Here is a 144179-nt window from a genome sequence, read left to right on the forward strand (position 1 = left end):
TAGAACCAAATTTCCAAATGTAACTACTAGGATATGATACAATACACTATTGGGTGAAGTTTGGTTGACTTCTGCGCAGCGGTTTGGGAGTTAACATCAAAATTACATTTCTCGGCCATATCGCCTAGATCTCACTGAGAAAAGGCTTAAATGACTTTTTTTAACTAAGTTTGAGGATTGCGCTCAAACCAAATGTCCTAGAACAAATTTCCAAATGTAACTACTAGATTGTGATACAATACACTATTGGGTGAAGTTTGGGTGACTTCTGCGCAGCGGTTTTGGAGTTAACATCAAAATTACATTTCTCGGCCATATCGCGTAGATCTCACTGAGAAAAGGCTTAAATGACTTTTTTTAACTAAGTTTGAGGATTGCGCTCAAACCAAATGTCCTAGAACCAAATTTCCAAATGTAACTACTAGATTGTGATACAATACACTATTGGGTGAAGTTTGGGTGACTTCTGCGCAGCGGTTTTGGAGTTAACATCAAAATTACATTTCTCGGCCATATCGCGTAGATCTCACTGAGAAAAGGCTTAAATGACTTTTTTGACCTAAGTTTGAGGATTGCGCTCAAACCAAATGTCCTAGAACCAAATTTCCAAATGTAACTACTAGATTGTGATACAATACACTATTGGGTGAAGTTTGGTTGACTTCTGCGCAGCGGTTTGGGAGTTAACATCAAAGTTACATTTCTCGGCCATATCGCCTAGATCTCACTGCGGAAAGGCTTAAATGACTTTTTTAATTAAGTTTGATGATTGCGCTCAAACCAAATGTCCTAGAACCAAATTTCCAAATGTAACTACTAGATTGTGATACAATACACTATTGGGTGAAGTTTGGTTGACTTCTGCGCAGCGGTTTGGGAGTTAACATCAAAATTATATTTCTCGGCCATATCGCATAGATCTCACTGAGAAAAGGCTTAAATGACTTTTTTAATTAAGTTTGATGATTGCGCTCAAACCAAATGTCCTAGAACCAAATTTCCAAATGTAACTACTAGATTGTGATACAATACACTATTGGGTGAAGTTTGGTTGACTTCTGCGCAGCGGTTTGGGAGTTAACATCAAAATTACATTTCTCGGCCATATCGCCTAGATCTCACTGAGAAAAGGCTTAAATGACTATTTTTTAACTAAGTTTGAGGATTGCGCTCAAACCAAATGTCCTAGAACCAAATTTCCAAATGTAACTACTAGATTATGATACAATACACTATTGGGTGAAGTTTGAGTGACTTCTACGCAGCGGTTTTGGAGTTAACATCAAAATTACATTTCTCGGCCATATCGCGTAGATCTCACTACGAAAAGGCTTAAATGACTTTTTTTAACTAAGTTTGAGGATTGCGCTCAAACCAAATGTCCTAGAACCAAATTTCCAAATGTAACTACTAGATTGTGATAAAATACACTATTGGGTGAAGTTTGGTTGACTTCTGCGCAGCGGTTTGGGAGTTAACATCAAAATTACATTTCTCGGCCATATCGCATAGATCTCACTGAGAAAAGGCTTAAATGACTTTTTTAATTAAGTTTGATGATTGCGCTCAAACCAAATGTCCTAGAACCAAATTTCCAAATGTAACTACTAGATTGTGATACAATACACTATTGGGTGAAGTTTGGTTGACTTCTGCGCAGCGGTTTGGGAGTTAACATCAAAATTACATTTCTCGGCCATATCGCGTAGATCTCACTGAGAAAAGGCTTAAATGACTTTTTTAAACTAAGTTTGAGTATTGCGCTCAAACCAAATATCCTAGAACCAAATTTCCAAATGTAACTACTAGATTGTGATAAAATACACTATTGGGGGAAGTTTGGTTGACTTCTGCGCAGCGGTTTGGGAGTTCACATCAAAATTATATTTCTCGGCCATATCGCATAGATCTCACTGAGAAAAGGCTTAAATGACTTTTTTAATTAAGTTTGATGATTGCGCTCAAACCAAATGTCCTAGAACCAAATTTCCAAATGTAACTACTAGATTGTGATACAATACACTATTGGGTGAAGTTTGGTTGACTTCTGCGCAGCGGTTTGGGAGTTAACATCAAAATTACATTTCTCGGCCATATCGCCTAGATCTCACTGAGAAAATGCTTAAATGACTATTTTTTAACTAAGTTTGAGTTTTGCGCTCAAACCAAATGTCCTAGAACCAAATTTCCAAATGTAACTACTAGATTATGATACAATACACTATTGGGTGAAGTTTGAGTGACTTCTACGCAGCGGTTTTGGAGTTAACATCAAAATTACATTTCTCGGCCATATCGCGTAGATCTCACTGCGAAAAGGCTTAAATGACTTTTTTTAACTAAGTTTGAGGATTGCGCTCAAACCAAATGTCCTAGAACCAAATTTCCAAATGTAACTACTAGATTATGATACAATACACTATTGGGTGAAGTTTGGGTGACTTCTGCGCAGCAGTTTTGGAGTTAACATCAAAATTACATTTCTCGGCCATATCGCGTAGATCTCACTGCGAAAAGGCTTAAATGACTTTTTTTTAACTAAGTTTGAGGATTGCGCTCAAACCAAATGTCCTAGAACCAAATTTCCAAATGTAACTACTAGATTGTGATACAATACACTATTGGGTGAAGTTTGGTTGACTTCTGCGCAGCGGTTTGGGATTTAACATCAAAATTACATTTCTCGGCCATATCGCGTAGATCTCACTGAGAAAAGGCTTAAATGACTTTTTTTTAACTAAGTTTGAGTATTGCGCTCAAACCAAATGTCCTAGAACCAAATTTCCAAATGTAACTACTAGATTGTGATACAATACACTATTGGGTGAAGTTTGGTTGACTTCTGCGCAGCGGTTTGGGAGTTAACATCAAAATTACATTTCTCGGCCATATCGTGTAGATCTCACTGAGAAAAGGCTTAAATGACTTTTTTTAACTAAGTTTGAGGATTGCGCTCAAACCAAATGTCCTAGAACAAAATTTCCAAATGTAACTACTAGGATATGATACAATACACTATTGGGTGAAGTTTGGTTGACTTCTGCGCAGCGGTTTGGGAGTTAACATCAAAATTACATTTCTCGGCCATATCGCCTAGATCTCACTGAGAAAAGGCTTAAATAACTTTTTTTAAGTAAGTTTGAGGATTGCGCTCAAACCAAATGTCCTAGAACCAAATTTCCAAATGTAACTACTAGATTGTGATACAATACACTATTGGGTGAAGTTTGGGTGACTTCTGCGCAGCGGTTTTGGAGTTAACATCAAAATTACATTTCTCGGCCATATCGCGTAGATCTCACTGAGAAAAGGCTTAAATGACTTTTTTTAACTAAGTTTGAGGATTGCGCTCAAACCAAATGTCCTAGAATCAAATTTCCAAATGTAACTACTAGATTGTGATACAATACACTATTGGGTGAAGTTTGGTTGACTTCTGCGCAGCGGTTTGGGAGTTAACATCAAAATTACATTTCTCGGCCATATCGCCTAGATCTCACTGCGAAAAGGCTTAAATGACTTTTTTTAAACTAAGTTTTAGTATTGCGCTCAAACCAAATGTCCTAGAACCAAATTTCCAAATGTCATTACTAGATTGTGATACAATACACTATTGGGTGAAGTTTGGTTGACTTCTGCGCAGCGGTTTGGGAGTTAACATCAAAATTACATTTCTCGGCCATATCGCGTAGATCTCACTGAGAAAAGGCTTAAATGACTTTTTTTAACTAGGTTTGAGGATTGCGCTCAAACCAAATGTCCTAGAACCAAATTTCCAAATGTAACTACTAGGTTATGATACAATACACTATTGGGTGAAGTTTGGTTGACTTCTGCGCAGCGGTTTGGGAGTTAACATCAAAATTACATTTCTCGGCCATATCGCGTAGATCTCACTGAGAAAAGGCTTAAATGACTTATTTTAACTAAGTTTGAGTATTGCGCTCAAACCAAATGTCCTAGAACCAAATTTCCAAATGTAACTACTAGATTGTGATAAAATACACTATTGGGTGAAGTTTGGTTGACTTCTGCGCAGCGGTTTGGGAGTTAACATCAAAATTACATTTCTCGGCCATATCGCGTAGATCTCACTGAGAAAAGGCTTAAATGACTTATTTTAACTAATTTTGAGTATTGCGCTCAAACCAAATGTCCTAGAACCAAATTTCCAAATGTAACTACTAGATTGTGATAAAATACACTATTGGGTGAAGTTTGGTTGACTTCTGTGCAGCGGTTTGGGAGTTAACATCAAAATTACATTTCTCGGCCATATCGCATAGATCTCACTGAGAAAAGGCTTAAATGACTTTTTTAATTAAGTTTGATGATTGCGCTCAAACCAAATGTCCTAGAACCAAATTTCCAAATGTAACTACTAGATTGTGATACAATACACTATTGGGTGAAGTTTGGTTGACTTCTGCGCAGCGGTTTGGGAGTTAACATCAAAATTACATTTCTCGGCCATATCGCGTAGATCTCACTGAGAAAAGGCTTAAATGACTTTTTTTTAACTAAGTTTGAGGATTGCGCTCAAACCAAATGTCCTAGAACCAAATTTCCAAATGTAACTACTAGGATATGATACAATACACTATTAGGTGAAGTTTGGTTGACTTCTGCGCAGCGGTTTGGGAGTTAACTTCAAAATTACATTTCTCGGCCATATCGCCTAGATCTCACTGAGAAAAGGCTTAAATGACTTTTTTTAACTAAGTTTGAGGATTGCGCTCAAACCAAATGTCCTAGAACAAATTTCCAAATGTAACTACTAGATTGTGATACAATACACTATTGGGTGAAGTTTGGGTGACTTCTGCGCAGCGGTTTTGGAGTTAACATCAAAATTACATTTCTCGGCCATATCGCGTAGATCTCACTGAGAAAAGGCTTAAATGACTTTTTTTAACTAAGTTTGAGGATTGCGCTCAAACCAAATGTCCTAGAACCAAATTTCCAAATGTAACTACTAGATTGTGATACAATACACTATTGGGTGAAGTTTGGGTGACTTCTGCGCAGCGGTTTTGGAGTTAACATCAAAATTACATTTCTCGGCCATATCGCGTAGATCTCACTGAGAAAAGGCTTAAATGACTTTTTTGAACTAAGTTTGAGGATTGCGCTCAAACCAAATGTCCTAGAACCAAATTTCCAAATGTAACTACTAGATTGTGATACAATACACTATTGGGTGAAGTTTGAGTGACTTCTACGCAGCGGTTTTGGAGTTAACATCAAAAATACATTTCTCGGCCATATCGCGTAGATCTCACTGCGAAAAGGCTTAAATGACTTTTTTTAACTAAGTTTGAGGATTGCGCTCAAACCAAATGTCCTAGAACCAAATTTCCAAATGTAACTACTAGATTATGATACAATACACTATTGGGTGAAGTTTGGGTGACCTCTGCGCAGCAGTTTTGGAGTTAACATCAAAATTACATTTCTCGGCCATATCGCGTAGATCTCACTGCGAAAAGGCTTAAATGACTTTTTTTTAACTAAGTTTGAGGATTGCGCTCAAACCAAATGTCCTAGAACCAAATTTCCAAATGTAACTACTAGATTGTGATACAATACACTATTGGGTGAAGTTTGGTTGACTTCTGCGCAGCGGTCTCGGAGTTAACATCAAAATTACATTTCTCGGCCATATCGTGTAGATCTCACTGAGAAAAGGCTTAAATGACTTTTTTTAACTAAGTTTGAGGATTGCGCTCAAACCAAATGTCCTAGAACCAAATTTCCAAATGTAACTACTAGGATATGATACAATACACTATTGGGTGAAGTTTGGTTGACTTCTGCGCAGCGGTTTGGGAGTTAACATCAAAATTACATTTCTCGGCCATATCGCCTAGATCTCACTGAGAAAAGGCTTAAATGACTTTTTTTAACTAAGTTTGAGGATTGCGCTCAAACCAAATGTCCTAGAACCAAATTTCCAAATGTAACTACTAGATTGTGATACAATACACTATTGGGTGAAGTTTGGTTGACTTCTGCGCAGCGGTTTGGGAGTTAACATCAAAATTACATTTCTCGGCCATATCGCCTAGATCTCACTGCGAAAAGGCTTAAATGACTTTTTTTAAACTAAGTTTTAGTATTGCGCTCAAACCAAATGTCCTAGAACCAAATTTCCAAATGTCATTACTAGATTGTGATACAATACACTATTGGGTGAAGTTTGGTTGACTTCTGCGCAGCGGTTTGGGAGTTAACATCAAAATTACATTTCTCGGCCATATCGCGTAGATCTCACTGAGAAAAGGCTTAAATGACTTTTTTTAACTAGGTTTGAGGATTGCGCTCAAACCAAATGTTCTAGAACCAAATTTCCAAATGTAACTACTAGGTTATGATACAATACACTATTGGGTGAAGTTTGGTTGACTTCTGCGCAGCGGTTTGGGAGTTAACATCAAAATTACATTTCTCGGCCATATCGCGTAGATCTCACTGAGAAAAGGCTTAAATGACTTATTTTAACTAAGTTTGAGTATTGCGCTCAAACCAAATGTCCTAGAACCAAATTTCCAAATGTAACTACTAGATTGTGATAAAATACAATATTGGGTGAAGTTTGGTTGACTTCTGCGCAGCGGTTTGGGAGTTAACATCAAAATTACATTTCTCGGCCATATCGCGTAGATCTCACTGAGAAAAGGCTTAAATGACTTATTTTAACTAATTTTGAGTATTGCGCTCAAACCAAATGTCCTAGAACCAAATTTCCAAATGTAACTACTAGATTGTGATAAAATACACTATTGGGTGAAGTTTGGTTGACTTCTGTGCAGCGGTTTGGGAGTTAACATCAAAATTACATTTCTCGGCCATATCGCATAGATCTCACTGAGAAAAGGCTTAAATGACTTTTTTAATTAAGTTTTAGTATTGCGCTCAAACCAAATGTCCTAGAACCAAATTTCCAAATGTCATTACTAGATTGTGATACAATACACTATTGGGTGAAGTTTGGTTGACTTCTGCGCAGCGGTTTGGGAGTTAACATCAAAATTACATTTCTCGGCCATATCGCGTAGATCTCACTGAGAAAAGGCTTAAATGTTTTATTTTAACTAATTTTGAGTATTGCGCTCAAACCAAATGTCCTAGAACCAAATTTCCAAATGTAACTACTAGATTGTGATAAAATACACTATTGGGTGAAGTTTGGTTGACTTCTGTGCAGCGGTTTGGGAGTTAACATCAAAATTACATTTCTCGGCCATATCGCATAGATCTCACTGAGAAAAGGCTTAAATGACTTTTTTAATTAAGTTTGATGATTGCGCTCAAACCAAATGTCCTAGAACCAAATTTCCAAATGTAACTAATAGATTGTGATACAATACACTATTGGGTGAAGTTTGGTTGACTTCTGCGCAGCGGTTTGGGAGTTAACATCAAAATTACATTTCTCGGCCATATCGCGTAGATCTCACTGAGAAAAGGCTTAAATGACTTTTTTTAACTAAGTTTGAGGATTGCGCTCAAACCAAATGTCCTAGAACCAAATTTCCAAATGTAACTACTAGGATATGATACAATACACTATTGGGTGAAGTTTGGTTGACTTCTGCGCAGCGGTTTGGGAGTTAACTTCAAAATTACATTTCTCGGCCATATCGCCTAGATCTCACTGAGAAAAGGCTTAAATGACTTTTTTTAACTAAGTTTGAGGATTGCGCTCAAACCAAATGTCCTAGAACAAATTTCCAAATGTAACTACTAGATTGTGATACAATACACTATTGGGTGAAGTTTGGGTGACTTCTGCGCAGCGGTTTTGGAGTTAACATCAAAATTACATTTCTCGGCCATATTGCGTAGATCTCACTGAGAAAAGGCTTAAATGACTTTTTTTAACTAAGTTTGAGGATTGCGCTCAAACCAAATGTCCTAGAACCAAATTTCCAAATGTAACTACTAGATTGTGATATAATACACTATTGGGTGAAGTTTGGGTGACTTCTGCGCAGCGGTTTTGGAGTTAACATCAAAATTACATTTCTCGGCCTTATCGCGTAGATCTCACTGTGAAAAGGCTTAAATGGCTTTTTTGACCTAAGTTTGAGGATTGCGCTCAAATCAAATGTCCTAGAACCAAATTTCTACATGTAACTACTAGATTGTGATACAATACACTATTGGGTGAAGTTTGGTTGACTTCTGCACAGCGGTTTGGGAGTTAACATCAAAATTACATTTCTCAGCCATATCGCGTAGATCTCCCTGTGAAAAGGCTTAAATGACTTTTTTTTAACTAAGTTTGAGGATTGCGCTCAAACCAAATGTCCTAGAACCAAATTTCCAAATGTAACTACTAGATTGTGATACAATACACTATTGGGTGAAGTTTGGTTGACTTCTGCGCAGCGGTTTGGGAGTGAACATCAAAATTACATTTCTCGGCCATATCGCATAGATCTCACTGTGAAAAGGCTTAAATGACTTTTTTTTAATTGAGTTTGAAGATTGCGCTCAAACCAAATGTCCTAGAACTAAATTTCCAAATGTAACTACTAGATTGTGATAAAATACACTATTGGGTGAAGTTTGGTTGACTTCTGCGCAGCGGTTTGGGAGTTAACATCAAAATTACATTTCTCGGCCATATCGCATAGATCTCACTGTGAAAAGGCTTAAATGACTTTTTTAATTAAGTTTGATGATTGCGCTCAAACCAAATGTCCTAGAACAAAATTTTCAAATGTAACTACTAGATTGTGATACAATACACTATTGGGTGAAGTTTGGTTGACTTCTGCGCAGCGGTTTGGGAGTTAACATCAAAATTACATTTCTCGGCCATATCGCGTAGATCTCACTGTGAAAAGGCTTAAATGGCTTTTTTGACCTAAGTTTGAGGATTGCGCTCAAATCAAATGTCCTAGAACCAAATTTCCACATGTAACTACTAGATTGTGATACAATACACTATTGGGTGAAGTTTGGTTTACTTCTGCGCAGCGGTTTTGGAGTTAACATCAAAATTACATTTCTCGGCCATATCGCGTAGATCTCACTGAGAAAAGGCTTAAATGACTTTTTTTAACTAAGTTTGAGGATTGCGCTCAAACCAAATGTCCTAGAACCAAATTTCCAAATGTAACTACTAAATTGTGATAAAATACACTATTGGGTGAAGTTTGGTTTACTTCTGCGCAGCGGTTTGGGAGTTAACATCAAAATTACATTTCTCGGCCATATCGCGTAGATCTCACTGAGAAAAGGCTTAAATGACTTTTTTAATTAAGTTTGATGATTGCGCTCAAACCAAATGTCCTAGAACCAAATTTCCAAATGTAACTACTAGATTGTGATACAATACACTATTGGGTGAAGTTTGGTTGACTTCTGTGCAGCGGTTTGGGAGTTAACATCAAAATTACATTTCTCGGCCATATCGCGTAGATCTCACTGAGAAAAGGCTTAAATGACTTATTTTAACTAATTTTGAGTATTGCGCTCAAACCAAATGTCCTAGAACCAAATTTCCAAATGTAACTCCTAGATTGTGATAAAATACACTATTGGGTGAAGTTTGGTTGACTTCTGTGCAGCGGTTTGGGAGTTAACATCAAAATTACATTTCTCGGCCATATCGCATAGATCTCACTGAGAAAAGGCTTAAATGACTTTTTTAATTAAGTTTGATTATTGCGCTCAAACCAAATGTCCTAGAACCAAATTTCCAAATGTAACTACTAGATTGTGATACAATACACTATTGGGTGAAGTTTGGTTGACTTCTGCGCAGCGGTTTGGGAGTTAACATCAAAATTACATTTCTCGGCCATATCGCGTAGATCTCACTGAGAAAAGGCTTAAATGACTTTTTTTAACTAAGTTTGAGTATTGCGCTCAAACCAAATGTCCTAGAACCAAATTTCCAAATGTAACTACTAGATTGTGATACAATACACTATTGGGTGAAGTTTGGTTGACTTCTGCGCAGCGGTTTGGGAGTTAACATCAAAATTACATTTCTCGGCCATATCGCGTAGATCTCACTGAGAAAAGGCTTAAATGACTTTTTTTAACTAAGTTTGAGGTTTGCGCTCAAACCAAATGTCCTAGAACCAAATTTCCAAATATAACTACTAGGATATGATACATTACACTATTGGGTGAAGTTTGGTTGACTTCTGCGCAGCGGTTTGGGAGTTAACATCAAAATTACATTTCTCGGCCATATCGCCTAGATCTCACTGAGAAAAAGCTTAAATGACTTTTTTTTAACTAAGTTTGAGGATTGCGCTCAAACCAAATGTCCTAGAACCAAATTTCCAAATGTAACTACTAGATTGTGATACAATACACTATTGGGTGAAGTTTGGGTGACTTCTGCGCAGCGGTTTTGGAGTTAACATCAAAATTACATTTCTCGGCCATATCGCGTAGATCTCACTGAGAAAAGGCTTAAATGACTTTTTTTAACTAAGTTTGAGGATTGCGCTCAAACCAAATGTCCTAGAACCAAATTTCCAAATGTAACTACTAGATTGTGATACAATACACTATTGGGTGAAGTTTGGTTGACTTCTGCGCAGCGGTTTTGGAGTTAACATCAAAATTACATTTCTCGGCCATATCGCGTAGATCTCACTGAGAAAAGGCTTAAATGACTTTTTTTAACTAAGTTTGAGGATTGCGCTCAAACCAAATGTCCTAGAACCAAATTTCCAAATGTAACTACTAGATTGTGATACAATACACTATTGGGTGAAGTTTGGTTGACTTCTGCGCAGCGGTTTGGGAGTTAACGTCAAAATTACATTTCTCGGCCATATCGCCTAGATCTCACTGCGAAAAGGCTTAAATGACTTTTTTAATTAAGTTTGATGATTGCGCTCAAACCAAATGTCCTAGAACCAAATTTCCAAATGTAACTACTAGATTGTGATACAATACACTATTGGGTGAAGTTTGGTTGACTTCTGCGCAGTGGTTTGGGAGTTAACATCAAAATTACATTTCTCGGCCATATCGCGTAGATCTCACTGAGAAAAGGCTTAAATGACTTTTTTAAACTAAGTTTGAGTATTGCGCTCAAACCAAATGTCCTAGAACCAAATTTCCAAATGTAACTACTAGATTGTGATAAAATACACTATTGGGTGAAGTTTGGTTGACTTCTGCGCAGCGGTTTGGGAGTTAACATCAAAATTACATTTCTCGGCCATATCGCGTAGATCTCACTGAGTAAAGGCTTAAATGACTTTTTTAATTAAGTTTGATGATTGCGCTCAAACCAAATGTCCTAGAACCAAATTTCCAAATGTAACTACTAGATTGTGATACAATACACTACTGGGTGAAGTTTGGTTGACTTCTGCGTGTTAAAGCCCCACAGCAGGCCTGTATGCCTTTTCCTTTTTTTTTTCCTACTCTCCCAGTAATCAGCACTCATTCCACACACCTGTCCTGCACACCTGGTCATTACCACAGCCTCCCTACATAAGCACACACAGCCCTCTGCTCCATTGCGAGTTTGTTAGCCTTCACTGCAACTTACGAGCGTTTCTAGTGACCTTGTCTTGCTGGATTTTTGATACACCTTTTTGACCTTGTGGATTTTTGCCTCTAGCCTGCTCCTCGTCTGTGCCTCTGCCTTTGATACACCTTTTTGACCTTGTGGATTTTTGCCTCTAGCCTGCTCCTCGTCTGTGCCTCTGCCTTTTCTCTGTGACCTGAACCCTGCTACAGGACCGGATCTAGACGCATCCTGCCTGGGCCTTCGCCTTGCTCGTCCCCCTCCTGCTCGAACAGCCTTCCGTGCTTCTCCAAGGGCCAAGACTTCTTCCTCTCAGAACCATTGTTAATAAATCTGCTCTGAGCACTGCATTATTGGGTCCGTTTGTTCTCTGAGCCCTGTCAGAACAAACTCGCCATAACATGGCATCCAGCAGACTCTTCCCGGTATGAGCAGGCCATCAAGTACCAAGGCCAACGATTAGGTGAGCATGAGCAGCTCCTGTCTTTTCTGACCCAAAGTGTGTCTCAGCTTTCCCACATGGCTGCCTCATACCACAATCAACCCGCTGCTGAAAGGGAATCACAAATGTGGTCAGAGCCCAACATCCCACCACCCTCAAGATACTCAGGTGACCCAACAACGTGTAGAAGCTTTTTTAACCAGTTGAAACTAATTTTTGCTTCTCAGCCCTGTCGTTTTTCCCAGGAGACAGCCAAGATCGCCTTTCTAGCAAATCTCCTGGAGGGTGCGCCGTTGGGCTACTTCAATGCCCTAATGGAGCAGAATTCTCCATTTCTGGCCACATATGAACTCGTTGCAGCGGAGCTGAAGAAAATTTATGACCACCCACTACGCGAACAGGAAGCCGGCACACTCCTCCTTCAGATGAGGCAAGACCGAAAACCCATCAGGGAGTATGTCAGTCAGTTTCATTCTCTGGCGGTCGAATCCTGCTGGGGTAGCAAGGCCCTGTTATCGTCGTTCAAGGCTGGACTTGACCCAGAAATTGGAATGGAGATAGCACTCAGGTGCCGTTTTTCAACACTAGATGAGGTCATCAATACCGCCATAGAGGTGTCTGATCAAATCGCCCAGTGGAGGCCTCGTTCCGCCAGCTCCCCTGTTGTGACCCCAGTTATCCGTGGGGGCGCTGAGGCCACATCCCCCACCCAGAGAGAACCGACGCAGATTGGCAGAACTAGGTTGTCCGTAGAGGAGCGCAATCACCGATTATCGACAAGGCTCTGTCTGTACTGTGGGAGACCCGGGCATTTCGCTCATAATTGCCCCAACAAGAGGCATAGTCCCATACACAAACACAAAGTGTCCATCAGTCGCGCCATCTCCTTGGGGATAACTTCACGGGTTCAACCCACAGTGGTTTTAAGTTCACATGCCTTCTCTCTCCAACAGGAAGCCCTGATTGACTCGGGATCAGACACCAACCTGATAAACATGGATCTGGCTAAACGACTTCGATTGCAGCTCATCGAAATACCTTCTCCTCTGGAAGCCGTGGCCCTGGACGGAAGCCCTCTATGGCGGGTAACGCACCGCACACCCGTTATCCAAATGGAATTTCCGGGTCGTCATACCGAAAATATCAGTTTTCATGTGTACCATTCCCCTAACGAACCACTCGTCCTCGGATTGCCTTGGCTGAAAAGACACAACCCCCACATTGACTGGGACACCGGGGGGGTGGTCTCCTGGAGCCTGTCGTGTGACGGAACGTGCATCACAGACGGTACGGCGAAGACGGACAAGACTCACTCAGCCCAGATAGCCTCCACCACATTTATCACGAAGAAAGAAAAACAAGCTGAGTTCCCTGACCTCGATAAGGTCCCGGCCTGTTACCATGACCTCAAGCAGGTGTTTAATAAGCTCAAGGCCTCTAGCCTCCCCCCACACCGTCCTCACGACTGCGCCATAAACCTACAACCGGGCTCAATCCCCCCCAGGGGTCGCTTGTACTCGTTGTCCGGCCCAGAAACCCAGGCCATGACAAAGTATATAAATGAGTCGTTAGCATCAGGGCTCATCAGGAGATCCTCCTCTCCTGCCGGTGCTGGGTTTTTCTTCGTCGAAAAGAAGGACAAGTCACTCCGTCCCTGCATTGATTATAGGGGGCTCAATGAAATAACTGTCCGTGATCGGTACCCACTACCGTTAATGTCATCTGCTTTTGAGATGCTCCAAGATGCCCAAATCTTCACAAAGCTTGACTTGCGCAATGTCCGCATAAAGGAGGGGGATGAGTGGAAGACCGCTTTTAACACACCCATTGGCCACTTCGAATATTTGATCATGCCGTTCGGCCTGACAAATGCCCCGGCTGTCTTCCAAGCCTTGGTCAATGATGTTCTGAGGGAATTTTTGAATGTCTTTGTTTTCGTCTATTTGGATGACATTTTGATTTATTCCCCCAACCTGGAGACCCACATCAAACATGTTAGCTCAGTTCTTGAAAAATTATTACAAAACGGCCTTTTTGTCAAGGCAGAGAAATGTGTATTTCACAAACCATCTGTTCAGTTCCTAGGTTTTGTCATTGCAGAAGGGGAAATACGCATGGACCCAGAAAAGGTTCGAGCTGTCCAGGATTGGCCGAGGCCCAGTTCACGTAAGGAGGTACAACGCTTTTTGGGATTTGCAAATTTCTACAGAAAATTCATAAGGGGATTCAGCTCGGTGGCTTCACCGCTACACTGTTTGACGTCTCTCAAGTGTCGTTTTCAGTGGGACCCCAAGGCCGAGGCGGCCTTCTGTAGACTGAAACGGCTTTTTACCTCCGCGCCGATCCTCAGATTTCCTGATCCAGCTCTCCAATTTATAGTCGAGGTCGACGCCTCAGACACCGGAGTTGGTGCTGTGCTATCCCAGCTATCTCCCCTTACAGGAAAAATCCACCCATGTGCGTTCCTATCCAAGAAACTAACCAATGCAGAAAGAAATTATGACGTGGGAAACCGGGAGTTATTGGCCATCAAAGTGGCCTTAGAAGAATGGAGACACTGGCTAGAGGGGGCTGAACAGCCATTTGTTGTGTGGACCGACCACAGAAATTTGGAGCACCTCAAAACAGCCAAAAGACTCAACGCCCGTCAAGCCAGGTGGTCCTTGTTTTTCACACGCTTTAATTTCATCTTGTCATACAGACCCGGTGCCAAGAACACCAAACCAGACGCCCTTTCCCTCGGAGGGACACATGGAGGAACCCGAATCCATCCTTCCCAAGTCATGCTTGGTGGGGGGTTTCCAGTGGCAGATCATCAAGAAGGTCCAGGAGGCCACCAAGGGATTGACCAACCCACCTGGTACCCCCCCAGGGTCGCTGTTTGTGCCGCAGGGCCTCCGAGGGGAGGTCATTCATTGGAGCCACACATCCCGATTTGCAGGCCATCCAGGGAGCAGACGCACGCCGGCTATCCTGGCCCGAAAATTTTGGTGGCCGCACATGAAGAATGACGTCAGGGATTATGTGGCGGCGTGTGTGGTCTGCTCCACCAACAAGACGCCTAGGTTGTCACCTGCGGGCGAACTGCTCCCTTTGACGGTTCCGACGCGACCCTGGTCACACATCTCGGTGGACTTTGTTACCGGACTGCCTCCCTCACAGGGGAAGACCACCGTGTTAACGGTGGTGGACAGATTTTCAAAGATGGTCCGATTCATCACCTTCCCTAAACTACCCACCGCTAAAGAAACTGCCAGCGCTCTGCTTGACGAGGTATTTAAGGTCCATGGCTTTCCGTCTGACGTAGTGTCTGATAGAGGGCCACAATTTGTGGCTCGTTTCTGGAAGGCATTCTGTGGGCTCATCGGTGCCACAGTCAGCCTATCGTCAGGGTACCATCCTCAGAGCAATGGGCAAGCGGAGAGGATGAACCAAGAGCTGGAAACAACCCTGCGCTGCTTGAGTTCCAAACAGCCCACCACATGGGCCAGAAACATCATGTGGGTCGAGGTCGCACACAACTGTCTGCCTTGCTCTTCCTCGGGATTTTCCCCGTTTCACGTTGTCTTTGGGTATCCAGCCCCTCTATTCCCACAGACGGAGACACCCACCCGAGTGCCCTCTGCATTGTTGTGGATCCGCCGCAAGAAGAGGGTGTGGAGCCAAGCCAGAGCCAGTCTCATCAGAAGCACGGCCCGTATGAAGAAGTCTGCAAATCGCCATCGGTCGAGCAACCCCAATTACAAGGTGGGTCAGAAAGTGTGGCTGTCTACCAAACATCTGCCTCTCAGGGCTGGGAGTCGCAAACTGGCTCCCCGGTTTGTTGGCCCCTTCTCAGTCTCCAAGGTCCTCAATCCAGTGGCTGTACGGTTGCGACTCCCCAGGACCATGAGGGTCCATCCGACCTTCCATGTCGGACAGCTCAAGCCGGTCTGTGAGAGCCCTCTTGTTCCCCCCACGCCGCCTCCTCCACCTCCTCGATTGATTGACGGTGGTCCGGCCTATACGGTGAGGAGACTCCTAAAGTCCAGACCGCGGGGTCGTGGTTTCCAGTATCTCGTGGACTGGGAGGGCTATGGCCCCGAGGAACGTTCGTGGGTCCCTTCCTCCCACATCCTGGACCCTGACCTCATTCGGGACTTCCATCGACTCCACCCCGAAGCGCCTGGTCCGTCCAGAGTCCGTCCCTAGGAGGGGGGTTCTGTTAAAGCCCCACAGCAGGCCTGTATGCCTTTTCCTTTTTTTTTCCTACTCTCCCAGTAATCAGCACTCATTCCACACACCTGTCCTGCACACCTGGTCATTACCACAGCCTCCCTACATAAGCACACACAGCCCTCTGCTCCATTGCGAGTTTGTTAGCCTTCACTGCAACTTACGAGCGTTTCTAGTGACCTTGTCTTGCCGGATTTTTGATACACCTTTTTGACCTTGTGGATTTTTGCCTCTAGCCTGCTCCTCGTCTGTGCCTCTGCCTTTGATACACCTTTTTGACCTTGTGGATTTTTGCCTCTAGCCTGCTCCTCGTCTGTGCCTCTGCCTTTTCTCTGTGACCTGAACCCTGCTACAGGACCGGATCTAGACGCATCCTGCCTGGGCCTTCGCCTTGCTCGTCCCCCTCCTGCTCGAACAGCCTTCCGTGCTTCTCCAAGGGCCAAGACTTCTTCCTCTCAGAACCATTGTTAATAAATCTGCTCTGAGCACTGCATTATTGGGTCTGTTTGTTCTCTGAGCCCTGTCACTGCGCAGCGGTTTGGGAGTTAACATCAAAATTACATTTCTCGGCCATATCGCGTAGATCTCACTGTGAAAAGGCTTAAATGACTTTTTTTTTAAACTAAGTTTGAGGATTGCGCTCAAACCAAATGTCCTAGAACCAAATTTCTAAATGTAACTACTAGATTGTGATAAAATACACTATTGGGTGAAGTTTGGTTGACTTATGCGCAGCGGTTTGGGAGTGAACATCAAAATTACATTTCTCGGCCATATCGCATAGATCTCACTGTGAAAAGGCTTAAATGACTTTGTTAATTAAGTTTGATAATTGCGCTCAAACCAAATGTCCTAGAACAAAATTTCCAAATGTAACTACTAGATTGTGATACAATACACTATTGGATGAAGTTTGGTTGACTTCTGCGCAGCGGTTTGGGAGTTAACATCAAAATTACATTTCTCGGCCATATCGCGTAGATCTCACTGTGAAAAGGCTTAAATGGCTTTTTTGACCTAAGTTTGAGGATTGCGCTCAAATCAAATGTCCTAGAACCAAATTTCTACATGTAACTACTAGATTGTGATACAATACACTATTGGGTGAAGTTTGGTTGACTTCTGCGCAGCGGTTTGGGGGTTAACATCAAAATTACATTTCTCAGCCATATCGCGTAGATCTCACTGTGAAAAGGCTTAAATGACTTTTTTTTAACTAAGTTTGAGGATTGCGCTCAAACCAAATGTCCTAGAACCAAATTTCTAAATGTAACTACTAGATTGTGATACAATACACTATTGGGTGAAGTTTGGTTGACTTCTGCGCAGCGGTTTGGGAGTGAACATCAAAATTACATTTCTCGGCCATATCGCATAGATCTCACTGTGAAAAGGCTTAAATGACTTTTTTTTTAACTAAGTTTGAGGATTGCGCTCAAACCAAATGTCCTAGAACCAAATTTCCAAATTCAACTACTAGATTGTGATACAATACACTATTGGGTGAAGTTTGGTTGACTTCTGCGCAGCGGTTTGGGAGTTATCATCAAAATTACATTTCTCGGCCATATCGCATAGATCTCACTGTGAAAAGGCTTAAATGGCTTTTTTGACCTAAGTTTGAGGATTGCGCTCAAATCAAATGTCCTAGAACCAAATTTCCACATGTAACTACTAGATTGTGATACAATACACTATTGGGTGAAGTTTGGTTGACTTCTGCGCAGCGGTTTGGGAGTTAACATCAAAATTACATTTCTCTGCCATATCGCGTAGATCTCACTGTGAAAAGGCTTAAATGACTTTTTTAATTAAGTTTGATGATTGCGCTCAAACCAAATGTCCTAGAACTAAATTTCCAAATGTAACTACTAGATTGTGATAAAATACACTATTGGGTGAAGTTTGGTTGACTTCTGCGCAGCGGTTTGGGAGTTAACATCAAAATTACATTTCTCGGCCATATCGCGTAGATCTCACTGTGAAAAGGCTTAAATGACTTTTTTTAACTAAGTTTGAGGATTGCGCTCAAACCAAATGTCCTAGAACCAAATTTCCAAATGTAACTACTAGATTGTGATAAAATACACTATTGGGTGAAGTTTGGTTGACTTCTGCGCAGCGGTTTGGGAGTTAACATCAAAATTACATTTCTCGGCCATATCGCATAGATCTCACTGTGAAAAGGCTTAAATGGCTTTTTTGACCTAAGTTTGAGGATTGCGCTCAAATCAAATGTCCTAGAACCAAATTTCCACATGTAACTACTAGATTGTGATACAATACACTATTGGGTGAAGTTTGGTTGACTTCTGCGCAGCGGTTTGGGAGTTAACATCAAAATTACATTTCTCGGCCATATCGCGTAGATCTCACTGTGAAAAGGCTTAAATGACTTTTTTTTTAACTAAGTTTGAGGATTGCGCTCAAACCAAATGTCCTAGAACCAAATTTCTAAATGTAACTACTAGATTGTGATAAAATACACTATTGGGTGAAGTTTGGTTGACTTCTGCGCAGCGGTTTGGGAGTGAACATCAAAATTACATTTCTCGGCCATATCGCATAGATCTCACTGTGAAAAGGCTTAAATGACTTTGTTAATTAAGTTTGATAATTGCGCTCAAACCAAATGTCCTAGAACAAAATTTCCAAATGTAACTACTAGATTGTGATACAATACACTATTGGATGAAGTTTGGTTGACTTCTGCGCAGCGGTTTGGGAGTTAACATCAAAATTACATTTCTCGGCCATATCGCGTAGATCTCACTGTGAAAAGGCTTAAATGGCTTTTTTGACCTAAGTTTGAGGATTGCGCTCAAATCAAATGTCCTAGAACCAAATTTCTACATGTAACTACTAGATTGTGATACAATACACTATTGGGTGAAGTTTGGTTGACTTCTGCGCAGCGGTTTGGGGGTTAACATCAAAATTACATTTCTCAGCCATATCGCGTAGATCTCACTGTGAAAAGGCTTAAATGACTTTTTTTTAACTAAGTTTGAGGATTGCGCTCAAACCAAATGTCCTAGAACCAAATTTCTAAATGTAACTACTAGATTGTGATACAATACACTATTGGGTGAAGTTTGGTTGACTTCTGCGCAGCGGTTTGGGAGTGAACATCAAAATTACATTTCTCGGCCATATCGCATAGATCTCACTGTGAAAAGGCTTAAATGACTTTTTTTTTAACTAAGTTTGAGGATTGCGCTCAAACCAAATGTCCTAGAACCAAATTTCCAAATTCAACTACTAGATTGTGATACAATACACTATTGGGTGAAGTTTGGTTGACTTCTGCGCAGCGGTTTGGGAGTTAACATCAAAATTACATTTCTCGGCCATATCGCATAGATCTCACTGTGAAAAGGCTTAAATGGCTTTTTTGACCTAAGTTTGAGGATTGCGCTCAAATCAAATGTCCTAGAACCAAATTTCCACATGTAACTACTAGATTGTGATACAATACACTATTGGGTGAAGTTTGGTTGACTTCTGCGCAGCGGTTTGGGAGTTAACATCAAAATTACATTTCTCGGCCATATCGCGTAGATCTCACTGTGAAAAGGCTTAAATGACTTTTTTAATTAAGTTTGATGATTGCGCTCAAACCAAATGTCCTAGAACTAAATTTCCAAATGTAACTACTAGATTGTGATAAAATACACTATTGGGTGAAGTTTGGTTGACTTCTGCGCAGCGGTTTGGGAGTTAACATCAAAATTACATTTCTCGGCCATATCGCGTAGATCTCACTGTGAAAAGGCTTAAATGACTTTTTTTAACTAAGTTTGAGGATTGCGCTCAAACCAAATGTCCTAGAACCAAATTTCCAAATGTAACTACTAGATTGTGATAAAATACACTATTGGGTGAAGTTTGGTTGACTTCTGCGCAGCGGTTTGGGAGTGAACATCAAAATTACATTTCTCGGCCATATCGCATAGATCTCATTGTGAAAAGGCTTAAATGACTTTTTTAATTAAGTTTGATGATTGCGCTCAAACCAAATGTCCTAGAACGAAATTTCTAAATGTAACTACGAGATTGTGAAACAATACACTATTGGGTGAAGTTTGGTTGACTTCTGCGCAGCGGTTTGGGAGTGAACATCAAAATTACATTTCTCGGCCATATCGCATAGATCTCACTGTGAAAAGGCTTAAATGACTTTTTTAATTAAGTTTGATGATTGCGCTCAAACCAAATGTCCTACAACGAAATTTCTAAATGTAACTACTAGATTGTGAATCAATACACTATTGGGTGAAGATTGGTTGACTTCTGCGCTGCGGTTTGGGAGTTAACATCAAAATTACATTTCTCGGCCATATCGCGTAGATCTCACTGTGAAAAGGCTTAAATGGCTTTTTTGACCTAAGTTTGAGGATTTCGCTCAAATCAAATGTCCTAGAACCAAATTTCCACATGTAACTACTAGATTGTGATACAATACACTATTGGGTGAAGTTTGGTTGACTTCTGCGCAGCGGTTTGGGAGTTAACATAAAATTACATTTCTCGGCCAGATCGCATAGATCTCACTGTGAAAAGGCTTAAATGACTTTTTTAATTAAGTTTGATGATTGCGCTCAAACCAAATGTCCTAGAACCAAATTTCCAAATGTAACTACTAGATTGTGATACAATAGACTATTGGGTGAAGTTTGGTTGACTTCTGCGCAGCGGTTTGGGAGTTAACATCAAAATTACATTTCTCAGCCATATCGCATAGATCTCACTGTGAAAAGGCTTAAATGGCTTTTTTGACCTAAGTTTGAGGATTGCGCTCAAATCAAATGTCCTAGAACCAAATTTCCACATGTAACTACTAGATTGTGATACAATACACTATTGGGTGAAGTTTGGTTGACTTCTGCGCGGCGGTTTGGGAGTTAACATCAAAATTACATTTCTCGGCCATATCGCATAGATCTCACTTTGAAAAGGCTTAAATGGCTTTTTTGACCTAAGTTTGAGGATTGCGCTCAAATCAAATGTCCTAGAACCAAATTTCCACATGTAACTACTAGATTGTGATACAATACACTATTGGGTGAAGTTTAGTTGAATTCTGCGCAGCGGTTTGGGAGTTAACATCAAAATTACATTTCTCGGCCATATCGCGTAGATCTCACTGTGAAAAGTCTTAAATGACTTTTTTAATTAAGTTTGATGATTGCGCTCAAACCAAATGTCCTAGAACTAAATTTCCAAATGTAACTACTAAATTGTGATAAAATACACTATTGGGTGAAGTTTGGTTGACTTCTGCGCAGCGGTTTGGGAGTTAACATCAAAATTACATTTCTCAGCCATATCGCATAGATCTCACTGTGAAAAGGCTTAAATGACTTTTTTTAATTAAGTTTGAGAATTGCGCTCAAATCAAATGTCCTAGAACCAAATTTCCACATGTAACTACTAGATTGTGATACAATACACTATTGGGTGAAGTTTGGTTGACTTCTGCGCAGCGGTTTGGGAGTTAACATCAAAATTACATTTTTCGGCCATATCGCCTAGATCTCACTGCGAAAAGGCTTGAATGACTTTTTTAATTAAGTTTGATGATTGCGCTCAAACCAAATGTCCTAGAACCAAATTTCCAAATGTAACTACTAGATTGTGATACAATACACTATTGGGTGAAGTTTGGTTGACTTCTGCGCAGCGGTTTGGGAGTTAACATCAAAATTACATTTCTCGGCCATATCGCGTAGATCTCACTGAGAAAAGGCTTGAATGACTTTTTTTAACTAAGTTTGAGTATTGCGCTCAAACCAAATGTCCTAGAACAAAATTTCCAAATGTAACTACTAGATTGTGATAAAATACACTATTGGGTGAAGTTTGGTTGACTTCTGCGCAGCGGTTTGGGAGTTAACATCAATATTACATTTCTCGGCCATATCGCGTAGATCTCACTGAGAAAAGGCTTGAATGACTTTTTTTAACTAAGTTTGAGTATTGCGCTCAAACCAAATGTCCTAGAACCAAATTTCCAAATGTTACTACTAGGATATGATACAATACACTATTGGGTGAAGTTTGGTTGACTTCTGCGCAGCGGTTTGGGAGTTAACATCAAAATTACATTTCTCGGCCATATCGCGTAGATCTCACTGAGAAAAGGCTTAAATGACTTTTTTTAACTAAGTTTGAGGATTGCGCTCAAACCAAATGTCCTAGAACCAAATTTCCAAATGTATCTACTAGATTGTGATACAATACACTATTGGGTGAAGTTTGGGTGACTTCTGCGCAGCGGTTTTGGAGTTAACATCAAAATTACATTTCTCGGCCATATCGCGTAGATCTCACTGAGAAAAGGCTTAAATGACTTTTTTTAACTAAGTTTGAGGATTGCGCTCAAACCAAATGTCCTAGAACCAAATTTCCAAATGTAACTACTAGATTGTGATACAATACACTATTGGGTGAAGTTTGGTTGACTTCTGCGCAGCGGTTTGGGAGTTAACATCAAAATTACATTTCTCGGCCATATCGCGTAGATCTCACTGAGAAAAGGCTTAAATGACTTTTTTTTAACTAAGTTTGAGTATTGCGCTCAAACCAAATGTCCTAGAACCAAATTTCCAAATGTAACTACTAGATTGTGATAAAATACACTATTGGGTGAAGTTTGGTTGACTTCTGCGCAGCGGTTGGGAGTTAACATCAAAATTACATTTCTCGGCCATATCGCATAGATCTCACTGAGAAAAGGCTTAAATTACTTTTTTAATTAAGTTTGATGATTGCGCTCAAACCAAATGTCCTAGAACCAAATTTCCAAATGTAACTAATAGATTGTGATACAATACACTATTGGGTGAAGTTTGGTTGACTTCTGCGCAGCGGTTTGGGAGTTAACATCAAAATTACATTTCTCGGCCATATCGCGTAGATCTCACTGTGAAAAGGCTTAAATGGCTTTTTTGACCTAAGTTTGAGGATTGCGCTCAAATCAAATGTCCTAGAACCAAATTTCCACATGTAACTACTAGACTGTGATACAATACACTATTGGGTGAAGTTTGGTTGACTTCTGCGCAGCGGTTTGGGAGTGAACATCAAAATTACATTTCTCGGCCATATCGCATAGATCTCACTGTGAAAAGGCTTAAATGACTTTTTTTTAACTAAGTTTGAGGATTGCGCTCAAACCAAATGTCCTAGAACCAAATTTCCAAATGTAACTACTAGATTGTGATACAATACACTATTGGGTGAAGATTGGTTGACTTCTGCGCAGCGGTTTGGGAGTTAACATCAAAATTACATTTCTCGGCCATATCGCGTAGATCTCACTGTGAAAAGGCTTAAATGACTTTTTTTTTTAACTAAGTTTGAGGATTGCGCTCAAACCAAATGTCCTAGAACCAAATTTCTAAATGTAACTACTAGATTGTGATAAAATACACTATTGGGTGAAGTTTGGTTGACTTCTGCGCAGCGGTTTGGGAGTGAACATCAAAATTACATTTCTCGGCCATATCGCATAGATCTCACCGTGAAAAAGCTTAAATGACTTTTTTAATTAAGTTTGATGATTGCGCTCAAACCAAATGTCCTAGAACGAAATTTTCAAATGTAACTACTAGATTGTGATACAATACACTATTGGGTGAAGTTTGGTTGACTTCTGCGCAGCGGTTTGGGAGTTAACATCAAAATTACATTTCTCGGCCATATCGCGTAGATCTCACTGTGAAAAGGCTTAAATGGCTTTTTTGACCTAAGTTTGAGGATTGCGCTCAAATCAAATGTCCTAGAACCAAATTTCCACATGTAACTACTAGATTGTGATACAATACACTATTGGGTGAAGTTTGGTTGACTTCTGCGCAGCGGTTTGGGAGTTAACATCAAAATTACATTTCTCGGCCATATCGCATAGATCTCTCTGTGAAAAGGCTTAAATGGCTTTTTTGACCTAAGTTTGAGGATTGCGCTCAAATCAAATGTCCTAGAACCAAATTTCCACATGTAACTACTAGATTGTGATACAATACACTATTGGGTGAAGTTTGGTTGACTTCTGCGCAGCGGTTTGGGAGTTAACATCAAAATTACATTTCTCGGCCATATCGCGTAGATCTCACTGTGAAAAGGCTTAAATGACTTTTTTAATTAAGTTTGATGATTGCGCTCAAACCAAATGTCCTAGAACTAAATTTCCAAATGTAACTACTAGATTGTGATAAAATACACTATTGGGTGAAGTTTGGTTGACTTCTGCGCAGCGGTTTGGGAGTTAACATCAATATTACATTTCTCGGCCATATCGCGTAGATCTCACTGAGAAAAGGCTTGAATGACTTTTTTTAACTAAGTTTGAGTATTGCGCTCAAACCAAATGTCCTAGAACCAAATTTCCAAATGTTACTACTAGGATATGATACAATACACTATTGGGTGAAGTTTGGTTGACTTCTGCGCAGCGGTTTGGGAGTTAACATCAAAATTACATTTCTCGGCCATATCGCGTAGATCTCACTGAGAAAAGGCTTAAATGACTTTTTTTAACTAAGTTTGAGGATTGCGCTCAAACCAAATGTCCTAGAACCAAATTTACAAATGTATCTACTAGATTGTGATACAATACACTATTGGGTGAAGTTTGGGTGACTTCTGCGCAGCGGTTTTGGAGTTAACATCAAAATTACATTTCTCGGCCATATCGCGTAGATCTCACTGAGAAAAGGCTTAAATGACTTTTTTTAACTAAGTTTGAGGATTGCGCTCAAACCAAATGTCCTAGAACCAAATTTCCAAATGTAACTACTAGATTGTGATACAATACACTATTGGGTGAAGTTTGGTTGACTTCTGCGCAGCGGTTTTGGAGTTAACATCAAAATTACATTTCTCGGCCATATCGCGTAGATCTCACTGAGAAAAGGCTTAAATGACTTTTTTTTAACTAAGTTTGAGTATTGCGCTCAAACCAAATGTCCTAGAACCAAATTTCCAAATGTAACTACTAGATTGTGATAAAATACACTATTGGGTGAAGTTTGGTTGACTTCTGCGCAGCGGTTGGGAGTTAACATCAAAATTACATTTCTCGGCCATATCGCGTAGATCTCACTGTGAAAAGGCTTAAATGGCTTTTTTGACCTAAGTTTGAGGATTGCGCTCAAATCAAATGTCCTAGAACCAAATTTCCACATGTAACTACTAGATTGTGATACAATACACTATTGGGTGAAGTTTGGTTGACTTCTGCGCAGCGGTTTGGGAGTTAACATCAAAATTACATTTCTTGGCCATATCGCATAGATCTCTCTGTGAAAAGGCTTAAATGGCTTTTTTGACCTAAGTTTGAGGATTGCGCTCAAATCAAATGTCCTAGAACCAAATTTCCACATGTAACTACTAGATTGTGATACAATACACTATTGGGTGAAGTTTGGTTGACTTCTGCGCAGCGGTTTGGGAGTTAACATCAAAATTACATTTCTCGGCCATATCGCGTAGATCTCACTGTGAAAAGGCTTAAATGACTTTTTTAATTAAGTTTGATGATTGCGCTCAAACCAAATGTCCTAGAACTAAATTTCCAAATGTAACTACTAGATTGTGATAAAATACACTATTGGGTGAAGTTTGGTTGACTTCTGCGCAGCGGTTTGGGAGTTAACATCAATATTACATTTCTCGGCCATATCGCGTAGATCTCACTGAGAAAAGGCTTGAATGACTTTTTTTAACTAAGTTTGAGTATTGCGCTCAAACCAAATGTCCTAGAACCAAATTTCCAAATGTTACTACTAGGATATGATACAATACACTATTGGGTGAAGTTTGGTTGACTTCTGCGCAGCGGTTTGGGAGTTAACATCAAAATTACATTTCTCGGCCATATCGCGTAGATCTCACTGAGAAAAGGCTTAAATGACTTTTTTTAACTAAGTTTGAGGATTGCGCTCAAACCAAATGTCCTAGAACCAAATTTCCAAATGTATCTACTAGATTGTGATACAATACACTATTGGGTGAAGTTTGGGTGACTTCTGCGCAGCGGTTTTGGAGTTAACATCAAAATTACATTTCTCGGCCATATCGCGTAGATCTCACTGAGAAAAGGCTTAAATGACTTTTTTTAACTAAGTTTGAGGATTGCGCTCAAACCAAATGTCCTAGAACCAAATTTCCAAATGTAACTACTAGATTGTGATACAATACACTATTGGGTGAAGTTTGGTTGACTTCTGCGCAGCGGTTTTGGAGTTAACATCAAAATTACATTTCTCGGCCATATCGCGTAGATCTCACTGAGAAAAGGCTTAAATGACTTTTTTTTAACTAAGTTTGAGTATTGCGCTCAAACCAAATGTCCTAGAACCAAATTTCCAAATGTAACTACTAGATTGTGATAAAATACACTATTGGGTGAAGTTTGGTTGACTTCTGCGCAGCGGTTGGGAGTTAACATCAAAATTACATTTCTCGGCCATATCGCATAGATCTCACTGAGAAAAGGCCTAAATTACTTTTTTAATTAAGTTTGATGATTGCGCTCAAACCAAATGTCCTAGAACCAAATTTCCAAATGTAACTAATAGATTGTGATACAATACACTATTGGGTGAAGTTTGGTTGACTTCTGCGCAGCGGTTTGGGAGTTAACATCAAAATTACATTTCTCGGCCATATCGCGTAGATCTCACTGTGAAAAGGCTTAAATGGCTTTTTTGACCTAAGTTTGAGGATTGCGCTCAAATCAAATGTCCTAGAACCAAATTTCCACATGTAACTACTAGATTGTGATACAATACACTATTGGGTGAAGTTTGGTTGACTTCTGCGCAGCGGTTTGGGAGTGAACATCAAAATTACATTTCTCGGCCATATCGCATAGATCTCACTGTGAAAAGGCTTAAATGACTTTTTTAATTAAGTTTGAGGATTGCGCTCAAACCAAATGTCCTAGAACCAAATTTCCAAATGTAACTACTAGATTGTGATACAATACACTATTGGGTGAAGATTGGTTGACTTCTGCGCAGCGGTTTGGGAGTTAACATCAAAATTACATTTCTCGGCCATATCGCGTAGATCTCACTGTGAAAAGGCTTAAATGACTTTTTTTTTTAACTAAGTTTGAGGATTGCGCTCAAACCAAATGTCCTAGAACCAAATTTCTAAATGTAACTACTAGATTGTGATAAAATACACTATTGGGTGAAGTTTGGTTGACTTCTGCGCAGCGGTTTGGGAGTGAACATCAAAATTACATTTCTCGGCCATATCGCATAGATCTCACCGTGAAAAAGCTTAAATAACTTTTTTAATTAAGTTTGATGATTGCGCTCAAACCAAATGTCCTAGAACGAAATTTTCAAATGTAACTACTAGATTGTGATACAATACACTATTGGGTGAAGTTTGGTTGACTTCTGCGCAGCGGTTTGGGAGTTAACATCAAAATTACATTTCTCGGCCATATCGCGTAGATCTCACTGTGAAAAGGCTTAAATGGCTTTTTTGACCTAAGTTTGAGGATTGCGCTCAAATCAAATGTCCTAGAACCAAATTTCCACATGTAACTACTAGATTGTGATACAATACACTATTGGGTGAAGTTTGGTTGACTTCTGCGCAGCGGTTTGGGAGTTAACATCAAAATTACATTTCTCGGCCATATCGCATAGATCTCTCTGTGAAAAGGCTTAAATGGCTTTTTTGACCTAAGTTTGAGGATTGCGCTCAAATCAAATGTCCTAGAACCAAATTTCCACATGTAACTACTAGATTGTGATACAATACACTATTGGGTGAAGTTTGGTTGACTTCTGCGCAGCGGTTTGGGAGTTAACATCAAAATTACATTTCTCGGCCATATCGCGTAGATCTCACTGTGAAAAGGCTTAAATGACTTTTTTAATTAAGTTTGATGATTGCGCTCAAACCAAATGTCCTAGAACTAAATTTCCAAATGTAACTACTAGATTGTGATAAAATACACTATTGGGTGAAGTTTGGTTGACTTCTGCGCAGCGGTTTTGGAGTTAACATCAAAATTACATTTCTCGGCCATATCGCGTAGATCTCACTGTGAAAAGGCTTAAATGACTTTTTTTTAACTAAGTTTGAGGATTGCGCTCAAACCAAATGTCCTAGAACCAAATTTCCAAATGTAACTACTAGATTGTGAATCAATACACTATTGGGTGAAGATTGGTTGACTTCTGCGCAGCGGTTTGGGAGTTAACATCAAAATTACATTTCTCGGCCATATCGCGTAGATCTCACTGTGAAAAGGCTTAAATGACTTTTTTTTTTAACTAAGTTTGAGGATTGCGCTCAAACCAAATGTCCTAGAACCAAATTTCTAAATGTAACTACTAGATTGTGATAAAATACACTATTGGGTGAAGTTTGGTTGACTTCTGCGCAGCGGTTTGGGAGTGAACATCAAAATTACATTTCTCGGCCATATCGCATAGATCTCACTGTGAAAAGTCTTAAATGACTTTGTTAATTAAGTTTGATAATTGCGCTCAAACCAAATGTCCTAGAACAAAATTTCCAAATGTAACTACTAGATTGTGATACAATACACTATTGGATGAAGTTTGGTTGACTTCTGCGCAGCGGTTTGGGAGTTAACATCAAAATTACATTTCTCGGCCATATCGCGTAGATCTCACTGTGAAAAGGCTTAAATGGCTTTTTTGACCTAGGTTTGAGGATTGCGCTCAAATCAAATGTCCTAGAACCAAATTTCTACATGTAACTACTAGATTGTGATACAATACACTATTGGGTGAAGTTTGGTTGACTTCTGCGCAGCGGTTTGGGGGTTAACATTTAATTACATTTCTCAGCCATATCGCGTAGATCTCACTGTGAAAAGGCTTAAATGACTTTTTTTTAACTAAGTTTGAGGATTGCGCTCAAACCAAATGTCCTAGAACCAAATTTCTAAATGTAACTACTAGATTGTGATACAATACACTATTGGGTGAAGTTTGGTTGACTTCTGCGCAGCGGTTTGGGAGTGAACATCAAAATTACATTTCTCGGCCATATCGCATAGATCTCACTGTGAAAAGGCTTAAATGACTTTTTTTTTAACTAAGTTTGAGGATTGCGCTCAAACCAAATGTCCTAGAACCAAATTTCCAAATGTAACTACTAGATTGTGATACAATACACTATTGGGTGAAGTTTGGTTGACTTCTGCGCAGCGGTTTGGGAGTTAACATCAAAATTACATTTCTCGGCCATATCGCATAGATCTCACTGTGAAAAGGCTTAAATGGCTTTTTTGACCTAAGTTTGAGGATTGCGCTCAAATCAAATGTCCTAGAACCAAATTTCCACATGTAACTACTAGATTGTGATAAAATACACTATTGGGTGAAGTTTGGTTGACTTCTGCGCAGCGGTTTGGGAGTGAACATCAAAATTACATTTCTCGGCCATATCGCATAGATCTCACTGTGAAAAGGCTTAAATGACTTTTTTAATTAAGTTTGATGATTGCGCTCAAACCAAATGTCCTAGAACGAAATTTCTAAATGTAACTACTAGATTGTGAAACAATACACTATTGGGTGAAGTTTGGTTGACTTCGGCGCAGCGGTTTGGGAGTGAACATCAAAATTACATTTCTCGGCCATATCGCATAGATCTCACTGTGAAAAGGCTTAAATGACTTTTTTAATTAAGTTTGATGATTGCGCTCAAACCAAATATCCTACAACGAAATTTCTAAATGTAACTACTAGATTGTGAATCAATACACTATTGGGTGAAGATTGGTTGACTTCTGCGCAGCGGTTTGGGAGTTAACATCAAAATTACATTTCTCGGCCATATCGCGTAGATCTCACTGTGAAAAGGCTTAAATGACTTTTTTTTTTAACTAAGTTTGAGGATTGCGCTCAAACTAAATGTCCTAGAACCAAATTTCTAAATGTAACTACTAGATTGTGATAAAATACACTATTGGGTGAAGTTTGGTTGACTTCTGCGCAGCGGTTTGGGAGTGAACATCAAAATTACATTTCTCGGCCATATCGCATAGATCTCACTGTGAAAAGGCTTAAATGAGTTTTTTAATTAAGTTTGATGATTGCGCTCAAACCAAATGTCCTAGAACGAAATTTTCAAATGTAACTACTAGATTGTGATACAATACACTATTGGGTGAAGTTTGGTTGACTTCTGCGCAGCGGTTTGGGAGTTAACATCAAAATTACATTTCTCGGCCATATCGCGTAGATCTCACTGTGAAAAGGCTTAAATGGCTTTTTTGACCTAAGTTTGAGGACTGCGCTCAAATCAAATGTCCTAGAACCAAATTTCCACATGTAACTACTAGATTGTGATACAATACACTATTGGGTGAAGTTTGGTTGACTTCTGCGCAGCGGTTTGGGAGTTAAAATAAAATTACATTTCTCGGCCATATCGCATAGATCTCACTGTGAAAAGGCTTAAATGACTTTTTTAATTAAGTTTGATGATTGCGCTCAAACCAAATGTCCTAGAACCAAATTTCCAAATGTAACTACTAGATTGTGATCCAATACACTATTGGGTGAATTTGGTTGACTTCTGCGCAGCGGTTTGGGAGTTAACATCAAAATTACATTTCTCGGCCATATCGCGTAGATCTCACTGTGAAAAGGCTTAAATGACTTTTTTTTTTAACTAAGTTTGAGGATTGCGCTCAAACCAAATGTCCTAGAACCAAATTTCTAAATGTAACTACTAGATTGTGATAAAATACACTATTGGGTGAAGTTTGGTTGACTTCTGCGCAGCGGTTTGGGAGTTAACATCAAAATTACATTTCTCGGCCATATCGCGTAGATCTCACTGTGAAAAGGCTTAAATGACTTTTTTAATTAAGTTTGATGATTGCGCTCAAACCAAATGTCCTAGAACTAAATTTCCAAATGTAACTACTAGATTGTGATAAAATACACTATTGGGTGAAGTTTGGTTGACTTCTGCGCAGCGGTTTTGGAGTTAACATCAAAATTACATTTCTCGGCCATATCGCGTAGATCTCACTGTGAAAAGGCTTAAATGACTTTTTTTAAACTAAGTTTGAGGATTGCGCTCAAACCAAATGTCCTAGAACCAAATTTCCAAATGTAACTACTAGATTGTGAATCAATACACTATTGGGTGAAGATTGGTTGACTTCTGCGCAGCGGTTTGGGAGTTAACATCAAAATTACATTTCTCGGCCATATCGCGTAGATCTCACTGTGAAAAGGCTTAAATGACTTTTTTTTTTAACTAAGTTTGAGGATTGCGCTCAAACCAAATGTCCTAGAACCAAATTTCTAAATGTAACTACTAGATTGTGATAAAATACACTATTGGGTGAAGTTTGGTTGACTTCTGCGCAGCGGTTTGGGAGTGAACATCAAAATTACATTTCTCGGCCATATCGCATAGATCTCACTGTGAAAAGGCTTAAATGACTTTGTTAATTAAGTTTGATAATTGCGCTCAAACCAAATGTCCTAGAACAAAATTTCCAAATGTAACTACTAGATTGTGATACAATACACTATTGGATGAAGTTTGGTTGACTTCTGCGCAGCGGTTTGGGAGTTAACATCAAAATTACATTTCTCGGCCATATCGCGTAGATCTCACTGTGAAAAGGCTTAAATGGCTTTTTTGACCTAGGTTTGAGGATTGCGCTCAAATCAAATGTCCTAGAACCAAATTTCTACATGTAACTACTAGATTGTGATACAATACACTATTGGGTGAAGTTTGGTTGACTTCTGCGCAGCGGTTTGGGGGTTAACATTTAATTACATTTCTCAGCCATATCGCGTAGATCTCACTGTGAAAAGGCTTAAATGACTTTTTTTTAACTAAGTTTGAGGATTGCGCTCAAACCAAATGTCCTAGAACCAAATTTCTAAATGTAACTACTAGATTGTGATACAATACACTATTGGGTGAAGTTTGGTTGACTTCTGCGCAGCGGTTTGGGAGTGAACATCAAAATTACATTTCTCGGCCATATCGCATAGATCTCACTGTGAAAAGGCTTAAATGACTTTTTTTTTAACTAAGTTTGAGGATTGCGCTCAAACCAAATGTCCTAGAACCAAATTTCCAAATGTAACTACTAGATTGTGATACAATACACTATTGGGTGAAGTTTGGTTGACTTCTGCGCAGCGGTTTGGGAGTTAACATCAAAATTACATTTCTCGGCCATATCGCATAGATCTCACTGTGAAAAGGCTTAAATGGCTTTTTTGACCTAAGTTTGAGGATTGCGCTCAAATCAAATGTCCTAGAACCAAATTTCCACATGTAACTACTAGATTGTGATAAAATACACTATTGGGTGAAGTTTGGTTGACTTCTGCGCAGCGGTTTGGGAGTGAACATCAAAATTACATTTCTCGGCCATATCGCATAGATCTCACTGTGAAAAGGTTTAAATGACTTTTTTAATTAAGTTTGATGATTGCGCTCAAACCAAATGTCCTAGAACGAAATTTCTAAATGTAACTACTAGATTGTGAAACAATACACTATTGGGTGAAGTTTGGTTGACTTCGGCGCAGCGGTTTGGGAGTGAACATCAAAATTACATTTCTCGGCCATATCGCATAGATCTCACTGTGAAAAGGCTTAAATGACTTTTTTAATTAAGTTTGATGATTGCGCTCAAACCAAATATCCTACAACGAAATTTCTAAATGTAACTACTAGATTGTGAATCAATACACTATTGGGTGAAGATTGGTTGACTTCTGCGCAGCGGTTTGGGAGTTAACATCAAAATTACATTTCTCGGCCATATCGCGTAGATCTCACTGTGAAAAGGCTTAAATGACTTTTTTTTTTAACTAAGTTTGAGGATTGCGCTCAAACCAAATGTCCTAGAACCAAATTTCTAAATGTAACTACTAGATTGTGATAAAATACACTATTGGGTGAAGTTTGGTTGACTTCTGCGCAGCGGTTTGGGAGTGAACATCAAAATTACATTTCTCGGCCATATCGCATAGATTTCACTGTGAAAAGGCTTAAATGAGTTTTTTAATTAAGTTTGATGATTGCGCTCAAACCAAATGTCCTAGAACGAAATTTTCAAATGTAACTACTAGATTGTGATACAATACACTATTGGGTGAAGTTTGGTTGACTTCTGCGCAGCGGTTTGGGAGTTAACATCAAAATTACATTTCTCGGCCATATCGCGTAGATCTCACTGTGAAAAGGCTTAAATGGCTTTTTTGACCTAAGTTTGAGGACTGCGCTCAAATCAAATGTCCTAGAACCAAATTTCCACATGTAACTACTAGATTGTGATACAATACACTATTGGGTGAAGTTTGGTTGACTTCTGCGCAGCGGTTTGGGAGTTAAAATAAAATTACATTTCTCGGCCATATCGCATAGATCTCACTGTGAAAAGGCTTAAATGACTTTTTAAATTAAGTTTGATGATTGCGCTCAAACCAAATGTCCTAGAACCAAATTTCCAAATGTAACTACTAGATTGTGATACAATACACTATTGGGTGAATTTGGTTGACTTCTGCGCAGCGGTTTGGGAGTTAACATCAAAATTACATTTCTCGGCCATATCGCGTAGATCTCACTGTGAAAAGGCTTAAATGACTTTTTTTTTTAACTAAGTTTGAGGATTGCGCTCAAACCAAATGTCCTAGAACCAAATTTCTAAATGTAACTACTAGATTGTGATAAAATACACTATTGGGTGAAGTTTGGTTGACTTCTGCGCAGCGGTTTGGGAGTGAACATCAAAATTACATTTCTCGGCCATATCGCATAGATCTCACTGTGAAAAGGCTTAAATGACTTTGTTAATTAAGTTTGATAATTGCGCTCAAACCAAATGTCCTAGAACAAAATTTCCAAATGTAACTACTAGATTGTGATACAATACACTATTGGATGAAGTTTGGTTGACTTCTGCGCAGCGGTTTGGGAGTTAACATCAAAATTACATTTCTCGGCCATATCGCGTAGATCTCACTGTGAAAAGGCTTAAATGGCTTTTTTGACCTAAGTTTGAGGATTGCGCTCAAATCAAATGTCCTAGAACCAAATTTCTACATGTAACTACTAGATTGTGATACAATACACTATTGGGTGAAGTTTGGTTGACTTCTGCGCAGCGGTTTGGGGGTTAACATCAAAATTACATTTCTCAGCCATATCGCGTAGATCTCACTGTGAAAAGGCTTAAATGACTTTTTTTTAACTAAGTTTGAGGATTGCGCTCAAACCAAATGTCCTAGAACCAAATTTCTAAATGTAACTACTAGATTGTGATACAATACACTATTGGGTGAAGTTTGGTTGACTTCTGCGCAGCGGTTTGGGAGTGAACATCAAAATTACATTTCTCGGCCATATCGCATAGATCTCACTGTGAAAAGGCTTAAATGACTTTTTTTTTAACTAAGTTTGAGGATTGCGCTCAAACCAAATGTCCTAGAACCAAATTTCCAAATGTAACTACTAGATTGTGATACAATACACTATTGGGTGAAGTTTGGTTGACTTCTGCGCAGCGGTTTGGGAGTTAACATCAAAATTACATTTCTCGGCCATATCGCATAGATCTCACTGTGAAAAGGCTTAAATGACTTTTGTAATTAAGTTTGATGATTGCGCTCAAACCAAATGTCCTAGAACGAAATTTCTAAATGTAACTACTAGATTGTGAAACAATACACTATTGGGTGAAGTTTGGTTGACTTCGGCGCAGCGGTTTGGGAGTGAACATCAAAACTACATTTCTCGGCCATATCGCATAGATCTCACTGTGAAAAGGCTTAAATGACTTTTTTAATTAAGTTTGATGATTGCGCTCAAACCAAATATCCTACAACGAAATTTCTAAATGTAACTACTAGATTGTGAATCAATACACTATTGGGTGAAGTTTGGTTGACTTCTGCGCAGCGGTTTGGTAGTTAACATCAAAATTACATTTCTCGGCCATATCGCATAGATCTCACTGTGAAAAGGCTTAAATGGCTTTTTTGACCTAAGTTTGAGGATTGCGCTCAAATCAAATGTCCTAGAACCAAATTTCCACATGTAACTACTAGATTGTGATACAATACACTATTGGGTGAAGTTTGGTTGAATTCTGCGCAGCGGTTTGGGAGTTAACATCAAAATTACATTTCTTGGCCATATCGCGTAGATCTCACTGTGAAAAGTCTTAAATGACTTTTTTAATTAAGTTTGATGATTGCGCTCAAACCAAATGTCCTAGAACTAAATTTCCAAATGTAACTACTAGATTGTGATAAAATACACTATTGGGTGAAGTTTGGTTGACTTCTGCGCAGCGGTTTGGGAGTTAACATCAAAATTACATTTCTCAGCCATATCGCATAGATCTCACTGTGAAAAGGCTTAAATGACTTTTTTTAATTAAGTTTGAGAATTGCGCTCAAATCAAATGTCCTAGAACCAAATTTCCACATGTAACTACTAGATTGTGATACAATACACTATTGGGTGAAGTTTGGTTGACTTCTGCGCAGCGGTTTGGGAGTTAACATCAAAATTACATTTCTCGGCCATATCGCTTAGATCTCACTGTGAAAAGGCTTAAATGGCTTTTTTGACCTAAGTTTGAGAATTGCGCTCAAATCAAATGTCCTAAAAACAAATTTCCACATGTAACTACTAGATTGTGATACAATACACTATTGGGTGAAGTTTGGTTGACTTCTGCGCAGCGGTTTGGGAGTTAACATCAAAATTACATTTCTCGGCCATATCGCATAGATCTCACTGTGAAAAGGCTTAAATGGCTTTTTTGACCTAAGTTTGAGGATTGCGCTCAAATCAAATGTCTTAGAACCAAATTTCCACATGTAACTACTAGATTGTGATACAATACACTATTGGGTGAAGTTTGGTTGACTTCTGCGCAGCGGTTTGGGAGTGAACATCAAAATTACATTTCTCGGCCATATCGCATAGATCTCAGTGTGAAAAGGCTTAAATGGGTTTTTTGACCTAAGTTTGAGGATTGCGCTCAAGTCAAATGTTCTAGAACCAAATTTCCACATGTAACTACTAGATTGTGATACAATACACTATTGGGTGAAGTTTGGTTGACTTCTGCGCAGCGGTTTGGGAGTTAACATCAAAATTACATTTCTCGGCCATATCGCATAGATCTCACTGTGAAAAGGCTTAAATGGCTTTTTTGACCTAAGTTTGAGGATTGCGCTCAAATCAAATGTCCTAGAACCAAATTTCCACATGTAACTACTAGATTGTGATACAATACACTATTGGGTGAAGTTTGGTTGACTTCTGCGCAGCGGTTTGGGAGTTAACATCAAAATTACATTTCTCGGCCATATCGCATAGATCTCACTGTGAAAAGGCTTAAATGACTTTTTTAATTAAGTTTGATGATTGCGCTCAAACCAAATGTCCTAGAACAAAATTTTCAAATGTCATTACTAGATTGTGATACAATACACTATTGGGTGAAGTTTGGTTGACTTCTGCGCAGCGGTTTGGGAGTTAACATCAAAATTACATTTCTCGGCCATATCGCGTAGATCTCACTGTGAAAAGGCTTAAATGGCTTTTTTGACCTAAGTTTGAGAATTGCGCTCAAATCAAATGTCCTAGAACCAAATTTCCACATGTAACTACTAGATTGTGATACAATACACTATTGGGTGAAGTTTGGTTGACTTCTGCGCAGCGGTTTGGGAGTTAACATCAAAATTACATTTCTCGGCAATATCGCATAAATCTCACTGTGAAAAGGCTTAAATGGCTTTTTTGACCTAAGTTTGAGGATTGCGCTCAAATCAAATGTCCTAGAACCAAATTTCCACATGTAACTACTAGATTGTGATACAATACACTATTGGGTGAAGTTTGGTTGACTTCTGCGCAGCGGTTTGGGAGTTAACATCAAAATTACATTTCTCGGCCATATCGCATAGATCTCACTGTGAAAAGGCTTAAATGACTTTTTTAATTAAGTTTGATGATTGCGCTCAAACCAAATGTCCTAGAACGAAATTTTCAAATGTAACTACTAGATTGTGATACAATACACTATTGGGTGAAGTTTGGTTGACTTCTGCGCAGCGGTTTGGGAGTTAACATCAAAATTACATTTCTCGGCCATATCGCATAGATCTCACTGTGAAAAGTCTTAAATGACTTTTTTAATTAAGTTTGATGATTGCGCTCAAACCAAATGTCCTAGAACGAAATTTCCAAATGTAACTACTAGATTGTGATACAATACACTATTGGGTGAAGTTTGGTTGACTTCTGCGCAGCGGTTTGGGAGTTAACATCAAAATTACATTTCTCGGCCATATCGCGTAGATCTCACTGTGAAAAGGCTTAAATGGCTTTTTTGACCTAAGTTTGAGGATTGCGCTCAAATCAAATGTCCTAGAACCAAATTTCCACATGTAACTACTAGATTTTGATACAATACACTATTGGGTGAAGTTTGGTTGACTTCTGCGAAGCGGTTTGGGAGTTAACATCAAAATTACATTTCTCGGCCATATCGCATAGATCTCACTGTGAAAAGGCTTAAATGACTTTTTTTTTAACTAAGTTTGAGGATTGCGCTCAAACCAAATGTCCTAGAACCAAATTTCCAAATGTAACTACTAGATTGTGATACAATACACTATTGGGTGAAGTTTGGTTGACTTCTGCGCAGCGGTTTGGGAGTTAACATCAAAATTACATTTCTCGGCCATATCGCATAGATCTCACTGTGAAAAGGCTTAAATGGCTTTTTTGACCTAAGTTTGAGGATTGCGCTCAAATCAAATGTCCTAGAACCAAATTTCCACATGTAACTACTAGATTGTGATAAAATACACTATTGGGTGAAGTTTGGTTGACTTCTGCGCAGCGGTTTGGGAGTGAACATCAAAATTACATTTCTCGGCCATATCGCATAGATCTCACTGTGAAAAGGTTTAAATGACTTTTTTAATTAAGTTTGATGATTGCGCTCAAACCAAATGTCCTAGAACGAAATTTCTAAATGTAACTACTAGATTGTGAAACAATACACTATTGGGTGAAGTTTGGTTGACTTCGGCGCAGCGGTTTGGGAGTGAACATCAAAATTACATTTCTCGGCCATATCGCATAGATCTCACTGTGAAAAGGCTTAAATGACTTTTTTAATTAAGTTTGATGATTGCGCTCAAACCAAATATCCTACAACGAAATTTCTAAATGTAACTACTAGATTGTGAATCAATACACTATTGGGTGAAGATTGGTTGACTTCTGCGCAGCGGTTTGGGAGTTAACATCAAAATTACATTTCTCGGCCATATCGCGTAGATCTCACTGTGAAAAGGCTTAAATGACTTTTTTTTTTAACTAAGTTTGAGGATTGCGCTCAAACCAAATGTCCTAGAACCAAATTTCTAAATGTAACTACTAGATTGTGATAAAATACACTATTGGGTGAAGTTTGGTTGACTTCTGCGCAGCGGTTTGGGAGTGAACATCAAAATTACATTTCTCGGCCATATCGCATAGATTTCACTGTGAAAAGGCTTAAATGAGTTTTTTAATTAAGTTTGATGATTGCGCTCAAACCAAATGTCCTAGAACGAAATTTTCAAATGTAACTACTAGATTGTGATACAATACACTATTGGGTGAAGTTTGGTTGACTTCTGCGCAGCGGTTTGGGAGTTAACATCAAAATTACATTTCTCGGCCATATCGCGTAGATCTCACTGTGAAAAGGCTTAAATGGCTTTTTTGACCTAAGTTTGAGGACTGCGCTCAAATCAAATGTCCTAGAACCAAATTTCCACATGTAACTACTAGATTGTGATACAATACACTATTGGGTGAAGTTTGGTTGACTTCTGCGCAGCGGTTTGGGAGTTAAAATAAAATTACATTTCTCGGCCATATCGCATAGATCTCACTGTGAAAAGGCTTAAATGACTTTTTAAATTAAGTTTGATGATTGCGCTCAAACCAAATGTCCTAGAACCAAATTTCCAAATGTAACTACTAGATTGTGATACAATACACTATTGGGTGAATTTGGTTGACTTCTGCGCAGCGGTTTGGGAGTTAACATCAAAATTACATTTCTCGGCCATATCGCGTAGATCTCACTGTGAAAAGGCTTAAATGACTTTTTTTTTTAACTAAGTTTGAGGATTGCGCTCAAACCAAATGTCCTAGAACCAAATTTCTAAATGTAACTACTAGATTGTGATAAAATACACTATTGGGTGAAGTTTGGTTGACTTCTGCGCAGCGGTTTGGGAGTGAACATCAAAATTACATTTCTCGGCCATATCGCATAGATCTCACTGTGAAAAGGCTTAAATGACTTTGTTAATTAAGTTTGATAATTGCGCTCAAACCAAATGTCCTAGAACAAAATTTCCAAATGTAACTACTAGATTGTGATACAATACACTATTGGATGAAGTTTGGTTGACTTCTGCGCAGCGGTTTGGGAGTTAACATCAAAATTACATTTCTCGGCCATATCGCGTAGATCTCACTGTGAAAAGGCTTAAATGGCTTTTTTGACCTAAGTTTGAGGATTGCGCTCAAATCAAATGTCCTAGAACCAAATTTCTACATGTAACTACTAGATTGTGATACAATACACTATTGGGTGAAGTTTGGTTGACTTCTGCGCAGCGGTTTGGGGGTTAACATCAAAATTACATTTCTCAGCCATATCGCGTAGATCTCACTGTGAAAAGGCTTAAATGACTTTTTTTTAACTAAGTTTGAGGATTGCGCTCAAACCAAATGTCCTAGAACCAAATTTCTAAATGTAACTACTAGATTGTGATACAATACACTATTGGGTGAAGTTTGGTTGACTTCTGCGCAGCGGTTTGGGAGTGAACATCAAAATTACATTTCTCGGCCATATCGCATAGATCTCACTGTGAAAAGGCTTAAATGACTTTTTTTTTAACTAAGTTTGAGGATTGCGCTCAAACCAAATGTCCTAGAACCAAATTTCCAAATGTAACTACTAGATTGTGATACAATACACTATTGGGTGAAGTTTGGTTGACTTCTGCGCAGCGGTTTGGGAGTTAACATCAAAATTACATTTCTCGGCCATATCGCATAGATCTCACTGTGAAAAGGCTTAAATGACTTTTGTAATTAAGTTTGATGATTGCGCTCAAACCAAATGTCCTAGAACGAAATTTCTAAATGTAACTACTAGAATGTGAAACAATACACTATTGGGTGAAGTTTGGTTGACTTCGGCGCAGCGGTTTGGGAGTGAACATCAAAACTACATTTCTCGGCCATATCGCATAGATCTCACTGTGAAAAGGCTTAAATGACTTTTTTAATTAAGTTTGATGATTGCGCTCAAACCAAATATCCTACAACGAAATTTCTAAATGTAACTACTAGATTGTGAATCAATACACTATTGGGTGAAGTTTGGTTGACTTCTGCGCAGCGGTTTGGTAGTTAACATCAAAATTACATTTCTCGGCCATATCGCATAGATCTCACTGTGAAAAGGCTTAAATGGCTTTTTTGACCTAAGTTTGAGGATTGCGCTCAAATCAAATGTCCTAGAACCAAATTTCCACATGTAACTACTAGATTGTGATACAATACACTATTGGGTGAAGTTTGGTTGAATTCTGCGCAGCGGTTTGGGAGTTAACATCAAAATTACATTTCTTGGCCATATCGCGTAGATCTCACTGTGAAAAGTCTTAAATGACTTTTTTAATTAAGTTTGATGATTGCGCTCAAACCAAATGTCCTAGAACTAAATTTCCAAATGTAACTACTAGATTGTGATAAAATACACTATTGGGTGAAGTTTGGTTGACTTCTGCGCAGCGGTTTGGGAGTTAACATCAAAATTACATTTCTCAGCCATATCGCATAGATCTCACTGTGAAAAGGCTTAAATGACTTTTTTTAATTAAGTTTGAGAATTGCGCTCAAATCAAATGTCCTAGAACCAAATTTCCACATGTAACTACTAGATTGTGATACAATACACTATTGGGTGAAGTTTGGTTGACTTCTGCGCAGCGGTTTGGGAGTTAACATCAAAATTACATTTCTCGGCCATATCGCTTAGATCTCACTGTGAAAAGGCTTAAATGGCTTTTTTGACCTAAGTTTGAGAATTGCGCTCAAATCAAATGTCCTAAAAACAAATTTCCACATGTAACTACTAGATTGTGATACAATACACTATTGGGTGAAGTTTGGTTGACTTCTGCGCAGCGGTTTGGGAGTTAACATCAAAATTACATTTCTCGGCCATATCGCATAGATCTCACTGTGAAAAGGCTTAAATGGCTTTTTTGACCTAAGTTTGAGGATTGCGCTCAAATCAAATGTCTTAGAACCAAATTTCCACATGTAACTACTAGATTGTGATACAATACACTATTGGGTGAAGTTTGGTTGACTTCTGCGCAGCGGTTTGGGAGTGAACATCAAAATTACATTTCTCGGCCATATCGCATAGATCTCAGTGTGAAAAGGCTTAAATGGGTTTTTTGACCTAAGTTTGAGGATTGCGCTCAAGTCAAATGTCCTAGAACCAAATTTCCACATGTAACTACTAGATTGTGATACAATACACTATTGGGTGAAGTTTGGTTGACTTCTGCGCAGCGGTTTGGGAGTTAACATCAAAATTACATTTCTCGGCCATATCGCATAGATCTCACTGTGAAAAGGCTTAAATGGCTTTTTTGACCTAAGTTTGAGGATTGCGCTCAAATCAAATGTCCTAGAACCAAATTTCCACATGTAACTACTAGATTGTGATACAATACACTATTGGGTGAAGTTTGGTTGACTTCTGCGCAGCGGTTTGGGAGTTAACATCAAAATTACATTTCTCGGCCATATCGCATAGATCTCACTGTGAAAAGGCTTAAATGACTTTTTTAATTAAGTTTGATGATTGCGCTCAAACCAAATGTCCTAGAACAAAATTTTCAAATGTCATTACTAGATTGTGATACAATACACTATTGGGTGAAGTTTGGTTGACTTCTGCGCAGCGGTTTGGGAGTTAACATCAAAATTACATTTCTCGGCCATATCGCGTAGATCTCACTGTGAAAAGGCTTAAATGGCTTTTTTGACCTAAGTTTGAGAATTGCGCTCAAATCAAATGTCCTAGAACCAAATTTCCACATGTAACTACTAGATTGTGATACAATACACTATTGGGTGAAGTTTGGTTGACTTCTGCGCAGCGGTTTGGGAGTTAACATCAAAATTACATTTCTCGGCAATATCGCATAAATCTCACTGTGAAAAGGCTTAAATGGCTTTTTTGACCTAAGTTTGAGGATTGCGCTCAAATCAAATGTCCTAGAACCAAATTTCCACATGTAACTACTAGATTGTGATACAATACACTATTGGGTGAAGTTTGGTTGACTTCTGCGCAGCGGTTTGGGAGTTAACATCAAAATTACATTTCTCGGCCATATCGCATAGATCTCACTGTGAAAAGGCTTAAATGACTTTTTTAATTAAGTTTGATGATTGCGCTCAAACCAAATGTCCTAGAACGAAATTTTCAAATGTAACTACTAGATTGTGATACAATACACTATTGGGTGAAGTTTGGTTGACTTCTGCGCAGCGGTTTGGGAGTTAACATCAAAATTACATTTCTCGGCCATATCGCATAGATCTCACTGTGAAAAGTCTTAAATGACTTTTTTAATTAAGTTTGATGATTGCGCTCAAACCAAATGTCCTAGAACGAAATTTCCAAATGTAACTACTAGATTGTGATACAATACACTATTGGGTGAAGTTTGGTTGACTTCTGCGCAGCGGTTTGGGAGTTAACATCAAAATTACATTTCTCGGCCATATCGCGTAGATCTCACTGTGAAAAGGCTTAAATGGCTTTTTTGACCTAAGTTTGAGGATTGCGCTCAAATCAAATGTCCTAGAACCAAATTTCCACATGTAACTACTAGATTTTGATACAATACACTATTGGGTGAAGTTTGGTTGACTTCTGCGAAGCGGTTTGGGAGTTAACATCAAAATTACATTTCTCGGCCATATCGCATAGATCTCACTGTGAAAAGGCTTAAATGACTTTTTTAATTAAGTTTGATGATTGCGCTCAAACCAAATGTCCTAGAACGAAATTTTCAAATGTAACTACTAGATTGTGATACAATACACTATTGGGTGAAGTTTGGTTGACTTCTGCGCAGCGGTTTGGGAGTTAACATCAAAATTACATTTCTCGGCCATATCGCATAGATCTCACTGTGAAAAGGCTTAAATGGCTTTTTTGACCTAAGTTTGAGGATTGCGCTCAAATCAAATGTCCTAGAACCAAATTTCCACATGTAACTACTAGATTGTGATACAATACACTATTGGGTGAAGTTTGGTTGACTTCTGCGCAGCGGTTTGGGAGTTAACATCAAAATTACATTTCTCGGCCATATCGCATAGATCTCACTGTGAAAAGGCTTAAATGGCTTTTTTGACCTAAGTTTGAGGATTGCGCTCAAATCAAATGTCCTAGAACCAAATTTCCACATGTAACTACTAGATTGTGATACAATTCACTATTGGGTGAAGTTTGGTTGACTTCTGCGCAGCGGTTTGGGAGTGAACATCAAAATTACATTTCTCGGCCATATCGCATAGATCTCACTGTGAAAAGGCTTAAATGGCTTTTTTGTCCTAAGTTTGAGGATTGCGCTCAAATCAAATGTCCTAGAACCAAATTTCCACATGTAACTACTAGATTGTGATACAATACACTATTGGTTGAAGTTTGGTTGACTTCTGCGCAGCGGTTTGGGAGTTAACATCAAAATTACATTTCTCGGCCATATCGCATAGATCTCACTGTGAAAAGTCTTAAATGACTTTTTTAATTAAGTTTGATGATTGCGCTCAAACCAAATGTCCTAGAACGAAATTTCCAAATGTAACTACTAGATTGTGATACAATACACTATTGGGTGAAGTTTGGTTGACTTCTGCGCAGCGGTTTGGGAGTTAACATCAAAATTACATTTCTCGGCCATATCGCATAGATCTCACTGTGAAAAGGCTTAAATGGCTTTTTTGACCTAAGTTTGAGGATTGCGCTCAAATCAAATGTCCTAGAACCAAATTTCTACATGTAACTACTAGATTGTGATAAAATACACTATTGGGTGAAGTTTGGTTGACTTCTGCGCAGCGGTTTGGGAGTGAACATCAAAATTACATTTCTCGGCAATATCGCGTAGATCTCACTGTGAAAAGGCTTAAATGGCTTTTTTGACCTAAGTTTGAGGATTATGCTCAAATCAAATGTCCTAGAACCAAATTTCCACATGTAACTACTAGATTGTGATACAATACACTATTGGGTGAAGTTTGGTTGACTTCTGCGCAGCGGTTTGGGAGTTAACATCAAAATTACATTTCTCGGCCATATCGCATAGATCTCACTGTGAAAAGGCTTAAATGGCTTTTTTGACCTAAGTTTGAGGATTGCGCTCAAATCAAATGTCCTAGAACCAAATTTCCACATGTAACTACTAGATTGTGATACAATACACTATTGGTTGAAGTTTGGTTGACTTCTGCGCAGCGGTTTGGGAGTTAACATCAAAATTACATTTCTCGGCCATATCGCATAGATCTCACTGTGAAAAGGCTTAAATGACTTTTTTAATTAAGTTTGATGATTACGCTCAAACCAAATGTCCTAGAACTAAATTTTCAAATGTAACTACTAGATTGTGATACAATACACTATTGGGTGAAGTTTGGTTGACTTCTGCGCAGCGGTTTGGGAGTTAACATCAAAATTACATTTCTCAGCCATATCGCGTAGATCTCACTGTGAAAAGGCTTAAATGGCTTTTTTGACCTAAGTTTGAGAATTGCGCTCAAATCAAATGTCCTAGAACCAAATTTCCACATGTAACTACTAGATTGTGATACAATACACTATTGGGTGAAGTTTGGTTGTCTTCTGCGCAGCGGTTTGGGAGTTAACATCAAAATTACATTTCTCGGCCATATCGCGTAGATCTCACTGTGAAAAGGCTTAAATGACTTTTTTAATTAAGTTTGATGATTGCGCTCAAACCAAATGTCCTAGAACCAAATTTCCAAATGTAACTACTAGATTGTGATACAATACACTATTGGGTGAAGTTTGGTTGACTTCTGCGCAGCGGTTTGGGAGTTAACATCAAAATTACATTTCTCGGCCATATCGCATAGATCTCACTGTGAAAAGGCTTAAATGGCTTTTTTGACCTAAGTTTGAGGATTGCGCTCAAATCAAATGTCCTAGAACCAAATTTCCACATGTAACTACTAGATTGTGATACAATACACTATTGGGTGAAGTTTGGTTGACTTCTGCGCAGCGGTTTGGGAGTTAACATCAAAATTACATTTCTCGGCCATATCGCATAGATCTCACTGTGAAAAGGCTTAAATGGCTTTTTTGACCTAAGTTTGAGGATTGCGCTCAAATCAAATGTCCTAGAACCAAATTTCCACATGTAACTACTAGATTGTGATACAATACACTATTGGTTGAAGTTTGGTTGACTTCTGCGCAGCGGTTTGGGAGTTAACATCAAAATTACATTTCTCGGCCATATCGCATAGATCTCACTGTGAAAAGGCTTAAATGACTTTTTTTAATTAAGTTTGAAGATTGCGCTCAAACCAAATGTCCTAGAACTAAATTTCCAAATGTAACTACTAGATTGTGATAAAATACACTATTGGGTGAAGTTTGGTTGACTTCTGCGCAGCGGTTTGGGAGTTAACATCAAAATTACATTTCTCGGCCATATCGCATAGATCTCACTGTGAAAAGGCTTAAATGACTTTTTTAATTAAGTTTGATGATTACGCTCAAACCAAATGTCCTAGAACCAAATTTTCAAATGTAACTACTAGATTGTGATACAATACACTATTTGGTGAAGTTTGGTTGACTTCTGCGCAGCGGTTTGGGAGTTAACATCAAAATTACATTTCTCAGCCATATCGCGTAGATCTCACTGTGAAAAGGCTTAAATGGCTTTTTTGACCTAAGTTTGAGAATTGCGCTCAAATCAAATGTCCTAGAACCAAATTTCCACATGTAACTACTAGATTGTGATACAATACACTATTGGGTGAAGTTTGGTTTACTTCTGCGCAGCGGTTTGGGAGTTAACATCAAAATTACATTTCTCGGCCATATCGCATAAATCTCACTGTGAAAAGGCTTAAATGGCTTTTTTGACCTAAGTTTGAGGATTGCGCTCAAATCAAATGTCTTAGAACCAAATTTCCACATGTAACTACTAGATTGTGATACAATACACTATTGGGTGAAGTTTGGTTGACTTCTGCGCAGCGGTTTGGGAGTTAAAATCAAAATTACATTTCTCAGCCATATCGCGTAGATCTCACTGTGAAAAGGCTTAAATGGCTTTTTTGACCTAAGTTTGAGAATTGCGCTCAAATCAAATGTCCTAGAACCAAATTTCCACATGTAACTACTAGATTGTGATACAATACACTATTGGGTGAAGTTTGGTTTACTTCTGCGCAGCGGTTTGGGAGTTAACATCAAAATTACATTTCTCGGCCATATCGCATAGATCTCACTGTGAAAAGGCTTAAATGGCTTTTTTGACCTAAGTTTGAGGATTGCGCTCAAATCAAATGTCCTAGAACCAAATTTCCACATGTAACTACTAGATTGTGATACAATACACTATTGGGTGAAGTTTGGTTGTCTTCTGCGCAGCGGTTTGGGAGTTAACATCAAAATTACATTTCTCGGCCATATCGCGTAGATCTCACTGTGAAAAGGCTTAAATGACTTTTTTAATTAAGTTTGATGATTGCGCTCAAACCAAATGTCCTAGAACCAAATTTCCAAATGTAACTACTAGATTGTGATACAATACACTATTGGGTGAAGTTTGGTTGACTTCTGCGCAGCGGTTTGGGAGTTAACATCAAAATTACATTTCTCAGCCATATCGCATAGATCTCACTGTGAAAAGGCTTAAATGGCTTTTTTGACCTAAGTTTGAGGATTGCGCTCAAATCAAATGTCCTAGAACCAAATTTCCACATGTAACTACTAGATTGTGATACAATACACTATTGGGTGAAGTTTGGTTGACTTCTGCGCAGCGGTTTGGGAGTTAACATCAAAATTACATTTCTCGGCCATATCGCATAGATCTCACTGTGAAAAGGCTTAAATGGCTTTTTTGACCTAAGTTTGAGGATTGCGCTCAAATCAAATGTCCTAGAACCAAATTTCCACATGTAACTACTAGATTGTGATAAAATACACTATTGGGTGAAGTTTGGTTGACTTCTGCGCAGCGGTTTGGAAGTTAACATCAAAATTACATTTCTCGGCCATATCGCGTAGATCTCACTGTGAAAAGGCTTAAATGGCTTTTTTGACCTAAGTTTGAGGATTGCGCTCAAATCAAATGTCCTAGAACCAAATTTCCACATGTAACTACTAGATTGTGATACAATACACTATTGGGTGAAGTTTGGTTGACTTCTGCGCAGCGGTTTGGGAGTTAACATCAAAATTACATTTCTCGGCCATATCGCATAGATCTCACTGTGAAAAGGCTTAAATGGCTTTTTTGACCTAAGTTTGAGGATTGCGCTCAAATCAAATGTCCTAGAACCAAATTTCCACATGTAACTACTAGATTGTGATACAATACACTATTGGTTGAAGTTTGGTTGACTTCTGCGCAGCGGTTTGGGAGTTAACATCAAAATTACATTTCTCGGCCATATCGCATAGATCTCACTGTGAAAAGGCTTAAATGACTTTTTTAATTAAGTTTGATGATTACGCTCAAACCAAATGTCCTAGAACTAAATTTTCAAATGTAACTACTAGATTGTGATACAATACACTATTGGGTGAAGTTTGGTTGACTTCTGCGCAGCGGTTTGGGAGTTAACATCAAAATTACATTTCTCAGCCATATCGCGTAGATCTCACTGTGAAAAGGCTTAAATGGCTTTTTTGACCTAAGTTTGAGAATTGCGCTCAAATCAAATGTCCTAGAACCAAATTTCCACATGTAACTACTAGATTGTGATACAATACACTATTGGGTGAAGTTTGGTTGTCTTCTGCGCAGCGGTTTGGGAGTTAACATCAAAATTACATTTCTCGGCCATATCGCGTAGATCTCACTGTGAAAAGGCTTAAATGACTTTTTTAATTAAGTTTGATGATTGCGCTCAAACCAAATGTCCTAGAACCAAATTTCCAAATGTAACTACTAGATTGTGATACAATACACTATTGGGTGAAGTTTGGTTGACTTCTGCGCAGCGGTTTGGGAGTTAACATCAAAATTACATTTCTCGGCCATATCGCATAGATCTCACTGTGAAAAGGCTTAAATGGCTTTTTTGACCTAAGTTTGAGGATTGCGCTCAAATCAAATGTCCTAGAACCAAATTTCCACATGTAACTACTAGATTGTGATACAATACACTATTGGGTGAAGTTTGGTTGACTTCTGCGCAGCGGTTTGGGAGTTAACATCAAAATTACATTTCTCGGCCATATCGCATAGATCTCACTGTGAAAAGGCTTAAATGGCTTTTTTGACCTAAGTTTGAGGATTGCGCTCAAATCAAATGTCCTAGAACCAAATTTCCACATGTAACTACTAGATTGTGATACAATACACTATTGGTTGAAGTTTGGTTGACTTCTGCGCAGCGGTTTGGGAGTTAACATCAAAATTACATTTCTCGGCCATATCGCATAGATCTCACTGTGAAAAGGCTTAAATGACTTTTTTTAATTAAGTTTGAAGATTGCGCTCAAACCAAATGTCCTAGAACTAAATTTCCAAATGTAACTACTAGATTGTGATTAAAATACACTATTGGGTGAAGTTTGGTTGACTTCTGCGCAGCGGTTTGGGAGTTAACATCAAAATTACATTTCTCGGCCATATCGCATAGATCTCACTGTGAAAAGGCTTAAATGACTTTTTTAATTAAGTTTGATGATTACGCTCAAACCAAATGTCCTAGAACCAAATTTTCAAATGTAACTACTAGATTGTGATACAATACACTATTTGGTGAAGTTTGGTTGACTTCTGCGCAGCGGTTTGGGAGTTAACATCAAAATTACATTTCTCAGCCATATCGCGTAGATCTCACTGTGAAAAGGCTTAAATGGCTTTTTTGACCTAAGTTTGAGAATTGCGCTCAAATCAAATGTCCTAGAACCAAATTTCCACATGTAACTACTAGATTGTGATACAATACACTATTGGGTGAAGTTTGGTTTACTTCTGCGCAGCGGTTTGGGAGTTAACATCAAAATTACATTTCTCGGCCATATCGCATAAATCTCACTGTGAAAAGGCTTAAATGGCTTTTTTGACCTAAGTTTGAGGATTGCGCTCAAATCAAATGTCTTAGAACCAAATTTCCACATGTAACTACTAGATTGTGATACAATACACTATTGGGTGAAGTTTGGTTGACTTCTGCGCAGCGGTTTGGGAGTTAAAATCAAAATTACATTTCTCAGCCATATCGCGTAGATCTCACTGTGAAAAGGCTTAAATGGCTTTTTTGACCTAAGTTTGAGAATTGCGCTCAAATCAAATGTCCTAGAACCAAATTTCCACATGTAACTACTAGATTGTGATACAATACACTATTGGGTGAAGTTTGGTTTACTTCTGCGCAGCGGTTTGGGAGTTAACATCAAAATTACATTTCTCGGCCATATCGCATAGATCTCACTGTGAAAAGGCTTAAATGGCTTTTTTGACCTAAGTTTGAGGATTGCGCTCAAATCAAATGTCCTAGAACCAAATTTCCACATGTAACTACTAGATTGTGATACAATACACTATTGGGTGAAGTTTGGTTGTCTTCTGCGCAGCGGTTTGGGAGTTAACATCAAAATTACATTTCTCGGCCATATCGCGTAGATCTCACTGTGAAAAGGCTTAAATGACTTTTTTAATTAAGTTTGATGATTGCGCTCAAACCAAATGTCCTAGAACCAAATTTCCAAATGTAACTACTAGATTGTGATACAATACACTATTGGGTGAAGTTTGGTTGACTTCTGCGCAGCGGTTTGGGAGTTAACATCAAAATTACATTTCTCAGCCATATCGCATAGATCTCACTGTGAAAAGGCTTAAATGGCTTTTTTGACCTAAGTTTGAGGATTGCGCTCAAATCAAATGTCCTAGAACCAAATTTCCACATGTAACTACTAGATTGTGATACAATACACTATTGGGTGAAGTTTGGTTGACTTCTGCGCAGCGGTTTGGGAGTTAACATCAAAATTACATTTCTCGGCCATATCGCATAGATCTCACTGTGAAAAGGCTTAAATGGCTTTTTTGACCTAAGTTTGAGGATTGCGCTCAAATCAAATGTCCTAGAACCAAATTTCCACATGTAACTACTAGATTGTGATAAAATACACTATTGGGTGAAGTTTGGTTGACTTCTGCGCAGCGGTTTGGAAGTTAACATCAAAATTACATTTCTCGGCCATATCGCGTAGATCTCACTGTGAAAAGGCTTAAATGGCTTTTTTGACCTAAGTTTGAGGATTGCGCTCAAATCAAATGTCCTAGAACCAAATTTCCACATGTAACTACTAGATTGTGATACAATACACTATTGGGTGAAGTTAGGTTGACTTCTGCGCAGCGGTTTGGGAGTTAACATCAAAATTACATTTCTCGGCCATATCGCATAGATCTCACTGTGAAAAGGCTTAAATGGCTTTTTTGACCTAAGTTTGAGGATTGCGCTCAAATCAAATGTCCTAGAACCAAATTTCCACATGTAACTACTAGATTGTGATACAATACACTATTGGTTGAAGTTTGGTTGACTTCTGCGCAGCGGTTTGGGAGTTAACATCAAAATTACATTTCTCGGCCATATCGCATAGATCTCACTGTGAAAAGGCTTAAATGACTTTTTTAATTAAGTTTGATGATTACGCTCAAACCAAATGTCCTAGAACTAAATTTTCAAATGTAACTACTAGATTGTGATACAATACACTATTGGGTGAAGTTTGGTTGACTTCTGCGCAGCGGTTTGGGAGTTAACATCAAAATTACATTTCTCAGCCATATCGCGTAGATCTCACTGTGAAAAGGCTTAAATGGCTTTTTTGACCTAAGTTTGAGAATTGCGCTCAAATCAAATGTCCTAGAACCAAATTTCCACATGTAACTACTAGATTGTGATACAATACACTATTGGGTGAAGTTTGGTTGTCTTCTGCGCAGCGTTTTGGGAGTTAACATCAAAATTACATTTCTCGGCCATATCGCGTAGATCTCACTGTGAAAAGGCTTAAATGACTTTTTTAATTAAGTTTGATGATTGCGCTCAAACCAAATGTCCTAGAACCAAATTTCCAAATGTAACTACTAGATTGTGATACAATACACTATTGGGTGAAGTTTGGTTGACTTCTGCGCAGCGGTTTGGGAGTTAACATCAAAATTACATTTCTCGGCCATATCGCATAGATCTCACTGTGAAAAGGCTTAAATGGCTTTTTTGACCTAAGTTTGAGGATTGCGCTCAAATCAAATGTCCTAGAACCAAATTTCCACATGTAACTACTAGATTGTGATACAATACACTATTGGGTGAAGTTTGGTTGACTTCTGCGCAGCGGTTTGGGAGTTAACATCAAAATTACATTTCTCGGCCATATCGCATAGATCTCACTGTGAAAAGGCTTAAATGGCTTTTTTGACCTAAGTTTGAGGATTGCGCTCAAATCAAATGTCCTAGAACCAAATTTCCACATGTAACTACTAGATTGTGATACAATACACTATTGGTTGAAGTTTGGTTGACTTCTGCGCAGCGGTTTGGGAGTTAACATCAAAATTACATTTCTCGGCCATATCGCATAGATCTCACTGTGAAAAGGCTTAAATGACTTTTTTTAATTAAGTTTGAAGATTGCGCTCAAACCAAATGTCCTAGAACTAAATTTCCAAATGTAACTACTAGATTGTGATAAAATACACTATTGGGTGAAGTTTGGTTGACTTCTGCGCAGCGGTTTGGGAGTTAACATCAAAATTACATTTCTCGGCCATATCGCATAGATCTCACTGTGAAAAGGCTTAAATGACTTTTTTAATTAAGTTTGATGATTACGCTCAAACCAAATGTCCTAGAACCAAATTTTCAAATGTAACTACTAGATTGTGATACAATACACTATTTGGTGAAGTTTGGTTGACTTCTGCGCAGCGGTTTGGGAGTTAACATCAAAATTACATTTCTCAGCCATATCGCGTAGATCTCACTGTGAAAAGGCTTAAATGGCTTTTTTGACCTAAGTTTGAGAATTGCGCTCAAATCAAATGTCCTAGAACCAAATTTCCACATGTAACTACTAGATTGTGATACAATACACTATTGGGTGAAGTTTGGTTTACTTCTGCGCAGCGGTTTGGGAGTTAACATCAAAATTACATTTCTCGGCCATATCGCATAAATCTCACTGTGAAAAGGCTTAAATGGCTTTTTTGACCTAAGTTTGAGGATTGCGCTCAAATCAAATGTCTTAGAACCAAATTTCCACATGTAACTACTAGATTGTGATACAATACACTATTGGGTGAAGTTTGGTTGACTTCTGCGCAGCGGTTTGGGAGTTAAAATCAAAATTACATTTCTCAGCCATATCGCGTAGATCTCACTGTGAAAAGGCTTAAATGGCTTTTTTGACCTAAGTTTGAGAATTGCGCTCAAATCAAATGTCCTAGAACCAAATTTCCACATGTAACTACTAGATTGTGATACAATACACTATTGGGTGAAGTTTGGTTTACTTCTGCGCAGCGGTTTGGGAGTTAACATCAAAATTACATTTCTCGGCCATATCGCATAGATCTCACTGTGAAAAGGCTTAAATGGCTTTTTTGACCTAAGTTTGAGGATTGCGCTCAAATCAAATGTCCTAGAACCAAATTTCCACATGTAACTACTAGATTGTGATACAATACACTATTGGGTGAAGTTTGGTTGTCTTCTGCGCAGCGGTTTGGGAGTTAACATCAAAATTACATTTCTCGGCCATATCGCGTAGATCTCACTGTGAAAAGGCTTAAATGACTTTTTTAATTAAGTTTGATGATTGCGCTCAAACCAAATGTCCTAGAACCAAATTTCCAAATGTAACTACTAGATTGTGATACAATACACTATTGGGTGAAGTTTGGTTGACTTCTGCGCAGCGGTTTGGGAGTTAACATCAAAATTACATTTCTCAGCCATATCGCATAGATCTCACTGTGAAAAGGCTTAAATGGCTTTTTTGACCTAAGTTTGAGGATTGCGCTCAAATCAAATGTCCTAGAACCAAATTTCCACATGTAACTACTAGATTGTGATACAATACACTATTGGGTGAAGTTTGGTTGACTTCTGCGCAGCGGTTTGGGAGTTAACATCAAAATTACATTTCTCGGCCATATCGCATAGATCTCACTGTGAAAAGGCTTAAATGGCTTTTTTGACCTAAGTTTGAGGATTGCGCTCAAATCAAATGTCCTAGAACCAAATTTCCACATGTAACTACTAGATTGTGATACAATACACTATTGGGTGAAGTTTGGTTGACTTCTGCGCAGCGGTTTGGAAGTTAACATCAAAATTACATTTCTCGGCCATATCGCATAGATCTCACTGTGAAAAGGCTTAAATGGCTTTTTTGACCTAAGTTTGAGGATTGCGCTCAAATCAAATGTCCTAGAACCAAATTTCCACATGTAACTACTAGATTGTGATACAATACACTATTGGGTGAAGTTTGGTTGACTTCTGCGCAGCGGTTTGGGAGTTAACATCAAAATTACATTTCTCGGCCATATCGCATAGATCTCACTGTGAAAAGGCTTAAATGAATTTTTTTAATTAAGTTTGAAGATTGCGCTCAAACCAAATGTCCTAGAACTAAATTTCCAAATGTAACTACTAGATTGTGATAAAATACACTATTGGGTGAAGTTTGGTTGACTTCTGCGCAGCGGTTTGGGAGTTAACATCAAAATTACATTTCTCGGCCATATCGCATAGATCTCACTGTGAAAAGGCTTAAATGACTTTTTTAATTAAGTTTGATGATTGCGCTCAAACCAAATGTCCTAGAACCAAATTTTCAAATGTAACTACTAGATTGTGATACAATACACTATTGGGTTAAGTTTGGTTGACTTCTGTGCAGCGGTTTGGGAGTTAACATCAAAATTACATTTCTCAGCCATATCGCGCAGATCTCACTGTGAAAAGGCTTAAATGGCTTTTTTGACCTAAGTTTGAGAATTGCGCTCAAATCAAATGTCCTAGAACCAAATTTCCACATGTAACTACTAGATTGTGATACAATACACTATTGGGTGAAGTTTGGTTGACTTCTGCGCAGCGGTTTGGGAGTTAACATCAAAATTACATTTCTCGGCCATATCGCATAGATCTCACTGTGAAAAGGCTTAAATGGCTTTTTTGACCTAAGTTTGAGGATTGCGCTCAAATCAAATGTCCTAGAACCAAATTTCCACATGTAACTACTAGATTGTGATAAAATACACTATTGGGTGAAGTTTGGTTGACTTCTGCGCAGCGGTTTGGGAGTTAACATCAAAATTACATTTCTCGGCCATATCGCATAGATCTCACTGTGAAAAGGCTTAAATGACTTTTTTTAATTAAGTTTGAAGATTGCGCTCAAACCAAATGTCCTAGAACTAAATTTCCAAATGTAACTACTAGATTGTGATACAATACACTATTGGGTGAAGTTTGGTTGACTTCTGCGCAGCGGTTTGGGAGTTAACATCAAAATTACATTTCTCAGCCATATCGCGTAGATCTCACTGTGAAAAGGCTTAAATGACTTTTTTAATTAAGTTTGATGATTGCGCTCAAACCAAATGTCCTAGAACCAAATTTCCAAATGTAACTACTAGATTGTGATACAATACACTATTGGGTGAAGTTTGGTTGACTTCTGCGCAGCGGTTTGGGAGTTAACATCAAAATTACATTTCTCGGCCATATCGCATAGATCTCACTGTGAAAAGGCTTAAATGGCTTTTTTGACCTAAGTTTGAGGATTGCGCTCAAACCAAATGTCCTAGAACCAAATTTCCACATGTAACTACTAGATTTTGATACAATACACTATTGGGTGAAGTTTGGTTGACTTCTGCGCAGCGGTTTGGGAGTTAACATCAAAATTACATTTCTCAGCCATATCGCATAGATCTCACTGTGAAAAGGCTTAAATGGCTTTTTTGACCTAAGTTTGAGGATTGCGCTCAAATCAAATGTCCTAGAACCAAATTTCCACATGTAACTACTAGATTGTGATACAATACACTATTGGGTGAAGTTTGGTTGACTTCTGCGCAGCGGTTTGGGAGTTAACATCATTATTACATTTCTCGGCCATATCGCATAGATCTCACTGTGAAAAGGCTTAAATGGCTTTTTTGACCTAAGTTTGAGGATTGCGCTCAAATCAAATGTCCTAGAACCAAATTTCCACATGTAACTACTAGATTGTGATACAATACACTATTGGGTGAAGTTTGGTTGACTTCTGCGCAGTGGTTTGGGAGTTAACATCAAAATTACATTTCTCGGCCATATCGCATAGATCTCACTGTGAAAAGGCTTAAATGGCTTTTTTGACCTATGTTTGAGGATTGCGCTCAAATCAAATGTCCGAGAACCAAATTTCCACATGTAACTACTAGATTGTGATACAATACACTATTGGGTGAAGTTTGGTTGACTTCTGCGCAGCGGTTTGGGAGTGAACATCAAAATTACATTTCTCGGCCATATCGCATAGATCTCACTGTGAAAAGGCTTAAATGAATTTTTTAAATTAAGTTTGAAGATTGCGCTCAAACCAAATGTCCTAGAACTAAATTTCCAAATGTAACTACTAGATTGTGATAAAATACACTATTGGGTGAAGTTTGGTTGACTTCTGCGCAGCGGTTTGGGAGTTAACATCAAAATTACATTTCTCGGCCATATCGCGTAGATCTCACTGTGAAAAGGCTTAAATGGCTTTTTTGACCTAAGTTTGAGGATTGCGCTCAAATCAAATGTCCTAGAACCAAATTTCCACATGTAACTACTAGATTGTGATACAATACACTATTGGGTGAAGTTTGGTTGACTTCTGCGCAGCGGTTTGGGAGTTAACATCAAAATTACATTTCTCGGCCATATCGCATAGATCTCACTGTGAAAAGGCTTAAATGGCTTTTTTGACCTAAGTTTGAGGATTGCGCTCAAATCAAATGTCCGAGAACCAAATTTCCACATGTAACTACTAGATTGTGATACAATACACTATTGGGTGAAGTTTGGTTGACTTCTGCGCAGCGGTTTGGGAGTGAACATCAAAATTACATTTCTCGGCCATATCGCATAGATCTCACTGTGAAAAGGCTTAAATGAATTTTTTTAATTAAGTTTGAAGATTGCGCTCAAACCAAATGTCCTAGAACTAAATTTCCAAATGTAACTACTAGATTGTGATAAAATACACTATTGGGTGAAGTTTGGTTGACTTCTGCGCAGCGGTTTGGGAGTTAACATCAAAATTACATTTCTCGGCCATATCGCGTAGATCTCACTGTGAAAAGGCTTAAATGGCTTTTTTGACCTAAGTTTGAGGATTGCGCTCAAATCAAATGTCCTAGAACCAAATTTCCACATGTAACTACTAGATTGTGATACAATACACTATTGGGTGAAGTTTGGTTGACTTCTGCGCAGCGGTTTGGGAGTTAACATCAAAATTACATTTCTCGGCCATATCGCGTAGATCTCACTGTGAAAAGGCTTAAATGACTTTTTTAATTAAGTTTGATGATTGCGCTCAAACCAAATGTCCTAGAACTAAATTTCCAAATGTAACTACTAGATTGTGATAAAATACACTATTGGGTGAAGTTTGGTTGACTTCTGCGCAGCGGTTTGGGAGTTAACATCAAAACTACATTTCTCAGCCATATCGCGTAGATCTCAGTGTGAAAAGGCTTAAATGGCTTTTTTGACCTAAGTTTGAGGATTGCGCTCAAGTCAAATGTCCTAGAACCAAATTTCCACATGTAACTACTAGATTGTGATACAATACACTAATGGGTGAAGTTTGGTTGACTTCTGCGCAGCGGTTTGGGAGTGAACATCAAAATTACATTTCTCGGCCATATCGCGTAGATCTCACTGTGAAAAGGCTTAAATGGCTTTTTTGACCTAAGTTTGAGGATTGCGCTCAAATCAAATGTCCTAGAACCAAATTTCCACATGTAACTACTAGATTGTGATACAATACACTATTGGGTGAAGTTTGGTTGACTTCTGCGCAGCGGTTTGGGAGTGAACATCAAAATTACATTTCTCGGCCATATCGCATATATCTCACTGTGAAAAGGCTTAAATGACTTTTTTTAATTAAGTTTGAAGATTGCGCTCAAACCAAATGTCCTAAAACTAAATTTCCAAATGTAACTACTAGATTGTGATAAAATACACTATTGGGTGAAGTTTGGTTGACTTCTGCGCAGCGGTTTGGGAGTTAACATCAAAATTACATTTCTCGGCCATATCGCATAGATCTCACTGTGAAAAGGCTCAAATGACTTTTTTAATTAAGTTTGATGATTGCGCTCAAACCAAATGTCCTAGAACTAAATTTCCAAATGTAACTACTAGATTGTGATAAAATACACTATTGGGTGAAGTTTGGTTGACTTCTGCGCAGCGGTTTGGGAGTTAACATCAAAATTACATTTCTCAGCCATATCGCATAGATCTCACTGTGAAAAGGCTTAAATGACTTTTTTAATTAAGTTTGATGATTGCGCTCAAACCAAATGTCCTAGAACGAAATTTCCAAATGTAACTACTAGATTGTGATATAATACACTATTGGGTGAAGTTTGGTTGACTTCTGCGCAGCGGTTTGGGAGTTAACATCAAAATAACATTTCTCGGCCATATCGCGTAGATCTCACTGTGAAAAGGCTTAAATGGCTTTTTTGACCTAAGTTTGAGGATTGCGCTCAAATCAAATGTCCTAGAACCAAATTTCCACATGTAACTACTAGATTTTGATACAATACACTATTGGGTGAAGTTTGGTTGACTTCTGCGCAGCGGTTTGGGAGTTAACATCAAAATTACATTTCTCGGCCATATCGCGTAGATCTCACTGTGAAAAGGCTTAAATGGATTTTTTGACCTAAGTTTAATAATTGCGCTCAAATCAAATGTCCTAGAACTAAATTTCCAAATGTAACTACTAGATTGTTATACAATACACTAATGGGTGAAGTTTGGTTTACTTCTGCGCAGCGGTTTGGGAGTTAACATCAAAATTACATTTCTCGGCCATATCGCATAGATCTCACTGTGAAAAGGCTTAAATGGCTTTTTTGACCTAAGTTTAATAATTGCGCTCAAACCAAATGTCCTAGAACGAAATTTTCAAATGTAACTACTAGATTGTGATACAATACACTAATGGGTGAAGTTTGGTTGACTTCTGCGCAGCGGTTTGGGAGTTAACATCAAAATTACATTTCTCGGCCATATCGCATAGATCTCACTGTGAAAAGGCTTAAATGACTTTTTTAATTAAGTTTGATGATTGCGCTCAAACAAAATTTCCTAGAACAAAATTTTCAAATGTAACTACTAGATTGTGATACAATACACTATTGGGTGAAGTTTGGTTGACTTCTGCGCAGCGGTTTGGGAGTTGACATCAAAATTACATTTCTCGGCCATATCGCATAGATCTCACTGTGAAAAGGCTTAAATGGCTTTTTTGACCTAAGTTTAATGATTGCGCTCAAACCAAATGTCCTAGAACGAAATTTTCACATGTAACTACTAGATTGTGATACAATACACTAATGGGTGAAGTTTGGTTGACATCTGCGCAGCGGTTTGGGAGTTGACATCAAAATTACATTTCTCGGCCATATCGAATAGATCTCACTGTGAAAAGGCTTAAATGGCTTTTTTGACTTAAGTTTAATAATTGCGCTCAAATCAAATGTCCTAGAACTAAATTTCCAAATGTAACTACTAGATTGTGATACAATACACTATTGGGTGAAGTTTGGTTTACTTCTGCGCAGCGGTTTGGGAGTTAACATCAAAATTACATTTCTCGGCCATATCGCATAGATCTCACTGTGAAAAGGCTTAAATGACTTTTTTAATTAAGTTTGATGATTGCGCTCAAACAAAATTTCCTAGAACAAAATTTTCAAATGTAACTACTAGATTGTGATAAAATACACTATTGGGTAAAGTTTGGTTGACTTCTGCGCAGCGGTTTGGGAGTTAACATCAAAATTACATTTCTCGGCCATATCGCATAGATCTCACTGTGAAAAGGCTTAAATGGCTTTTTTGACCTAAGTTTGAGGATTGCGCTCAAATCAAATGTCCTATAACCAAATTTCCACATGTAACTACTAGATTGTGATACAATACACTAATGGGTGAAGTTTGGTTGACTTCTGCGCAGCGGTTTGGGAGTTAACATCAAAATTACATTTCTCGGCCATATCGCATAGATCTCACTGTGAAAAGGCTTAAATGACTTTTTTAATTAAGTTTGATGATTGCGTTCAAACAAAATGTCCTAGAACAAAATTTTCAAATGTAACTACTAGATTGTGATACAATACACTATTGGGTGAAGTTTGGTTGACTTCTGCGCAGCGGTTTGGGAGTTAACATCAAAATTACATTTCTCGGCCATATCGCATAGATCTCACTGTGAAAAGGCTTAAATGACTTTTTTAATTAAGTTTAATGATTGCGCTCAAACCAAATGTCCTAGAACGAAATTTTCAAATGTAACTACTAGAATGTGATACAATACACTATTGAGTGAAGTTTAGTTGACTTCTGCGCAGCGGTTTGGGAGTTAACATCAAAATTACATTTCTCGGCCATATCGCATAGATCTCACTGTGAAAAGGCTTAAATGGCTTTTTTGACCTAAGTTTGAGGATTGCGCTCAAATCAAATGTCCTAGAACCAAATTTCTACATGTAACTACTAGATTGTGATAAAATACACTAATGGGTGAAGTTTGGTTGACTTCTGCGCAGCGGTTTGGGAGTTAACATCAACATTACATTTCTCGGCCATATCGCATAGATCTCACTGTGAAAAGGCTTAAATGGCTTTTTTGACCTAAGTTTAATAATTGCGCTCAAACCAAATGTCCTAGAACGAAATTTTCAAATGTAACTACTAGAATGTGATACAATACACTATTGGGTGAAGTTTGGTTGACTTCTGCGCAGCGGTTTGGGAGTTAACATCAAAATTACATTTCTCGGCCATATCGCATAGATCTCACTGTGAAAAGGCTTAAATGACTTTTTTAATTAAGTTTGATGATTGCGCTCAAACAAAATTTCCTATAACAAAATTTTCAAATGTAACTACTAGATTGTGATACAATACACTATTGGGTGAAGTTTGGTTGACTTCTGCGCAGCGGTTTGGGAGTTAACATCAAAATTACATTTCTCGGCCATATCGCATAGATCTCACTGTGAAAAGGCTTAAATGGCTTTTTTGACATAAGTTTAATAATTGCGCTCAAACCAAATGTCCTAGAACGAAATTTTCAAATGTAACTACTAGAATGTGATACAATACACTATTGGGTGAAGTTTGGTTGACTTCTGCGCAGCGGTTTGGGAGTTAACATCAAAATTACATTTCTCGGCCATATCGCATAGATCTCACTGTGAAAAGGCTTAAATGGCTTTTTTGACATAAGTTTAATAATTGCCCTCAAACCAAATGTCCTAGAACGAAATTTTCAAATGTAACTACTAGAATGTGATACAATACACTATTGGGTGAAGTTTGGTTGACTTCTGCGCAGCGGTTTGGGAGTTAACATCAAAATTACATTTCTCGGCCATATCGCATAGATCTCACTGTGAAAAGGCTTAAATGGCTTTTTTGACCTAAGTTTGAGGATTGCGCTCAAATCAAATGTCCTAGAACCAAATTTTCACATGTAACTACTAGATTGTGATACAATACACTAATGGATGAAGTTTGGTTGACTTCTGCGCAGCGGTTTGGGAGTTAACATCAAAATTACATTTCTCGGCCATATCGCATTGATCTCACTGTGAAAAGGCTTAAATGACTTTTTTAATTAAGTTTGATGATTGCGCTCAAACAAAATTTCCTAGAACAAAATTTTCAAATGTAACTACTAGATTGTGATACAATACACTATTGGGTGAAGTTTGGTTGACTTCTGCGCAGCGGTTCGGGAGTTAACATCAAAATTACATTTCTCGGCCATATCGCATAGATCTCACTGTGAAAAGGCTTAAATGGCTTTTTTGACCTAAGTTTAATGATTGCGCTCAAACCAAATGTCCTAGAACGAAATTTTCAAATGTAACTACTAGAATGTGATACAATACACTATTGGGTGAAGTTTGGTTGACTTCTGCGCAGCGGTTTGGGAGTTAACATGAAAATTACATTTCTCGGCCATATCGCATAGATCTCACTGTGAAAATGCTTAAATGGCTTTTTTGACCTAAGTTTGAGGATTGCGCTCAAATCAAATGTCCTAGAACCAAATTTCTACATGTAACTACTAGATTGTGATACAATACACTAATGGGTGAAGTTTGGTTTACTTCTGCGCAGCGGTTTGGGAGTTAACATCAAAATTACATTTCTCGGCCATATCGCATTGATCTCACTGTGAAAAGGCTTAAATGACTTTTTTAATTAAGATTGATGATTGCGCTCAAACCAAATGTCCTAGAACGAAATTTTCAAATGTAACTACTAGATTGTGATACAATACACTATTGGGTGAAGTTTGGTTGACTTCTGCGCAGCGGTTCGGGAGTTAACATCAAAATTACATTTCTCGGCCATATCGCATAGATCTCACTGTGAAAAGGCTTAAATGGCTTTTTTGACCTAAGTTTAATGATTGCGCTCAAACCAAATGTCCTAGAACGAAATTTTCAAATGTAACTACTAGAATGTGATACAATACACTATTGGGTGAAGTTTGGTTGACTTCTGCGCAGCGGTTTGGGAGTTAACATGAAAATTACATTTCTCGGCCATATCGCATAGATCTCACTGTGAAAAGGCTTAAATGGCTTTTTTGACCTAAGTTTGAGGATTGCGCTCAAATCAAATGTCCTAGAACCAAATTTCTACATGTAACTACTAGATTGTGATACAATACACTAATGGGTGAAGTTTGGTTGACTTCTGCGCAGCGGTTTGGGAGTTAACATCAAAATTACATTTCTCGGCCATATCGCATAGATCTCACTGTGAAAAGGCTTAAATGGCTTTTTTGACCTAAGTTTGAGGATTGCGCTCAAATCAAATGTCCAATAACCAAATTTCCACATGTAACTACTAGATTGTGATACAATACACTAATGGGTGAAGTTTGGTTGACTTCTGCGCAGCGGTTTGGGAGTTAACATCAAAATTACATTTCTCGGCCATATCGCATAGATCTCACTGTGAAAAGGCTTAAATGGCTTTTTTGACCTAAGTTTGAGGATTGCGCTCAAATCAAATGTCCAATAACCAAATTTCCACATGTAACTACTAGATTGTGATACAATACACTAATGGGTGAAGTTTGGTTGACTTCTGCGCAGCGGTTTGGGAGTTAACATCAAAATTACATTTATCGGCCATATCGCATAGATCTCACTGTGAAAAGGCTTAAATGACTTTTTTAATTAAGTTTGATGATTGCGTTCAAACAAAATGTCCTAGAACAAAATTTTCAAATGTAACTACTAGATTGTGATACAATACACTATTGGGTGAAGTTTGGTTGACTTCTGCGCAGCGGTTTGGGAGTTAACATCAAAATTACATTTCTCGGCCATATCGCATAGATCTCACTGTGAAAAGGCTTAAATGGCTTTTTTGACCTAAGTTTGAGGATTGCGCTCAAATCAAATGTCCTAGAACCAAATTTCCACATGTAATTACTAGATTGTGATACAATACACTAATGGGTGAAGTTTGGTTGACTTCTGCGCAGCGGTTTGGGAGTTAACATCAAAATTACATTTCTCGGCCATATCGCATAGATCTCACTGTGAAAAGGCTTAAATGACTTTTTTAATTAAGTTTGATGATTGCGTTCAAACAAAATGTCCTAGAACAAAATTTTCAAATGTAACTACTAGATTGTGATACAATACACTATTGGGTGAAGTTTGGTTGACTTCTGCGCAGCGGTTTGGGAGTTAACATCAAAATTACATTTCTCGGCCATATCGCATAGATCTCACTGTGAAAAGGCTTAAATGACTTTTTTAATTAAGTTTAATGATTGCGCTCAAATCAAATGTCCTAGAACCAAATTTTCACATGTAACTACTAGATTGTGATACAATACACTAATGGGTGAAGTTTGGTTGACTTCTGCGCAGCGGTTTGGGAGTTAACATCAAAATTACATTTCTCGGCCATATCGCATAGATCTCACTGTGAAAATGCTTAAATGACTTTTTTAATTAAGTTTGATGATTGCGTTCAAACAAAATGTCCTAGAACAAAATTTTCAAATGTAACTACTAGATTGTGATACAATACACTATTGGGTGAAGTTTGGTTGACTTCTGCGCAGCGGTTTGGGAGTTAACATCAAAATTACATTTCTCGGCCATATCGCATAGATCTCACTGTGAAAAGGCTTAAATGACTTTTTTAATTAAGTTTAATGATTGCGCTCAAATCAAATGTCCTAGAACCAAATTTTCACATGTAACTACTAGATTGTGATACAATACACTAATGGGTGAAGTTTGGTTGACTTCTGCGCAGCGGTTTGGGAGTTATCAAAATTACATTTCTCGGCCATATCGCATAGATCTCACTGTGAAAAGGCTTAAATGACTTTTTTAATTAAGTTTGATGATTGCGTTCAAACAAAATTTCCTAGAACAAAATTCTCAAATGTAACTACTAGATTGTGATACAATACACTATTGGGTGAAGTTTGGTTGACTTCTGCGCAGCGGTTTGGGAGTTAACATCAAAATTACATTTCTCGGCCATATCGCATAGATCTCACTGTGAAAAGGCTTAAATGACTTTTTTAATTAAGTTTGATGATTGCGTTCAAACAAAATTTCCTAGAACAAAATTCTCAAATGTAACTACTAGATTGTGATACAATACACTATTGGGTGAAGTTTGGTTGACTTCTGCGCAGCGGTTTGGGAGTTAACATCAAAATTACATTTCTCGGCCATATCGCATAGATCTCACTGTGAAAAGGCTTAAATGGCTTTTTTGACCTAAGTTTAATAATTGCGCTCAAACCAAATGTCCTAGAACGAAATTTTCAAATGTAACTACTAGAATGTGATACAATACACTATTGGGTGAAGTTTGGTTGACTTCTGCGCAGCGGTTTGGGAGTTAACATCAAAATTACATTTCTCGGCCATATCGCATAGATCTCACTGTGAAAAAGCTTAAATGGCTTTTTTGACCTAAGTTTGAGGATTGCGCTCAAATCAAATGTCCTAGAACCAAATTTTCACATGTAACTACTAGATTGTGATACAATACACTAATGGGTGAAGTTTGGTTGACTTCTGCGCAGCGGTTTGGGAGTTAACATCAAAATTACATTTCTCGGCCATATCGCATAGATCTCACTGTGAAAAGGCTTAAATGGCTTTTTTGACCTAAGTTTAATGATTGCGCTCAAACCAAATGTCCTAGAACGAAATTTTCAAATGTAACTACTAGAATGTGATACAATACACTATTGGGTGAAGTTTGGTTGACTTCTGCGCAGCGGTTTGGGAGTTAACATCAAAATTACATTTCTCGGCCATATCGCATAGATCTCACTGTGAAAAGGCTTAAATGGCTTTTTTGACCTAAGTTTAATAATTGCGCTCAAATCAAATGTCCTAGAACTAAATTTCCAAATGTAACTACTAGATTGTGATACAATACACTAATGGGTGAAGTTTAGTTGACTTCTGCGCAGCGGTTTGGGAGTTAACATCAAAATTACATTTCTCGGCCATATCGCATAGATCTCACTGTGAAAAGGCTTAAATGGCTTTTTTGACCTAAGTTTAATAATTGCGCTCAAATCAAATGTCCTAGAACTAAATTTCCAAATGTAACTACTAGATTGTGATACAATACACTAATGGGTGAAGTTTGGTTTACTTCTGCGCAGCGGTTTGGGAGTTAACATCAAAATTACATTTCTCGGCCATATCGCATAGATCTCACTGTGAAAAGGCTTAAATGGCTTTTTTGACCTAAGTTTAATAATTGCGCTCAAACCAAATGTCCTAGAACGAAATTTTCAAATGTAACTACTAGAATGTGATACAATACACTATTGGGTGAAGTTTGGTTGACTTCTGCGCAGCGGTTTGGGAGTTAACATCAAAATTACATTTCTCGGCCATATTTCATAGATCTCACTGTGAAAAAGCTTAAATGGCTTTTTTGACCTAAGTTTGAGGATTGCGCTCAAATCAAATGTCCTAGAACCAAATTTTCACATGTAACTACTAGATTGTGATACAATACACTAATGGGTGAAGTTTGGTTGACTTCTGCGCAGCGGTTTGGGAGTTAACATCAAAATTACATTTCTCGGCCATATCGCATAGATCTCACTGTGAAAAGGCTTAAATGACTTTTTTAATTAAGTTTGATGATTGCGCTCAAACAAAATTTCCTAGAACAAAATTTTCAAATGTAACTACTAGATTGTGATACAATACACTATTGGGTGAAGTTTGGTTGACTTCTGCGCAGCGGTTTGGGAGTTAACATCAAAATTACATTTCTCGGCCATATCGCATAGATCTCACTGTGAAAAGGCTTAAATGGCTTTTTTGACCTAAGTTTAATGATTGCGCTCAAACCAAATGTCCTAGAACGAAATTTTCAAATGTAACTACTAGAATGTGATACAATACACTATTGGGTGAAGTTTGGTTGACTTCTGCGCAGCGGTTTGGGAGTTAACATCAAAATTACATTTCTCGGCCATATCGCATAGATCTCACTGTGAAAAGGCTTAAATGGCTTTTTTGACCTAAGTTTAATAATTGCGCTCAAACCAAATGTCCTAGAACGAAATTTTCAAATGTAACTACAAGAATGTGATACAATACACTATTGGGTGAAGTTTGGTTGACTTCTGCGCAGCGGTTTGGGAGTTAACATCAAAATTACATTTCTCGGCCATATCGCATAGATCTCACTGTGAAAAGGCTTAAATGGCTTTTTTGACTTAAGTTTAATAATTGCGCTCAAATCAAATGTCCTAGAACTAAATTTCCAAATGTAACTACTAGATTGTGATACAATACACTATTGGGTGAAGTTTGGTTTACTTCTGCGCAGCGGTTTGGGAGTTAACATCAAAATTACATTTCTCGGCCATATCGCATAGATCTCACTGTGAAAAGGCTTAAATGACTTTTTTAATTAAGTTTGATGATTGCGCTCAAACAAAATTTCCTAGAACAAAATTTTCAAATGTAACTACTAGATTGTGATAAAATACACTATTGGGTAAAGTTTGGTTGACTTCTGCGCAGCGGTTTGGGAGTTAACATCAAAATTACATTTCTCGGCCATATCGCATAGATCTCACTGTGAAAAGGCTTAAATGGCTTTTTTGACCTAAGTTTGAGGATTGCGCTCAAATCAAATGTCCTATAACCAAATTTCCACATGTAACTACTAGATTGTGATACAATACACTAATGGGTGAAGTTTGGTTGACTTCTGCGCAGCGGTTTGGGAGTTAACATCAAAATTACATTTCTCGGCCATATCGCATAGATCTCACTGTGAAAAGGCTTAAATGACTTTTTTAATTAAGTTTGATGATTGCGTTCAAACAAAATGTCCTAGAACAAAATTTTCAAATGTAACTACTAGATTGTGATACAATACACTATTGGGTGAAGTTTGGTTGACTTCTGCGCAGCGGTTTGGGAGTTAACATCAAAATTACATTTCTCGGCCATATCGCATAGATCTCACTGTGAAAAGGCTTAAATGACTTTTTTAATTAAGTTTAATGATTGCGCTCAAACCAAATGTCCTAGAACGAAATTTTCAAATGTAACTACTAGAATGTGATACAATACACTATTGAGTGAAGTTTAGTTGACTTCTGCGCAGCGGTTTGGGAGTTAACATCAAAATTACATTTCTCGGCCATATCGCATAGATCTCACTGTGAAAAGGCTTAAATGGCTTTTTTGACCTAAGTTTGAGGATTGCGCTCAAATCAAATGTCCTAGAACCAAATTTCTACATGTAACTACTAGATTGTGATAAAATACACTAATGGGTGAAGTTTGGTTGACTTCTGCGCAGCGGTTTGGGAGTTAACATCAACATTACATTTCTCGGCCATATCGCATAGATCTCACTGTGAAAAGGCTTAAATGGCTTTTTTGACCTAAGTTTAATAATTGCGCTCAAACCAAATGTCCTAGAACGAAATTTTCTAATGTAACTACTAGAATGTGATACAATACACTATTGGGTGAAGTTTGGTTGACTTCTGCGCAGCGGTTTGGGAGTTAACATCAAAATTACATTTCTCGGCCATATCGCATAGATCTCACTGTGAAAAGGCTTAAATGACTTTTTTAATTAAGTTTGATGATTGCGTTCAAACAAAATTTCCTAGAACAAAATTCTCAAATGTAACTACTAGATTGTGATACAATACACTATTGGGTGAAGTTTGGTTGACTTCTGCGCAGCGGTTTGGGAGTTAACATCAAAATTACATTTCTCGGCCATATCGCATAGATCTCACTGTGAAAAGGCTTAAATGACTTTTTTAATTAAGTTTGATGATTGCGCTCAAACAAAATTTCCTAGAACAAAATTTTCAAATGTAACTACTAGATTGTGATAAAATACACTATTGGGTAAAGTTTGGTTGACTTCTGCGCAGCGGTTTGGGAGTTAACATCAAAATTACATTTCTCGGCCATATCGCATAGATCTCACTGTGAAAAGGCTTAAATGGCTTTTTTGACCTAAGTTTGAGGATTGCGCTCAAATCAAATGTCCTATAACCAAATTTCCACATGTAACTACTAGATTGTGATACAATACACTAATGGGTGAAGTTTGGTTGACTTCTGCGCAGCGGTTTGGGAGTTAACATCAAAATTACATTTCTCGGCCATATCGCATAGATCTCACTGTGAAAAGGCTTAAATGACTTTTTTAATTAAGTTTGATGATTGCGTTCAAACAAAATGTCCTAGAACAAAATTTTCAAATGTAACTACTAGATTGTGATACAATACACTATTGGGTGAAGTTTGGTTGACTTCTGCGCAGCGGTTTGGGAGTTAACATCAAAATTACATTTCTCGGCCATATCGCATAGATCTCACTGTGAAAAGGCTTAAATGACTTTTTTAATTAAGTTTAATGATTGCGCTCAAACCAAATGTCCTAGAACGAAATTTTCAAATGTAACTACTAGAATGTGATACAATACACTATTGAGTGAAGTTTAGTTGACTTCTGCGCAGCGGTTTGGGAGTTAACATCAAAATTACATTTCTCGGCCATATCGCATAGATCTCACTGTGAAAAGGCTTAAATGGCTTTTTTGACCTAAGTTTGAGGATTGCGCTCAAATCAAATGTCCTAGAACCAAATTTCTACATGTAACTACTAGATTGTGATAAAATACACTAATGGGTGAAGTTTGGTTGACTTCTGCGCAGCGGTTTGGGAGTTAACATCAACATTACATTTCTCGGCCATATCGCATAGATCTCACTGTGAAAAGGCTTAAATGGCTTTTTTGACCTAAGTTTAATAATTGCGCTCAAACCAAATGTCCTAGAACGAAATTTTCTAATGTAACTACTAGAATGTGATACAATACACTATTGGGTGAAGTTTGGTTGACTTCTGCGCAGCGGTTTGGGAGTTAACATCAAAATTACATTTCTCGGCCATATCGCATAGATCTCACTGTGAAAAGGCTTAAATGACTTTTTTAATTAAGTTTGATGATTGCGTTCAAACAAAATTTCCTAGAACAAAATTCTCAAATGTAACTACTAGATTGTGATACAATACACTATTGGGTGAAGTTTGGTTGACTTCTGCGCAGCGGTTTGGGAGTTAACATCAAAATTACATTTCTCGGCCATATCGCATAGATCTCACTGTGAAAAGGCTTAAATGGCTTTTTTGACCTAAGTTTAATAATTGCGCTCAAACCAAATGTCCTAGAACGAAATTTTCAAATGTAACTACTAGAATGTGATACAATACACTATTGGGTGAAGTTTGGTTGACTTCTGCGCAGCGGTTTGGGAGTTAACATCAAAATTACATTTCTCGGCCATATCGCATAGATCTCACTGTGAAAAAGCTTAAATGGCTTTTTTGACCTAAGTTTGAGGATTGCGCTCAAATCAAATGTCCTAGAACCAAATTTTCACATGTAACTACTAGATTGTGATACAATACACTAATGGGTGAAGTTTGGTTGACTTCTGCGCAGCGGTTTGGGAGTTAACATCAAAATTACATTTCTCGGCCATATCGCATAGATCTCACTGTGAAAAGGCTTAAATGGCTTTTTTGACCTAAGTTTAATGATTGCGCTCAAACCAAATGTCCTAGAACGAAATTATCAAATGTAACTACTAGAATGTGATACAATACACTATTGGGTGAAGTTTGGTTGACTTCTGCGCAGCGGTTTGGGAGTTAACATCAAAATTACATTTCTCGGCCATATCGCATAGATCTCACTGTGAAAAGGCTTAAATGGCTTTTTTGACCTAAGTTTAATAATTGCGCTCAAACCAAATATCCTAGAACGAAATTTTCAAATGTAACTACTAGAATGTGATACAATACACTATTGGGTGAAGTTTGGTTGACTTCTGCGCAGCGGTTTGGGAGTTAACATCAAAATTACATTTCTCGGCCATATCGCATAGATCTCACTGTGAAAAGGCTTAAATGGCTTTTTTGACCTAAGTTTGAGGATTGCGCTCAAATCAAATGTCCTAGAACCAAATTTTCACATGTAACTACTAGATTGTGATACAATACACTAATGGGTGAAGTTTAGTTGACTTCTGCGCAGCGGTTTGGGAGTTAACATCAAAATTACATTTCTCGGCCATATCGCATAGATCTCACTGTGAAAAGGCTTAAATGGCTTTTTTGACCTAAGTTTAATAATTGCGCTCAAATCAAATGTCCTAGAACTAAATTTCCAAATGTAACTACTAGATTGTGATACAATACACTAATGGGTGAAGTTTGGTTTACTTCTGCGCAGCGGTTTGGGAGTTAACATCAAAATTACATTTCTCGGCCATATCGCATAGATCTCACTGTGAAAAGGCTTAAATGGCTTTTTTGACCTAAGTTTAATAATTGCGCTCAAACCAAATGTCCTAGAACGAAATTTTCAAATGTAACTACTAGAATGTGATACAATACACTATTGGGTGAAGTTTGGTTGACTTCTGCGCAGCGGTTTGGGAGTTAACATCAAAATTACATTTCTCGGCCATATTTCATAGATCTCACTGTGAAAAAGCTTAAATGGCTTTTTTGACCTAAGTTTGAGGATTGCGCTCAAATCAAATGTCCTAGAACCAAATTTTCACATGTAACTACTAGATTGTGATACAATACACTAATGGGTGAAGTTTGGTTGACTTCTGCGCAGCGGTTTGGGAGTTAACATCAAAATTACATTTCTCGGCCATATCGCATAGATCTCACTGTGAAAAGGCTTAAATGACTTTTTTAATTAAGTTTGATGATTGCGCTCAAACAAAATTTCCTAGAACAAAATTTTCAAATGTAACTACTAGATTGTGATACAATACACTATTGGGTGAAGTTTGGTTGACTTCTGCGCAGCGGTTTGGGAGTTAACATCAAAATTACATTTCTCGGCCATATCGCATAGATCTCACTGTGAAAAGGCTTAAATGGCTTTTTTGACCTAAGTTTAATGATTGCGCTCAAACCAAATGTCCTAGAACGAAATTTTCAAATGTAACTACTAGAATGTGATACAATACACTATTGGGTGAAGTTTGGTTGACTTCTGCGCAGCGGTTTGGGAGTTAACATCAAAATTACATTTCTCGGCCATATCGCATAGATCTCACTGTGAAAAGGCTTAAATGGCTTTTTTGACCTAAGTTTAATAATTGCGCTCAAACCAAATGTCCTAGAACGAAATTTTCAAATGTAACTACTAGAATGTGATACAATACACTATTGGGTGAAGTTTGGTTGACTTCTGCGCAGCGGTTTGGGAGTTAACATCAAAATTACATTTCTCGGCCATATCGCATAGATCTCACTGTGAAAAGGCTTAAATGGCTTTTTTGACCTAAGTTTGAGGATTGCGCTCAAATCAAATGTCCTAGAACCAAATTTTCACATGTAACTACTAGATTGTGATACAATACACTAATGGGTGAAGTTTGGTTGACATCTGCGCAGCGGTTTGGGAGTTGACATCAAAATTACATTTCTCGGCCATATCGAATAGATCTCACTGTGAAAAGGCTTAAATGGCTTTTTTGACTTAAGTTTAATAATTGCGCTCAAATCAAATGTCCTAGAACTAAATTTCCAAATGTAACTACTAGATTGTGATACAATACACTATTGGGTGAAGTTTGGTTTACTTCTGCGCAGCGGTTTGGGAGTTAACATCAAAATTACATTTCTCGGCCATATCGCATAGATCTCACTGTGAAAAGGCTTAAATGACTTTTTTAATTAAGTTTGATGATTGCGCTCAAACAAAATTTCCTAGAACAAAATTTTCAAATGTAACTACTAGATTGTGATAAAATACACTATTGGGTAAAGTTTGGTTGACTTCTGCGCAGCGGTTTGGGAGTTAACATCAAAATTACATTTCTCGGCCATATCGCATAGATCTCACTGTGAAAAGGCTTAAATGGCTTTTTTGACCTAAGTTTGAGGATTGCGCTCAAATCAAATGTCCTATAACCAAATTTCCACATGTAACTACTAGATTGTGATACAATACACTAATGGGTGAAGTTTGGTTGACTTCTGCGCAGCGGTTTGGGAGTTAACATCAAAATTACATTTCTCGGCCATATCGCATAGATCTCACTGTGAAAAGGCTTAAATGACTTTTTTAATTAAGTTTGATGATTGCGTTCAAACAAAATGTCCTAGAACAAAATTTTCAAATGTAACTACTAGATTGTGATACAATACACTATTGGGTGAAGTTTGGTTGACTTCTGCGCAGCGGTTTGGGAGTTAACATCAAAATTACATTTCTCGGCCATATCGCATAGATCTCACTGTGAAAAGGCTTAAATGACTTTTTTAATTAAGTTTAATGACTGCGCTCAAACCAAATGTCCTAGAACGAAATTTTCAAATGTAACTACTAGAATGTGATACAATACACTATTGAGTGAAGTTTAGTTGACTTCTGCGCAGCGGTTTGGGAGTTAACATCAAAATTACATTTCTCGGCCATATCGCATAGATCTCACTGTGAAAAGGCTTAAATGGCTTTTTTGACCTAAGTTTGAGGATTGCGCTCAAATCAAATGTCCTAGAACCAAATTTCTACATGTAACTACTAGATTGTGATAAAATACACTAATGGGTGAAGTTTGGTTGACTTCTGCGCAGCGGTTTGGGAGTTAACATCAACATTACATTTCTCGGCCATATCGCATAGATCTCACTGTGAAAAGGCTTAAATGGCTTTTTTGACCTAAGTTTAATAATTGCGCTCAAACCAAATGTCCTAGAACGAAATTTTCAAATGTAACTACTAGAATGTGATACAATACACTATTGGGTGAAGTTTGGTTGACTTCTGCGCAGCGGTTTGGGAGTTAACATCAAAATTACATTTCTCGGCCATATCGCATAGATCTCACTGTGAAAAGGCTTAAATGCCTTTTTTAATTAAGTTTGATGATTGCGCTCAAACAAAATTTCCTATAACAAAATTTTCAAATGTAACTACTAGATTGTGATACAATACACTATTGGGTGAAGTTTGGTTGACTTCTCCGCAGCGGTTTGGGAGTTAACATCAAAATTACATTTCTCGGCCATATCGCATAGATCTCACTGTGAAAAGGCTTAAATGGCTTTTTTGACATAAGTTTAATAATTGCGCTCAAACCAAATGTCCTAGAACGAAATTTTCAAATGTAACTACTAGAATGTGATACAATACACTATTGGGTGAAGTTTGGTTGACTTCTGCGCAGCGGTTTGGGAGTTAACATCAAAATTACATTTCTCGGCCATATCGCATAGATCTCACTGTGAAAAGGCTTAAATGGCTTTTTTGACCTAAGTTTGAGGATTGCGCTCAAATCAAATGTCCTAGAACCAAATTTTCACATGTAACTACTAGATTGTGATACAATACACTAATGGATGAAGTTTGGTTGACTTCTGCGCAGCGGTTTGGGAGTTAACATCAAAATTACATTTCTCGGCCATATCGCATTGATCTCACTGTGAAAAGGCTTAAATGACTTTTTTAATTAAGTTTGATGATTGCGCTCAAACAAAATTTCCTAGAACAAAATTTTCAAATGTAACTACTAGATTGTGATACAATACACTATTGGGTGAAGTTTGGTTGACTTCTGCGCAGCGGTTCGGGAGTTAACATCAAAATTACATTTCTCGGCCATATCGCATAGATCTCACTGTGAAAAGGCTTAAATGGCTTTTTTGACCTAAGTTTAATGATTGCGCTCAAACCAAATGTCCTAGAACGAAATTTTCAAATGTAACTACTAGAATGTGATACAATACACTATTGGGTGAAGTTTGGTTGACTTCTGCGCAGCGGTTTGGGAGTTAACATGAAAATTACATTTCTCGGCCATATCGCATAGATCTCACTGTGAAAAGGCTTAAATGGCTTTTTTGACCTAAGTTTGAGGATTGCGCTCAAATCAAATGTCCTAGAACCAAATTTCTACATGTAACTACTAGATTGTGATACAATACACTAATGGGTGAAGTTTGGTTTACTTCTGCGCAGCGGTTTGGGAGTTAACATCAAAATTACATTTCTCGGCCATATCGCATTGATCTCACTGTGAAAAGGCTTAAATGACTTTTTTAATTAAGTTTGATGATTGCGCTCAAACAAAATTTCCTAGAACAAAATTTTCAAATGTAACTACTAGATTGTGATACAATACACTATTGGGTGAAGTTTGGTTGACTTCTGCGCAGCGGTTCGGGAGTTAACATCAAAATTACATTTCTCGGCCATATCGCATAGATCTCACTGTGAAAAGGCTTAAATGGCTTTTTTGACCTAAGTTTAATGATTGCGCTCAAACCAAATGTCCTAGAACGAAATTTTCAAATGTAACTACTAGAATGTGATACAATACACTATTGGGTGAAGTTTGGTTGACTTCTGCGCAGCGGTTTGGGAGTTAACATGAAAATTACATTTCTCGGCCATATCGCATAGATCTCACTGTGAAAAGGCTTAAATGGCTTTTTTGACCTAAGTTTGAGGATTGCGCTCAAATCAAATGTCCTAGAACCAAATTTCTACATGTAACTACTAGATTGTGATACAATACACTAATGGGTGAAGTTTGGTTGACTTCTGCGCAGCGGTTTGGGAGTTAACATCAAAATTACATTTCTCGGCCATATCGCATAGATCTCACTGTGAAAAGGCTTAAATGGCTTTTTTGACCTAAGTTTGAGGATTGCGCTCAAATCAAATGTCCAATAACCAAATTTCCACATGTAACTACTAGATTGTGATACAATACACTAATGGGTGAAGTTTGGTTGACTTCTGCGCAGCGGTTTGGGAGTTAACATCAAAATTACATTTCTCGGCCATATCGCATAGATCTCACTGTGAAAAGGCTTAAATGGCTTTTTTGACCTAAGTTTGAGGATTGCGGTCAAATCAAATGTCCAATAACCAAATTTCCACATGTAACTACTAGATTGTGATACAATACACTAATGGGTGAAGTTTGGTTGACTTCTGCGCAGCGGTTTGGGAGTTAACATCAAAATTACATTTATCGGCCATATCGCATAGATCTCACTGTGAAAAGGCTTAAATGACTTTTTTAATTAAGTTTGATGATTGCGTTCAAACAAAATGTCCTAGAACAAAATTTTCAAATGTAACTACTAGATTGTGATACAATACACTATTGGGTGAAGTTTGGTTGACTTCTGCGCAGCGGTTTGGGAGTTAACATCAAAATTACATTTCTCGGCCATATCGCATAGATCTCACTGTGAAAAGGCTTAAATGGCTTTTTTGACCTAAGTTTGAGGATTGCGCTCAAATCAAATGTCCTAGAACCAAATTTCCACATGTAATTACTAGATTGTGATACAATACACTAATGGGTGAAGTTTGGTTGACTTCTGCGCAGCGGTTTGGGAGTTAACATCAAAATTACATTTCTCGGCCATATCGCATAGATCTCACTGTGAAAAGGCTTAAATGACTTTTTTAATTAAGTTTAATGATTGCGCTCAAACCAAATGTCCTAGAACGAAATTTTCAAATGTAACTACTAGAATGTGATACAATACACTTTTGGGTGAAGTTTGGTTGACTTCTGCATAGCGGTTTGGGAGTTAACATTAAAATTTCATTTCTCGGCCATATCGCATAGATCTTACTGTGAAAAGGCTTAAATGGCTTTTTTGACCTAAGTTTGAGGATTGCGCTCAAATCAAATGTCCTAGAACCAAATTTCCACATGTAACTACTAGATTGTGATACAATACACTAATGGGTGAAGTTTGGTTTACTTCTGCGCAGCGGTTTGGGAGTTAACATCAAAATTACATTTCTCGGCCATATCGCATAGATCTCACTGTGAAAAGGCTTAAATGGCTTTTTTGACCTAAGTTTGAGGATTGCGCTCAAATCAAATGTCCTAGAACCAAATTTTCACATGTAACTACTAGATTGTGATACAATACACTAATGGGTGAAGTTTGGTTGACTTCTGCGCAGCGGTTTGGGAGTTAACATCAAAATTACATTTCTCGGCCATATCGCATAGATCTCACTGTGAAAAGGCTTAAATGATTTTTTTTATTAAGTTTAATGATTGCGCTCAAACCAAATGTCCTAGAACAAAATTTTCAAATGTAACTACTAGAATGTGATACAATACACTATTGGGTGAAGTTTAGTTGACTTCTGCGCAGCGGTTTGGGAGTTAACATCAAAATTACATTTCTCGGCCATATCGCATAGATCTCACTGTGAAAAGGCTTAAATGGCTTTTTTGACCTAAGTTTGAGGATTGCGCTCAAATCAAATGTCCTAGAACCAAATTTCCACATGTAACTACTAGATTGTGATACAATACACTAATGGGTGAAGTTTGGTTGACTTCTGCGCAGCGGTTTGGGAGTTAACATCAACATTACATTTCTCGGCCATATCGCATAGATCTCACTGTGAAAAGGCTTAAATGGCTTTTTTGACCTAAGTTTAATAATTGCGCTCAAACCAAATGTCCTAGAACGAAATTTTCAAATGTAACTACTAGAATGTGATACAATACACTATTGAGTGAAGTTTGGTTGACTTCTGCGCAGCGGTTTGGGAGTTAACATCAAAATTACATTTCTCGGCCATATCGCATAGATCTCACTGTGAAAAGGCTTAAATGACTTTTTTTAATTAAGTTTGAAGATTGCGCTCAAATCAAATGTCCTAGAACTAAATTTCCAAATGTAACTACTAGATTGTGATAAAATACACTATTGGGTAAAGTTTGGTTGACTTCTGCGCAGCAGTTTGGGAGTTAACATCAAAATTACATTTCTCGGCCATATCGCATAGATCTCACTGTGAAAAGGCTTAAATGGCTTTTTTGACCTAAGTTTGAGGATTGCGCTCAAATCAAATGTCCTATAACCAAATTTCCACATGTAACTACTAGATTGTGATACAATACACTAATGGGTGAAGTTTGGTTGACTTCTGCGCAGCGGTTTGGGAGTTAACATCAAAATTACATTTCTCGGCCATATCGCATAGATCTCACTGTGAAAAGGCTTAAATGACTTTTTTAATTAAGTTTGATGATTGCGTTCAAACAAAATGTCCTAGAACAAAATTTTTAAATGTAACTACTAGATTGTGATACAATACACTATTGGGTGAAGTTTGGTTGACTTCTGCGCAGCGGTTTGGGAGTTAACATCAAAATTACATTTCTCGGCCATATCACATAGATCTCACTGTGAAAAGGCTTAAATGACTTTTTTAATTAAGTTTAATGATTGCGCTCAAACCAAATGTCCTAGAACGAAATTTTCAAATGTAACTACTAGAATGTGATACAATACACTATTGAGTGAAGATTAGTTGACTTCTGCGCAGCGGTTTGGGAGTTAACATCAAAATTACATTTCTCGGCCATATCGCATAGATCTCACTGTGAAAAGGCTTAAATGGCTTTTTTGACCTAAGTTTGAGGATTGCGCTCAAATCAAATGTCCTAGAACCAAATTTCCACATGTAACTACTAGATTGTGATACAATACACTAATGGGTGAAGTTTGGTTGACTTCTGCGCAGCGGTTTGGGAGTTAACATCAACATTACATTTCTCGGCCATATCGCATAGATCTCACTGTGAAAAGGCTTAAATGGCTTTTTTGACCTAAGTTTAATAATTGCGCTCAAACCAAATGTCCTAGAACGAAATTTTCAAATGTAACTACTAGAATGTGATACAATACACTATTGGGTGAAGTTTGGTTGACTTCTGCGCAGCGGTTTGGGAGTTAACATCAAAATTACATTTCTCGGCCATATCGCATAGATCTCACTGTGAAAAGGCTTAAATGACTTTTTTTTAATTAAGTTTGAAGATTGCGCTCAAATCAAATGTCCTAGAACTAAATTTCCAAATGTAACTACTAGATTGTGATAAAATACACTATTGGGTAAAGTTTGGTTGACTTCTGCGCAGCTTTTTGGGAGTTAACATCAAAATTACATTTCTCGGCCATATCGCATAGATCTCACTGTGAAAAGGCTTAAATGGCTTTTTTGACCTAAGTTTGAGGATTGCGCTCAAATCAAATGTCCTAGAACCAAATTTTCACATGTAACTACTAGATTGTGATACAATACACTAATGGGTGAAGTTTGGTAGACTTCTGCGCAGCGGTTTGGGAGTTAACATCAAAATTACATTTCTCGGCCATATCGCATAGATCTCACTGTGAAAAGGCTTAAATTACTTTTTTAATTAAGTTTGATGATTGCGCTGAAACAAAATTTCCTAGAACAAAATTTTCAAATGTAACTACTAGATTGTGATACAATACACTATTGGGTGAAGTTTGGTTGACTTCTGCGCAGCGGTTTGGGAGTTAACATCAAAATTACATTTCTCGGCCATATCGCATAGATCTCACTGTGAAAAGGCTTAAATGGCTTTTTTGACATAAGTTTAATAATTGCGCTCAAACCAAATGTCCTAGAACGAAATTTTCAAATGTAACTACTAGAATGTGATACAATACACTATTGGGTGAAGTTTGGTTGACTTCTGCATAGCGGTTTGGGAGTTAACATGAAAATTACATTTCTCGGCCATATCGCATAGATCTCACTGTGAAAAGGCTTAAATGGCTTTTTTGACCTAAGTTTGAGGATTGCGCTCAAATCAAATGTCCTAGAACCAAATTTCCACATGTAACTACTAGATTGTGATACAATACACTAATGGGTGAAGTTTGGTTTACTTCTGCGCAGCGGTTTGGGAGTTAACATCAAAATTACATTTCTCGGCCATATCGCATAGATCTCACTGTGAAAAGGCTTAAATGGCTTTTTTGACCTAAGTTTGAGGATTGCGCTCAAATCAAATGTCCTAGAACCAAATTTTCACATGTAACTACTAGATTGTGATACAATACACTAATGGGTGAAGTTTGGTTGACTTCTGCGCAGCGGTTTGGGAGTTAACATCAAAATTACATTTTTCGGCCATATCGCATAGATCTCACTGTGAAAAGGCTTAAATGACTTTTTTAATTAAGTTTAATGATTGCGCTCAAACCAAATGTCCTAGAACAAAATTTTCAAATGTAACTATTAGAATGTGATACAATACACTATTGGGTGAAGTTTAGTTGACTTCTGCGCAGCGGTTTGGGAGTTAACATCAAAATTACATTTCTCGGCCATATCGCATAGATCTCACTGTGAAAAGGCTTAAATGGCTTTTTTGACCTAAGTTTGAGGATTGCGCTCAAATCAAATGTCCTAGAACCAAATTTCCACATGTAACTACTAGATTGTGATACAATACACTAATGGGTGAAGTTTGGTTGACTTCTGCGCAGCGGTTTGGGAGTTAACATCAACATTACATTTCTCGGCCATATCGCATAGATCTCACTGTGAAAAGGCTTAAATGGCTTTTTTGACCTAAGTTTAATAATTGCGCTCAAACCAAATGTCCTAGAACGAAATTTTCAAATGTAACTACTAGAATGTGATACAATACACTATTGGGTGAAGTTTGGTTGACTTCTGCGCAGCGGTTTGGGAGTTAACATCAAAATTACATTTCTCGGCCATATCGCATAGATCTCACTGTGAAAAGGCTTAAATGACTTTTTTTAATTAAGTTTGAAGATTGCGCTCAAATCAAATGTCCTAGAACTAAATTTCCAAATGTAACTACTAGATTGTGATAAAATACACTATTGGGTAAAGTTTGGTTGACTTCTGCGCAGCGGTTTGGGAGTTAACATCAAAATTACATTTCTCGGCCATATCGCATAGATCTCACTGTGAAAAGGCTTAAATGGCTTTTTTGACCTAAGTTTGAGGATTGCGCTCAAATCAAATGTCCTAGAACCAAATTTCTACATGTAACTACTAGATTGTGATACAATACACTAATGGGTGAAGTTTGGTTTACTTCTGCGCAGCGGTTTGGGAGTTAACATCAAAATTACATTTCTCGGCCATATCGCATTGATCTCACTGTGAAAAGGCTTAAATGACTTTTTTAATTAAGTTTGATGATTGCGCTCAAACAAAATTTCCTAGAACAAAATTTTCAAATGTAACTACTAGATTGTGATACAATACACTATTGGGTGAAGTTTGGTTTACTTCTGCGCAGCGGTTCGGGAGTTAACATCAAAATTACATTTCTCGGCCATATCGCATAGATCTCACTGTGAAAAGGCTTAAATGGCTTTTTTGACCTAAGTTTAATGATTGCGCTCAAACCAAATGTCCTAGAACGAAATTTTCAAATGTAACTACTAGAATGTGATACAATACACTATTGGGTGAAGTTTGGTTGACTTCTGCGCAGCGGTTTGGGAGTTAACATGAAAATTACATTTCTCGGCCATATCGCATAGATCTCACTGTGAAAAGGCTTAAATGGCTTTTTTGACCTAAGTTTGAGGATTGCGCTCAAATCAAATGTCCTAGAACCAAATTTCTACATGTAACTACTAGATTGTGATACAATACACTAATGGGTGAAGTTTGGTTGACTTCTGCGCAGCGGTTTGGGAGTTAACATCAAAATTACATTTCTCGGCCATATCGCATAGATCTCACTGTGAAAAGGCTTAAATGGCTTTTTTGACCTAAGTTTGAGGATTGCGCTCAAATCAAATGTCCAATAACCAAATTTCCACATGTAACTACTAGATTGTGATACAATACACTAATGGGTGAAGTTTGGTTGACTTCTGCGCAGCGGTTTGGGAGTTAACATCAAAATTACATTTCTCGGCCATATCGCATAGATCTCACTGTGAAAAGGCTTAAATGGCTTTTTTGACCTAAGTTTGAGGATTGCGGTCAAATCAAATGTCCAATAACCAAATTTCCACATGTAACTACTAGATTGTGATACAATACACTAATGGGTGAAGTTTGGTTGACTTCTGCGCAGCGGTTTGGGAGTTAACATCAAAATTACATTTATCGGCCATATCGCATAGATCTCACTGTGAAAAGGCTTAAATGACTTTTTTAATTAAGTTTGATGATTGCGTTCAAACAAAATGTCCTAGAACAAAATTTTCAAATGTAACTACTAGATTGTGATACAATACACTATTGGGTGAAGTTTGGTTGACTTCTGCGCAGCGGTTTGGGAGTTAACATCAAAATTACATTTCTCGGCCATATCGCATAGATCTCACTGTGAAAAGGCTTAAATGGCTTTTTTGACCTAAGTTTGAGGATTGCGCTCAAATCAAATGTCCTAGAACCAAATTTCCACATGTAATTACTAGATTGTGATACAATACACTAATGGGTGAAGTTTGGTTGACTTCTGCGCAGCGGTTTGGGAGTTAACATCAAAATTACATTTCTCGGCCATATCGCATAGATCTCACTGTGAAAAGGCTTAAATGACTTTTTTAATTAAGTTTAATGATTGCGCTCAAACCAAATGTCCTAGAACGAAATTTTCAAATGTAACTACTAGAATGTGATACAATACACTTTTGGGTGAAGTTTGGTTGACTTCTGCATAGCGGTTTGGGAGTTAACATTAAAATTTCATTTCTCGGCCATATCGCATAGATCTTACTGTGAAAAGGCTTAAATGGCTTTTTTGACCTAAGTTTGAGGATTGCGCTCAAATCAAATGTCCTAGAACCAAATTTCCACATGTAACTACTAGATTGTGATACAATACACTAATGGGTGAAGTTTGGTTTACTTCTGCGCAGCGGTTTGGGAGTTAACATCAAAATTACATTTCTCGGCCATATCGCATAGATCTCACTGTGAAAAGGCTTAAATGGCTTTTTTGACCTAAGTTTGAGGATTGCGCTCAAATCAAATGTCCTAGAACCAAATTTTCACATGTAACTACTAGATTGTGATACAATACACTAATGGGTGAAGTTTGGTTGACTTCTGCGCAGCGGTTTGGGAGTTAACATCAAAATTACATTTCTCGGCCATATCGCATAGATCTCACTGTGAAAAGGCTTAAATGATTTTTTTTATTAAGTTTAATGATTGCGCTCAAACCAAATGTCCTAGAACAAAATTTTCAAATGTAACTACTAGAATGTGATACAATACACTATTGGGTGAAGTTTAGTTGACTTCTGCGCAGCGGTTTGGGAGTTAACATCAAAATTACATTTCTCGGCCATATCGCATAGATCTCACTGTGAAAAGGCTTAAATGGCTTTTTTGACCTAAGTTTGAGGATTGCGCTCAAATCAAATGTCCTAGAACCAAATTTCCACATGTAACTACTAGATTGTGATACAATACACTAATGGGTGAAGTTTGGTTGACTTCTGCGCAGCGGTTTGGGAGTTAACATCAACATTACATTTCTCGGCCATATCGCATAGATCTCACTGTGAAAAGGCTTAAATGGCTTTTTTGACCTAAGTTTAATAATTGCGCTCAAACCAAATGTCCTAGAACGAAATTTTCAAATGTAACTACTAGAATGTGATACAATACACTATTGAGTGAAGTTTGGTTGACTTCTGCGCAGCGGTTTGGGAGTTAACATCAAAATTACATTTCTCGGCCATATCGCATAGATCTCACTGTGAAAAGGCTTAAATGACTTTTTTTAATTAAGTTTGAAGATTGCGCTCAAATCAAATGTCCTAGAACTAAATTTCCAAATGTAACTACTAGATTGTGATAAAATACACTATTGGGTAAAGTTTGGTTGACTTCTGCGCAGCGGTTTGGGAGTTAACATCAAAATTACATTTCTCGGCCATATCGCATAGATCTCACTGTGAAAAGGCTTAAATGGCTTTTTTGACCTAAGTTTGAGGATTGCGCTCAAATCAAATGTCCTATAACCAAATTTCCACATGTAACTACTAGATTGTGATACAATACACTAATGGGTGAAGTTTGGTTGACTTCTGAGCAGCGGTTTGGGAGTTAACATCAAAATTACATTTCTCGGCCATATCGCATAGATCTCACTGTGAAAAGGCTTAAATGACTTTTTTAATTAAGTTTGATGATTGCGTTCAAACAAAATGTCCTAGAACAAAATTTTTAAATGTAACTACTAGATTGTGATACAATACACTATTGGGTGAAGTTTGGTTGACTTCTGCGCAGCGGTTTGGGAGTTAACATCAAAATTACATTTCTCGGCCATATCACATAGATCTCACTGTGAAAAGGCTTAAATGACTTTTTTAATTAAGTTTAATGATTGCGCTCAAACCAAATGTCCTAGAACGAAATTTTCAAATGTAACTACTAGAATGTGATACAATACACTATTGAGTGAAGATTAGTTGACTTCTGCGCAGCGGTTTGGGAGTTAACATCAAAATTACATTTCTCGGCCATATCGCATAGATCTCACTGTGAAAAGGCTTAAATGGCTTTTTTGACCTAAGTTTGAGGATTGCGCTCAAATCAAATGTCCTAGAACCAAATTTCCACATGTAACTACTAGATTGTGATACAATACACTAATGGGTGAAGTTTGGTTGACTTCTGCGCAGCGGTTTGGGAGTTAACATCAACATTACATTTCTCGGCCATATCGCATAGATCTCACTGTGAAAAGGCTTAAATGGCTTTTTTGACCTAAGTTTAATAATTGCGCTCAAACCAAATGTCCTAGAACGAAATTTTCAAATGTAACTACTAGAATGTGATACAATACACTATTGGGTGAAGTTTGGTTGACTTCTGCGCAGCGGTTTGGGAGTTAACATCAAAATTACATTTCTCGGCCATATCGCATAGATCTCACTGTGAAAAGGCTTAAATGACTTTTTTTTAATTAAGTTTGAAGATTGCGCTCAAATCAAATGTCCTAGAACTAAATTTCCAAATGTAACTACTAGATTGTGATAAAATACACTATTGGGTAAAGTTTGGTTGACTTCTGCGCAGCGGTTTGGGAGTTAACATCAAAATTACATTTCTCGGCCATATCGCATAGATCTCACTGTGAAAAGGCTTAAATGGCTTTTTTGACCTAAGTTTGAGGATTGCGCTCAAATCAAATGTCCTAGAACCAAATTTTCACATGTAACTACTAGATTGTGATACAATACACTAATGGGTGAAGTTTGGTAGACTTCTGCGCAGCGGTTTGGGAGTTAACATCAAAATTACATTTCTCGGCCATATCGCATAGATCTCACTGTGAAAAGGCTTAAATTACTTTTTTAATTAAGTTTGATGATTGCGCTGAAACAAAATTTCCTAGAACAAAATTTTCAAATGTAACTACTAGATTGTGATACAATACACTATTGGGTGAAGTTTGGTTGACTTCTGCGCAGCGGTTTGGGAGTTAACATCAAAATTACATTTCTCGGCCATATCGCATAGATCTCACTGTGAAAAGGCTTAAATGGCTTTTTTGACATAAGTTTAATAATTGCGCTCAAACCAAATGTCCTAGAACGAAATTTTCAAATGTAACTACTAGAATGTGATACAATACACTATTGGGTGAAGTTTAGTTGACTTCTGCGCAGCGGTTTGGGAGTTAACATCAAAATTACATTTCTCGGCCATATCGCATAGATCTCACTGTGAAAAGGCTTAAATGGCTTTTTTGACCTAAGTTTGAGGATTGCGCTCAAATCAAATGTCCTAGAACCAAATTTCCACATGTAACTACTAGATTGTGATACAATACACTAATGGGTGAAGTTTGGTTGACTTCTGCGCAGCGGTTTGGGAGTTAACATCAACATTACATTTCTCGGCCATATCGCATAGATCTCACTGTGAAAAGGCTTAAATGGCTTTTTTGACCTAAGTTTAATAATTGCGCTCAAACCAAATGTCCTAGAACGAAATTTTCAAATGTAACTACTAGAATGTGATACAATACACTATTGGGTGAAGTTTGGTTGACTTCTGCGCAGCGGTTTGGGAGTTAACATCAAAATTACATTTCTCGGCCATATCGCATAGATCTCACTGTGAAAAGGCTTAAATGACTTTTTTTAATTAAGTTTGAAGATTGCGCTCAAATCAAATGTCCTAGAACTAAATTTCCAAATGTAACTACTAGATTGTGATAAAATACACTATTGGGTAAAGTTTGGTTGACTTCTGCGCAGCGGTTTGGGAGTTAACATCAAAATTACATTTCTCGGCCATATCGCATAGATCTCACTGTGAAAAGGCTTAAATGGCTTTTTTGACCTAAGTTTGAGGATTGCGCTCAAATCAAATGTCCTATAACCAAATTTCCACATGTAACTACTAGATTGTGATACAATACACTAATGGGTGAAGTTTGGTTGACTTCTGCGCAGCGGTTTGGGAGTTAACATCAAAATTACATTTCTCGGCCATATCGCATAGATCTCACTGTGAAAAGGCTTAAATGACTTTTTTAATTAAGTTTGATGATTGCGTTCAAACAAAATGTCCTAGAACAAAATTTTCAAATGTAACTACTAGATTGTGATACAATACACTATTGGGTGAAGTTTGGTTGACTTCTGCGCAGCGGTTTGGGAGTTAACATCAAAATTACATTTCTCGGCCATATCGCATAGATCTCACTGTGAAAAGGCTTAAATGGCTTTTTTGACCTAAGTTTAATAATTGCGCTCAAACCAAATGTCCTAGAACGAAATTTTCAAATGTAACTACTAGAATGTGATACAATACACTATTGGGTGAAGTTTGGTTGACTTCTGCATAGCGGTTTGGGAGTTAACATGAAAATTACATTTCTCGGCCATATCGCATAGATCTCACTGTGAAAAGGCTTAAATGGCTTTTTTGACCTAAGTTTGAGGATTGCGCTCAAATCAAATGTCCTAGAACCAAATTTCCACATGTAACTACTAGATTGTGATACAATACACTAATGGGTGAAGTTTGGTTTACTTCTGCGCAGCGGTTTGGGAGTTAACATCAAAATTACATTTCTCGGCCATATCGCATAGATCTCACTGTGAAAAGGCTTAAATGGCTTTTTTGACCTAAGTTTGAGGATTGCGCTCAAATCAAATGTCCTAGAACCAAATTTTCACATGTAACTACTAGATTGTGATACAATACACTAATGGGTGAAGTTTGGTTGACTTCTGCGCAGCGGTTTGGGAGTTAACATCAAAATTACATTTCTCGGCCATATCGCATAGATCTCACTGTGAAAAGGCTTAAATGACTTTTTTAATTAAGTTTAATGATTGCGCTCAAACCAAATGTCCTAGAACAAAATTTTCAAATGTAACTACTAGAATGTGATACAATACACTATTGGGTGAAGTTTAGTTGACTTCTGCGCAGCGGTTTGGGAGTTAACATCAAAATTACATTTCTCGGCCATATCGCATAGATCTCACTGTGAAAAGGCTTAAATGGCTTTTTTGACCTAAGTTTGAGGATTGCGCTCAAATCAAATGTCCTAGAACCAAATTTCCACATGTAACTACTAGATTGTGATACAATACACTAATGGGTGAAGTTTGGTTGACTTCTGCGCAGCGGTTTGGGAGTTAACATCAACATTACATTTCTCGGCCATATCGCATAGATCTCACTGTGAAAAGGCTTAAATGGCTTTTTTGACCTAAGTTTAATAATTGCGCTCAAACCAAATGTCCTAGAACGAAATTTTCAAATGTAACTACTAGAATGTGATACAATACACTATTGGGTGAAGTTTGGTTGACTTCTGCGCAGCGGTTTGGGAGTTAACATCAAAATTACATTTCTCGGCCATATCGCATAGATCTCACTGTGAAAAGGCTTAAATGACTTTTTTTAATTAAGTTTGAAGATTGCGCTCAAATCAAATGTCCTAGAACTAAATTTCCAAATGTAACTACTAGATTGTGATAAAATACACTATTGGGTAAAGTTTGGTTGACTTCTGCGCAGCGGTTTGGGAGTTAACATCAAAATTACATTTCTCGGCCATATCGCATAGATCTCACTGTGAAAAGGCTTAAATGGCTTTTTTGGCCTAAGTTTGAGGATTGCGCTCAAATCAAATGTCCTATAACCAAATTTCCACATGTAACTACTAGATTGTGATACAATACACTAATGGGTGAAGTTTGGTTGACTTCTGCGCAGCGGTTTGGGAGTTAACATCAAAATTACATTTCTCGGCCATATCGCATAGATCTCACTGTGAAAAGGCTTAAATGACTTTTTTAATTAAGTTTAATGATTGCGCTCAAACCAAATGTCCTAGAACGAAATTTTCAAATGTAACTACTAGAATGTGATACAATACACTATTGAGTGAAGTTTAGTTGACTTCTGCGCAGCGGTTTGGGAGTTAACATCAAAATTACATTTCTCGGCCATATCGCATAGATCTCACTGTGAAAAGGCTTAAATGGCTTTTTTGACCTAAGTTTGAGGATTGCGCTCAAATCAAATGTCCTAGAACCAAATTTCCACATGTAACTACTAGATTGTGATACAATACACTAATGGGTGAAGTTTGGTTGACTTCTGCGCAGCGGTTTGGGAGTTAACATCAACATTACATTTCTCGGCCATATCGCATAGATCTCACTGTGAAAAGGCTTAAATGGCTTTTTTGACATAAGTTTAATAATTGCGCTCAAACCAAATGTCCTAGAACGAAATTTTCAAATGTAACTACTAGAATGTGATACAATACACTATTGGGTGAAGTTTGGTTGACTTCTGCGCAGCGGTTTGGGAGTTAACATCAAAATTACATTTCTCGGCCATATCGCATAGATCTCACTGTGAAAAGGCTTAAATGGCTTTTTTGACCTAAGTTTGAGGATTGCGCTCAAATCAAATGTCCTAGAACCAAATTTTCACATGTAACTACTAGATTGTGATACAATACACTAATGGGTGAAGTTTGGTTGACTTCTGCGCAGCGGTTTGGGAGTTAACATCAAAATTACATTTCTCGGCCATATCGCATTGATCTCACTGTGAAAAGGCTTAAATGACTTTTTTAATTAAGTTTGATGATTGCGCTCAAACAAAATTTCCTAGAACAAAATTTTCAAATGTAACTACTAGATTGTGATACAATACACTATTGGGTGAAGTTTGGTTGACTTCTGCGCAGCGGTTCGGGAGTTAACATCAAAATGACATTTCTCGGCCATATCGCATAGATCTCACTGTGAAAAGGCTTAAATGACTTTTTTAATTAAGTTTAATGATTGCGCTCAAACCAAATGTCCTAGAACGAAATTTTCAAATGTAACTACTAGAATGTGATACAATACACTATTGGGTGAAGTTTGGTTGACTTCTGCGCAGCGGTTTGGGAGTTAACATGAAAATTACATTTCTCGGCCATATCGCATAGATCTCACTGTGAAAAGGCTTAAATGGCTTTTTTGACCTAAGTTTGAGGATTGCGCTCAAATCAAATGTCCTAGAACCAAATTTCCACATGTAACTACTAGATTGTGATACAATACACTAATGGGTGAAGTTTGGTTTACTTCTGCGCAGCGGTTTGGGAGTTAACATCAAAATTACATTTCTCGGCCATATCGCATAGATCTCACTGTGAAAAGGCTTAAATGGCTTTTTTGACCTAAGTTTGAGGATTGCGCTCAAATCAAATGTCCTAGAACCAAATTTTCACATGTAACTACTAGATTGTGATACAATACACTAATGGGTGAAGTTTGGTTGACTTCTGCGCAGCGGTTTGGGAGTTAACATCAAAATTACATTTCTCGGCCATATCGCATAGATCTCACTGTGAAAAGGCTTAAATGACTTTTTTAATTAAGTTTAATGATTGCGCTCAAACCAAATGTCCTAGAACAAAATTTTCAAATGTAACTACTAGAATGTGATACAATACACTATTGGGTGAAGTTTAGTTGACTTCTGCGCAGCGGTTTGGGAGTTAACATCAAAATTACATTTCTCGGCCATATCGCATAGATCTCACTGTGAAAAGGCTTAAATGGCTTTTTTGACCTAAGTTTGAGGATTGCGCTCAAATCAAATGTCCTAGAACCAAATTTCCACATGTAACTACTAGATTGTGATACAATACACTAATGGGTGAAGTTTGGTTGACTTCTGCGCAGCGGTTTGGGAGTTAACATCAACATTACATTTCTCGGCCATATCGCATAGATCTCACTGTGAAAAGGCTTAAATGGCTTTTTTGACCTAAGTTTAATAATTGCGCTCAAACCAAATGTCCTAGAACGAAATTTTCAAATGTAACTACTAGAATGTGATACAATACACTATTGGGTGAAGTTTGGTTGACTTCTGCGCAGCGGTTTGGGAGTTAACATCAAAATTACATTTCTCGGCCATATCGCATAGATCTCACTGTGAAAAGGCTTAAATGACTTTTTTTAATTAAGTTTGAAGATTGCGCTCAAATCAAATGTCCTAGAACTAAATTTCCAAATGTAACTACTAGATTGTGATAAAATACACTATTGGGTAAAGTTTGGTTGACTTCTGCGCAGCGGTTTGGGAGTTAACATCAAAATTTAATTTCTCGGCCATATCGCATAGATCTCACTGTGAAAAGGCTTAAATGGCTTTTTTGACCTAAGTTTGAGGATTGCGCTCAAATCAAATGTCCTATAACCAAATTTCCACATGTAACTACTAGATTGTGATACAATACACTAATGGGTGAAGTTTGGTTGACTTCTGCGCAGCGGTTTGGGAGTTAACATCAAAATTACATTTCTCGGCCATATCGCATAGATCTCACTGTGAAAAGGCTTAAATGACTTTTTTAATTAAGTTTGATGATTGCGTTCAAACAAAATGTCCTAGAACAAAATTTTCAAATGTAACTACTAGATTGTGATACAATACACTATTGGGTGAAGTTTGGTTGACTTCTGCGCAGCGGTTTGGGAGTTAACATCAAAATTACATTTCTCGGCCATATCGCATAGATCTCACTGTGAAAAGGCTTAAATGACTTTTTTAATTAAGTTTGATGATTGCGCTCAAACAAAATTTCCTAGAACAAAATTTTCAAATGTAACTACTAGATTGTGATACAATACACTATTGGGTGAAGTTTGTTTGACTTCTGCGCAGCGGTTTGGGAGTTAACATCAAAATTACATTTCTCGGCCATATCGCATAGATCTCACTGTGAAAAGGCTTAAATGGCTTTTTTGACATAAGTTTAATAATTGCGCTCAAACCAAATGTCCTAGAACGAAATTTTCAAATGTAACTACTAGAATGTGATACAATACACTATTGGGTGAAGTTTGGTTGACTTCTGCGCAGCGGTTTGGGAGTTAACATCAAAATTACATTTCTCGGCCATATCGCATAGATCTCACTGTGAAAAGGCTTAAATGGCTTTTTTGACCTAAGTTTGAGGATTGCGCTCAAATCAAATGTCCTAGAACCAAATTTTCACATGTAACTACTAGATTGTGATACAATACACTAATGGGTGAAGTTTGGTTGACTTCTGCGCAGCGGTTTGGGAGTTAACATCAAAATTACATTTCTCGGCCATATCGCATTGATCTCACTGTGAAAAGGTTTAAATGACTTTTTTAATTAAGTTTGATGATTGCGCTCAAACAAAATTTCCTAGAACAAAATTTTCAAATGTAACTACTAGATTGTGATACAATACACTATTGGGTGAAGTTTGGTTGACTTCTGCGCAGCGGTTCGGGAGTTAACATCAAAATTACATTTCTCGGCCATATCGCATAGATCTCACTGTGAAAAGGCTTAAATGACTTTTTTAATTAAGTTTAATGATTGCGCTCAAACCAAATGTCCTAGAACGAAATTTTCAAATGTAACTACTAGAATGTGATACAATACACTATTGGGTGAAGTTTGGTTGACTTCTGCGCAGCGGTTTGGGAGTTAACATGAAAATTACATTTCTCGGCCATATCGCATTGATCTCACTGTGAAAAGGCTTAAATGACTTTTTTAATTGTTTGATGATTGCGCTCAAACAAAATTTCCTAGAACAAAATTTTCAAATGTAACTACTAGATTGTGATACAATACACTATTGGGTGAAGTTTGGTTGACTTCTGCGCAGCGGTTCGGGAGTTAACATCAAAATGACATTTCTCGGCCATATCGCATAGATCTCACTGTGAAAAGGCTTAAATGACTTTTTTAATTAAGTTTAATGATTGCGCTCAAACCAAATGTCCTAGAACGAAATTTTCAAATGTAACTACTAGAATGTGATACAATACACTATTGGGTGAAGTTTGGTTGACTTCTGCGCAGCGGTTTGGGAGTTAACATGAAAATTACATTTCTCGGCCATATCGCATAGATCTCACTGTGAAAAGGCTTAAATGGCTTTTTTGACCTAAGTTTGAGGATTGCGCTCAAATCAAATGTCCTAGAACCAAATTTCCACATGTAACTACTAGATTGTGATACAATACACTAATGGGTGAAGTTTGGTTTACTTCTGCGCAGCGGTTTGGGAGTTAACATCAAAATTACATTTCTCGGCCATATCGCATAGATCTCACTGTGAAAAGGCTTAAATGGCTTTTTTGACCTAAGTTTGAGGATTGCGCTCAAATCAAATGTCCTAGAACCAAATTTTCACATGTAACTACTAGATTGTGATACAATACACTAATGGGTGAAGTTTGGTTGACTTCTGCGCAGCGGTTTGGGAGTTAACATCAAAATTACATTTCTCGGCCATATCGCATAGATCTCACTGTGAAAAGGCTTAAATGACTTTTTTAATTAAGTTTAATGATTGCGCTCAAACCAAATGTCCTAGAACAAAATTTTCAAATGTAACTACTAGAATGTGATACAATACACTATTGGGTGAAGTTTAGTTGACTTCTGCGCAGCGGTTTGGGAGTTAACATCAAAATTACATTTCTCGGCCATATCGCATAGATCTCACTGTGAAAAGGCTTAAATGGCTTTTTTGACCTAAGTATGAGGATTGCGCTCAAATCAAATGTCCTAGAACCAAATTTCCACATGTAACTACTAGATTGTGATACAATACACTAATGGGTGAAGTTTGGTTGACTTCTGCGCAGCGGTTTGGGAGTTAACATCAACATTACATTTCTCGGCCATATCGCATAGATCTCACTGTGAAAAGGCTTAAATGACTTTTTTAATTAAGTTTGATGATTGCGTTCAAACAAAATGTCCTAGAACAAAATTTTCAAATGTAACTACTAGATTGTGATACAATACACTATTGGGTGAAGTTTGGTTGACTTCTGCGCAGCGGTTTGGGAGTTAACATCAAAATTACATTTCTCGGCCATATCGCATAGATCTCACTGTGAAAAGGCTTAAATGACTTTTTTAATTAAGTTTAATGATTGCGCTCAAATCAAATGTCCTAGAACTAAATTTCCAAATGTAACTACTAGATTGTGATAAAATACACTATTGGGTAAAGTTTGGTTGACTTCTGCGCAGCGGTTTGGGAGTTAACATCAAAATTACATTTCTCGGCCATATCGCATAGATCTCACTGTGAAAAGGCTTAAATGGCTTTTTTGACCTAAGTTTGAGGATTGCGCTCAAATCAAATGTCCTAGAACCAAATTTTCACATGTAACTACTAGATTGTGATACAATACACTAATGGGTGAAGTTTGGTTGACTTCTGCGCAGCGGTTTGGGAGTTAACATCAAAATTACATTTCTCGGCCATATCGCATAGATCTCACTGTGAAAAGGCTTAAATGACTTTTTTAATTAAGTTTGATGATTGCGCTCAAACAAAATTTCCTAGAACAAAATTTTCAAATGTAACTACTAGATTGTGATACAATACACTATTGGGTGAAGTTTGGTTGACTTCTGCGCAGCGGTTTGGGAGTTAACATCAAAATTACATTTCTCGGCCATATCGCATAGATCTCACTGTGAAAAGGCTTAAATGGCTTTTTTGACATAAGTTTAATAATTGCGCTCAAACCAAATGTCCTAGAACGAAATTTTCAAATGTAACTACTAGAATGTGATACAATACACTATTGGGTGAAGTTTGATTGACTTCTGCGCAGCGGTTTGTTAAATGGCTTTTTTGACCTAAGTTTGAGGATTGCGCTCAAATCAAATGTCCTAGAACCAAATTTTCACATGTAACTACTAGATTGTGATACAATACACTAATGGGTGAAGTTTGGTTGACTTCTGCGCAGCGGTTTGGGAGTTAACATCAAAATTACATTTCTCGGCCATATCGCATTGATCTCACTGTGAAAAGGCTTAAATGACTTTTTTAATTAAGTTTGATGATTGCGCTCAAACAAAATTTCCTAGAACAAAATTTTCAAATGTAACTACTATATTGTGATACAATACACTATTGGGTGAAGTTTGGTTGACTTCTGCGCAGCGGTTCGGGAGTTAACATCAAAATTACATTTCTCGGCCATATCGCATAGATCTCACTGTGAAAAGGCTTAAATGACTTTTTTAATTAAGTTTAATGATTGCGCTCAAACCAAATGTCCTAGAACGAAATTTTCAAATGTAACTACTAGAATGTGATACAATACACTATTGGGTGAAGTTTGGTTGACTTCTGCGCAGCGGTTTGGGAGTTAACATGAAAATTACATTTCTCGGCCATATCGCATAGATCTCACTGTGAAAAGGCTTAAATGGCTTTTTTGACCTAAGTTTGAGGATTGCGCTCAAATCAAATGTCCTAGAACCAAATTTCCACATGTAACTACTAGATTGTGATACAATACACTAATGGGTGAAGTTTGGTTTACTTCTGCGCAGCGGTTTGGGAGTTAACATCAAAATTACATTTCTCGGCCATATCGCATAGATCTCACTGTGAAAAGGCTTAAATGGCTTTTTTGACCTAAGTTTGAGGATTGCGCTCAAATCAAATGTCCTAGAACCAAATTTTCACATGTAACTACTAGATTGTGATACAATACACTAATGGGTGAAGTTTGGTTGACTTCTGCGCAGCGGTTTGGGAGTTAACATCAAAATTACATTTCTCGGCCATATCGCATAGATCTCACTGTGAAAAGGCTTAAATGACTTTTTTAATTAAGTTTAATGATTGCGCTCAAACCAAATGTCCTAGAACAAAATTTTCAAATGTAACTACTAGAATGTGATACAATACACTATTGGGTGAAGTTTAGTTGACTTCTGCGCAGCGGTTTGGGAGTTAACATCAAAATTACATTTCTCGGCCATATCGCATAGATCTCACTGTGAAAAGGCTTAAATGGCTTTTTTGACCTAAGTTTGAGGATTGCGCTCAAATCAAATGTCCTAGAACCAAATTTCCACATGTAACTACTAGATTGTGATACAATACACTAATGGGTGAAGTTTGGTTGACTTCTGCGCAGCGGTTTGGGAGTTAACATCAACATTACATTTCTCGGCCATATCGCATAGATCTCACTGTGAAAAGGCTTAAATGGCTTTTTTGACCTAAGTTTAATAATTGCGCTCAAACCAAATGTCCTAGAACGAAATTTTCAAATGTAACTACTAGAATGTGATACAATACACTATTGGGTGAAGTTTGGTTGACTTCTGCGCAGCGGTTTGGGAGTTAACATCAAAATTACATTTCTCGGCCATATCGCATAGATCTCACTGTGAAAAGGCTTAAATGACTTTTTTTAATTAAGTTTGAAGATTGCGCTCAAATCAAATGTCCTAGAACTAAATTTCCAAATGTAACTACTAGATTGTGATAAAATACACTATTGGGTAAAGTTTGGTTGACTTCTGCGCAGCGGTTTGGGAGTTAACATCAAAATGACATTTCTCGGCCATATCGCATAGATCTCACTGTGAAAAGGCTTAAATGGCTTTTTTGACCTAAGTTTGAGGATTGCGCTCAAATCAAATGTCCTAGAACCAAATTTTCACATGTAACTACTAGATTGTGATACAATACACTAATGGGTGAAGTTTGGTTGACTTCTGCGCAGCGGTTTGGGAGTTAACATCAAAATTACATTTCTCGGCCATATCGCATAGATCTCACTGTGAAAAGGCTTAAATGACTTTTTTAATTAAGTTTGATGATTGCGCTCAAACAAAATTTCCTAGAACAAAATTTTCAAATGTAACTACTAGATTGTGATACAATACACTATTGGGTGAAGTTTGGTTGACTTCTGCGCAGCGGTTTGGGAGTTAACATCAAAATTACATTTCTCGGCCATATCGCATAGATCTCACTGTGAAAAGGCTTAAATGGCTTTTTTGACATAAGTTTAATAATTGCGCTCAAACCAAATGTCCTAGAACGAAATTTTCAAATGTAACTACTAGAATGTGATACAATACACTATTGGGTGAAGTTTGGTTGACTTCTGCGCAGCGGTTTGGGAGTTAACATCAAAATTACATTTCTCGGCCATATCGCATAGATCTCACTGTGAAAAGGCTTAAATGGCTTTTTTGACCTAAGTTTGAGGATTGCGCTCAAATCAAATGTCCTAGAACCAAATTTTCACATGTAACTACTAGATTGTGATACAATACACTAATGGGTGAAGTTTGGTTGACTTCTGCGCAGCGGTTTGGGAGTTAACATCAAAATTACATTTCTCGGCCATATCGCATTGATCTCACTGTGAAAAGGCTTAAATGACTTTTTTAATTAAGTTTGATGATTGCGCTCAAACAAAATTTCCTAGAACAAAATTTTCAAATGTAACTACTAGATTGTGATACAATACACTATTGGGTGAAGTTTGGTTGACTTCTGCGCAGCGGTTCGGGAGTTAACATCAAAATTACATTTCTCGGCCATATCGCATAGATCTCACTGTGAAAAGGCTTAAATGACTTTTTTAATTAAGTTTAATGATTGCGCTCAAACCAAATGTCCTAGAACGAAATTTTCAAATGTGACTACTAGAATGTGATACAATACACTATTGGGTGAAGTTTGGTTGACTTCTGCGCAGCGGTTTGGGAGTTAACATGAAAATTACATTTCTCGGCCATATCGCATAGATCTCACTGTGAAAAGGCTTAAATGGCTTTTTTGACCTAAGTTTGAGGATTGCGCTCAAATCAAATGTCCTAGAACCAAATTTCCACATGTAACTACTAGATTGTGATACAATACACTAATGGGTGAAGTTTGGTTTACTTCTGCGCAGCGGTTTGGGAGTTAACATCAAAATTACATTTCTCGGCCATATCGCATAGATCTCACTGTGAAAAGGCTTAAATGGCTTTTTTGACCTAAGTTTGAGGATTGCGCTCAAATCAAATGTCCTAGAACCAAATTTTCACATGTAACTACTAGATTGTGATACAATACACTAATGGGTGAAGTTTGGTTGACTTCTGCGCAGCGGTTTGGGAGTTAACATCAAAATTACATTTCTCGGCCATATTGCATAGATCTCACTGTGAAAAGGCTTAAATGACTTTTTTAATTAAGTTTAATGATTGCGCTCAAACCAAATGTCCTAGAACAAAATTTTCAAATGTAACTACTAGAATGTGATACAATACACTATTGGGTGAAGTTTAGTTGACTTCTGCGCAGCGGTTTGGGAGTTAACATCAAAATTACATTTCTCGGCCATATCGCATAGATCTCACTGTGAAAAGGCTTAAATGGCTTTTTTGACCTAAGTTTGAGGATTGCGCTCAAATCAAATGTCCTAGAACCAAATTTCCACATGTAACTACTAGATTGTGATACAATACACTAATGGGTGAAGTTTGGTTGACTTCTGCGCAGCGGTTTGGGAGTTAACATCAACATTACATTTCTCGGCCATATCGCATAGATCTCACTGTGAAAAGGCTTAAATGGCTTTTTTGACCTAAGTTTAATAATTGCGCTCAAACCAAATGTCCTAGAACGATATTTTCAAATGTAACTACTAGAATGTGATACAATACACTATTGGGTGAAGTTTGGTTGACTTCTGCGCAGCGGTTTGGGAGTTAACATCAAAATTACATTTCTCGGCCATATCGCATAGATCTCACTGTGAAAAGGCTTAAATGACTTTTTTTAATTAAGTTTGAAGATTGCGCTCAAATCAAATGTCCTAGAACTAAATTTCCAAATGTAACTACTAGATTGTGATAAAATACACTATTGGGTAAAGTTTGGTTGACTTCTGCGCAGCGGTTTGGGAGTTAACATCAAAATTACATTTCTCGGCCATATCGCATAGATCTCACTGTGAAAAGGCTTAAATGGCTTTTTTGACCTAAGTTTGAGGATTGCGCTCAAATCAAATGTCCTATAACCAAATTTCCACATGTAACTATACTAGATTGTGATACAATACACTAATGGGTGAAGTTTGGTTGACTTCTGCGCAGCGGTTTGGGAGTTAACATCAAAATTACATTTCTCGGCCATATCGCATAGATCTCACTGTGAAAAGGCTTAAATGACTTTTTTAATTAAGTTTGATGATTGCGTTCAAACAAAATGTCCTAGAACAAAATTTTCAAATGTAACTACTAGATTGTGATACAATACACTATTGGGTGAAGTTTGGTTGACTTCTGCGCAGCGGTTTGGGAGTTAACATCAAAATTACATTTCTCGGCCATATCGCATAGATCTCACTGTGAAAAGGCTTAAATGACTTTTTTAATTAAGTTTGATGATTGCGCTCAAACAAAATTTCCTAGAACAAAATTTTCAAATGTAACTACTAGATTGTGATACAATACACTATTGGGTGAAGTTTGGTTGACTTCTGCGCAGCGGTTTGGGAGTTAACATCAAAATTACATTTCTCGGCCATATCGCATAGATCTCACTGTGAAAAGGCTTAAATGACTTTTTTAATTAAGTTTAATGATTGCGCTCAAACCAAATGTCCTAGAACGAAATTTTCAAATGTAACTACTAGAATGTGATACAATACACTATTGGGTGAAGTTTGGTTGACTTCTGCGCAGCGGTTTGGGAGTTAACATGAAAATTACATTTCTCGGCCATATCGCATAGATCTCACTGTGAAAAGGCTTAAATGGCTTTTTTGACCTAAGTTTGAGGATTGCGCTCAAATCAAATGTCCTAGAACCAAATTTCCACATGTAACTACTAGATTGTGATACAATACACTAATGGGTGAAGTTTGGTTTACTTCTGCGCAGCGGTTTGGGAGTTAACATCAAAATTACATTTCTCGGCCATATCGCATAGATCTCACTGTGAAAAGGCTTAAATGGCTTTTTTGACCTAAGTTTGAGGATTGCGCTCAAATCAAATGTCCTAGAACCAAATTTTCACATGTAACTACTAGATTGTGATACAATACACTAATGGGTGAAGTTTGGTTGACTTCTGCGCAGCGGTTTGGGAGTTAACATCAAAATTACATTTCTCGGCCATATCGCATAGATCTCACTGTGAAAAGGCTTAAATGACTTTTTTAATTAAGTTTAATGATTGCGCTCAAACCAAATGTCCTAGAACAAAATTTTCAAATGTAACTACTAGAATGTGATACAATACACTATTGGGTGAAGTTTAGTTGACTTCTGCGCAGCGGTTTGGGAGTTAACATCAAAATTACATTTCTCGGCCATATCGCATAGATCTCACTGTGAAAAGGCTTAAATGGCTTTTTTGACCTAAGTTTGAGGATTGCGCTCAAATCAAATGTCCTAGAACCAAATTTCCACATGTAACTACTAGATTGTGATACAATACACTAATGGGTGAAGTTTGGTTGACTTCTGCGCAGCGGTTTGGGAGTTAACATCAACATTACATTTCTCGGCCATATCGCATAGATCTCACTGTGAAAAGGCTTAAATGGCTTTTTTGACCTAAGTTTAATAATTGCGCTCAAACCAAATGTCCTAGAACGAAATTTTCAAATGTAACTACTAGAATGTGATACAATACACTATTGGGTGAAGTTTGGTTGACTTCTGCGCAGCGGTTTGGGAGTTAACATCAAAATTACATTTCTCGGCCATATCGCATAGATCTCACTGTGAAAAGGCTTAAATGACTTTTTTTAATTAAGTTTGAAGATTGCGCTCAAATCAAATGTCCTAGAACTAAATTTCCAAATGTAACTACTAGATTGTGATAAAATACACTATTGGGTAAAGTTTGGTTGACTTCTGCGCAGCGGTTTGGGAGTTAACATCAAAATTACATTTCTCGGCCATATCGCATAGATCTCACTGTGAAAAGGCTTAAATGGCTTTTTTGACCTAAGTTTGAGGATTGCGCTCAAATCAAATGTCCTATAACCAAATTTCCACATGTAACTATACTAGATTGTGATACAATACACTAATGGGTGAAGTTTGGTTGACTTCTGCGCAGCGGTTTGGGAGTTAACATCAAAATTACATTTCTCGGCCATATCGCATAGATCTCACTGTGAAAAGGCTTAAATGACTTTTTTAATTAAGTTTGATGATTGCGTTCAAACAAAATGTCCTAGAACAAAATTTTCAAATGTAACTACTAGATTGTGATACAATACACTATTGGGTGAAGTTTGGTTGACTTCTGCGCAGCGGTTTGGGAGTTAACATCAAAATTACATTTCTCGGCCATATCGCATAGATCTCACTGTGAAAAGGCTTAAATGACTTTTTTAATTAAGTTTAATGATTGCGCTCAAACCAAATGTCCTAGAACAAAATTTTCAAATGTAACTACTAGAATGTGATACAATACACTATTGGGTGAAGTTTAGTTGACTTCTGCGCAGCGGTTTGGGAGTTAACATCAAAATTACATTTCTCGGCCATATCGCATAGATCTCACTGTGAAAAGGCTTAAATGGCTTTTTTGACCTAAGTTTGAGGATTGCGCTCAAATCAAATGTCCTAGAACCAAATTTCCACATGTAACTACTAGATTGTGATACAATACACTAATGGGTGAAGTTTGGTTGACTTCTGCGCAGCGGTTTGGGAGTTAACATCAACATTACATTTCTCGGCCATATCGCATAGATCTCACTGTGAAAAGGCTTAAATGACTTTTTTAATTAAGTTTGATGATTGCGTTCAAACAAAATGTCCTAGAGCAAAATTTTCAAATGTAACTACTAGATTGTGATACAATACACTATTGGGTGAAGTTTGGTTGACTTCTGCGCAGCGGTTTGGGAGTTAACATCAAAATTACATTTCTCGGCCATATCGCATAGATCTCACTGTGAAAAGGCTTAAATGACTTTTTTAATTAAGTTTAATGATTGCGCTCAAATCAAATGTCCTAGAACTAAATTTCCAAATGTAACTACTAGATTGTGATAAAATACACTATTGGGTAAAGTTTGGTTGACTTCTGCGCAGCGGTTTGGGAGTTAACATCAAAATTACATTTCTCGGCCATATCGCATAGATCTCACTGTGAAAAGGCTTAAATGGCTTTTTTGACCTAAGTTTGAGGATTGCGCTCAAATCAAATGTCCTAGAACCAAATTTTCACATGTAACTACTAGATTGTGATACAATACACTAATGGGTGAAGTTTGGTTGACTTCTGCGCAGCGGTTTGGGAGTTAACATCAAAATTACATTTCTCGGCCATATCGCATAGATCTCACTGTGAAAAGGCTTAAATGACTTTTTTAATTAAGTTTGATGATTGCGCTCAAACAAAATTTCCTAGAACAAAATTTTCAAATGTAACTACTAGATTGTGATACAATACACTATTGGGTGAAGTTTGGTTGACTTCTGCGCAGCGGTTTGGGAGTTAACATCAAAATTACATTTCTCGGCCATATCGCATAGATCTCACTGTGAAAAGGCTTAAATGGCTTTTTTGACATAAGTTTAATAATTGCGCTCAAACCAAATGTCCTAGAACGAAATTTTCAAATGTAACTACTAGAATGTGATACAATACACTATTGGGTGAAGTTTGATTGACTTCTGCGCAGCGGTTTGGGAGTTAACATCAAAATTACATTTCTCGGCCATATCGCATAGATCTCACTGTGAAAAGGCTTAAATGGCTTTTTTGACCTAAGTTTGAGGATTGCGCTCAAATCAAATGTCCTAGAACCAAATTTTCACATGTAACTACTAGATTGTGATACAATACACTAATGGGTGAAGTTTGGTTGACTTCTGCGCAGCGGTTTGGGAGTTAACATCAAAATTACATTTCTCGGCCATATCGCATTGATCTCACTGTGAAAAGGCTTAAATGACTTTTTTAATTAAGTTTGATGATTGCGCTCAAACAAAATTTCCTAGAACAAAATTTTCAAATGTAACTACTAGATTGTGATACTATACACTATTGGGTGAAGTTTGGTTGACTTCTGCGCAGCGGTTCGGGAGTTAACATCAAAATTACATTTCTCGGCCATATCGCATAGATCTCACTGTGAAAAGGCTTAAATGACTTTTTTAATTAAGTTTAATGATTGCGCTCAAACCAAATGTCCTAGAACGAAATTTTCAAATGTAACTACTAGAATGTGATACAATACACTATTGGGTGAAGTTTGGTTGACTTCTGCGCAGCGGTTTGGAAGTTAACATGAAAATTACATTTCTCGGCCATATCGCATAGATCTCACTGTGAAAAGGCTTAAATGGCTTTTTTGACCTAAGTTTGAGGATTGCGCTCAAATCAAATGTCCTAGAACCAAATTTCCACATGTAACTACTAGATTGTGATACAATACACTAATGGGTGAAGTTTGGTTTACTTCTGCGCAGCGGTTTGGGAGTTAACATCAAAATTACATTTCTCGGCCATATCGCATAGATCTCACTGTGAAAAGGCTTAAATGGCTTTTTTGACCTAAGTTTGAGAATTGCGCTCAAATCAAATGTCCTAGAACCAAATTTTCACATGTAACTACTAGATTGTGATACAATACACTAATGGGTGAAGTTTGGTTGACTTCTGCGCAGCGGTTTGGGAGTTAACATCAAAATTACATTTCTCGGCCATATCGCATAGATCTCACTGTGAAAAGGCTTAAATGACTTTTTTAATTAAGTTTAATGATTGCGCTCAAACCAAATGTCCTAGAACAAAATTTTCAAATGTAACTACTAGAATGTGATACAATACACTATTGGGTGAAGTTTAGTTGACTTCTGCGCAGCGGTTTGGGAGTTAACATCAAAATTACATTTCTCGGCCATATCGCATAGATCTCACTGTGAAAAGGCTTAAATGGCTTTTTTGACCTAAGTTTAATAATTGCGCTCAAACCAAATGTCCTAGAACGAAATTTTCAAATGTAACTACTAGAATGTGATACAATACACTATTGGGTGAAGTTTGGTTGACTTCTGCGCAGCGGTTTGGGAGTTAACATCAAAATTACATTTCTCGGCCATATCGCATAGATCTCACTGTGAAAAGGCTTAAATGACTTTTTTTAATTAAGTTTGAAGATTGCGCTCAAATCAAATGTCCTAGAACTAAATTTCCAAATGTAACTACTAGATTGTGATAAAATACACTATTGGGTAAAGTTTGGTTGACTTCTGCGCAGCGGTTTGGGAGTTAACATCAAAATTACATTTCTCGGCCATATCGCATAGATCTCACTGTGAAAAGGCTTAAATGGCTTTTTTGACCTAAGTTTGAGGATTGCGCTCAAATCAAATGTCCTATAACCAAATTTCCACATGTAACTATACTAGATTGTGATACAATACACTAATGGGTGAAGTTTGGTTGACTTCTGCGCAGCGGTTTGGGAGTTAACATCAAAATTACATTTCTCGGCCATATCGCATAGATCTCACTGTGAAAAGGCTTAAATGACTTTTTTAATTAAGTTTGATGATTGCGTTCAAACAAAATGTCCTAGAACAAAATTTTCAAATGTAACTACTAGATTGTGATACAATACACTATTGGGTGAAGTTTGGTTGACTTCTGCGCAGCGGTTTGGGAGTTAACATCAAAATTACATTTCTTGGCCATATCGCATAGATCTCACTGTGAAAAGGCTTAAATGACTTTTTTAATTAAGTTTGATGATTGCGCTCAAACAAAATTTCCTAGAACAAAATTTTCAAATGTAACTACTAGATTGTGATACAATACACTATTGGGTGAAGTTTGGTTGACTTCTGCGCAGCGGTTTGGGAGTTAACATCAAAATTACATTTCTCGGCCATATCGCATAGATCTCACTGTGAAAAGGCTTAAATGGCTTTTTTGACATAAGTTTAATAATTGCGCTCAAACCAAATGTCCTAGAACGAAATTTTCAAATGTAACTACTAGAATGTGATACAATACACTATTGGGTGAAGTTTGGTTGACTTCTGCGCAGCGGTTTGGGAGTTAACATCAAAATTACATTTCTCGGCCATATCGCATAGATCTCACTGTGAAAAGGCTTAAATGGCTTTTTTGACCTAAGTTTGAGGATTGCGCTCAAATCAAATGTCCTAGAACCAAATTTTCACATGTAACTACTAGATTGTGATACAATACACTAATGGGTGAAGTTTGGTTGACTTCTGCGCAGCGGTTTGGGAGTTAACATCAACATTACATTTCTCGGCCATATCGCATAGATCTCACTGTGAAAAGGCTTAAATGGCTTTTTTGACCTAAGTTTAATAATAGCGCTCAAACCAAATGTCCTAGAACGAAATTTTCAAATGTAACTACTAGAATGTGATACAATACACTATTGGGTGAAGTTTGGTTGACTTCTGCGCAGCGGTTTGGGAGTTAACATCAAAATTACATTTCTCGGCCATATCGCATAGATCTCACTGTGAAAAGGCTTAAATGACTTTTTTTAATTAAGTTTGAAGATTGCGCTCAAATCAAATGTCCTAGAACTAAATTTCCAAATGTAACTACTAGATTGTGATAAAATACACTATTGGGTAAAGTTTGGTTGACTTCTGCGCAGCGGTTTGGGAGTTAACATCAAAATTACATTTCTCGGCCATATCGCATAGATCTCACTGTGAAAAGGCTTTAATGGCTTTTTTGACCTAAGTTGAAGGATTGCGCTCAAATCAAATGTCCTATAACCAAATTTCCACATGTAACTATACTAGATTGTGATACAATACACTAATGGGTGAAGTTTGGTTGACTTCTGCGCAGCGGTTTGGGAGTTAACATCAAAATTACATTTCTCGGCCATATCGCATAGATCTCACTGTGAAAAGGCTTAAATGGCTTTTTTGACCTAAGTTTGAGGATTGCGCTCAAATCAAATGTCCTATAACCAAATTTCCACATGTAACTATACTAGATTGTGATACAATACACTAATGGGTGAAGTTTGGTTGACTTCTGCGCAGCGGTTTGGGAGTTAACATCAAAATTACATTTCTCGGCCATATCGCATAGATCTCACTGTGAAAAGGCTTAAATGACTTTTTTAATTAAGTTTGATGATTGCGTTCAAACAAAATGTCCTAGAACAAAATTTTCAAATGTAACTACTAGATTGTGATACAATACACTATTGGGTGAAGTTTGGTTGACTTCTGCGCAGCGGTTTGGGAGTTAACATCAAAATTACATTTCTTGGCCATATCGCATAGATCTCACTGTGAAAAGGCTTAAATGACTTTTTTAATTAAGTTTGATGATTGCGCTCAAACAAAATTTCCTAGAACAAAATTTTCAAATGTAACTACTAGATTGTGATACAATACACTATTGGGTGAAGTTTGGTTGACTTCTGCGCAGCGGTTTGGGAGTTAACATCAAAATTACATTTCTCGGCCATATCGCATAGATCTCACTGTGAAAAGGCTTAAATGGCTTTTTTGACATAAGTTTAATAATTGCGCTCAAACCAAATGTCCTAGAACGAAATTTTCAAATGTAACTACTAGAATGTGATACAATACACTATTGGGTGAAGTTTGGTTGACTTCTGCGCAGCGGTTTGGGAGTTAACATCAAAATTACATTTCTCGGCCATATCGCATAGATCTCACTGTGAAAAGGCTTAAATGGCTTTTTTGACCTAAGTTTGAGGATTGCGCTCAAATCAAATGTCCTAGAACCAAATTTTCACATGTAACTACTAGATTGTGATACAATACACTAATGGGTGAAGTTTGGTTGACTTCTGCGCAGCGGTTTGGGAGTTAACATCAAAATTACATTTCTCGGCCATATCGCATAGATCTCACTGTGAAAAGGCTTAAATGACTTTTTTAATTAAGTTTAATGATTGCGCTCAAACCAAATGTCCTAGAACGAAATTTTCAAATGTAACTACTAGAATGTGATACAATACACTATTGGGTGAAGTTTGGTTGACTTCTGCGCAGCGGTTTGGGAGTTAACATGAAAATTACATTTCTCGGCCATATCGCATAGATCTCACTGTGAAAAGGCTTAAATGGCTTTTTTGACCTAAGTTTGAGGATTGCGCTCAAATCAAATGTCCTAGAACCAAATTTCCACATGTAACTACTAGATTGTGATACAATACACTAATGGGTGAAGTTTGGTTTACTTCTGCGCAGCGGTTTGGGAGTTAACATCAAAATTACATTTCTCGGCCATATCGCATAGATCTCACTGTGAAAAGGCTTAAATGGCTTTTTTGACCTAAGTTTGAGGATTGCGCTCAAATCAAATGTCCTAGAACCAAATTTTCACATGTAACTACTAGATTGTGATACAATACACTAATGGGTGAAGTTTGGTTGACTTCTGCGCAGCGGTTTGGGAGTTAACATCAAAATTACATTTCTCGGCCATATCGCAAAGATCTCACTGTGAAAAGGCTTAAATGACTTTTTTAATTAAGTTTAATGATTGCGCTCAAACCAAATGTCCTAGAACAAAATTTTCAAATGTAACTACTAGAATGTGATACAATACACTATTGGGTGAAGTTTAGTTGACTTCTGCGCAGCGGTTTGGGAGTTAACATCAAAATTACATTTCTCGGCCATATCGCATAGATCTCACTGTGAAAAGGCTTAAATGGCTTTTTTGACCTAAGTTTGAGGATTGCGCTCAAATCAAATGTCCTAGAACCAAATTTCCACATGTAACTACTAGATTGTGATACAATACACTAATGGGTGAAGTTTGGTTGACTTCTGCGCAGCGGTTTGGGAGTTAACATCAACATTACATTTCTCGGCCATATCGCATAGATCTCACTGTGAAAAGGCTTAAATGGCTTTTTTGACCTAAGTTTAATAATTGCGCTCAAACCAAATGTCCTAGAACGAAATTTTCAAATGTAACTACTAGAATGTGATACAATACACTATTGGGTGAAGTTTGGTTGACTTCTGCGCAGCGGTTTGGGAGTTAACATCAAAATTACATTTCTCGGCCATATCGCATAGATCTCACTGTGAAAAGGCTTAAATGACTTTTTTTAATTAAGTTTGAAGATTGCGCTCAAATCAAATGTCCTAGAACTAAATTTCCAAATGTAACTACTAGATTGTGATAAAATACACTATTGGGTAAAGTTTGGTTGACTTCTGCGCAGCGGTTTGGGAGTTAACATCAAAATTACATTTCTCGGCCATATCGCATAGATCTCACTGTGAAAAGGCTTTAATGGCTTTTTTGACCTAAGTTTGAGGATTGCGCTCAAATCAAATGTCCTATAACCAAATTTCCACATGTAACTATACTAGATTGTGATACAATACACTAATGGGTGAAGTTTGGTTGACTTCTGCGCAGCGGTTTGGGAGTTAACATCAAAATTACATTTCTCGGCCATATCGCATAGATCTCACTGTGAAAAGGCTTAAATGACTTTTTTAATTAAGTTTGATGATTGCGTTCAAACAAAATGTCCTAGAACAAAATTTTCAAATGTAACTACTAGATTGTGATACAATACACTATTGGGTGAAGTTTGGTTGACTTCTGCGCAGCGGTTTGGGAGTTAACATCAAAATTACATTTCTCGGCCATATCGCATAGATCTCACTGTGAAAAGGCTTAAATGACTTTTTTAATTAAGTTTGATGATTGCGCTCAAACAAAATTTCCTAGAACAAAATTTTCAAATGTAACTACTAGATTGTGATACAATACACTATTGGGTGAAGTTTTGTTGACTTCTGCGCAGCGGTTTGGGAGTTAACATCAAAATTACATTTCTCGGCCATATCGCATAGATCTCACTGTGAAAAGGCTTAAATGGCTTTTTTGACATAAGTTTAATAATTGCGCTCAAACCAAATGTCCTAGAACGAAATTTTCAAATGTAACTACTAGAATGTGATACAATACACTATTGGGTGAAGTTTGGTTGACTTCTGCGCAGCGGTTTGGGAGTTAACATCAAAATTACATTTCTCGGCCATATCGCATAGATCTCACTGTGAAAAGGCTTAAATGGCTTTTTTGACCTAAGTTTGAGGATTGCGCTCAAATCAAATGTCCTAGAACCAAATTTTCACATGTAACTACTAGATTGTGATACAATACACTAATGGGTGAAGTTTGGTTGACTTCTGCGCAGCGGTTTGGGAGTTAACATCAAAATTACATTTCTCGGCCATATCGCATTGATCTCACTGTGAAAAGGCTTAAATGACTTTTTTAATTAAGTTTGATGATTGCGCTCAAACAAAATTTCCTAGAACAAAATTTTCAAATGTAACTACTAGATTGTGATACAATACACTATTGGGTGAAGTTTGGTTGACTTCTGCGCAGCGGTTCGGGAGTTAACATCAAAATTACATTTCTCGGCCATATCGCATAGATCTCACTGTGAAAAGGCTTAAATGACTTTTTTAATTAAGTTTAATGATTGCGCTCAAACCAAATGTCCTAGAACGAAATTTTCAAATGTAACTACTAGAATGTGATACAATACACTATTGGGTGAAGTTTGGTTGACTTCTGCGCAGCGGTTTGGGAGTTAACATGAAAATTACATTTCTCGGCCATATCGCATTGATCTCACTGTGAAAAGGCTTAAATGACTTTTTTAATTAAGTTTGATGATTGCGCTCAAACAAAATTTCCTAGAACAAAATTTTCAAATGTAACTACTAGATTGTGATACAATACACTATTGGGTGAAGTTTGGTTGACTTCTGCGCAGCGGTTCGGGAGTTAACATCAAAATGACATTTCTCGGCCATATCGCATAGATCTCACTGTGAAAAGGCTTAAATGACTTTTTTAATTAAGTTTAATGATTGCGCTCAAACCAAATGTCCTAGAACGAAATTTTCAAATGTAACTACTAGAATGTGATACAATACACTATTGGGTGAAGTTTGGTTGACTTCTGCGCAGCGGTTTGGGAGTTAACATGAAAATTACATTTCTCGGCCATATCGCATAGATCTCACTGTGAAAAGGCTTAAATGGCTTTTTTGACCTAAGTTTGAGGATTGCGCTCAAATCAAATGTCCTAGAACCAAATTTCCACATGTAACTACTAGATTGTGATACAATACACTAATGGGTGAAGTTTGGTTTACTTCTGCGCAGCGGTTTGGGAGTTAACATCAAAATTACATTTCTCGGCCATATCGCATAGATCTCACTGTGAAAAGGCTTAAATGGCTTTTTTGACCTAAGTTTGAGGATTGCGCTCAAATCAAATGTCCTAGAACCAAATTTTCACATGTAACTACTAGATTGTGATACAATACACTAATGGGTGAAGTTTGGTTGACTTCTGCGCAGCGGTTTGGGAGTTAACATCAAAATTACATTTCTCGGCCATATCGCATAGATCTCACTGTGAAAAGGCTTAAATGACTTTTTTAATTAAGTTTAATGATTGCGCTCAAACCAAATGTCCTAGAACAAAATTTTCACATGTAACTACTAGAATGTGATACAATACACTATTGGGTGAAGTTTAGTTGACTTCTGCGCAGCGGTTTGGGAGTTAACATCAAAATTACATTTCTCGGCCATATCGCATAGATCTCACTGTGAAAAGGCTTAAATGGCTTTTTTGACCTAAGTTTGAGGATTGCGCTCAAATCAAATGTCCTAGAACGAAATTTTCAAATGTAACTACTAGAATGTGATACAATACACTATTGGGTGAAGTTTGGTTGACTTCTGCGCAGCGGTTTGGGAGTTAACATCAAAATTACATTTCTCGGCCATATCGCATAGATCTCACTGTGAAAAGGCTTAAATGACTTTTTTTTAATTAAGTTTGAAGATTGCGCTCAAATCAAATGTCCTAGAACCAAATTTTCACATGTAACTACTAGATTGTGATACAATACACTAATGGGTGAAGTTTGGTTGACTTCTGCGCAGCGGTTTGGGAGTTAACATCAAAATTACATTTCTCGGCCATATCGCATAGATCTCACTGTGAAAAGGCTTAAATGACTTTTTTAATTAAGTTTGATGATTGCGCTCAAACAAAATTTCCTAGAACAAAATTTTCAAATGTAACTACTAGATTGTGATACAATACACTATTGGGTGAAGTTTGGTTGACTTCTGCGCAGCGGTTTGGGAGTTAACATTAAAATTACATTTCTCGGCCATATCGCATAGATCTCACTGTGAAAAGGCTTAAATGGCTTTTTTGACATAAGTTTAATAATTGCGCTCAAACCAAATGTCCTAGAACGAAATTTTCAAATGTAACTACTAGAATGTGATACAATACACTATTGGGTGAAGTTTGGTTGACTTCTGCGCAGCGGTTTGGGAGTTAACATCAAAATTACATTTCTCGGCCATATCGCATAGATCTCACTGTGAAAAGGCTTAAATGGCTTTTTTGACCTAAGTTTGAGGATTGCGCTCAAATCAAATGTCCTAGAACCAAATTTTCACATGTAACTACTAGATTGTGATACAATACACTAATGGGTGAAGTTTGGTTGACTTCTGCGCAGCGGTTTGGGAGTTAACATCAAAATTACATTTCTCGGCCATATCGCATTGATCTCACTGTGAAAAGGCTTAAATGACTTTTTTAATTAAGTTTGATGATTGCGCTCAAACAAAATTTCCTAGAACAAAATTTTCAAATGTAACTACTAGATTGTGATACAATACACTATTGGGTGAAGTTTGGTTGACTTCTGCGCAGCGGTTCGGGAGTTAACATCAAAATTACATTTCTCGGCCATATCGCATAGATCTCACTGTGAAAAGGCTTAAATGACTTTTTAAATTAAGTTTAATGATTGCGCTCAAACCAAATGTCCTAGAACGAAATTTTCAAATGTAACTACTAGAATGTGATACAATACACTATTGGGTGAAGTTTGGTTGACTTCTGCGCAGCGGTTTGGGAGTTAACATGAAAATTACATTTCTCGGCCATATCGCATAGATCTCACTGTGAAAAGGCTTAAATGGCTTTTTTGACCTAAGTTTGAGGATTGCGCTCAAATCAAATGTCCTAGAACCAAATTTCCACATGTAACTACTAGATTGTGATACAATACACTAATGGGTGAAGTTTGGTTTACTTCTGCGCAGCGGTTTGGGAGTTAACATCAAAATTACATTTCTCGGCCATATCGCATAGATCTCACTGTGAAAAGGCTTAAATGGCTTTTTTGACCTAAGTTTGAGGATTGCGCTCAAATCAAATGTCCTAGAACCAAATTTTCACATGTAACTACTAGATTGTGATACAATACACTAATGGGTGAAGTTTGGTTGACTTCTGCGCAGCGGTTTGGGAGTTAACATCAAAATTACATTTCTCGGCCATATCGCATAGATCTCACTGTGAAAAGGCTTAAATGACTTTTTTAATTAAGTTTAATGATTGCGCTCAAACCAAATGTCCTAGAACAAAATTTTCAAATGTAACTACTAGAATGTGATACAATACACTATTGGGTGAAGTTTAGTTGACTTCTGCGCAGCGGTTTGGGAGTTAACATCAAAATTACATTTCTCGGCCATATCGCATAGATCTCACTGTGAAAAGGCTTAAATGGCTTTTTTGACCTAAGTTTGAGGATTGCGCTCAAATCAAATGTCCTAGAACCAAATTTCCACATGTAACTACTAGATTGTGATACAATACACTAATGGGTGAAGTTTGGTTGACTTCTGCGCAGCGGTTTGGGAGTTAACATCAACATTACATTTCTCGGCCATATCGCATAGATCTCACTGTGAAAAGGCTTAAATGGCTTTTTTGACCTAAGTTTAATAATTGCGCTCAAACCAAATGTCCTAGAACGAAATTTTCAAATGTAACTACTAGAATGTGATACAATACACTATTGGGTGAAGTTTGGTTGACTTCTGCGCAGCGGTTTGGAAGTTAACATCAAAATTACATTTCTCGGCCATATCGCATAGATCTCACTGTGAAAAGGCTTAAATGACTTTTTTTAATTAAGTTTGAAGATTGCGCTCAAATCAAATGTCCTAGAACTAAATTTCCAAATGTAACTACTAGATTGTGATAAAATACACTATTGGGTAAAGTTTGGTTGACTTCTGCGCAGCGGTTTGGGAGTTAACATCAAAATTACATTTCTCGGCCATATCGCATAGATCTCACTGTGAAAAGGCTTAAATGGCTTTTTTGACCTAAGTTTGAGGATTGCGCTCAAATCAAATGTCCTAGAACCAAATTTTCACATGTAACTACTAGATTGTGATACAATACACTAATGGGTGAAGTTTGGTTGACTTCTGCGCAGCGGTTTGGGAGTTAACATCAAAATTACATTTCTCGGCCATATCGCATAGATCTCACTGTGAAAAGGCTTAAATGACTTTTTTAATTAAGTTTAATGATTGCGCTCAAACCAAATGTCCTAGAACAAAATTTTCAAATGTAACTACTAGAATGTGATACAATACACTATTGGGTGAAGTTTAGTTGACTTCTGCGCAGCGGTTTGGGAGTTAACATCAAAATTACATTTCTCGGCCATATCGCATAGATCTCACTGTGAAAAGGCTTAAATGGCTTTTTTGACCTAAGTTTGAGGATTGCGCTCAAATCAAATGTCCTAGAACCAAATTTCCACATGTAACTACTAGATTGTGATACAATACACTAATGGGTGAAGTTTGGTTTACTTCTGCGCAGCGGTTTGGGAGTTAACATCAACATTACATTTCTCGGCCATATCGCATAGATCTCACTGTGAAAAGGCTTAAATGGCTTTTTTGACCTAAGTTTAATAATTGCGCTCAAACCAAATGTCCTAGAACGAAATTTTCAAATGTAACTACTAGAATGTGATACAATACACTATTGGGTGAAGTTTGGTTGACTTCTGCGCAGCGGTTTGGGAGTTAACATCAAAATTACATTTCTCGGCCATATCGCATAGATCTCACTGTGAAAAGGCTTAAATGACTTTTTTTAATTAAGTTTGAAGATTGCGCTCAAATCAAATGTCCTAGAACTAAATTTCCAAATGTAACTACTAGATTGTGATAAAATACACTATTGGGTAAAGTTTGGTTGACTTCTGCGCAGCGGTTTGGGAGTTAACATCAAAATTACATTTCTCGGCCATATCGCATAGATCTCACTGTGAAAAGGCTTAAATGGCTTTTTTGACCTAAGTTTGAGGATTGCGCTCAAATCAAATGTCCTATAACCAAATTTCCACATGTAACTACTAGATTGTGATACAATACACTAATGGGTGAAGTTTGGTTGACTTCTGCGCAGCGGTTTGGGAGTTAACATCAAAATTACATTTCTCGGCCATATCGCATAGATCTCACTGTGAAAAGGCTTAAATGACTTTTTTAATTAAGTTTGATGATTGCGTTCAAACAAAATGTCCTAGAACAAAATTTTCAAATGTAACTACTAGATTGTGATACAATACACTATTGGGTGAAGTTTGGTTGACTTCTGCGCAGCGGTTTGGGAGTTAACATCAAAATTACATTTCTCGGCCATATCGCATAGATCTCACTGTGAAAAGGCTTAAATGACTTTTTTAATTAAGTTTAATGATTGCGCTCAAACCAAATGTCCTAGAACGAAATTTTCAAATGTAACTACTAGAATGTGATACAATACACTATTGAGTGAAGTTTAGTTGACTTCTGCGCAGCGGTTTGGGAGTTAACATCAAAATTACATTTCTCGGCCATATCGCATAGATCTCACTGTGAAAAGGCTTAAATGGCTTTTTTGACCTAAGTTTGAGGATTGCGCTCAAATCAAATGTCCTAGAACCAAATTTCCACATGTAACTACTAGATTGTGATACAATACACTAATGGGTGAAGTTTGGTTGACTTCTGCGCAGCGGTTTGGGAGTTAACATCAACATTACATTTCTCGGCCATATCGCATAGATCTCACTGTGAAAAGGCTTAAATGGCTTTTTTGACCTAAGTTTAATAATAGCGCTCAAACCAAATGTCCTAGAACGAAATTTTCAAATGTAACTACTAGAATGTGATACAATACACTATTGGGTGAAGTTTGGTTGACTTCTGCGCAGCGGTTTGGGAGTTAACATCAAAATTACATTTCTCGGCCATATCGCATAGATCTCACTGTGAAAAGGCTTAAATGGCTTTTTTGACCTAAGTTTGAGGATTGCGCTCAAATCAAATGTCCTAGAACCAAATTTTCACATGTAACTACTAGATTGTGATACAATACACTAATGGGTGAAGTTTGGTTGACTTCTGCGCAGCGGTTTGGGAGTTAACATCAAAATTACATTTCTCGGCCATATCGCATAGATCTCACTGTGAAAAGGCTTAAATGACTTTTTTAATTAAGTTTGATGATTGCGCTCAAACAAAATTTCCTAGAACAAAATTTTCAAATGTAACTACTAGATTGTGATACAATACACTATTGGGTGAAGTTTGGTTGACTTCTGCGCAGCGGTTTGGGAGTTAACATCAAAATTACATTTCTCGGCCATATCGCATAGATCTCACTGTGAAAAGGCTTAAATGGCTTTTTTGACATAAGTTTAATAATTGCGCTCAAACCAAATGTCCTAGAACGAAATTTTCAAATGTAACTACTAGAATGTGATACAATACACTATTGGGTGAAGTTTGGTTGACTTCTGCGCAGCGGTTTGGGAGTTAACATCAAAATTACATTTCTCGGCCATATCGCATAGATCTCACTGTGAAAAGGCTTAAATGGCTTTTTTGACCTAAGTTTGAGGATTGCGCTCAAATCAAATGTCCTAGAACCAAATTTTCACATGTAACTACTAGATTGTGATACAATACACTAATGGGTGAAGTTTGGTTGACTTCTGCGCAGCGGTTTGGGAGTTAACATCAAAATTACATTTCTCGGCCATATCGCATTGATCTCACTGTGAAAAGGCTTAAATGACTTTTTTAATTAAGTTTGATGATTGCGCTCAAACAAAATTTCCTAGAACAAAATTTTCAAATGTAACTACTAGATTGTGATACAATACACTATTGGGTGAAGTTTGGTTGACTTCTGCGCAGCGGTTCGGGAGTTAACATCAAAATTACATTTCTCGGCCATATCGCATAGATCTCACTGTGAAAAGGCTTAAATGACTTTTTTAATTAAGTTTAATGATTGCGCTCAAACCAAATGTCCTAGAACGAAATTTTCAAATGTAACTACTAGAATGTGATACAATACACTATTGGGTGAAGTTTGGTTGACTTCTGCGCAGCGGTTTGGGAGTTAACATGAAAATTACATTTCTCGGCCATATCGCATAGATCTCACTGTGAAAAGGCTTAAATGGCTTTTTTGACCTAAGTTTGAGGATTGCGCTCAAATCAAATGTCCTAGAACCAAATTTCCACATGTAACTACTAGATTGTGATACAATACACTAATGGGTGAAGTTTGGTTTACTTCTGCGCAGCGGTTTGGGAGTTAACATCAAAATTACATTTCTCGGCCATATCGCATAGATCTCACTGTGAAAAGGCTTAAATGGCTTTTTTGACCTAAGTTTGAGGATTGCGCTCAAATCAAATGTCCTAGAACCAAATTTTCACATGTAACTACTAGATTGTGATACAATACACTAATGGGTGAAGTTTGGTTGACTTCTGCGCAGCGGTTTGGGAGTTAACATCAAAATTACATTTCTCGGCCATATCGCATAGAGCTCACTGTGAAAAGGCTTAAATGACTTTTTTAATTAAGTTTAATGATTGCGCTCAAACCAAATGTCCTAGAACAAAATTTTCAAATGTAACTACTAGAATGTGATACAATACACTATTGGGTGAAGTTTAGTTGACTTCTGCGCAGCGGTTTGGGAGTTAACATCAAAATTACATTTCTCGGCCATATCGCATAGATCTCACTGTGAAAAGGCTTAAATGGCTTTTTTGACCTAAGTTTGAGGATTGCGCTCAAATCAAATGTCCTAGAACCAAATTTCCACATGTAACTACTAGATTGTGATACAATACACTAATGGGTGAAGTTTGGTTGACTTCTGCGCAGCGGTTTGGGAGTTAACATCAACATTACATTTCTCGGCCATATCGCATAGATCTCACTGTGAAAAGGCTTAAATGGCTTTTTTGACCTAAGTTTAATAATTGCGCTCAAACCAAATGTCCTAGAACGAAATTTTCAAATGTAACTACTAGAATGTGATACAATACACTATTGGGTGAAGTTTGGTTGACTTCTGCGCAGCGGTTTGGGAGTTAACATCAAAATTACATTTCTCGGCCATATCGCATAGATCTCACTGTGAAAAGGCTTAAATGACTTTTTTTAATTAAGTTTGAAGATTGCGCTCAAATCAAATGTCCTAGAACTAAATTTCCAAATGTAACTACTAGATTGTGATAAAATACACTATTGGGTAAAGTTTGGTTGACTTCTGCGCAGCGGTTTGGGAGTTAACATCAAAATTACATTTCTCGGCCATATCGCATAGATCTCACTGTGAAAAGGCTTAAATGGCTTTTTTGACCTAAGTTTGAGGATTGCGCTCAAATCAAATGTCCTATAACCAAATTTCCACATGTAACTACTAGATTGTGATACAATACACTAATGGGTGAAGTTTGGTTGACTTCTGCGCAGCGGTTTGGGAGTTAACATCAAAATTACATTTCTCGGCCATATCGCATAGATCTCACTGTGAAAAGGCTTAAATGACTTTTTTAATTAAGTTTGATGATTGCGTTCAAACAAAATGTCCTAGAACAAAATTTTCAAATGTAACTACTAGATTGTGATACAATACACTATTGGGTGAAGTTTGGTTGACTTCTGCGCAGCGGTTTGGGAGTTAACATCAAAATTACATTTCTCGGCCATATCGCATAGATCTCACTGTGAAAAGGCTTAAATGACTTTTTTAATTAAGTTTAATGATTGCGCTCAAACCAAATGTCCTAGAACGAAATTTTCAAATGTAACTACTAGAATGTGATACAATACACTATTGAGTGAAGTTTAGTTGACTTCTGCGCAGCGGTTTGGGAGTTAACATCAAAATTACATTTCTCGGCCATATCGCATAGATCTCACTGTGAAAAGGCTTAAATGGCTTTTTTGACCTAAGTTTGAGGATTGCGCTCAAATCAAATGTCCTAGAACCAAATTTCCACATGTAACTACTAGATTGTGATACAATACACTAATGGGTGAAGTTTGGTTGACTTCTGCGCAGCGGTTTGGGAGTTAACATCAACATTACATTTCTCGGCCATATCGCATAGATCTCACTGTGAAAAGGCTTAAATGGCTTTTTTGACCTAAGTTTAATAATAGCGCTCAAACCAAATGTCCTAGAACGAAATTTTCAAATGTAACTACTAGAATGTGATACAATACACTATTGGGTGAAGTTTGGTTGACTTCTGCGCAGCGGTTTGGGAGTTAACATCAAAATTACATTTCTCGGCCATATCGCATAGATCTCACTGTGAAAAGGCTTAAATGGCTTTTTTGACCTAAGTTTGAGGATTGCGCTCAAATCAAATGTCCTAGAACCAAATTTTCACATGTAACTACTAGATTGTGATACAATACACTAATGGGTGAAGTTTGGTTGACTTCTGCGCAGCGGTTTGGGAGTTAACATCAAAATTACATTTCTCGGCCATATCGCATAGATCTCACTGTGAAAAGGCTTAAATGACTTTTTTAATTAAGTTTGATGATTGCGCTCAAACAAAATTTCCTAGAACAAAATTTTCAAATGTAACTACTAGATTGTGATACAATACACTATTGGGTGAAGTTTGGTTGACTTCTGCGCAGCGGTTTGGGAGTTAACATCAAAATTACATTTCTCGGCCATATCGCATAGATCTCACTGTGAAAAGGCTTAAATGGCTTTTTTGACATAAGTTTAATAATTGCGCTCAAACCAAATGTCCTAGAACGAAATTTTCAAATGTAACTACTAGAATGTGATACAATACACTATTGGGTGAAGTTTGGTTGACTTCTGCGCAGCGGTTTGGGAGTTAACATCAAAATTACATTTCTCGGCCATATCGCATAGATCTCACTGTGAAAAGGCTTAAATGGCTTTTTTGACCTAAGTTTGAGGATTGCGCTCAAATCAAATGTCCTAGAACCAAATTTTCACATGTAACTACTAGATTGTGATACAATACACTAATGGGTGAAGTTTGGTTGACTTCTGCGCAGCGGTTTGGGAGTTAACATCAAAATTACATTTCTCGGCCATATCGCATTGATCTCACTGTGAAAAGGCTTAAATGACTTTTTTAATTAAGTTTGATGATTGCGCTCAAACAAAATTTCCTAGAACAAAATTTTCAAATGTAACTACTAGATTGTGATACAATACACTATTGGGTGAAGTTTGGTTGACTTCTGCGCAGCGGTTCGGGAGTTAACATCAAAATTACATTTCTCGGCCATATCGCATAGATCTCACTGTGAAAAGGCTTAAATGACTTTTTTAATTAAGTTTAATGATTGCGCTCAAACCAAATGTCCTAGAACGAAATTTTCAAATGTAACTACTAGAATGTGATACAATACACTATTGGGTGAAGTTTGGTTGACTTCTGCGCAGCGGTTTGGGAGTTAACATGAAAATTACATTTCTCGGCCATATCGCATAGATCTCACTGTGAAAAGGCTTAAATGGCTTTTTTGACCTAAGTTTGAGGATTGCGCTCAAATCAAATGTCCTAGAACCAAATTTCCACATGTAACTACTAGATTGTGATACAATACACTAATGGGTGAAGTTTGGTTTACTTCTGCGCAGCGGTTTGGGAGTTAACATCAAAATTACATTTCTCGGCCATATCGCATAGATCTCACTGTGAAAAGGCTTAAATGGCTTTTTTGACCTAAGTTTGAGGATTGCGCTCAAATCAAATGTCCTAGAACCAAATTTTCACATGTAACTACTAGATTGTGATACAATACACTAATGGGTGAAGTTTGGTTGACTTCTGCGCAGCGGTTTGGGAGTTAACATCAAAATTACATTTCTCGGCCATATCGCATAGAGCTCACTGTGAAAAGGCTTAAATGACTTTTTTAATTAAGTTTAATGATTGCGCTCAAACCAAATGTCCTAGAACAAAATTTTCAAATGTAACTACTAGAATGTGATACAATACACTATTGGGTGAAGTTTAGTTGACTTCTGCGCAGCGGTTTGGGAGTTAACATCAAAATTACATTTCTCGGCCATATCGCATAGATCTCACTGTGAAAAGGCTTAAATGGCTTTTTTGACCTAAGTTTGAGGATTGCGCTCAAATCAAATGTCCTAGAACCAAATTTCCACATGTAACTACTAGATTGTGATACAATACACTAATGGGTGAAGTTTGGTTGACTTCTGCGCAGCGGTTTGGGAGTTAACATCAACATTACATTTCTCGGCCATATCGCATAGATCTCACTGTGAAAAGGCTTAAATGGCTTTTTTGACCTAAGTTTAATAATTGCGCTCAAACCAAATGTCCTAGAACGAAATTTTCAAATGTAACTACTAGAATGTGATACAATACACTATTGGGTGAAGTTTGGTTGACTTCTGCGCAGCGGTTTGGGAGTTAACATCAAAATTACATTTCTCGGCCATATCGCATAGATCTCACTGTGAAAAGGCTTAAATGACTTTTTTTAATTAAGTTTGAAGATTGCGCTCAAATCAAATGTCCTAGAACTAAATTTCCAAATGTAACTACTAGATTGTGATAAAATACACTATTGGGTAAAGTTTGGTTGACTTCTGCGCAGCGGTTTGGGAGTTAACATCAAAATTACATTTCTCGGCCATATCGCATAGATCTCACTGTGAAAAGGCTTAAATGGCTTTTTTGACCTAAGTTTGAGGATTGCGCTCAAATCAAATGTCCTATAACCAAATTTCCACATGTAACTACTAGATTGTGATACAATACACTAATGGGTGAAGTTTGGTTGACTTCTGCGCAGCGGTTTGGGAGTTAACATCAAAATTACATTTCTCGGCCATATCGCATAGATCTCACTGTGAAAAGGCTTAAATGACTTTTTTAATTAAGTTTGATGATTGCGTTCAAACAAAATGTCCTAGAACAAAATTTTCAAATGTAACTACTAGATTGTGATACAATACACTATTGGGTGAAGTTTGGTTGACTTCTGCGCAGCGGTTTGGGAGTTAACATCAAAATTACATTTCTCGGCCATATCGCATAGATCTCACTGTGAAAAGGCTTAAATGACTTTTTTAATTAAGTTTAATGATTGCGCTCAAACCAAATGTCCTAGAACGAAATTTTCAAATGTAACTACTAGAATGTGATACAATACACTATTGAGTGAAGTTTAGTTGACTTCTGCGCAGCGGTTTGGGAGTTAACATCAAAATTACATTTCTCGGCCATATCGCATAGATCTCACTGTGAAAAGGCTTAAATGGCTTTTTTGACCTAAGTTTGAGGATTGCGCTCAAATCAAATGTCCTAGAACCAAATTTCCACATGTAACTACTAGATTGTGATACAATACACTAATGGGTGAAGTTTGGTTGACTTCTGCGCAGCGGTTTGGGAGTTAACATCAACATTACATTTCTCGGCCATATCGCATAGATCTCACTGTGAAAAGGCTTAAATGGCTTTTTTGACCTAAGTTTAATAATTGCGCTCAAACCAAATGTCCTAGAACGAAATTTTCAAATGTAACTACTAGAATGTGATACAATACACTATTGGGTGAAGTTTGGTTGACTTCTGCGCAGCGGTTTGGGAGTTAACATCAAAATTACATTTCTCGGCCATATCGCATAGATCTCACTGTGAAAAGGCTTAAATGACTTTTTTTTAATTAAGTTTGAAGATTGCGCTCAAATCAAATGTCCTAGAACTAAATTTCCAAATGTAACTACTAGATTGTGATAAAATACACTATTGGGTAAAGTTTGGTTGACTTCTGCGCAGCGGTTTGGGAGTTAACATCAAAATTACATTTCTCGGCCATATCGCATAGATCTCACTGTGAAAAGGCTTAAATGGCTTTTTTGACCTAAGTTTGAGGATTGCGCTCAAATCAAATGTCCTAGAACCAAATTTTCACATGTAACTACTAGATTGTGATACAATACACTAATGGGTGAAGTTTGGTTGACTTCTGCGCAGCGGTTTGGGAGTTAACATCAAAATTACATTTCTCGGCCATATCGCATAGATCTCACTGTGAAAAGGCTTAAATGACTTTTTTAATTAAGTTTGATGATTGCGCTCAAACAAAATTTCCTAGAACAAAATTTTCAAATGTAACTACTAGATTGTGATACAATACACTATTGGGTGAAGTTTGGTTGACTTCTGCGCAGCGGTTTGGGAGTTAACATCAAAATTACATTTCTCGGCCATATCGCATAGATCTCACTGTGAAAAGGCTTAAATGACTTTTTTAATTAAGTTTAATGATTGCGCTCAAACCAAATGTCCTAGAACGAAATTTTCAAATGTAACTACTAGAATGTGATACAATACACTATTGGGTGAAGTTTGGTTGACTTCTGCGCAGCGGTTTGGGAGTTAACATGAAAATTACATTTCTCGGCCATATCGCATAGATCTCACTGTGAAAAGGCTTAAATGGCTTTTTTGACCTAAGTTTGAGGATTGCGCTCAAATCAAATGTCCTAGAACCAAATTTCCACATGTAACTACTAGATTGTGATACAATACACTAATGGGTGAAGTTTGGTTTACTTCTGCGCAGCGGTTTGGGAGTTAACATCAAAATTACATTTCTCGGCCATATCGCATAGATCTCACTGTGAAAAGGCTTAAATGGCTTTTTTGACCTAAGTTTGAGGATTGCGCTCAAATCAAATGTCCTAGAACCAAATTTTCACATGTAACTACTAGATTGTGATACAATACACTAATGGGTGAAGTTTGGTTGACTTCTGCGCAGCGGTTTGGGAGTTAACATCAAAATTACATTTCTCGGCCATATCGCATAGATCTCACTGTGAAAAGGCTTAAATGACTTTTTTAATTAAGTTTAATGATTGCGCTCAAACCAAATGTCCTAGAACAAAATTTTCAAATGTAACTACTAGAATGTGATACAATACACTATTGGGTGAAGTTTAGTTGACTTCTGCGCAGCGGTTTGGGAGTTAACATCAAAATTACATTTCTCGGCCATATCGCATAGATCTCACTGTGAAAAGGCTTAAATGGCTTTTTTGACCTAAGTTTGAGGATTGCGCTCAAATCAAATGTCCTAGAACCAAATTTCCACATGTAACTACTAGATTGTGATACAATACACTAATGGGTGAAGTTTGGTTGACTTCTGCGCAGCGGTTTGGGAGTTAACATCAACATTACATTTCTCGGCCATATCGCATAGATCTCACTGTGAAAAGGCTTAAATGACTTTTTTTAACTAAGTTTGAGGATTGCGCTCAAATCAAATGTCCTAGAACCAAATTTTCACATGTAACTACTAGATTGTGATACAATACACTAATGGGTGAAGTTTGGTTGACTTCTGCGCAGCGGTTTGGGAGTTAACATCAAAATTACATTTCTCGGCCATATCGCATAGATCTCACTGTGAAAAGGCTTAAATGACTTTTTTTAATTAAGTTTGATGATTGCGCTCAAACAAAATTTCCTAGAACAAAATTTTCAAATGTAACTACTAGATTGTGATACAATACACTATTGGGTGAAGTTTGGTTGACTTCTGCGCAGCGGTTTGGGAGTTAACATCAAAATTACATTTCTCGGCCATATCGCATAGATCTCACTGTGAAAAGGCTTAAATGGCTTTTTTGACCTAAGTTTGAGGATTGCGCTCAAATCAAATGTCCTAGAACCAAATTTTCACATGTAACTACTAGATTGTGATACAATACACTAATGGGTGAAGTTTGGTTGACTTCTGCGCAGCGGTTTGGGAGTTAACATCAAAATTACATTTCTCGGCCATATCGCATTGATCTCACTGTGAAAAGGCTTAAATGACTTTTTTAATTAAGTTTGATGATTGCGCTCAAACAAAATTTCCTAGAACAAAATTTTCAAATGTAACTACTAGATTGTGATACAATACACTATTGTGTGAAGTTTGGTTGACTTCTGCGCAGCGGTTCGGGAGTTAACATCAAAATTACATTTCTCGGCCATATCGCATAGATCTCACTGTGAAAAGGCTTAAATGACTTTTTTAATTAAGTTTAATGATTGCGCTCAAACCAAATGTCCTAGAACGAAATTTTCAAATGTAACTACTAGAATGTGATACAATACACTATTGGGTGAAGTTTGGTTGACTTCTGCGCAGCGGTTTGGGAGTTAACATGAAAATTACATTTCTCGGCCATATCGCATAGATCTCACTGTGAAAAGGCTTAAATGGCTTTTTTGACCTAAGTTTGAGGATTGCGCTCAAATCAAATGTCCTAGAACCAAATTTCCACATGTAACTACTAGATTGTGATACAATACACTAATGGGTGAAGTTTGGTTTACTTCTGCGCAGCGGTTTGGGAGTTAACATCAAAATTACATTTCTCGGCCATATCGCATAGATCTCACTGTGAAAAGGCTTAAATGGCTTTTTTGACCTAAGTTTGAGGATTGCGCTCAAATCAAATGTCCTAGAACCAAATTTTCACATGTAACTACTAGATTGTGATACAATACACTAACGGGTGAAGTTTGGTTGACTTCTGCGCAGCGGTTTGGGAGTTAACATCAAAATTACATTTCTCGGCCATATCGCATAGATCTCACTGTGAAAAGGCTTAAATGACTTTTTTAATTAAGTTTGATGATTGCGTTCAAACAAAATGTCCTAGAACAAAATTTTCAAATGTAACTACTAGATTGTGATACAATACACTATTGGGTGAAGTTTGGTTGACTTCTGCGCAGCGGTTTGGGAGTTAACATCAAAATTACATTTCTCGGCCATATCGCATAGATCTCACTGTGAAAAGGCTTAAATGGCTTTTTTGACCTAAGTTTGAGGATTGCGCTCAAATCAAATGTCCTAGAACCAAATTTTCACATGTAACTACTAGATTGTGATACAATACACTAATGGGTGAAGTTTGGTTTACTTCTGCGCAGCGGTTTGGGAGTTAACATCAAAATTACATTTCTCGGCCATATCGCATAGATCTCACTGTGAAAAGGCTTAAATGGTTTTTTGACATAAGTTTAATAATTGCGCTCAAACCAAATGTCCTAGAACGAAATTTTCAAATGTAACTACTAGAATGTGATACAATACACTATTGGGTGAAGTTTGGTTGACTTCTGCGCAGCGGTTTGGGAGTTAACATCAAAATTACATTTCTCGGCCATATCGCATAGATCTCACTGTGAAAAGGCTTAAATGGCTTTTTTGACCTAAGTTTGAGGATTGCGCTCAAATCAAATGTCCTAGAACCAAATTTTCACATGTAACTACTAGATTGTGATACAATACACTAATGGGTGAAGTTTGGTTGACTTCTGCGCAGCGGTTTGGGAGTTAACATCAAAATTACATTTCTCGGCCATATCGCATTGATCTCACTGTGAAAAGGCTTAAATGACTTTTTTGACCTAAGTTTGAGGATTGCGCTCAAATCAAATGTCCTAGAACCAAATTTCCACATGTAACTACTAGATTGTGATACAATACACTAATGGGTGAAGTTTGGTTGACTTCTGCGCAGCGGTTTGGGAGTTAACATCAACATTACATTTCTCGGCCATATCGCATAGATCTCACTGTGAAAAGGCTTAAATGGCTTTTTTGACCTAAGTTTAATAATTGCGCTCAAACCAAATGTCCTAGAACGAAATTTTCAAATGTAACTACTAGAATGTGATACAATACACTATTGGGTGAAGTTTGGTTGACTTCTGCGCAGCGGTTTGGGAGTTAACATCAAAATTACATTTCTCGGCCATATCGCATAGATCTCACTGTGAAAAGGCTTAAATGACTTTTTTTAATTAAGTTTGAAGATTGCGCTCAAATCAAATGTCCTAGAACTAAATTTCCAAATGTAACTACTAGATTTTGATAAAATACACTATTGGGTAAAGTTTGGTTGACTTCTGCGCAGCGGTTTGGGAGTTAACATCAAAATTACATTTCTCGGCCATATCGCATAGATCTCACTGTGAAAAGGCTTAAATGGCTTTTTTGACCTAAGTTTGAGGATTGCGCTCAAATCAAATGTCCTATAACCAAATTTCCACATGTAACTACTAGATTGTGATACAATACACTAATGGGTGAAGTTTGGTTGACTTCTGCGCAGCGGTTTGGGAGTTAACATCAAAATTACATTTCTCGGCCATATCGCATAGATCTCACTGTGAAAAGGCTTAAATGACTTTTTTAATTAAGTTTGATGATTGCGTTCAAACAAAATGTCCTAGAACAAAATTTTCAAATGTAACTACTAGATTGTGATACAATACACTATTGGGTGAAGTTTGGTTGACTTCTGCGCAGCGGTTTGGGAGTTAACATCAAAATTACATTTCTCGGCCATATCGCATAGATCTCACTGTGAAAAGGCTTAAATGACTTTTTTAATTAAGTTTAATGATTGCGCTCAAACCAAATGTCCTAGAACGAAATTTTCAAATGTAACTACTAGAATGTGATACAATACACTATTGAGTGAAGTTTAGTTGACTTCTGCGCAGCGGTTTGGGAGTTAACATCAAAATTACATTTCTCGGCCATATCGCATAGATCTCACTGTGAAAAGGCTTAAATGGCTTTTTTGACCTAAGTTTGAGGATTGCGCTCAAATCAAATGTCCTAGAACCAAATTTCCACATGTAACTACTAGATTGTGATACAATACACTAATGGGTGAAGTTTGGTTGACTTCTGCGCAGCGGTTTGGGAGTTAACATCAACATTACATTTCTCGGCCATATCGCATAGATCTCACTGTGAAAAGGCTTAAATGGCTTTTTTGACCTAAGTTTAATAATTGCGCTCAAACCAAATGTCCTAGAACGAAATTTTCAAATGTAACTACTAGAATGTGATACAATACACTATTGGGTGAAGTTTGGTTGACTTCTGCGCAGCGGTTTGGGAGTTAACATCAAAATTACATTTCTCGGCCATATCGCATAGATCTCACTGTGAAAAGGCTTAAATGACTTTTTTTAAATTAAGTTTGAAGATTGCGCTCAAATCAAATGTCCTAGAACCAAATTTTCACATGTAACTACTAGATTGTGATACAATACACTAATGGGTGAAGTTTGGTTGACTTCTGCGCAGCGGTTTGGGAGTTAACATCAAAATTACATTTCTCGGCCATATCGCATAGATCTCACTGTGAAAAGGCTTAAATGACTTTTTTAATTAAGTTTGATGATTGCGCTCAAACAAAATTTCCTAGAACAAAATTTTCAAATGTAACTACTAGATTGTGATACAATACACTATTGGGTGAAGTTTGGTTGACTTCTGCGCAGCGGTTTGGGAGTTAACATCAAAATTACATTTCTCGGCCATATCGCATAGATCTCACTGTGAAAAGGCTTAAATGGCTTTTTTGACATAAGTTTAATAATTGCGCTCAAACCAAATGTCCTAGAACGAAATTTTCAAATGTAACTACTAGAATGTGATACAATACACTATTGGGTGAAGTTTGGTTGACTTCTGCGCAGCGGTTTGGGAGTTAACATCAAAATTACATTTCTCGGCCATATCGCATAGATCTCACTGTGAAAAGGCTTAAATGGCTTTTTTGACCTAAGTTTGAGGATTGCGCTCAAATCAAATGTCCTAGAACCAAATTTTCACATGTAACTACTAGATTGTGATACAATACACTAATGGGTGAAGTTTGGTTGACTTCTGCGCAGCGGTTTGGGAGTTAACATCAAAATTACATTTCTCGGCCATATCGCATTGATCTCACTGTGAAAAGGCTTAAATGACTTTTTTAATTAAGTTTGATGATTGCGCTCAAACAAAATTTCCTAGAACAAAATTTTCAAATGTAACTACTAGATTGTGATACAATACACTATTGGGTGAAGTTTGGTTGACTTCTGCGCAGCGGTTCGGGAGTTAACATCAAAATTACATTTCTCGGCCATATCGCATAGATCTCACTGTGAAAAGGCTTAAATGACTTTTTTAATTAAGTTTAATGATTGCGCTCAAACCAAATGTCCTAGAACGAAATTTTCAAATGTAACTACTAGAATGTGATACAATACACTATTGGGTGAAGTTTGGTTGACTTCTGCGCAGCGGTTTGGGAGTTAACATGAAAATTACATTTCTCGGCCATATCGCATAGATCTCACTGTGAAAAGGCTTAAATGGCTTTTTTGACCTAAGTTTGAGGATTGCGCTCAAATCAAATGTCCTAGAACCAAATTTCCACATGTAACTACTAGATTGTGATACAATACACTAATGGGTGAAGTTTGGTTTACTTCTGCGCAGCGGTTTGGGAGTTAACATCAAAATTACATTTCTCGGCCATATCGCATAGATCTCACTGTGAAAAGGCTTAAATGGCTTTTTTGACCTAAGTTTGAGGATTGCGCTCAAATCAAATGTCCTAGAACCAAATTTTCACATGTAACTACTAGATTGTGATACAATACACTAATGGGTGAAGTTTGGTTGACTTCTGCGCAGCGGTTTGGGAGTTAACATCAAAATTACATTTCTCGGCCATATCGCATAGATCTCACTGTGAAAAGGCTTAAATGACTTTTTTAATTAAGTTTGATGATTGCGCTCAAACCAAATGTCCTAGAACAAAATTTTCAAATGTAACTACTAGAATGTGATACAATACACTATTGGGTGAAGTTTAGTTGACTTCTGCGCAGCGGTTTGGGAGTTAACATCAAAATTACATTTCTCGGCCATATCGCATAGATCTCACTGTGAAAAGGCTTAAATGGCTTTTTTGACCTAAGTTTGAGGATTGCGCTCAAATCAAATGTCCTAGAACCAAATTTTCACATGTAACTACTAGATTGTGATACAATACACTAATGGGTGAAGTTTGGTTGACTTCTGCGCAGCGGTTTGGGAGTTAACATCAAAATTACATTTCTCGGCCATATCGCATAGATCTCACTGTGAAAAGGCTTAAATGACTTTTTTAATTAAGTTTGATGATTGCGCTCAAACCAAATGTCCTAGAACAAAATTTTCAAATGTAACTACTAGAATGTGATACAATACACTATTGGGTGAAGTTTAGTTGACTTCTGCGCAGCGGTTTGGGAGTTAACATCAAAATTACATTTCTCGGCCATATCGCATAGATCTCACTGTGAAAAGGCTTAAATGACTTTTTTTAATTAAGTTTGAAGATTGCGCTCAAATCAAATGTCCTAGAACTAAATTTCCAAATGTAACTACTAGATTGTGATAAAATACACTATTGGGTAAAGTTTGGTTGACTTCTGCGCAGCGGTTTGGGAGTTAACATCAAAATTACATTTCTCGGCCATATCGCATAGATCTCACTGTGAAAAGGCTTAAATGGCTTTTTTGACCTAAGTTTGAGGATTGCGCTCAAATCAAATGTCCTAGAACCAAATTTTCACATGTAACTACTAGATTGTGATACAATACACTAATGGGTGAAGTTTGGTTGACTTCTGCGCAGCGGTTTGGGAGTTAACATCAAAATTACATTTCTCGGCCATATCGCATAGATCTCACTGTGAAAAGGCTTAAATGACTTTTTTAATTAAGTTTAATGATTGCGCTCAAACCAAATGTCCTAGAACAAAATTTTCAAATGTAACTACTAGAATGTGATACAATACACTATTGGGTGAAGTTTAGTTGACTTCTGCGCAGCGGTTTGGGAGTTAACATCAAAATTACATTTCTCGGCCATATCGCATAGATCTCACTGTGAAAAGGCTTAAATGGCTTTTTTGACCTAAGTTTGAGGATTGCGCTCAAATCAAATGTCCTAGAACCAAATTTCCACATGTAACTACTAGATTGTGATACAATACACTAATGGGTGAAGTTTGGTTGACTTCTGCGCAGCGGTTTGGGAGTTAACATCAACATTACATTTCTCGGCCATATCGCATAGATCTCACTGTGAAAAGGCTTAAATGGCTTTTTTGACCTAAGTTTAATAATTGCGCTCAAACCAAATGTCCTAGAACGAAATTTTCAAATGTAACTACTAGAATGTGATACAATACACTATTGGGTGAAGTTTGGTTGACTTCTGCGCAGCGGTTTGGGAGTTAACATCAAAATTACATTTCTCGGCCATATCGCATAGATCTCACTGTGAAAAGGCTTAAATGACTTTTTTTAATTAAGTTTGAAGATTGCGCTCAAATCAAATGTCCTAGAACTAAATTTCCAAATGTAACTACTAGATTGTGATAAAATACACTATTGGGTAAAGTTTGGTTGACTTCTGCGCAGCGGTTTGGGAGTTAACATCAAAATTACATTTCTCGGCCATATCGCATAGATCTCACTGTGAAAAGGCTTAAATGGCTTTTTTGACCTAAGTTTGAGGATTGCGCTCAAATCAAATGTCCTATAACCAAATTTCCACATGTAACTACTAGATTGTGATACAATACACTAATGGGTGAAGTTTGGTTGACTTCTGCGCAGCGGTTTGGGAGTTAACATCAAAATTACATTTCTCGGCCATATCGCATAGATCTCACTGTGAAAAGGCTTAAATGACTTTTTTAATTAAGTTTGATGATTGCGTTCAAACAAAATGTCCTAGAACAAAATTTTCAAATGTAACTACTAGATTGTGATACAATACACTATTGGGTGAAGTTTGGTTGACTTCTGCGCAGCGGTTTGGGAGTTAACATCAAAATTACATTTCTCGGCCATATCGCATAGATCTCACTGTGAAAAGGCTTAAATGACTTTTTTAATTAAGTTTAATGATTGCGCTCAAACCAAATGTCCTAGAACGAAATTTTCAAATGTAACTACTAGAATGTGATACAATACACTATTGAGTGAAGTTTAGTTGACTTCTGCGCAGCGGTTTGGGAGTTAACATCAAAATTACATTTCTCGGCCATATCGCATAGATCTCACTGTGAAAAGGCTTAAATGGCTTTTTTGACCTAAGTTTGAGGATTGCGCTCAAATCAAATGTCCTAGAACCAAATTTCCACATGTAACTACTAGATTGTGATACAATACACTAATGGGTGAAGTTTGGTTGACTTCTGCGCAGCGGTTTGGGAGTTAACATCAACATTACATTTCTCGGCCATATCGCATAGATCTCACTGTGAAAAGGCTTAAATGGCTTTTTTGACCTAAGTTTAATAATAGCGCTCAAACCAAATGTCCTAGAACGAAATTTTCAAATGTAACTACTAGAATGTGATACAATACACTATTGGGTGAAGTTTGGTTGACTTCTGCGCAGCGGTTTGGGAGTTAACATCAAAATTACATTTCTCGGCCATATCGCATAGATCTCACTGTGAAAAGGCTTAAATGGCTTTTTTGACCTAAGTTTGAGGATTGCGCTCAAATCAAATGTCCTAGAACCAAATTTTCACATGTAACTACTAGATTGTGATACAATACACTAATGGGTGAAGTTTGGTTGACTTCTGCGCAGCGGTTTGGGAGTTAACATCAAAATTACATTTCTCGGCCATATCGCATAGATCTCACTGTGAAAAGGCTTAAATGACTTTTTTAATTAAGTTTGATGATTGCGCTCAAACAAAATTTCCTAGAACAAAATTTTCAAATGTAACTACTAGATTGTGATACAATACACTATTGGGTGAAGTTTGGTTGACTTCTGCGCAGCGGTTTGGGAGTTAACATCAAAATTACATTTCTCGGCCATATCGCATAGATCTCACTGTGAAAAGGCTTAAATGGCTTTTTTGACATAAGTTTAATAATTGCGCTCAAACCAAATGTCCTAGAACGAAATTTTCAAATGTAACTACTAGAATGTGATACAATACACTATTGGGTGAAGTTTGGTTGACTTCTGCGCAGCGGTTTGGGAGTTAACATCAAAATTACATTTCTCGGCCATATCGCATAGATCTCACTGTGAAAAGGCTTAAATGGCTTTTTTGACCTAAGTTTGAGGATTGCGCTCAAATCAAATGTCCTAGAACCAAATTTTCACATGTAACTACTAGATTGTGATACAATACACTAATGGGTGAAGTTTGGTTGACTTCTGCGCAGCGGTTTGGGAGTTAACATCAAAATTACATTTCTCGGCCATATCGCATTGATCTCACTGTGAAAAGGCTTAAATGACTTTTTTAATTAAGTTTAATGATTGCGCTCAAACCAAATGTCCTAGAACGAAATTTTCAAATGTAACTACTAGAATGTGATACAATACACTATTGGGTGAAGTTTGGTTGACTTCTGCGCAGCGGTTTGGGAGTTAACATGAAAATTACATTTCTCGGCCATATCGCATAGATCTCACTGTGAAAAGGCTTAAATGGCTTTTTTGACCTAAGTTTGAGGATTGCGCTCAAATCAAATGTCCTAGAACCAAATTTCCACATGTAACTACTAGATTGTGATACAATACACTAATGGGTGAAGTTTGGTTTACTTCTGCGCAGCGGTTTGGGAGTTAACATCAAAATTACATTTCTCGGCCATATCGCATAGATCTCACTGTGAAAAGGCTTAAATGGCTTTTTTGACCTAAGTTTGAGGATTGCGCTCAAATCAAATGTCCTAGAACCAAATTTTCACATGTAACTACTAGATTGTGATACAATACACTAATGGGTGAAGTTTGGTTGACTTCTGCGCAGCGGTTTGGGAGTTAACATCAAAATTACATTTCTCGGCCATATCGCATAGATCTCACTGTGAAAAGGCTTAAATGACTTTTTTAATTAAGTTTAATGATTGCGCTCAAACCAAATGTCCTAGAACAAAATTTTCAAATGTAACTACTAGAATGTGATACAATACACTATTGGGTGAAGTTTAGTTGACTTCTGCGCAGCGGTTTGGGAGTTAACATCAAAATTACATTTCTCGGCCATATCGCATAGATCTCACTGTGAAAAGGCTTAAATGGCTTTTTTGACCTAAGTTTGAGGATTGCGCTCAAATCAAATGTCCTAGAACCAAATTTCCACATGTAACTACTAGATTGTGATACAATACACTAATGGGTGAAGTTTGGTTGACTTCTGCGCAGCGGTTTGGGAGTTAACATCAACATTACATTTCTCGGCCATATCGCATAGATCTCACTGTGAAAAGGCTTAAATGGCTTTTTTGACCTAAGTTTAATAATTGCGCTCAAACCAAATGTCCTAGAACGAAATTTTCAAATGTAACTACTAGAATGTGATACAATACACTATTGGGTGAAGTTTGGTTGACTTCTGCGCAGCGGTTTGGGAGTTAACATCAAAATTACATTTCTCGGCCATCTCGCATAGATCTCACTGTGAAAAGGCTTAAATGGCTTTTTTGACCTAAGTTTAATAATTGCGCTCAAACCAAATGTCCTAGAACGAAATTTTCAAATGTAACTACTAGAATGTGATACAATACACTATTGGGTGAAGTTTGGTTGACTTCTGCGCAGCGGTTTGGGAGTTAACATCAAAATTACATTTCTCGGCCATATCGCATAGATCTCACTGTGAAAAGGCTTAAATGACTTTTTTTAATTAAGTTTGAAGATTGCGCTCAAATCAAATGTCCTAGAACTAAATTTCCAAATGTAACTACTAGATTGTGATAAAATACACTATTGGGTAAAGTTTGGTTGACTTCTGCGCAGCGGTTTGGGAGTTAACATCAAAATTACATTTCTCGGCCATATCGCATAGATCTCACTGAGAAAAGGCTTAAATGGCTTTTTTGACCTAAGTTTGAGGATTGCGCTCAAATCAAATGTCCTATAACCAAATTTCCACATGTAACTATACTAGATTGTGATACAATACACTAATGGGTGAAGTTTGGTTGACTTCTGCGCAGCGGTTTGGGAGTTAACATCAAAATTACATTTCTCGGCCATATCGCATAGATCTCACTGTGAAAAGGCTTAAATGACTTTTTTAATTAAGTTTGATGATTGCGTTCAAACAAAATGTCCTAGAACAAAATTTTCAAATGTAACTACTAGATTGTGATACAATACACTATTGGGTGAAGTTTGGTTGACTTCTGCGCAGCGGTTTGGGAGTTAACATCAAAATTACATTTCTCGGCCATATCGCATAGATCTCACTGTGAAAAGGCTTAAATGACTTTTTTAATTAAGTTTGATGATTGCGCTCAAACAAAATTTCCTAGAACAAAATTTTCAAATGTAACTACTAGATTGTGATACAATACACTATTGGGTGAAGTTTGGTTGACTTCTGCGCAGCGGTTTGGGAGTTAACATCAAAATTACATTTCTCGGCCATATCGCATAGATCTCACTGTGAAAAGGCTTAAATGGCTTTTTTGACATAAGTTTAATAATTGCGCTCAAACCAAATGTCCTAGAACGAAATTTTCAAATGTAACTACTAGAATGTGATACAATACACTATTGGGTGAAGTTTGGTTGACTTCTGCGCAGCGGTTTGGGAGTTAACATCAAAATTACATTTCTCGGCCATATCGCATAGATCTCACTGTGAAAAGGCTTAAATGGCTTTTTTGACCTAAGTTTGAGGATTGCGCTCAAATCAAATGTCCTAGAACCAAATTTTCACATGTAACTACTAGATTGTGATACAATACACTAATGGGTGAAGTTTGGTTGACTTCTGCGCAGCGGTTTGGGAGTTAACATCAAAATTACATTTCTCGGCCATATCGCATTGATCTCACTGTGAAAAGGCTTAAATGACTTTTTTAATTAAGTTTGATGATTGCGCTCAAACAAAATTTCCTAGAACAAAATTTTCAAATGTAACTACTAGATTGTGATACAATACACTATTGGGTGAAGTTTGGTTGACTTCTGCGCAGCGGTTCGGGAGTTAACATCAAAATTACATTTCTCGGCCATATCGCATAGATCTCACTGTGAAAAGGCTTAAATGACTTTTTTAATTAAGTTTAATGATTGCGCTCAAACCAAATGTCCTAGAACGAAATTTTCAAATGTAACTACTAGAATGTGATACAATACACTATTGGGTGAAGTTTGGTTGACTTCTGCGCAGCGGTTTGGGAGTTAACATCAAAATTACATTTCTCGGCCATATCGCATAGATCTCACTGTGAAAAGGCTTAAATGACTTTTTTAATTAAGTTTAATGATTGCGCTCAAACCAAATGTCCTAGAACGAAATTTTCAAATGTAACTACTAGAATGTGATACAATACACTATTGAGTGAAGTTTAGTTGACTTCTGCGCAGCGGTTTGGGAGTTAACATCAAAATTACATTTCTCGGCCATATCGCATAGATCTCACTGTGAAAAGGCTTAAATGGCTTTTTTGACCTAAGTTTGAGGATTGCGCTCAAATCAAATGTCCTAGAACCAAATTTCCACATGTAACTACTAGATTGTGATACAATACACTAATGGGTGAAGTTTGGTTGACTTCTGCGCAGCGGTTTGGGAGTTAACATCAACATTACATTTCTCGGCCATATCGCATAGATCTCACTGTGAAAAGGCTTAAATGGCTTTTTTGACCTAAGTTTAATAATTGCGCTCAAACCAAATGTCCTAGAACGAAATTTTCAAATGTAACTACTAGAATGTGATACAATACACTATTGGGTGAAGTTTGGTTGACTTCTGCGCAGCGGTTTGGGAGTTAACATCAAAATTACATTTCTCGGCCATATCGCATAGATCTCACTGTGAAAAGGCTTAAATGACTTTTTTTTAATTAAGTTTGAAGATTGCGCTCAAATCAAATGTCCTAGAACCAAATTTTCACATGTAACTACTAGATTGTGATACAATACACTAATGGGTGAAGTTTGGTTGACTTCTGCGCAGCGGTTTGGGAGTTAACATCAAAATTACATTTCTCGGCCATATCGCATAGATCTCACTGTGAAAAGGCTTAAATGACTTTTTTAATTAAGTTTGATGATTGCGCTCAAACAAAATTTCCTAGAACAAAATTTTCAAATGTAACTACTAGATTGTGATACAATACACTATTGGGTGAAGTTTGGTTGACTTCTGCGCAGCGGTTTGGGAGTTAACATCAAAATTACATTTCTCGGCCATATCGCATAGATCTCACTGTGAAAAGGCTTAAATGGCTTTTTTGACATAAGTTTAATAATTGCGCTCAAACCAAATGTCCTAGAACGAAATTTTCAAATGTAACTACTAGAATGTGATACAATACACTATTGGGTGAAGTTTGGTTGACTTCTGCGCAGCGGTTTGGGAGTTAACATCAAAATTACATTTCTCGGCCATATCGCATAGATCTCACTGTGAAAAGGCTTAAATGGCTTTTTTGACCTAAGTTTGAGGATTGCGCTCAAATCAAATGTCCTAGAACCAAATTTTCACATGTAACTACTAGATTGTGATACAATACACTAATGGGTGAAGTTTGGTTGACTTCTGCGCAGCGGTTTGGGAGTTAACATCAAAATTACATTTCTCGGCCATATCGCATTGATCTCACTGTGAAAAGGCTTAAATGACTTTTTTAATTAAGTTTGATGATTGCGCTCAAACAAAATTTCCTAGAACAAAATTTTCAAATGTAACTACTAGATTGTGATACAATACACTATTGGGTGAAGTTTGGTTGACTTCTGCGCAGCGGTTCGGGAGTTAACATCAAAATTACATTTCTCGGCCATATCGCATAGATCTCACTGTGAAAAGGCTTAAATGACTTTTTTAATTAAGTTTAATGATTGCGCTCAAACCAAATGTCCTAGAACGAAATTTTCAAATGTAACTACTAGAATGTGATACAATACACTATTGGGTGAAGTTTGGTTGACTTCTGCGCAGCGGTTTGGGAGTTAACATCAAAATTACATTTCTCGGCCATATCGCATAGATCTCACTGTGAAAAGGCTTAAATGGCTTTTTTGACATAAGTTTAATAATTGCGCTCAAACCAAATGTCCTAGAACGAAATTTTCAAATGTAACTACTAGAATGTGATACAATACACTATTGGGTGAAGTTTGGTTGACTTCTGCGCAGCGGTTTGGGAGTTAACATCAAAATTACATTTCTCGGCCATATCGCATAGATCTCACTGTGAAAAGGCTTAAATGGCTTTTTTGACCTAAGTTTGAGGATTGCGCTCAAATCAAATGTCCTAGAACCAAATTTTCACATGTAACTACTAGATTGTGATACAATACACTAATGGGTGAAGTTTGGTTGACTTCTGCGCAGCGGTTTGGGAGTTAACATCAAAATTACATTTCTCGGCCATATCGCATTGATCTCACTGTGAAAAGGCTTAAATGACTTTTTTAATTAAGTTTGATGATTGCGCTCAAACAAAATTTCCTAGAACAAAATTTTCAAATGTAACTACTAGATTGTGATACAATACACTATTGGGTGAAGTTTGGTTGACTTCTGCGCAGCGGTTCGGGAGTTAACATCAAAATTACATTTCTCGGCCATATCGCATAGATCTCACTGTGAAAAGGCTTAAATGACTTTTTTAATTAAGTTTAATGATTGCGCTCAAACCAAATGTCCTAGAACGAAATTTTCAAATGTAACTACTAGAATGTGATACAATACACTATTGGGTGAAGTTTGGTTGACTTCTGCGCAGCGGTTTGGGAGTTAACATCAAAATTACATTTCTCGGCCATATCGCATAGATCTCACTGTGAAAAGGCTTAAATGACTTTTTTAATTAAGTTTAATGATTGCGCTCAAACCAAATGTCCTAGAACGAAATTTTCAAATGTAACTACTAGAATGTGATACAATACACTATTGAGTGAAGTTTAGTTGACTTCTGCGCAGCGGTTTGGGAGTTAACATCAAAATTACATTTCTCGGCCATATCGCATAGATCTCGCTGTGAAAAGGCTTAAATGGCTTTTTTGACCTAAGTTTGAGGATTGCGCTCAAATCAAATGTCCTAGAACCAAATTTCCACATGTAACTACTAGATTGTGATACAATACACTAATGGGTGAAGTTTGGTTGACTTCTGCGCAGCGGTTTGGGAGTTAACATCAACATTACATTTCTCGGCCATATCGCATAGATCTCACTGTGAAAAGGCTTAAATGGCTTTTTTGACCTAAGTTTAATAATTGCGCTCAAACCAAATGTCCTAGAACGAAATTTTCAAATGTAACTACTAGAATGTGATACAATACACTATTGGGTGAAGTTTGGTTGACTTCTGCGCAGCGGTTTGGGAGTTAACATCAAAATTACATTTCTCGGCCATATCGCATAGATCTCACTGTGAAAAGGCTTAAATGACTTTTTTTTAATTAAGTTTGAAGATTGCGCTCAAATCAAATGTCCTAGAACCAAATTTTCACATGTAACTACTAGATTGTGATACAATACACTAATGGGTGAAGTTTGGTTGACTTCTGCGCAGCGGTTTGGGAGTTAACATCAAAATTACATTTCTCGGCCATATCGCATAGATCTCACTGTGAAAAGGCTTAAATGACTTTTTTAATTAAGTTTGATGATTGCGCTCAAACAAAATTTCCTAGAACAAAATTTTCAAATGTAACTACTAGATTGTGATACAATACACTATTGGGTGAAGTTTGGTTGACTTCTGCGCAGCGGTTTGGGAGTTAACATCAAAATTACATTTCTCGGCCATATCGCATAGATCTCACTGTGAAAAGGCTTAAATGGCTTTTTTGACATAAGTTTAATAATTGCGCTCAAACCAAATGTCCTAGAACGAAATTTTCAAATGTAACTACTAGAATGTGATACAATACACTATTGGGTGAAGTTTGGTTGACTTCTGCGCAGCGGTTTGGGAGTTAACATCAAAATTACATTTCTCGGCCATATCGCATAGATCTCACTGTGAAAAGGCTTAAATGGCTTTTTTGACCTAAGTTTGAGGATTGCGCTCAAATCAAATGTCCTAGAACCAAATTTTCACATGTAACTACGAGATTGTGATACAATACACTAATGGGTGAAGTTTGGTTGACTTCTGCGCACCAGTTTGGGAGTTAACATCAAAATTACATTTCTCGGCCATATCGCATTGATCTCACTGTGAAAAGGCTTAAATGACTTTTTTAATTAAGTTTGATGATTGCGCTCAAACAAAATTTCCTAGAACAAAATTTTCAAATGTAACTACTAGATTGTGATACAATACACTATTGGGTGAAGTTTGGTTGACTTCTGCGCAGCGGTTCGGGAGTTAACATCAAAATTACATTTCTCGGCCATATCGCATAGATCTCACTGTGAAAAGGCTTAAATGACTTTTTTAATTAAGTTTAATGATTGCGCTCAAACCAAATGTCCTAGAACGAAATTTTCAAATGTAACTACTAGAATGTGATACAATACACTATTGGGTGAAGTTTGGTTGACTTCTGCGCAGCGGTTTGGGAGTTAACATGAAAATTACATTTCTCGGCCATATCGCATAGATCTCACTGTGAAAAGGCTTAAATGGCTTTTTTGACCTAAGTTTGAGGATTGCGCTCAAATCAAATGTCCTAGAACCAAATTTCCACATGTAACTACTAGATTGTGATACAATACACTAATGGGTGAAGTTTGGTTTACTTCTGCGCAGCGGTTTGGGAGTTAACATCAAAATTACATTTCTCGGCCATATCGCATAGATCTCACTGTGAAAAGGCTTAAATGGCTTTTTTGACCTAAGTTTGAGGATTGCGCTCAAATCAAATGTCCTAGAACCAAATTTTCACATGTAACTACTAGATTGTGATACAATACACTATTGGGTGAAGTTTGGTTGACTTCTGCGCAGCGGTTTGGGAGTTAACATCAAAATTACATTTCTCGGCCATATCGCATTGATCTCACTGTGAAAAGGCTTAAATGACTTTTTTAATTAAGTTTGATGATTGCGCTCAAACAAAATTTCCTAGAACAAAATTTTCAAATGTAACTACTAGATTGTGATACAATACACTATTGGGTGAAGTTTGGTTGACTTCTGCGCAGCGGTTCGGGAGTTAACATCAAAATTACATTTCTCGGCCATATCGCATAGATCTCACTGTGAAAAGGCTTAAATGGCTTTTTTGACCTAAGTTTGAGGATTGCGCTCAAATCAAATGTCCTAGAACCAAATTTCCACATGTAACTACTAGATTGTGATACAATACACTAATGGGTGAAGTTTGGTTGACTTCTGCGCAGCGGTTTGGGAGTTAACATCAAAATTACATTTCTCGGCCATATCGCATAGATCTCACTGTGAAAAGGCTTAAATGACTTTTTTAATTAAGTTTAATGATTGCGCTCAAACAAAATGTCCTAGAACAAAATTTTCAAATGTAACTACTAGATTGTGATACAATACACTATTGGGTGAAGTTTAGTTGACTTCTGCGCAGCGGTTTGGGAGTTAACATCAAAATTACATTTCTCGGCCATATCGCATAGATCTCACTGTGAAAAGGCTTAAATGGCTTTTTTGAACTAAGTTTGAGGATTGCGCTCAAATCAAATGTCCTAGAACCAAATTTCCACATGTAACTACTAGATTGTGATACAATACACTAATGGTTGAAGTTTGGTTGACTTCTGCGCAGCGGTTTGGGAGTGAACATCAAAATTACATTTCTCGGCCATATCGCATAGATCTCACTGTGAAAAGGCTTAAATGACTTTTTTTAATTAAGTTTGAAGATTGCGCTCAGATCAAATGTCCTAGAACTAAATTTCCAAATGTAACTACTAGATTGTGATAAAATACACTATTGGGTGAAGTTTGGTTGACTTCTGCGCAGCGGTTTGGGAGTTAACATCAAAATTACATTTCTCGGCCATATCGCATAGATCTCACTGTGAAAAGGCTTAAATGGCTTTTTTGACCTAAGTTTGAGGATTGCGCTCAAATCAAATGTCCTATAACCAAATTTCCACATGTAACTACTAGATTGTGATACAATACACTAATGGGTGAAGTTTGGTTGACTTCTGCGCAGCGGTTTGGGAGTTAACATCAAAATTACATTTCTCGGCCATATCGCATAGATCTCACTGTGAAAAGGCTTAAATGACTTTTTTTAATTAAGTTTGATGATTGCGTTCAAACAAAATGTCCTAGAACAAAATTTTCAAATGTAACTACTAGATTGTGATACAATACACTATTGGGTGAAGTTTGGTTGACTTCTGCGCAGCGGTTTGGGAGTTAACATCAAAATTACATTTCTCGGCCATATCGCATAGATCTCACTGTGAAAAGGCTTAAATGGCTTTTTTGACCTAAGTTTGAGGATTGCGCTCAAACCAAATGTCCTAGAACGAAATTTTCAAATGTAACTACTAGAATGTGATACAATACACTATTGGGTGAAGTTTGGTTGACTTCTGCGCAGCGGTTTGGGAGTTAACATCAAAATTACATTTCTCGGCCATATCGCATAGATCTCACTGTGAAAAGGCTTAAATGGCTTTTTTGACCTAAGTTTGAGGATTGCGCTCAAATCAAATGTCCTAGAACCAAATTTCCACATGTAACTACTAGATTGTGATAAAATACACTAATGGGTGAAGTTTGGTTGACTTCTGCGCAGCGGTTTGGGAGTTAACATCAAAATTACATTTCTCGGCCATATCGCATAGATCTCACTGTGAAAAGGCTTAAATGACTTTTTTAATTAAGTTTGATGATTGCGCTCAAACAAAATTTCCTAGAACAAAATTTTCAAATGTAACTACTAGATTGTGATACAATACACTATTGGGTGAAGTTTGGTTGACTTCTGCGCAGCGGTTTGGGAGTTAACATCAAAATTACATTTCTCGGCCATATCGCATAGATCTCACTGTGAAAAGGCTTAAATGGCTTTTTTGACCTAAGTTTGAGGATTGCGCTCAAATCAAATGTCCTATAACCAAATTTCCACATGTAACTACTAGACTGTGATACAATACACTAATGGGTGAAGTTTGGTTGACTTCTGCGCAGCGGTTTGGGAGTTAACATCAAAATTACATTTCTCGGCCATATCGCATAGATCTCACTGTGAAAAGGCTTAAATGACTTTTTTAATTAAGTTTGATGATTGCGTTCAAACAAAATGTCCTAGAACAAAATTTTTAAATGTAACTACTAGATTGTGATACAATACACTATTGGGTGAAGTTTGGTTGACTTCTGCGCAGCGGTTTGGGAGTTAACATCAAAATTACATTTCTCGGCCATATCGCATAGATCTCACTGTGAAAAGGCTTAAATGGCTTTTTTGACCTAAGTTTGAGGATTGCGCTCAAATCAAATGTCCTAGAACCAAATTTCCATATGTAACTACTAGATTGTGATAAAATACACTAATGGGTGAAGTTTGGTTGACTTCTGCGCAGCGGTTTGGGAGTTAACATCAAAATTACATTTCTCGGCCATATCGCATAGATCTCACTGTGAAAAGGCTTAAATGACTTTTTTAATTAAGTTTGATGATTGCGCTCAAACAAAATTTCCTAGAACAAAATTTTCAAATGTAACTACTAGATTGTGATACAATACACTATTGGGTGAAGTTTGGTTGACTTCTGCGCTGCGGTTTGGGAGTTAACATCAAAATTACATTTCTCGGCCATATCGCATAGATCTCACTGTGAAAAGGCTTAAATGACTTTTTTAATTAAGTTTGATGATTGCGTTCAAACAAAATGTCCTAGAACAAAATTTTCAAATGTAACTACTAGATTGTGATACAATACACTATTGGGTGAAGTTTGGTTGACTTCTGCGCAGCGGTTTGGGAGTTAACATCAAAATTACATTTCTCGGCCATATCGCATAGATCTCACTGTGAAAAGGCTTAAATGGCTTTTTTGACCTAAGTTTGAGGATTGCGCTCAAATCAAATGTCCTATAACCAAATTTCCACATGTAACTACTAGATTGTGATACAATACACTAATGGGTGAAGTTTGGTTGACTTCTGCGCAGCGGTTTGGGAGTGAACATCAAAATTACATTTCTCGGCCATATCGCATAGATCTCACTGTGAAAAGGCTTAAATGGCTTTTTTGACCTAAGTTTGAGGATTGCGCTCAAATCAAATGTCCTAGAACCAAATTTCCACATGTAACTACTAGATTGTGATAAAATACACTAATGGGTGAAGTTTGGTTGACTTCTGCGCAGCGGTTTGGGAGTCAACATCAAAATTACATTTCTCGGCCATATCGCATAGATCTCACTGTGAAAAGGCTTAAATGACTTTTTTAATTAAGTTTGATGATTGCGCTCAAACAAAATTTCCTAGAACAAAATTTTCAAATGTAACTACTAGATTGTGATACAATACACTATTGGGTGAAGTTTGGTTGACTTCTGCGCAGCGGTTTGGGAGTTAACATCAAAATTACATTTCTCGGCCATATCGCATAGATCTCACTGTGAAAAGGCTTAAATGGCTTTTTTGACCTAAGTTTGAGGATTGCGCTCAAATCAAATGTCCTATAACCAAATTTCCACATGTAACTACTAGATTGTGATACAATACACTAATGGGTGAAGTTTGGTTGACTTCTGCGCAGCGGTTTGGGAGTTAACATCAAAATTACATTTCTCGGCCATATCGCATAGATCTCACTGTGAAAAGGCTTAAATGGCTTTTTTGACCTAAGTTTGAGGATTGCGCTCAAATCAAATGTCCTATAACCAAATTTCCACATGTAACTACTAGATTGTGATACAATACACTAATGGGTGAAGTTTGGTTGACTTCTGCGCAGCGGTTTGGGAGTTAACATCAAAATTACATTTCTCGGCCATATCGCATAGATCTCACTGTGAAAAGGCTTAAATGACTTTTTTAATTAAGTTTGATGATTGCGTTCAAACAAAATGTCCTAGAACAAAATTTTCAAATGTAACTACTAGATTGTGATACAATACACTATTGGGTGAAGTTTGGTTGACTTCTGCGCAGCGGTTTGGGAGTTAACATCAAAATTACATTTCTCGGCCATATCGCATAGATCTCACTGTGAAAAGGCTTAAATGGCTTTTTTGACCTAAGTTTGAGGATTGCGCTCAAATCAAATGTCCTAGAACCAAATTTCCACATGTAACTACTAGATTGTGATAAAATACACTAATGGGTGAAGTTTGGTTGACTTCTGCGCAGCGGTTTGGGAGTTAACATCAAAATTACATTTCTCGGCCATATCGCATAGATCTCACTGTGAAATGGCTTAAATGACTTTTTTAATTAAGTTTGATGATTGCGCTAAAATCAAATGTCCTAGAACCAAATTTTCAAATGTAACTACTAGATTGTGATACAATACACTATTGGGTGAAGTTTGGTTTACTTCAGCGCAGCGGTTTGGGAGTTAACATCAAAATTACATTTCTCGGCCATATCGCATAGATCTCACTGTGAAAAGGCTTAAATGACTTTTTTAATTAAGTTTGATGATTGCGCTCAAACAAAATTTCCTAGAACAAAATTTTCAAATGTAACTACTAGATTGTGATACAATACACTATTGGGTGAAGTTTGGTTGACTTCTGCGCTGCGGTTTGGGAGTTAACATCAAAATTACATTTCTCGGCCATATCGCATAGATCTCACTGTGAAAAGGCTTAAATGACTTTTTTAATTAAGTTTGATGATTGCGTTCAAACAAAATGTCCTAGAACAAAATTTTCAAATGTAACTACTAGATTGTGATACAATACACTATTGGGTGAAGTTTGGTTGACTTCTGCGCAGCGGTTTGGGAGTTAACATCAAAATTACATTTCTCGGCCATATCGCATAGATCTCACTGTGAAAAGGCTTAAATGGCTTTTTTGACCTAAGTTTGAGGATTGCGCTCAAATCAAATGTCCTATAACCAAATTTCCACATGTAACTACTAGATTGTGATACAATACACTAATGGGTGAAGTTTGGTTGACTTCTGCGCAGCGGTTTGGGAGTGAACATCAAAATTACATTTCTCGGCCATATCGCATAGATCTCACTGTGAAAAGGCTTAAATGGCTTTTTTGACCTAAGTTTGAGGATTGCGCTCAAATCAAATGTCCTAGAACCAAATTTCCACATGTAACTACTAGATTGTGATAAAATACACTAATGGGTGAAGTTTGGTTGACTTCTGCGCAGCGGTTTGGGAGTTAACATCAAAATTACATTTCTCGGCCATATCGCATAGATCTCACTGTGAAAAGGCTTAAATGACTTTTTTAATTAAGTTTGATGATTGCGTTCAAACAAAATTTCCTAGAACAAAATTTTCAAATGTAACTACTAGATTGTGATACAATACACTATTGGGTGAA

Source organism: Corythoichthys intestinalis, chromosome 12 (assembly GCF_030265065.1).
Source record: "Corythoichthys intestinalis isolate RoL2023-P3 chromosome 12, ASM3026506v1, whole genome shotgun sequence".
NCBI lineage: Eukaryota > Metazoa > Chordata > Actinopteri > Syngnathiformes > Syngnathidae > Corythoichthys > Corythoichthys intestinalis.